The following is a 116,388-nucleotide window of genomic DNA, read 5'->3' as shown; positions in this document are numbered from 1 at the left end:
CATTTGTATTCACCCTGCAGCGGGGAGCTGCCAGGAAACCCAGAGGGAAGAGACGTTGTACAGATGTCCCTGCCTAGGGAGAGCCAGGCAGCTCACAGCCAGGGTGGTATTTGGGAGTTGCATCCTACCTGCAACATGGCCCATGGTGCTGTTGGGTTGGGATACAGTCCCACTTGCAGGCTTTGGGAAAGCACTGGGGGAAGGCATGTTGGTAAGCTGGGCCTGGCAGTTCCCACGTCCCACGGTAGGGAGCAAGAGCTGGTCCTGGTATGTGCTCCTGAGCACCCTGTCCCATCTTGGCTCCTAACTGAGGCCTTGAAGCATGAAGAGGAAGGGGCTGAAGGTGCCGCAACAAGAGCGAACCCGTGGTCTTCATGGCTTTCCTGAAGATCTCCATGTCTCAGCGAGATGCTGGCATCTCTAGCAGCTCTTTTCTTGGGCCTCCTGCAGTTCCTCTGTACATACCACTGACTGCATTCGTCTTCCTCTTTCACTGCTGCTCACCCGTCTGCTAACCAAATCCCACTCCAGCAGGAGGATGTCACGGCAAGGACATGACACTCTTGGTCTATGTTGTATTTGTTTTGTTGGGTCCTCTTCTGCAAACATCTCTGGTCTATTGCTTGGTGTGCTCCAAAGCCATGCGTGTCTGTTCTTTTGCAGTGTCTTAGGGATTGCTTCTCTTGAAAACGATATTTTCTTTATGAGAGATGAATGCAGTCAGATGCTGTTGCACACTGATAAGCCAAGGAGTCTTTAAAAATGCAAGTAAGGGGAAAAGTTGATGCAGTACTGAGTTTTATTTCCTTAGCATTTGAGACTGAAATATTTTCCTCCTTACATTGCTGAGATTTCATTGAAACCCTTTCAGCAACAAATCTTTGAAGAGTGACCTTTCATTTCTCCTAGCACAAAGGGATTCTAATCAAGTGCACCCCAGTGGCATGCTTTAGAGCAGGCCTTATTTTTTAAACAAAGCTTGCTTTTTCTTGCAGAGTAAATGTGCTATCTGAAAGCAAATAGCATTCCTTTCTTTAAAAAAATACTAGAAAATCCCAATTCCGTGCAGTTGCTTTGCACTCAGGCTATTAAAAAGTTTGTCAGTTTTGACATACTCCAAAGTCTGCTTCAGTTTTCCTTGTTATCTTCTGAAATATTTTGCATGAAGTTCTTTGACCTGTAAAGGAAAAGCCCTATGGGCTTACTGGGTATCCTCACTGCCTTTAAACCTGGTCATGTGTTATGAAAGAGATCGGGGTGACTCAGTGGAGCTTGAGGACTCACTAATGGGAAAGAACAGACTGGACACAATTTGTCAATAGCTGCAGTTGGAGAGACGAAAAAGAAAAATGCCTAGAGAACTGAACGGGTGGAGAGGCCAATAGTGTTGATATCCAGTGTTTTTGTAGAAGTTAGCATGCATCTCTGAACGCTCAAAGTTCTGCCAGAGCTGAAGAGCCCTTAAAAGTCAGTCATTGCTTGTAGGTGCCCCACAGCAGCACTTCTCTTAACCAAGAACCTCCTGCACATTCCTTTCCCTTAGGTTGAGCCTGGAATAGAAGGCAAAGGGGCAGCCAAGGGATGAACCAAGAAGTGAAAGCAGATGGGGTGCCCTGCAGAAGGAAGGGATGAGCAAGTGAAGGCCACAGCTGATGGCACACATGCAGACAAGCCCCGAGAAGCTGTGTCATGACTTTAGCCAATGCTGGGAACACTGCTTGTGAGTATGGCTCTGCCTGAGGATGAGTGCATCTCAGCTCGAAGTGTTTGGGTAAGCCTAATGCCTAACTCTGCAAGAATGTGATGTGTGGCCACTGTGCCCCTCAGGGATCAGCAGCTAAAATCCTTCAGAGCTTGTTTCCAAATAGAACTGCTGTGACCTGTGGGTGCCTTGGGATGAAGCATAGCTGTGGGGAATCATTAACATTGATGAACAACATGCTGTGCGACCTGACCTGATTCTTTGTGTTGAGGAAAGCTCACAGCACAAGCAATGCATTGCTTTTAATGCTGTTTGTTTTCTTCTTCACCTCCATTTTCTGTTGTTACAGTTACTGGAAGCATTTCATGCATAAGAAATATGTTTCTGAACACACAAGCTGAGCATCCAGGGGTGGCTGCCCCCATTTCTCCATTGGCCCAGCCCCGAATCTCCATGACTCTTCAGTTAAGAGTTTATTCATATCAGTGAGACTGATGCTTATCATAGAGTCATAGAATTGTTTGAATTGGAAGAGATACTTAAAGCTCACCTGGTCCAACTCCCCTGCAATGAACAGGGACACCTACAGCTACTGAGCAAATTTGCTCAGTGCCCTGTCCAGCCTGACCTTGAATGTCTCCACAGACAGGGCATCCACAACCTCTCTGGGCAACCTGTGCCAGTGCCTCACCACTGTTAGCATAAAAAACTTCCTCCTTATACCAGTCTAAATTTTCCTTCTTTTCAATTGAAACCATTTCCCTTTGTCCTATCACAATAGACTCTGCTAAAGTTTGTCCCCTTCCTTCTTAGAGCCCCACTTTAGATACAGAAAGGCCACTCTCATCTCTCCCCAGAGTCTTCTCTTCTCGAGGCTGAACAGCCCCAGCTCTCTCAGCCTGTTCTCATAGGAGAGGTGTTCCATTCCTCAGATCATTTCTGCGGCCGTCCTCTGAATACTCTCTTACAGTTCCATGTCTCTCCTGTACTGAGGACTCCCCATCTGGACGCAGTACTCCAGCTGAGATCTCACCAGCACAGAGCAGAGGGGCAGGATCACATCCCTCACCCTGCTGGCCACGCTTCTTTGGATGCAGCCCAGGACACGGTTGGCATTCTGGGCTGCAATGGCACATTGCTGGTTCATGTCCAGCTTGCCATCCACCAGGACCTCCAAGTCCTTTCTGGCAGGGCTGTGATCTATCCTTACATCCCCCACCTTGAAATGATACTGAGTGTTACCTTGACCAAGGTGCAAGATCTTGCACTTGGATCTGTTGAGCCTCATGGACCCACTGCGAGGACCCACTGTGGGGGACTGTCTAGGTCCCTCTGGATGGCATCCCATCCTTTGGACATGGCTACCACACCACACAGCTTGGTGTCATCCACAAATGTGCTGAGGTCCCACTGTCGATGTCATTGATGAGAATATTAAGTAGCACTGGTTCCAGTACTGAGGGACACCACTTGTCACTGATCTCCATCTGAACATTGAGCCATTGACTACCACTCTCTGGGTACAATCTCATAACCAGTTCTTTGTCCACCAAACAGTCCACCTATCAAATCCATATCTTTCCATTTTGGAGAGAGGGATGTTATGGGAGGACTGTGTCAAAGGCCTTACTGAAGTCCAGATAGATGATATCAATGTCTCTTCTCTTGTCCATTCATGAGATTACGCCATCCTAGAAGACCACAAGTTTTGTCAGGCAGGACCTACCCTTGGTGAAGCCATGCTGATTGTCTCATACTACCTCCCTGTCTTCCATGTGCCTTAACGTAGAGTCCACGAGGATTTGTTTTATGATCTTTCCTGACGCAGAGGTGAGGCTCACCTTACATAATCTTGTAGGCTATGCCTCAATGTTTGTATGTGTATTGCACAAGATACATGTTTATGTAATTTAACAGTCTCAAACACCCTTAGATTTGTTTTTCTTGGCTGTCTTTTTCCGCTAATACTTGGAGTAATGTCCTTCAGTCTATGTTACCCTAAAATTGAGTGTATATTAAGGTACTGCCAACCAGGATTTTCTGGAGATAAGTTATATGGGAAATACATGATGAGAGCTGAGGACTCAACGGTGACCCTGTTGAGTTTTCTTTCCCTATGTGAAAGAAAGTCACTGTTGGTATTGGTCCATTCTGAAGTGGCAAGCAGGGAAAAGCAGTTAGGAAACAAAGTATTCCATGCGAAAAATACCAATTAAAACATACTTTCAGCACTCTGCCTGTGCAGATTTTTAGGAGGAGAGCCTGATGAACGACCTTTACAGCTGTGTTGCAGCCCACTAAGGTTTTGTGATTTTAAATAAGAACTGTGTTACTATATTTTCTCCTCAGCATCCTGTCAAGATGGCAGCATCTTGTATAAATTCTGGTTAGTTTTGTTTAATGTTGAGTGCCTTAGATTTTTCCACTGACTTTATAATTGCAGTATTTCAGACTGGAGTGCTTCCTTTGCTCTCCAATAATCCAAATCACAAGAAAGTAGGATGTGACATGCCAGCTATATAAATTAAAACCAACCATCACTCAATTTTTCCTATTTCCTGGTCTGTCCAAGAATTTTTATTGTTATCTACGTGCCATTTGGCTTTACCTAAAATAATAATGCATCATATCTAGGGTTAGTGGTACTCGGCAAATAGAACAGCCATTAGAAAATGAAGGCTTCTTATCTCCTAGGAAATATTAATTGCGATCGTTAATCAATGTCTGAGATTTGCATAGACTCTGTTTGCAGAATACTTGACCAGGAAATTCTGCATTGTAAGCAAGGCAGGGCTTTCTTGTTTGAGGCCACTTCTAGCAAGAGCAATAAAATAATAAAAAACAACCCAACAACAACCACCACCACAGTAGTTCTCACTTTTCTAAGATTTACATGTCAGCTACCTGCGTGGAAAAGCTGCTGCTGCATCTTTTCTTCCTGTTAATAAATAATGGCTGTGTTTAGGAAAACACTAAAAATGGGTTTGAATAAATCAAGAACCAAGAGCCTTTTTTGCCCTATTTGCTTTTTTATGCTTTCTGGGAAGCCTGGCTGCGTGCTGTATTATCTAGATTGTGTAGAGGAAATCCATGCTCTCCTGCTGACCTGATGTCTTCTCTGCTTGGTTCCCTTTCCCGCACACCACCTGTGCTTTGGCCCGGCACCCGATGCTCCTGCTCCATCTGGGATCTGACATCTGGTGTCACGCTGACACAAGTGGCAGATATCAGGCTGTCCCCACACATGTCCATGGCATGATACAACTCTCTGAACAAGGTATGCAATTGCACCCAGCAGCTCAGAAAAACAGTTCAGGAACAGACAAATGGCCCTGCTGTGAGTGCTCTCCAGGGGGGTACTATGGGCTTCCCCCATCCATCCCTCACCTACTGGTGATATGAAAACCACAAAAGATGCCACCTCTTTCATCTGCAGGCGAGAACTGAGGTGATCTCACTTGCCCAAGGTCAATGAACCTGAACAGAGTTTGTTGGCGTCAGCCTATTTAAAAATTAATATATTAAGGAAAAAGCCCATTTTTAAAAATAGGTTACATCAAAGTTTCAAGAGATGAAGAAAGCATCAGGAAATGGTGCTCCGTTGTGAACAGTGAGCGTCTGAGCTGGTCCACCCAGCTGGCAGCAATCTGCATCTGCACTGCCAGCATGTACAATGTGTGCATCAGGCTCCTGTCTGCCTTGGCTCTAGCTGAATGAGATCCCGTGAATCCCAGCCTTTATGAGGGAGCACGAGGTGCTGACCTCTTGCTGTAATGAGCCCTCATTCACCGGGTGGTGGTGAAGTTTGTCGTTGTGACCCTGCAATGACATTTCTGCCCTGGTCCCCAGGCAGTGGGAGGCACTGATTCCCAGCTCACAGGCTCGTGGTTGTTGTCATACACTCTGACTTACAGGAAAAGCCCTTTCTGGGAAGAGTGAAGCTGCTTTTTGCCCTAGGGTGGTTTGTTTCATCCTATTTGGAGCTTAATGGACTCTTTGCACTTAAATGAGTTGAGCACAGTGTTCCCAGCTTACAATAAATCTATATAATCCAAGAGGAAAGCATATCTAAATTATCCGTACTTAAAGTCAACAGATAAGCTGAACATGTAGGATTAACACTAGGCAAGATCTAGAGGAGGAAGATAAAGTCTGGATCCAAGTGTTCAGACAAGCTCCTCATGGAAACTTCTGTACCACCTTAACCCTCATACCTCTGTCCAGGAGTGAGGGAGCTGTCTCAGCCAAGCTGCCAGGGGCTGGGTCAGTGCAGACAGCACATCTGTCCTGGACTGCAGCAGGAGAAACCCTGTAAGCATCACTGCCATAAGCCAAGCAAGAAACTTCAGCTGAAATACACAAATGGGTTTGCACCAGAAACTTTATTCTTAGAAAATGTAATTTTGTAGAATCATTAAGTTTAGAAAAGAGCTCTAAGCCCATCTAATCTAACCACCAGCCCACCCCCACCATGCCCATTAACCACATCCCTCAGTGCTACATCTACATGGTTCTGCAACACCTCTAGGGATGGTGACCCCCCCACTTCCTTGGGCAGTCTATTGAGTTCCTCATCCCTGTGACTTCCTCTGTCTTTCTCCTTCTCCCTCCCTCTCTCTCTCTTTCTCTGAGGAATGAGAACATTCATCATGATCAGAGTACTGCCATCATCCACTCACCCATCCTGGGGTATACATTGCAAAAGCTTTCCTTCTTCTTGCCATCTGAATTAATGTCCCGCTTGTGATATGCCTGTCATTCCCTAGAGGTAGAAGCCATACTTCTCTTAGCATTTGTAAACCGCACAATGATTCAGAGTTGTCACAGTATGAAGTCTTCTTCCATCAGAAAGCAATGTACAGGATTAGGGGTGAAGAGAGAACTAGTGACATCTGATCCAACTTCCCTTGGGAAAGGAGACAGCCATTTCCATTTCATCCTTACAGACATCCCTTTCCTGGTGATGTGGCTGTTCTTCAAGAAGGTGGGATGAATTGCAAGCTGAGAGGCGTCCAAATGAAATGCCCATGTTTTATTTTGTTACCCTGTGGATAACCAATTTAGAAGTGTCCTTAACAGAGCTAGGCAGAAGCAGAGGTGTTTAGATGTAATAGATGAAAACTAGGAGTTGAAGTCAGGGTTACAATTGAGCTGAAACCATCTGGGGTAATAATGTGCACCCAAAACCCTCACTACAAATCAGGGATCACTACAAAATGGCTGATGGCTTCATCTCAGCCTAATCTGAAGGAAATAAATGTGGAAAAAAAATTCATGGTGGTCTCAGAGTTGAGAGGGTGACCTCTGTCTCTAGCTCTTGTGGTTTTAGTGGCTGTGTGTCTTACTCATCCTTCTGGGGAGCTGTGCCTGGGGACACTGAGCCTCTGGGTGGCTGATGCACATTGCTTATGGAAAAGTACTCAAGGCAGAAGGGTTTGAAGTGTCGAGGGCTTTTACAGGTGTGCGTTTGTAGACTTGTAAAGTGGTTTGAGTTGCAAGGGACCTTAAAAATCACCTGGTTCCAACTCCCTGCCTTGGGCAGAGTTGCCACCCACTAGAGCAGGTTGCCCAGGGCAATGTGTTCTGCAAGAAGGGTAATAAAATGGTGTGCTTTGTGTGGCACGCCTCCAAAGATGCAGTGTCCTTTCAAATTATTAGCCCCCTTCACCTGTGGAAAGACAGACATCATTCCTATTCTTCTAGGACATGTTTGAACAGTGAGTGCCTGCATAAAAAGAGATGCCAGGCTGCTGTATGCTTTCTTGATATTATGCTACTTATACATAGATGTGAATACATTTAGATGGGCTAAGAAGAGGGTTCTTATTAGAGTAGATAATGCTGTAGTTCTGAAGAAAGTGAGAAACTGCAGATGCTTAAAGGTCTCAGATTTGGGCAGTCTGGGAAATGAATGGAGTTTGGTGCCAACTAGTGAATCTGCATTTGGGCAGAGAAGGGTATAATGATGTCTGATGTAAGCATTACAGTCATCATATAGCATAAAACTGTAAGCCTGGTAGGCCATACATCTGCCAATCTTGCACTCACTGCTTGCTTAATTGTGATCTTCGTTAATGAGGGCTCTATGTAAAAATGTATTCAAACCTAGCTGCTAAACACGCTTTGTTAAGTGCTGTGTTGTGGCTGCAAAACCATGCCAAAAGGGTGAAGATGCTGACATACAGATTGAATGGGGCGACCTGATCCAGTAGGAGGTGTCCCTGCCCGTGGCAGGGGGTTGGAACCAGGTGATCTTTAAGGTCTCTTTGAATCCAAACCATTCTATCATTCCGGGACTCTATGATTTAACTCTTGTGTCCAGGTGGTTTATTATTTTATGGATTTCTTATTTGCTGTCTTGGTTACTTGGCAGCAGTGCCCAATGCTTTGTTTCTTGACAAGGGCCAGCACAGTCCTCTGTTTTATCCTCGAATGCAAAGCCCATGTTAGAGAGGGCAATATCCTCTTTCGTGCTGCTTTTGCAGTGCCAACTCTTGCCTCCAGCACAGAAGGAGGTGCTGTCCTTGTGTTCAGAGGGTTGATACAGAGAAGCTCTAAACCCAACAGAACTTATACATATATATATATGTATGTACACACACGCATATTTTAAAAAAAAAGTTAAGGTAATTCAGGCAAAAGGTCTTTGATTTTGACCTCAGTGAATGAGGATCAAGTCATCCCGTGCAGTGCAGCCCAGGATTCACCTCTGTTGAAAAAACATTCCTGGGACTGTGACTCTCTTTTACAGTCTGCAAACACCACTGTTACTCTGCAAACGTTGAGTTCCTCCTGTAAGTCACGCTACCACGTCCTCTCTCTGTACAGTATGTCTTTAAAGATGACTGTTGTCTTCTTAGTTAAAATTTAACAGCTGGAATGAGAAAAGACCTTTGTCCTAGATTCAGAGGTGTTATAAGATTATCACATTGGAAATAATGAATTTAATCTCAGTTTTGAAAAAAAAAAAAAAAATAAGGCTCCTGAGCTAGCCTGCAAAGCTGATGTTTGAAAAACAGACGTCTGCCATACTAATCGGTACAGACTTTGTATTAATCAGCTCATAAACTTTTAAAATTTTATGTATTTTCATGCAAAAAGTACACATGGAGTCCTGGTTGTGTCCAATACCTCTATCATTGAATCATTAAGGTTGGAAAGACCACAAAGATCACCTAAGCAATCCCATCCCCACCATGCCCATTAACTATGTCCCTCAGTGCCACATCCACACGTTTCTTGAACATCTCCAGGGATGGTGACTCCACCACCTCCCTGGTCAGCCTGTGCCACTGCCTCACCACTATTTCTGAGAATAGATTTTTCCTAGTATCAACCTGAATGAAGTTCGCAAACAATTCAGTGCAGTTCAAAACTGTTGGTGCCATTATCTGAGCACTCAACATTGTCCCCTTAGTCAAAATAATTAAATAAATGAAATAAAAGCATAATTAAACCAAGATGTCACCACAGGAATACATCTTTTCTGCTTTTTAAATATGCTCTCCTTCTGGTGAAGTTGAGTGCCCTGCCATATCCTTGTCTCTCGTGATCTCTGCATGGGTGTGAATGGTGACATGAAGGGTCAATGCAAAGGTGACCCTGAAGGATGAGTAGATGGAATGGTTGGTAGGATAAGGTGAAGCAGGTGAGATACGTGGACTTTGGGGTGGTGGAGGACCCTGGGTGCAGGCATGGAGGTGAAGTTCATGCTGGCCTCTGCTGTCTCTGGACATCCCCAACCTTCCTCAAGGCGAGCAGCATGTCCTCTGCCAGCCAAGGGTGCAGGATGAGGCCCTGCCACCAGGGCCTGCCCTTGGCAACATACACAGTAGCCAGCGTGACTGGGAGGATCAAAGTCTCAGGGGGAAACAAAAGTACAGTGTGGAAGGTATAAAATTGTCATTTACAACGTGCACATCGCCCTGGTGAACTTTCTGAGGTACATGGTGTTTTAGACTTGTTATCCTATAACCTCTTGAGACTTATTTCCCCAGCTCTTCCCTGAAGAGATAAGTGGCTGCCTCTCTGCAGCCTGGGGTTGGGGTGGGGTGGTATCTGCTCATCAAATGGGAACCTCTCTTATCCCTGTTGCTCTTCTTTCCCAAAGCTGTGAGGAGACCAGCAGAGGATTCTTTCTGCACTCCCAGCCTTCCCAAACTCCTACTGGACTGTTCAAACCTCTTCAGATGAGCTGGCCCCTACCCAACCACATCTGCAATTACACTGCTAAGGGTGATTTCAGCCTCCAGTGCCATCCTCTATGGACCCACACACAAAGGTCTGATGGGATGGCTTTGGTGTGGCCTGAGGGACATGGTTAGTAGGCATGGTGGTGCTGAGCTGATGATTGGCCTGGATGATCTTAGAGGTCTTTCCCAACTGTAATAATTCTTTGATTCTAATGTGGAGCAAAGCACTAGCTGCAGCAGTACCAAAGTGCTGCCACTTCCACATGTGGATGTGGAAAGCAGACTGAGCACTGCAGAGCCAAATGAAAAAGTGCTTGAAAAAAAACCCATCCAGCATACACAAAAAGCTGAAGAATCATAGAATCATAGAATGGCCTGGGTTGAAAGGGACCTCAAAGATCATCTAGTTTCAACCCTCCTGCTATGTGCAGAGTCTCCACCATACCAGGCTGCCCAGAGCCACATCCAGCCTGGCCTTGAGTGCCTGCAGGGATGGGGCATCCACAATCTCTTTGGGTAACTTGTTCCAATGTGTCACCACCCTGAGTGAAAAATTTCATCCTAATATTTAACCTGAATCTCCCCTGTCTCAGTTTAAAACCATTTCCCCTTGTCCTATCACTATCCACTTTCATGAACAATCCCTTCAAACATCGGACGGCTGCAGTGAGGTCTCCCCGGAGCTTTACATTAGATGTCAGGAAGAAATTCCTTGCCCAGAGAGCAGTTGGGTCTTGGCCCAGGCTGCGCAGAGAATCTGTGGTGCCCCATTCCTGGAGGCACTCAAGGCCAGGTTGGATGGGGCCCTGGGCAGCCTGAGCTAGTGGGGAGCAGCCCTGATCATGGCAGGAGTTGGGGCAGCTTGGACTTTGAGATCCCCCCAACCCAAACCATTCTAGGATTCCATGAAAATGAAAAGAGGCTGAGAAATTGTAAGGGTGTGCTATGTCCCCATAGTAAGCTTCCTTTAAGTGGAAATGCTAGAAGGCATGACTTGAAGAAACAGGTTTGATGAGGATTTATACATTTTCATACTGTTTTTTTTTTGTTGTATTTTCTAGCCTGGAGTGTCCCAGCTATCCAGAGTCCAGCACTGCACTAGGGCAGTTCCTGTGGAAAGAAACTGAGCTGTTCCAGGCTCCTGTCGCCACCAAACCCTCAGGGACAGGACTCCGCCATGTCCATGAGCCAGGCAGTAAGTGTGTTTCCACACAAGCTGGAAAACAGAGATTTTTCCTGAGGTATCATAGCCAGCATTGGCTGTGACAAGGCTACTTAAGCTTTCCAAGCCCTCCTGGTTCTACGTTTGTCTTGCAACAGAGCCAAGAGCAGTATTATAAAAATGTCTACAGATAGCAATTCTGAATGTGAGCATGTGCCTGAGCACACCTGCAGCCCTTGATTATGTGCCAGAGAAGTCAGAAGGCTTTTTTTTTGGTGTGTGTGAAGTGTGACTTTGCCAATGGGACAGTTCTTAGCACAACTGGGTGATGAAGAAAGAGGTTCTTGGCTTGTTGGTTACAGCTTCTCTGTTTATGAGAATGTCCAGTAAGTTTTCTGGCCAGGAGTTTCTATGAAGTCATGTTTTCTGGAAACAGCAGCTCCAGGCTGTGTCACTGAGTAGTTTGCAGTGAGCATCATGAGGTGCTGCACAGAAAGCAGAGAAAAGCCCTGGCTTGGTGACCTGCTACAGGTGGATTGGAAGCCAGTGGAAGAGCAAGGCTTACTATGATGTCCAGTGAAATCATAGAATCCTAGAATCATTAAGATTGGAAAAGACCTCTAAATCATCTAGTCCAGCCATCAAACAACCACCACCATGCCCACACATAGAATCATAGAATTGTAGAATCCTTACGTTGACCTCCAAGACCTCCAAGATCATTGCCTCCAACTCATCACCACCTTGTCCACTAAACCATGTCCCTCAAATATCCCCATCACATCCCCATCTCTTCTTTGGGCGTGGTGGAGCCAGACACAGTCTCATGCACTATTGTGGCATCCAGGCACATTTTAGGAGGCCCACAGGAAACTGAGGAAATGGCAGTGTGGGAATGTGGTAAATACAGAGAAATTTGGCCTGAGCAGGGTGGGTGTGATGCCAACTGTATCTGCTGCCTTGCAGAAACCTTCGCAACAGGACAGAGCAATATGAGAGGAGGATAAGAAGCATGCATGCTTTTAATACCACAAACCAAGCACAAAGATAAGACTTGTTCTGTCTTTGGAGTTTCCCAATTGAGGGGGGAGCTTTCAGCAAGGCCTGCTGTCGACGCAGGAGGATTTAATGCCGCTTGACAGGGCTTCCCCAATGGGCTCGCGCTGCGCACCAATCGTCTGTTCGCTCCCATATGGAACAGATGCTGTTGTTATTGCTGCTCAGAGGCAGCACTGAGATTAGCACAGTTTCCATGTACAGATATTTCGTCGGCATTACATAACCCACGTATTTAACACACAGTAAATTTTCATTGCAAATTGGCTGCTGTGGGGGCACTCACATTTATAAAAAGCCATTTCCTTCCCAAGATGTGTAGTTACACTGTAGCCGTGGTTTGATCTGATTACGAAAGCTGTACTTGAAAATATAGTGCATGTGGGACTGTGGGATCTCATCATTTAAAAAAAAATTAGAAGTCCCAGGGCTCATCATTAGTTTTTCAAGTTAAGCAGCACGGAACAGCTACAAACTGTTTCATGTTCACCTCTGAGCGGCAATGTAACTCTGTACGCAGTACGATGCTGAAAAGATGTGTGCAATGGATCACATAAAAGTTCTTCACCGTGCATCTACCATAGAGTAGAGCAAAAAATGAGATATAATAGTCACTCTCAGTCAGTGAATTAGGGAAAGAAAAGATTAAAACACACTTCAGACATCTGTCTGGCTGTCTCAGAAAACCTCATTTTCATGTTAAGTGTAGTTTTAAAATGTCACCCTGAAAATGTGTGACATTTTAATAGGCTGATTGCCAAGATTCACAAATCTGTTCATTTGCGTATAAATCACAGCATCAAATATTTTGGAAAATGTAAAAGAAACTAGAATTATGAGAGAACGCCTTACACTCCCCTTGGTTAAACTTATGTTGGGAAGACTCTATAGTTTTATTGTCTCCAGAAATTAAATTGTCTCTCCAGAGATTAAAGAATGTTGTGGCATTCCTGTATGTATCAGCTGGTCGTGATTGCATAGGTTCTCTTTCACAACTGTCTCTAAACAGCAGCCTGGTTATTCCCTGCTTCCAGTAAGCCACACCACGTATGACAGCATCATGACAGTCATTAGCTTCACCACATTTCTGTAGAACTTCCAATAAGATCAGTGGTATTGCGCCAGCATCTCCCTATCCTTTCTCCACAGTAAATGCTCTTCAGGTTGCTCAGGCAAACAACAGAGCCAAAACAAGCAGCAAGAATCATCCATTACAAAAATTCCATGCACTTCAATTAGGGAAAGCTCTGGAGCTTGCATTGTGCAATTAGCTACTGTATGCCAGGGTCCCCAGTGAGGCACGCGGGAGTTAAGCACATGCATAAATCCCTGTTGGATTAGGGTTTATGATTTAGAGCAAATCCTTCCAACTGAAACAAAACTTCCTATCAGGATCTAGCCCTTAAACAATCTTAATGGGAGGAGGGTGCAGTCGTGTTCCTACAGCAGGTTTTCTCATCTAATATAACTAGCTCAGTGCAGGACTTGGCATGTCCTGAGCAATTGTTTATAGCTCCTGCACAGCACATCTGCTTTGGGAGCTGATTTGTGACGGAAATCCGCTCAAGTAGAGATGGTAAATTTGATTTATTTGTGAAAAAGAAGTGAAGAATTCCACAGCTAAACAATCTGGGTCACAATGTACTTTGGATTACAGGATTTAGTGCAGAAGAAAAGGCCCAGACCACACAACTCAGATCCAGCTCCCAAGCACCACAAGTTTTGAGGTTAATCAAATCTAGGGCTTAGTTCATTCATTTGTGAGGATGTCCGTGTAGCTTGGAGCTGACCCCACACTCGGATCTTCTCATATCCCTGGGGCTCCCCTAGGACTGTGCAAATCCAAGAGTCAGGCCCTGCTTCTGTTTGCTGCAGAAAGCCCAAAGGCACATGCACAAATAGCTGGTAAAGGAGCAAGGCAGGCAGAAGCTTTGGTAGAGAGAGCTGGCTGTGAGTCCCCATGGGCCTGAGGAGGTGTGCAAGGAGGAATAGGCCGTGCCAAGAGGCAGGCATGTGGCTCAGTGCCATGGCAGCTATGCTGTGTGGGGAGAAGGCCTTGTATGTGCAGGGCAGCCTTTCCCCACCGCAAGAAGGCCGGAGTGGATGAGCGGCCTGGTGTGGGCTCAACTGTTATGGTTGGTGGGAAGGGGATTTGCATGCTGAGGCAGTGCACTGGAGTCCACAGTGGCATCTGGGCTCCTGCCTATATGAAGACACTGCTGGAAGTGTGGCCCTTGTGATGTGATTGTAATACCAGAAACGTTACTAAATCCTCTTCTCTTCAGGAGAGCAGACCCTCCCCTCTTCTGTACAGTCCCTCACCTTGTATTCATTACGAAAGCACTTGTCTGGTAGCAGAGTTGGGTCCTACCTGAGTGTATACCACAAAAGAAAACAAGTACGACTACGACACCCCTTTCTGTAGAAGAATATATTATTTAGCAGATCAGTTGAAAAGTAAAAAAAAAAAATAAAAATCTGTACATCTTTGAAGGTTCTTCTTGATGCTGTCACTTTTTGCATTCTATTCATAAGGATAAAACCTATGCAGTGGTGCTGCATGGTGCTCCTCTTTGCTTGTGCCAAAGGACCCCTGACACTGCTGGGCACAAAGCAAACCTGTAAGTCCATGAAGGCTTCTTCTGACTTTTTCTAGTGCAGAAAAGAAAACTGCATCCACTAATGTACTTCTGAATGTACTACGAACACTATAAAATTCATAGGATAATACAGAGAAATGTGTTATTAGGGTCTACCTGGCAAACAAAAATATCTGCCAGGCCCCTGTCATTACATAAGCATCTGTTAAGCTGTGCTGTAATAGCATACTGCAGTACAGGTAGGTGCAGAATCTTGACTAAAACAAATTTTCATTTGTTTTGGACACCAGCGGTTTGTTTAACAGAAACGGCTCCTTAGCTCAGCTCCACTTTGTCCCTGGAGACAGCAGTTCCCAGTGCTGGCCATAGAGGCAAACCCAGTGGGGAAGGAGCTGTGCCATGGCTTGCGTGGCACCACTTGGAAAGGGCATCCATGTTGGTGTCCATCTTGGCCACCTCACCCCAAGTGTCATTCCTGCTGGATTCCACCACATCCATTTGGCAAATGCAGTGTTTCTCAAAAAGAAAATAATTGTAGGGGCAACATTTTGCTCAAAGTCTTTTTCTTCTCACTTTTCAGTAGTGCTGGTGGTCAGGCTGTCACTTTTCTTCTTCTGCAGCTGCAATGAAGAGCAAAACAATATTAGCGCCACAGACTCATACAGTGCAGTTTTCCACTGCCGAGACTCCAGCACCTAGCTCCCTACAATTTGTTGTACAGGAAGCCCTATTTCATCTCAAGAGCCCTGAAGTTAGGTCTGGAGGAAACAGAACTTGGTGTTTCTCATCATCTCTCCTGTTAGACTCTAGGGCTATTCGCTGACTCCTATTGTTTGAGTGATTTCTGAATTCAGGCAGCTCTTATTTTTCTAAGGACTCTTGCAACAACACACCATTAATTATAGCTCCATCAGTTTGTATAAACTTTCTGCTTTGACAGCTTCTATAAACCAGAAGTAAAATTTCAGCTTGGCTTGAAAGATGAAGAGGTCATGGAAAATCTTGCTCTTACATTCTTCTTCACTCCTTTGAGCTCATAAAAGATTTTCTACTCCTTTATCACTCAGTGACCTCAAACATACATTCTCTGATTAACCAGCCTTAGTATTTGTGCTGCTGAGAAGGTTTTCCTCCAAACAACTTGGAAGGAGGTGAGATCTACAGCCAAAAGCCACCATTCCCCTCATCCACCCAGGGACAACCATGTGAATGAACGTTCATTTCCCATATATCAAGGAATATCAGCACAACTAGTACTCTGGGGCACTTGCCAATTTATTTTAATGACACAGTGATAGAGAGAGTCCTGTCTACATGATGAATTTTTTCATGTCAGAGAAAACCCCAGAGTGTGGTGCCATTTTGACAGGTTTTATTTGCTTGTCTCAGTAGGGGAATGAAACACTGGAAGAGACATGCAAGGAAGGTGTATCTTGCCATAGAAGAAGACTGTGCCTCAGTGGTGCAGTTTCTTGAACTGCACAGGCCCTGAATATCTTGCTGTTACCTAGCTTAGGCCAGCTTCTTCCAGGGAAAGGCAGCTTCCTCCTTGGAAGAGAAGCTTGCTGCTGCACTCCCCAGGCCATTATCCCTGGGGCTGGCCTTCAGGTGTCCCTCCTGCTGGCATCACCCTCCCCACGGCTGCGCTGGGGTGGCTGGAGGATGTCCATGTGCATGTCAACAGTTTGTGACACCCACCTGCCTCCAGCTTGGTGTGATGAATATGGTTCTCATGGCTATGAGGATGCCGTAAGCATTCCTACTGCTTCAGAATTAAATGGCTATTAAATTGCAATGTTTAACTTACTAAATCATTTGCTTTATGAAACAGATATTTAGAGCTCACCTCTTTCATAGCATCATCTATCTGCTTTAACTCCTCATAGCGGTCTCTGGACTCCCAAAGTGGCTGAAGCATCATCTCCTCCACTTCAGGGAATAGCTAGGTGAAAACAAGAGAGAGAAGTGCAACATTTCTTTTTGTATTCATAAACTTGCACCTGCTAGAAACAGACTAAAGGTAGACAGTGAATATCCCCACAGCTATTTACACACATGCCAGAGCCAGTGTTGAAGCTCCGCAAGCTCCCAGGTCTGGTTCTGACCTTGGCTGACCCACCTTTGTTACTGTCTCAAACATGGGGATGAGAACAAACTTCAGGAAGCCGATCTGTGCGGTTGGCTTGGTTACTTTATCACGGTCCATGAAAGGTGCCACTGGAAGACCCTCCGATTTTTCCCGATCACTCTGGAACAAATTCAGAGTTAAAAAACTTTAATCTTGGCTAGAAGCTAAGACAGCAATGTACCAAGGACTCCACTAGCTAAAGGGCAACAGTTTTCAGACGCAGATCTCTGCAGTGTCTGAAAATAACATGGAATAGCAATATTCTTCCCTCAGGCCAATACATCCTGCCTCTGAATAAAGAGAACTCTGATTAGCCACATCTGCACAGCACCAGCATGAAATCCTTCACCTCCAGGCATACAGGGCAACGAGGCTACCTGGTCCCTTTGGAAACCCATAGGACTTCTGGGGTAAAATTGTTCTGAGTATTCAGAAAGGTGGTAGTGGCTTTCAGCACAATCAAAGAGAGGAAATGTCTTTGACTTCCTCATTCTACAGACAGTGATTCTTTTCAGGTATTCAACCAGAAATTACATGACCTTCTTTAATAATGATTAAAACAAGTTCTAGCTAGCTTGTTCAATGGAGAATAAATCTACTGATTGAAATGAGTTTATTAAGCTACCTACTTGACTGCATAACTCACTGTTTCTATGTGGATTCACGGGCAATGTCACAGACTGTGCTTGCAAAATAATCCTGTTGTAGACTTTCTCTCACCTACTGGCTCTGTGGGCACACAGTGCATTCACTGGCTGACTAAAACAGTAAGTTACACAAGTATTGTAATTGTGAAGAAAAAGGTGCAGATGCAGTGAGCTAGAAGTGTTCCTGACACATCATTCAAGGCATTTGTCTCTTTAGAGATGCTATGTTCAGCTGGGAATCTGGTGAGGAACAAGGGTTTGGGGAGCTTAAATCTGACCTCGCACACCTCAGCAAGTCTTCTGCTTTCTCATTAGAAAATGTTCACACATAAGAAAAATAATCTGAACTAGTTCTCTTGTAAGACTTGATATCATTCACACGACAGCTTTCTCCTGCCACTGCTCTTGCCCTTTTGGCTCAAAAAACATTTCTATGTCAAACAACCTTGAAAGGCTGCTAGAAGAAGCTGTCTGCTAGCATTAGGATTTCTAGGTTGCTGTTGTCTTTCCTCTATGATCTACAGTCAATTGCATTCACTTGCATTCTGAACAGCTTCTACTGCTGACGTGCTGTCTTTCCATAAATGAACCCTTTCTGTCCTACAGATAGCCTGGCCTATCAGGCAGCAGAGCTCTCATGGCTCAGGTGGGATGCAGCCACAGCAGCTGGCTGTGCAAGTGTGCTGCACCTTCATTCTTACCTGCATAAAATATTCCTCTAGCAAGCAGTCTACCCAGGGCTCAGCGACTTCCATTGGGCGGACTTCATTGGAGATATCACAGCATTTTATCAGTATCATCTTCAACTGAAAGAGGATAATACTTTAATACTGCAGTTTTCATGCCAGCTCTATTTCTTCTAGATAGAACACTTGTCTTCATAACATGGTGAGGGGAAATGCTCTCAAACAGAAAGGACAGCTTTAAGATTAAATGAGGTTTCTTAAATTGATTATATTCCACTCTCCCAGTTATACTGTGTAAATTACTTATCTATCTGCTCTCTCCTCAGTTTTTTTGCCTATAATATTGGGATGAACTCCAGTGGGACATGTGCTTCTTGCTGTATGAAGCGGATCAACCCCAAAAGACCACGTACTCCTTGTGGAACAGCATTCAGAGGCCATGGAGAATGTCTTCCCTGGATGTTAAAGGCTCCAGGATTTTTAAAGCTGGAGTAATCTATTTTCTATAGAAAATTCCGAATTTCAAATATTTTTGGTGGAGTAGAAAATTTGTTTTTAACAGTGTATTTTGAATCTTGACTTTCAAACAAATGAACACTCATCTACAAGTTTCATACTACGAACAGAAAAATGATAATCCATAAAATCTCCTTACGCAGGTCATGTGTTCTTCATTTGAGTAATCAAAATTTTCCATTTTTTCCTTGAAAGAGTCCAGTATTTCCGCATGTCTCGCCATGTCAGTAGCCAGAATTAATGTAATTATCCCCTAGCAGAGAAAACATATTAATACATCAGTTTGACATTCTTTCTAAAGTCTATTATTGCAGAGAAAAATAGAGGCTTATACACAGAAACCCTCAGATGACTACACTGTTAACACTGATCAGATTTGAAATCACCAGGGAAACTGGAAAAGGGTTACAAAGAGTATATGAAAATATCTGTAACTGGTGTGATATTCCAAAGCCATTGAGATTTTTCCTTTCTGATTGACTAATTGTGGAAACAAACTCCACAAAGAGATGTTAAAAGCCACGTTCTATTCACCAAGATCCACTTTTGGCCCCTTGCAAAGCAATATGCACTTTGTTACTGACTCTTAACAGAGTCAACACAGAAGAGAGAAAAAACAGTAGATGTGGATGTCCTCTGTGCTCATCCTCCTTATTTGAAGGGCTTTGAAATATCCAGCTGCAACCAATATGGTAGAGCTTTGTTTGCTCCTGACAGACATGACTTATGATGGGAAAATATGTGGCTAATTTAAAATTGAAGATTTTTATGCAGATTAGACCATATGGGGCTCATGCCTGCTTCTCATGCGTTGACAGAATCAGTGGCTCCCAATGGACCAACACATGAGCCCTTACACTGATCTACTGTTTCAGCTGGTGTGCAAAGAAGTCGTCACGTAGAAACTAAAAATAATTTTTGGTCCTTTCTGCTCTAATGGGAATTCTAGCATTGTTCCTGGTCTCAGGAGTAGCCTTGATGACTCTCAGTCCACCAGAGCCTATTCCAACAGTGGAAGTGTACCTTTGTTGCACATCTTTTCCTATTTAGAAGCCCCACATTTAAAACTAATGCAGCATTCTCTTAAAGCATAAACTTCTGGCATGAGAGCATAATCCCAGTCAGAGCTAATTGGCTCCTTCAAAAAATGTCATAGTCCTTAATAGTCAGAATGTGCTCATTATTTCTTAGCAAGACATTCCAGGGAGTGCTCCTCTGGAAATTTTCCAAGAATCCCTTTTGGATCCTCCCAGTGTGAGGGGCTTTATTCAGTCCTGCCCTCTGTGGACTGATGCAGCACTTTCCCTGCTGTGCATACTGCATCTCCAGGAACAGTCTGTATTGCACAGATGGGACCATTCATACCTGTCTTATCTGTTTGAATTGGTCCTGGTCGACATTGGAGAAAATGTTGTATTCTGGCTGGGAAATGATCTGGAAAGCCACAGCACAGTGATGGTTCTCCAGTGGGGAGATGTCATTGTAACGTACCGCCAGCTCCGTTCGTGCGTTTATCTGATAGCTGATATAAAGAAAAACAATGAGAGCTCCTGCAGACGCACACCAGCTGCTTCCTTTTATTTACATTCTTCTGAATACTTACTCAATTAGCTGCAGTTTGTTTTTTATTGCTAATACTAAATCAGATTTTTAGAGAAGACGGATATTACTTTAATACCATCTCAGGCACTCTTCCCCTCCACTTATTTATTTATTTATCTTATTTCACCAAGTAGCTTAAAATGACATAAAGCAAACACAGAAGGAACCTGGCTTCATCCAACCCCTGCTGATGCTGATGGACAGATTCTCACTGATCTCAGTCAACCGTGTTCTGCCCTTATTTAATGAGTGTCTGCAAATGTATTAGATTATCACATTTTGTTTTTCATACGTGCATGCACACAAAGGTGACCATGTGTCAACAAATCTATTTTCCAATACGATAATAAATAGAATAATGTACATTTCATCATTTATAATTGCAAAATAATGTGCAAGCCAAATATCCCTTGGCACTTTTTGTGCAAATATTCCATCTTGTTTAGCAGAACTATACCCATTTCTAGACTCGTTCTCTCATCTCTGAAATATTTACCTTGTTTTCTCAGGCGCTGGGGGAAGATCTGAGGCAGAAATATGAAAAAGCCTTTTATTTTCAGAGCCAAGGCCAGCTGGCAGTCCCAACCCAACCTGAGCTTTCCTGCCTTGGCCCATGTATGAGCGAGCAGTAGGGCCTTGGGGGAAGGCCATTGCCAGCTCAAGCTGTGAGAAGGAAAACCTGATCCACCAAAAATGCCGGCAGGCCTTACCTTCCCAACAGAGCCCAAGGCAAGCACAAGCAGACTTACGTGTTGTTATAGCCTGGATGGTCCAAGTCATGGCACACTGCTGCGGTCATGAGAATCAAGATGTCAATTTGGGAAAATTTCTCCTGCAGAGTAAATACATTAATGTAGTATTGTGATTTCTACTAAGTCTGTCCCCAGAAATGAACAGAATTGAAAAAACACCCACGTTTACATTTCAGGGAGAGGCAAACTGAGCAAAATGAAGTATTTTTCTGTATGTCAATTTACTTCAGTGAAGAAAGAGAATTCCGCCTCCCCTTCCAACAGAAATGACTCAGATTTGCCTTTGTTATATTAAATATCAGCAGCGCAGAAAAGCCAATTTTCTCAAAATTTATTTCAGAGATGATATAAAAGCACTGAGATAGTACCACTGTCCCTTACAAGTCACTTGAGCATCTTGATAAGTTAAGGCACAGCTGGGGCATAGCTGCCATGACATTCTGTATTAATTAAATGCATGACAAGAGTGAGAAAAACTAATACAGTGTCTTCTGAATAGGATGAACTTCCATTCAGACGAGTTTTTCTCCATACTCTTCCTGGCAAGAAAAGCCAGAAAGCCAGAAACTGAGATGTATAACCATGGAGAAAAAAAGAAAAGAAAAAAGAAAAAAAAAAAAAAAAAAAGTGATTTTTAACTGAATCAGACCTGGTTTGCACAGAAATACGCATACCTGAAGACTGCAGAGAGAGATCATGCTGTACATCATCTGGGTCACACAAAAGCAGTGCCGGAAATTGTGGAAGGGGTTGTTTCTGTAGTTGTCATGAATGCAAAGCTGCAGGGAAAGGGAGCAGAGTGGTCATATAGGAGATCTCTTTCTTTGTGAAAGTATATATATGCGTGCTTTCCATCCCTCCTGGAAACATCCTGTGTCTCCATGAAGCCCTACAGAGTCCAGCATCCTTCTCTGTTAGGACAGGGTGACAGCTCAAGGGTCTGATTTTGGGGAAGGATGAGAGATTGCTGACTTCCAGGTCTGCTGGCAGATAAAGCCTGCAAGAGGTGCAACCCAGACTGGAGACAGGGCTCTGTGCTGTCATCCTAAATTGGCATTTCAAACTGCACAGCGGGTAAACAGCAACACTGTGCAGAGAGCTCAAAGTACACCCCCTGAAACCCTTCTTGCTTAATGCATCCTTCCAAAGGATAAATTTCCTATAAGAGTCCTCAAGTCTCATCAAGATCAAACCCTTCAACAGGGAACCTGCCTTCTAGGAGGCCTCAAGGCTCTGTGTGAAGCCAAGAGACCTTTGGGTTTTCAATGTTCATTAAATATTTGTGGGCTTCACTGCAATAGCTCTTTTGCAATATGGACTTCAGAAACATGTCATTATTTTATATTAATAACTCATAGAATCATAGAATAGTTTGTGTTGGAAAAGGCCACTAAGATCACCTAGTCCAACCATCAGCCCACTCCCACCATGCCCACTGCCCATGTCTCTCAGTGCCACATCCACACGGTTCTTGAACACCTCCAGGGATGGTGACACCACTACTTCCCTGGGCAGTCTGTGTCAGTGCCGCACCACTCCTTCTGATAAGAAATGTTTCCTAGTATCCAGCCAGGCTTGCGAGTGGTGAGTGGCATCTCACAGCCACCGCACGGACGTGTGGCTGTGCCCAGGCACCGTATGGCACAGAGGGAGGTGATGTATACGCTACAGCAGAGCTCTGCACATCCCCGGGGAGTCCTGACTCAGAGCACTGTAGTGACTGGGCAGCATTAGTCATCCTTCCCTCTGCTTCCTGGAACATTTCCATAGCCAGTGGATGTAGTGGTAGGAAAGCAAGCGTATGCAGGAGGTAGCTTTTTCTCACCCCACTTACGTTCAAACTGGTACCCACGCTATGCCTGAGGTGGTGACATAGTGGAAGCAGAGTCCTTCGGGTCTTTTTTTAATCAGCCTTCTGTGAAACTGGTGTTTGAGAGAGGAATCCTCTCCCTGCAGTAGGTTTGTGCAAAATACATATAAAGCTCCTCTCATTGTTCTCAAATGCTAGCGCTAACAAATGACTCGGAGATGCAGACGAACAGGAAGCTGACTGCTGTAGTGCTGGTGGGTAGCATGTTTATGTGTGTTGACATATCACCTTGTTTCCTGTGTTTTCAGGCTGTGAGACAGGAGGAGGAAATTTTCTGTTTTATCTGCTCTGTGTTAGCCTTGATTATATTGGGTTTCATCCTACCCTTTTTGTTCATCTGCTTTTTAAGCTCTGCACTACTAAGCTTTTCATCTGCCTTCTTTGGGGAGAGATTTCCCCACTCTTGATCATTTTTTCTCTCCCAGTTAATGTAGTCATAGCGTTCTATAATGGCTAAACCAGTCTCCTACAATAAGCTCCTACCTTATTCCTTATCTGGAGACCTGGTCACATCAGTCCATTTATCTCCTATTCCAGTCTCTAATCACTCTAACACCTTGTTGGCATCAGCCCATAGCAGCATCCCAAGCAGGGATAACCTCTGCCTTGCGCATGCTGCTGCTCTTGCTGTTCTTGTTGAAATGAGGCTTTGTGTTTCCTAGACACCTTCTGTATGGAATTTGTTAAGCCCTTTCCGGAGGTAATCATTCAAAGGAACCTTTTCCATTCTGTGCATACTCTTCAAATAGTTAGGAGAGACTGTCAAGGCATAATTCTTCTTCACCAGAATCATACGAAACATTCATATAATGAACATGATGTTTTTAATTTTTATTTAGATCAGCTTGCTGACTGGAGGAGTAAGTTTTACTAACTGTAGCTCAGAGTGTCATCAGATCCTTCTTAAATAATTTGGCAGAACATTTACTGTTCCTTGTCCTCTAGGAACACAATGGTTTTTTCTGAGAAAGCCAATGTAATCTTAAGCTTTTTAGTAACTTTTTTTCTTGTGCTCCTCCTTGGATCCTATACCACTGATTTTTTAATGCTCCAGTGCCTCTTCAGACATCTTAGTTTTGGTATGCTCTTGCCCTTTTCATGTCTTTTATCTCTCCCACATTCTCAACAATAAAGACTAAGAAAAAGAAAGTTATTTAGCTTCTCAGCAATTCCTTTTCCATCCTGTCTTGCTCTTTTACTCCTTGTGATTTAACACATCAAATCACAGAAACACAGAACCATAGAGGTTGGAAGAAACCTCTGGATATCAGAAGTCTAACCCCCTGCTAAAGCAGGTGACTCTAAAACCCCTCCAGGCAGCCTGTGCCATTGCTCTGTCACCCTCACAATAAAGAAGTTCTTTCTCATTTTTGTATGGAATATCCTGTGTTTCATTCTGAGTCCGTTTCCCCTTGACCTATCACTGAGTGTCACTGAAAAGAGCCTGGCACATCCACTCGATTCCCACTGTTTAGATATCTATAAATTGAGTTTTTTTGGCGATATCTGAAGACACCCATCTCCGCTTCCATTTGGTACCAAGAGCATCCACTGAAATGAACTGCTCTCTGCAATAAAAAGTTCAGCAAACCAATGCAAGGCAGTTAAAAAACTGTCATTAAGAATTGTGATCAGTGACCACAAGAATGCAAACATTTGCTGAAGGACTTAAATTTTAAGAATTTGTATAGTTTACTGCTTTCAGAGGGATAACTTGTGTGAGCCAAATGAATTCCTCGTATCAGTACTTTGTTTTGTACTAGAAAGATTGCGAACATCAGTAATTTGAAACACTTACCAACCACCTCTTTAATGTGATAGGATTGATGTTGAAGTCTTTGACCAGTCCAAGATCATGGTACATATGCTCCAAGCAACTCAGCATCTGAAGCCAAAGAGAGGTTATTGGCATGGTAAATGTCAGTTAGGTTTATGATATGTTGCAAAGTGAATTTCCTCCTTGTACACATTGAGTAATTGCATGGCCCTCTTGTCAAGATGAAAGAAAGATGTTTGAAGATTGCATGATAAAAGACAGTGCAAGAAGAGAGGCAGAGAGGCTCTGAGAGCTTTCTGAAGTAGACAGATTGCTGTGGACTTCATAGGTTTTGTCCTAAGGTTTGAGTCATAGCCCCTCTATTCAGTAATGGTGATTCATGTGAATAACAGCAATTCCTTCTCATGAAAAAGTACTCATTTTTCTAACTCAGGAGGGATATGGTCTTGTTCTAGTGCTCATTTAAATCAGTGATGGAGATGGCTGAGGTACTAGTTATATAGAAAATGACAGCAGCAAGCAAGGTATCTTTGAAAAAATGTGTCTACATCTTCTCTCCTTGGGAATTTTTGTGTTCTATAATCAAATTTTTAACACAGATTTCCTTTCCAAAAGAAGACCTCTGGTTTCAACAATACAAAACTGGAGGTTTGTGAGCACCCTAAGCTCTAGCTGGGACTCCTAGCAGCTACAATGCACAGCTGGGCTGCTCCTCTGAGAGCATCTGGTCTGCAGCAGGAAGGGGAAGGCAGGCACTGATGCTCCCAGTTCATCTTCAGGGTTGGAAAATATTGCCAATGAAGGGTATCAATAATTAGGTATCTGGGAGCACAGCATATGCCACCCACTAGAAATGAACAGATTCCTGGGAGTTAAGGAGTGCATGTTATTTATATTTCCACCTCTGAAGGCAAAATCTACAGAGGGTAAAACGCATTCACTGCATTGGCCTGTTCTCAGACTATGGTTCTCAGACTGTGGACTGATCCAGGAATTTTAATATGTTGAGTGTAATGTCACCAATGTGGCCTTGGAGACATCTTCAGTTATTGGGTCTCTTTTAAACTCTTCAGAAAAAAAGAAAAAAAAAAGCTTTCATCTATTGAGTTTTTATGCTTACCCAGGGAATACACAGAGTTCATGGAGTACCAAGGGGGCTGGCTTTGAGTTATTCAAACAGAAAGAAAAAGATTTTCTTACAAGACCAGAAGCCACACCACGTTGCCAGGATTCTGCTGTAGATCACCTTGACTTGTTCCTAGCCCATCTGAACCATAGAAATTAGGGTTTGCAGCCTGCCTGCTCCACATGGAGCACATGGGCAGATGCTCACTGCTAAATAAGCATTGACAGAATTGAAATATTTCCTGTAAACATAAACCAGAGCTGAAAGGCTGAGACAAACCCATATGGTGCCCTGCTCTCATGCTTGTGCAGCGTATTATTGTAGAGCAGCAGGCCTCCTCGCAGAGCATGCCTGATCTCCTCACCCTCCTGTTAGCCTCCTTCACGCCACCAGATAGTGTTTGCTAGTACTTTGAATGAGTTACTGTGCTAAAACTCTATGTCTCAGCACACAAGAATCCATAGCTAATGGATTTTGTCTGTGGTTTGTCCCTATTCTTTCTTAACAGCCAAAGCAATGAGCCAAACTGCTGTGGTCCACCTGGCAGGTCATAATTCTGTCTTGATTTAAAGAATTGACAGCCATTCAAAATCTGGAGGCGAGCCATTTTGTACGGCTGTGGTATGTAAAAAAAGGATGGGGAAGTAAGTGATGAACACCAGCCTTGGCTTGGCACAGGCCAAGGGACACTGCCAGACTCTGCCAGGGGGACTGACCCAAAGGTACCAAAGACTCCTTCTGTTCTCCCATCAGTTGATGGGAGACCCATCCTCCCCTCCTGTAGGAGGAGCGTGGGGTGTTTTTCCTTGTCATGTTACTATAGAGTCAGAATGACTTTTGTATGTTTCTTCTTGAGACAGTAATTAAGGTAATTGCAGCTGGAGATGCTTCTAGAATCGCCCAGTAAAAGCAACAAGAAAAATAAGAAGATAAATCAGTAAGTAAAGACTGGTAAGTTCATGCAGCCTCTTCACAATGTACCACAGAAAAACCCTTTCCTAAAGGGATGTGAATCAATGCATGCAGCTCTGCCTGCCTTCATACAGCAGCATAAAGCTCCACTGATTTAAGCAAAGTTAGTGCTGGTGCCCTGAAGCATGTACTTTGTCAGGGATGGAACTGTTCAGACCAAACAGCACAGGAGAGCTCCTGTGGCAGAAATGATTGTGCAGTGGTCACTGTGGAACATTACTAGGTAGAGATTAAAGGAAAAATAAAGAAGAGTTGGAGTATCACAATCAGCACATCAGGTATCTGTTAAGGAAAATTACTGTATGAAAATGAAAAAAAAATACATTGAGCAAGGGGCAGGGGAAAGAAAAAAATGCTCTGGCCTATTTGAACAGATTCCTCTGGCCTTGCTGGCTCTCAGAAAGCCAGAAAAACCAGCTTAGCAGGGCATCAATACCTCATTGGGCTCCCACAACCAGACATCAAATGTTGGTTTCCGAAGTGCTTCTATGGTCTCCTGGGACAGCATGTACTGTGGACAGAAAGGCAGCCAGAGTTAGTGAGGGCCCCTTATCTGGTCCCATCCACATGGGATTTAGCTGGATTTCCCAAGGAAAGAGAAACACATCTTCTTGTGCTTGCCCAGTGGCTCACTGCTGGTTGGCTGAGATAGAATAATAAAATCTTAAGTTGGAAAAGACCTCTAGCATCATTCAGTTCAACCACCAGCCCACCCCCACCATGCCCACTGCCCACATCCCTCAGTGCCATATCCACACAGTTCTTGAGCACCTCCAGGGATGGTGACTCCATCACCTCCCTGGGCAGCCTGTGCCACTGCATCAACACTCCTTCTGAGAAGGAATTTTTCCTAATCCAACCTGAACCTCCCCTGGCACAACTTTAAGGCCATTCCCTCTTGTCCTATTGCTGTTACCTGGGAAACAGGAGGGAGGGGTCTGGAAGAAAGAGAGGAGAGCAGAGGCGTTATGGGTGGGCTTGAGGGTAAATTTGCAAAGGGGACATAAGGGCACAGGGCACAGACTGGCTGCACTAGCACTGAGCATTGCGACACATGGCGTAGCTGATCTCGGAGGGATGCTGCAGAGCTGGTGCTTGTAGTGCTAAATTAGCTGGCGGGTGTGATATATCAGCTTTGGAGTGATTTATGCTCTCACTTTGAGTATTTTTTTCAAGAATGCCTATGTTTTCAAAGTGGTTGTCAGCCTGCGTGGTTAGAGCAATTTTTTATCGTTATGCTCAGAGGCTTTGAACAAAATGGAGCTCATCGGTCAGTTACAGTTTGTTTACGAAATAAAAAGAAGGAACGTGGAGGGCTAAAAGACCAGTCCATAGCTGCTCTTTCCTGAATCACATTTTTGAAGCTCTGCTGATCAGAGTCTCTCTGGGACACAAAAGCCTTGTAGCTTTAATTGGCCCATTTACTGTGGCTGTCTCTAATTAGTTTGGGCTTACTGCACTGAGCAGGTGAATGAAATTTTCTGAGTCTCAGATTGCTGATACTTAAGGAAGGTAACACTGAAGATGAATGTTCCTTCTCAAGAAGTCAGTTATTTTTGCTTCTGAATATATAATATTCATGTAATCTGATGTTCTGCAAAAAATGAATTGGTTGTACTGATTTGTTATTTGGTAACATCTCCTTTCAGCGGATCCATCAATTATTAGCCTCACTTGAAACTGGACAAATCCAGTCTCTGACAAGTGATAATGAATCTACCAAATTCATCTAACAGAAGTCAAGCTCCCTCTGAAACTAAAATCCCTGCAAGTTTTGGTACTTGGGCAATACAGACTATTGGCTTGCCCTGTAGTTACTCAGTAGAACTCTAGTTGTTAATTCAAGGTCCTAATATAATAGCAATAGATCTAAAGAAGTTGATCTGACCTATATATTTATCAAGGGAAGGAAATCAGTTTTACAACTGATATATTTTATTGAAACATGTGTTAGTGTCAGGAACTCAGGCCTAACGGGTAAAAGTTAATGAAAAGAAATATAAGTTGTTTCTTGATGCTGCTCTCTGAAGCTCTAAAGACCAATATGCAAAGATGCACGTCCACATTACATGCCTTGAGAGCAACCGAAGCAGCTTTGTGTTATTTGCACACAAAATGAGCTGGTGTTTTGTCGAGGTGTGTGCTGGGCATGGAGCAGAGCACACCTGGTAGCTCTGAATAAAGTCCTTTGGGCAAAGGCTGCTGGTGCAAGGATTGAAGGTCTGGTATGCTTCATAGTTCCATCCACATTCATCACTGTAGGTTTGTATTTCTACATGCCTGGTAGGTATTTTTCTTCAAGTATTGCAGTTTTCTCTCATAAATACACTAACCACTTTTTGCAGGAACGGCCTAGAGAGAATCCAATGTTGCATTTTCTCTTTGTTTCCTTAGGTGAAGCATCCCCATAAATTACTTTTTAAATTAAGAAATAATCCATTAGGAGAAACCTGGCAGCAGCACTGTTTTCAATTAGAGCACAGCACTGTAGGCTTTTCTGATTATTTGCTACGTGCATGCAGAATAAACAACTATAACTAAACAAAATAGCACTTAATGTTGACAGATGCACAATATTCATTAACACTTCAAACACAAATGAGCTTTCAAGAATTAAAAATTACTGAGGAGCCAACTGTAAGCTTCCCATGGGCAATGACAGCTTTTCTTTTAGCTTCCAGTGATTTTGGATCAAAGCATGGGTTTAGCAGAGCTAGGAGATGGGCAGTGAGAAGGCAGGCATCATAAACCAGCATTTGTCAAGGCTGTGGTGAAAGCAAGCATTGCACCATACCTTTGGGTAGGATGGCACATCTCGCCGGGGTGTTGGCCTCTTGTTTTCATCCAAAAAGCTGTACTTGCAGGGACAGGTAGTCCTGAAATGAAATATTCAGGGAATGAAAAACCACAGTGCCTCAAAAATGGCCAGAAGTATTGAGGTATCATAGTTAGCATTGCCTAGAGAGCCGTGCCTTTTCCTAACTTCTCCTTTCTACTTTGCTGCTGCTCAAAAGCTTTAAAAGTGTGATCCTCTGCAGGATTTTCTCTTATTGTCCATTGCTCTTCTCACCCTTTCTCTGTGAATTTGAATTTGAGCAAGGAGCATACATAGATATTCCACTGCTTCTACTTAAACCAAGCAACTTTCCTTTCAATGAGCATCTTATGTCTGCACATGCCATGATGGAGACTTCTTGAAGACCTTAAGACAGCGTCAGAACTGGTAACCATCTGTTCTGATGGCCAGACCAACCCGACTGCCTTCCTTCAGGTGGGAGAGCAGCACTGAGGCACCAAGCTGAGAAGGCAAGGTCTGCTTGGCTCCCTAATCTTGGAGAATGGGAGTCACTGTTAGCAATTACAGGTAGTTAACATTTTCCTGGTCACTAGCTGGATACTCAGCACTGGAAAAAGTTGCTCAGAGATTGATGCCCCCTCCCTGAAAACATTCAAGGTCAGCTGGATGGGATGCTGAGCAACCTGATGTAGCTGTAGGTATCCTTGTTCGTTGCAGGGGAGTTGGGCCAGGTGGCCATTAAAGGTTCCTTTCAACTGAAATTATTCTATGATTCTGTGATTCCACTAACACAGATGATAGCTGCCTATTCTTCCTCAAAGTTTACAAGGACCAAGCTTGTTCTATCCCATCTGAGCAGAGGGCTGATGGTGGGAGATGCCAACAATCTTTGCAGGACATCTACGCTGCTGCACCTGTAGCCAGCTGCAGAAGTGATTCCATAGCCACAGGGGCACAATGAAACTGATGGCTCCATAGTGTCACCCCCAGCAATCACGTAGAGCTTTCAGCTCAGCATATGTTTCATCAGTGGCTGATCACATGGGCTTTGATAACTCTCATGTGATGTTGATCTTGCATTTTGCATTTCTCCCACCAGTCCTACCATTTGGATCACCCCTTCTCATTTTTCAGCTTCCCTGACAAACAAAGCCAGCCAAAGTCAACCAGTAACACGATTTGGCCCTATTTTTTTTCAGAATTTCAGAGATTTCATGTCTTCTTAGCATCTTTTATGTAGGGAATTTGATCAGGTCTATTTTTCTGCTCTTAATGTTGACCTGATACAATTTTTCATGTTTTTTTTTCTGAATCTGCCAGCAGAGATATGTCACAGAATCACAGAATCACAGAATGGTTTGGGTTGAAAGGGACCTCACAGCCCACCCACACCAACCCCTGCAGTGGGCACGGCTGCCCCACCCCCCCCCAGCTCAGGCTGCCCTGGGCTCCATCCAACCTGGCCTTGAGCGCCTCCAGAGATGGAGCACCACAGCTTCTCTGGGCAGCTCTGCCAGCGCCTCACCGCCCTCTGCCTCTCACTGCCCTGTGCAAGAGAATTATCAGCTGGAGAAAAGCTGTCTTCATCATTTTTAAAGCCTTTTCTTCAAAATTCTGCTGTGAGGGGAGTTAGTGGGGTCAAAGTAATGAGATTGGGGCACTCCTTGCCATAATTGGAGCTGTTACTTCTAGCTGGGGGCCAGACAACTGCCCCTATTTCCCAGCTGCAATAAGACATTAAAGCCTTCATCCAGCCACACTGAGGAACACAGCAGAGTTGGGATACGTTGGACCTTTACAGATACAAATCTGTATCTACAGATGATCATGAGTTTAAGTGCACTGCAATGCTAATAGCATCTGCCAGCATGAACACAAAAACAGACAGGGAAAAAAGAACCATTTGAGTGGATGCAAGTGGGGTTGCTGCTCTGCAGGGTAGAGATGCACATTTCACATGCATGATGATTTTTCTCAACACAGCTGTTCATCCTTAGGGATGTGGTTAGTGGGCACGATGGTGATGGGTTGACGGTTGGACTAGAAGATCTTAGAGGTCTTTTCCAACCTTAATGATTCTGTTATTCTATGATCCTGTTGGGAGGGGGAGCCAGTGGTTGTCCTCAGCAGTTCTCAATGGGGACCTCATAGCAGCCACGCCATGTAGAGCCCCTGCTCATAGCAGGAGACAAGGGGTACCAGGAGCCAGCCTGGCTGGGGTTAGTTGTGCAGGGCAGATGCAGCACTCCCTGCTCCTGCTGTTCTGTTACCAGGTTGCTGTTTGTGTTACAGAACATAGGCTGTAAAAAGGCAACCTGGGAGAGGAATGAGTCATGGCTGCTGGAACAGCCTTGTACTTCCTGAAGCTTGTGGCAGCTGTCCTGCGAATGTGAACTTGCAAGCATTGCTTTTTGGCTTCACTCAACTTTCCTAAAGAGATTTCCTCACACACCTAGAAGGGACATGAGGCAGCCCGCAATCTGTCATACTGGTGTGCATCTGGAGAAGGTCTCCTGAGGTTAATAGCATTACTCTGCAGTGATGCTAGTACGATATCTGAATTTGGCCTTATTCTTAATGGGACTGCATTAACACCTTGCCTCCTGGCGTATCTGGATAGTGACATTTATAAGCATTCCCAGCAATGGGAAATAGTTTTGATTAAAGGCCACCAAATTTGACCCTAAATAAAGAACAAGCAGCCATCAGCACAGAGCTACCCTTGCTGCAAAGCCCCTTCTGTCTGCACTCTGAGGAAGGAGCATCTCTCCAGTGACCCTCCCAGAAGTGTCCATGCCTCTCAGTGATGATGTGCTCATCCTGAGTGGGCTTGCCAGTGACACTGGGGCAGTGCCATTGTCTGAGACCACAACCCCTGCAAAGTGCATTTTTTTTCTGCAGTTCTTTTAATTACAGCAAAACTGATCTTGAAAACAGCAGCAAGCCCTCAAAGTAGAAAATTCGTTCGATTTCTTGTCAGAATTGAAATGGATACTGTATAATAGCATGAGATCATAATTAGAAAAACGGTTACATATATATTTGCCATATTCCCAGAACGTAGTTTAAATCTTACCGGAACTAACTTGAGCTCTATGCAACACCTATGGAAGCACTACACTCTGCAGAAGCCCTCATCCCATTCCTCCTCTCCCCACACATCTGGAAGAAGAATTCCCATTCTGCATGGTGGAACATCACTTTCCATCACAAGACTTGCGTCTCTATTCACACGGCCCCAACTATTTGTACAGATGAATGGCACTAGATCCACAAATATTAAATTCATGCAATGTTTGTTTCCTTACTTCCATCCTTCTAAGCCTGGCAGGCAGCTGGATCCTGCAGATATGCTGCAGGAGGGCCTGAAAGCAGCCACCTATTGCTCTGCTAGGGCTGGCGCAGAACTTACCTGCTGCTTCTTGCTGCCATTTCCTCCCTCATCTTTTTAATATCACTCTTGCATTTCTCAATCTCCACAACTTTCAGGCCTTCCACTGTCAACAAAGGAAAATATCAGGGGTGTTACCATGGCAAAATCCAAAGGCTCTCCTTTCACAGTTGTGCAGAATTTCAAAGGGCTTCAATGAGGGAGCAGCCCAGATAGCTGGTGAGCCCCACACACACGGGTGCTGCCAAAGCAATGTGTCATGGAAGCCCACAGGCATTCTTGGCTGCCAGCTTTAGATAATAGCATGAGCTTTTTAATTCGCAGACTGGCCTCAGCGCCTCAGCTTTCCCGCAATTGTGAGCAGAAGCCAGCTTGTTCTAATGCCTTCACTTCTCTGCTGTAGAGCAGGAATCAAAGGAAATCCTGAGCAAAACCCCTCCTGCGATGGGATGATAAGTGCAGCTTGGCAAACGCGTCCCTGCGGGATTAGAATTCCCATTAAGATAAAAAGTTTTAATTTGAAAGGTCATGCAGAGCATTGAGAGGCTCTGAGAGGCATTGCTGAGCGCAGAGGGTCCAAAGTGAAACTGCAGGAGAGAGAGAAATGTCAAAAAGTTTTGGCTGTAACCATTGATTTCGTTTTTATGTGTATTGAAGATCTGTCGCTTGCCTTTGCCAATCAATGTTGTAATCAAAGGTTATTTCTGCATGCGACACAGAAAATCCTATATGCCCTCTCTGTGCAATTAGAAAAGCCACGAGGCGAGAAGTTTGATTGCTTGATTGTGCTGCAGCACTTCAGGCCATGCAGCTGGGACAGCCCCATGCAAAGCGAGGGTGAGATTATCCTCCCTTCCCTCTTGTGAGCTACCAGCGTGCTCAAGGACAGAACATGGCACCATCTGTGAGGGCCATGTAATTCATATGCCATCATTTCACAGCTCCTTTGTTCAGAATCATAGACTCATAGAATTGCACTGGTCTGGAGGGGAGCGTCCAAGTGATCAAAAGCTGTCTTGGAAGGGCACAGCTCTGCTTACAAGAAGAGACTGTCTTTCTTTGTGCTGGTAACTGCAAAGGCCGATTTTAGATGAAAAAGTAGGGAAGGGGGAAAAAAGAAGAGTTTGAACCAGGTCAAAAATTTTGTCCATTAAGAGAGGGAAGGGAAAGGGGTCTGGTTTGGATGCTCCATCCCTGGAGGTGCTTAAGGCAAGGTTGGATGGGGCCCTGGGCAGCCTGAGCTGGTGGGGGGCAGGCCTGCATATGGCAGGGGTTGGAGGGGCATTGGTTCTAAGATCCCTTCCAGCCCAAATCATTCTGTAGTTCTCTAATTCTGTGATTTATGCTTGACTATGGAGATACTAGCCACTTCCAAATCCCATTTTCAGATGAATGCATATTTTTGCCTAGAGCTGTTGGAAGCAATTTCTTTGGGCAACCTCAGTGTGAGGACAGAAACCAGATGCTGTCTGGTGCCCATGGGAAGCAGTGGGAACAGAGCAGGGTTACAGCCCCACAGGGCAGGGGGCAGGCGGCTGCAGGGGGAAAGGGTATGTGGTGCAAAATGGCAGCCTTGAGCATTTTTCCTATTGAGTCCCCTTAACTTGCTTCCAAATCCTCTCCAGGGGGAGCAGGGAATTTACAGTTATTTTCTTAAGGTAGATGGTGTGTAAAGAGTTTTGCCTGCTCCAAAGAAAGTGGAACTACGGCACGAATTATTGCCAGTGCCTTCCTTGCACAGAGAACTTTTCCAAGGAGAACTCACAGGCTCTAGACTGGGTCAAAAAAATCCCTTAAAAGATCCCTGAAACACACTGCTGCATATGGGCTGTGTGAGATGATGGTGCTGTCATGAGCACTTGCTCCTGCACACACATCCCACTGGGGAAGTCTCAGAGATCATACGTGAGCATAGTGGGAAAGCGATCTCCAAAGGAGGTAAAACAAAAGCACAATTCTTTTCCCAGTTTGTTTGCAAATAATAAATGGCCTCGTCATATGTGCTGATGAAGGGCCCATTATATTATCCTGCATTAAGAAATACCCTCTGAAAAGACCCTGTGCTGTCTAAAGAAATCCTTGGACTGTGTCCAGCCCTGCAGCAGGGCTCTTGGAGCAGTCTCTGGGATCCCTGCTTGGATCGGGGGCTCTCCTTTCTGCTCTGCCTTTCAGTCCTGGAGCTGAAAGCTGTAGGTTTGGCTCCATGGCAGTTTGGAGGCCCCACACTGAGCAGCAGGGTGCCTGCACTGCCTGGGGCTGACAGAGGTGACCCTGGGAGGGCTCCCCTGTGGCTGTCCCTGGAGAAGGACATTTTTCTCCCCGCCTTGCTGACAAAGGCATCTCTTTCACTGAGCAGCTGTGGGGTCAAGGCAGCTTCTGGTTGGGAGAAATTTCAAGAAAAAAACTCTTTCATGAACCAGAAACTTTGTTGTTGGTTTGTTGGTTTATTTTTTAGCTTTGATTTTTTTCTTTTTTTTCCAGCCAGCCCAGTGAGAAAGTGTTTTCTGTAGCTGTAGACGCAGGGAAGTTTAAATGCTGCATCTCAATGAGGATGTGGCCTTTGGCAGAGGAAACTGCACCACGTGACAGTGCCTTATTCACCCCCCTACCCTGCCTTTCTTGGGCCCATTCTACGCTAACAGACTGAAGAATGGAAGTGGGATGCTGCTTGGGAAGAAAAGGAGCTCTTTGGCCAGACAAACTTTACTTTGTTGTTGCACAGCAACTAAAAACAACTGTGTCACTGTCAGCTCACTCAACAAGCTGGGTGAGCTGGAAGTGATAGGTGTGCCTGCTGTTCGTGGCCCAGGGGATGGACAGGACCCCATGGGCATGCAGTGACAAGAAGTAGCCCATGGGGATAAGGGTCTGCTCTGCTGCGCACGGAAAATAGCCCAGCCCCATTCCCAGCAGGAAAAAAGCAGAAGAAGGAGGGTGACATAGAATTATCAGAAATAATGGAGTGTCAGGGGGGCCGAAACTGGGGATGGGGAGGGCAGGGTTGCAGGAGGGGTGCCCTGGGATGAGACGGCACGATGGCAGCAAAGGGACACTCACGTTCCACCTTTTTCTCCAGCATTGCCAAGTGATTAGCTACTTCCGTTTTCAGTTCATTGATTTTAAAAACCCTGGAAAGAAAACCCCCATGCGTTAATGTCATACAGTCAGAGCTGCGTCCACCCTAGCTGCCAACTGCCAGAACCCTCCATGCTTCTCAGAGGGTCGATCAGACCGCTTGGGACTGCCATAAGGGACAGGAGATCTTTCATGGCAATGGCTCTGGGATTGCACTGTGGTTCTGCACCCTTCTGTGGGCAGCAACTCACTGTCGTGTCCCCCTGGAGGCAAGGTAAACCCATAGCACTTCCTAACGGCAATGTCTTGGGGCTGAGCTCTCCTCTGAGTGAGGCTGGAGGTTTGTTGAGATGTGATGAGGTCATTCTGCCCTATGGAAAGCAGCTGGGATGAAATTATCACCTATATAGATGCTTGCAAGTCTCCATTGAGGAGAGAGCTTCGTGTGTTAATGGGGCGAAATGGAACACATCTGATGATTTCTGTGTTCTGCATAGAAATATTTATTTTGTTTCCTAAGAGGGCAGAAGCACAATAAGAGCATTTCTATTTAATATGTGATCTCCTTTTTAGATCAAAGAGAAGCCAGGGTGCTACTGGTTGAAGATAATGCACTGCTCTCAGCAGGAGGGCTGCGTGCATGGGGCCTGAATGTAGCGTGGGAGTGGGACTGGAGAGAGACCTTAAACACCCCTCTGCCTCCTGGCAGAGTTTCACTTCTGGCTGATGAAAGAAACAGGATTTTAAATAAATGATGACATTCAGCGTCCTACCTTGAGAACTGCTCGGCAATCTGTCCCAGTAAATTCTGGAACAATTCTTCTTTCTCTAAAGAAAGAAAGAAACAAACAAAAAACAGAAGGGAGATGTGAGAAAAAAAAAAATTATACTGGAAAGACACTCAGCATCTTTGAGACAGGGCTCTGTGATGAATCAAAAGGGCACTCTGGTCCTCTGAGAAGTGTCAGCATTGGGGCAGGAAGGTTTGGCTCTGCTCCACCTTTCCCCTACTGCCTGCAGCTTGCAGGAAAACTGCCAGGAGTGCGCTGGGCTGTTGGGAGGTACCTGGTGGGAAGGCAGTGAGAGATCCCTTGGGTGTCTCCAGCCAGGACACCGGGCTCCAGTGCTCCGGGAGCAGAGAGGTGTGCATGCTTTGTACACACACTGCAAGTTGGTGAGCACCCCCCCGCACTGAAACACCTCAGTAGCATTTCCTAAGCTACTTCTGAACCAGCACAAAATGAATGAGGCAGAAATGCAGCCCAGTGCTTGCAACATTCCCCTAAATAACAGCTCCTGTACTTGTTGAAAAGGTTTGCAACCTTTCAGATCTGATGCCAGAATACTCCCTGGGATTATTTCTGCACAAAGCACTCTTCCTGCTTCCTCAGGTCCCAAAGTGGAACAAGCACTCAGCGACTGGGGGGCACTCAGCAAACCCCCTCATTCCTCCTGCAGCCCAACTCCCTACAGAGCAGCTGGCTGCAAGATGATATCCATTCCCATCACAAAAACCCGTTTCCCAGTTTCCTCAGCCCTAAAATAACCCAAGTCCAGCACTGAAGATCTGACGGAGCAAGCTCTGTGCCCTATCTAAGAGGTAAGGAAAGCTTACCGTGCACCGAAACGATGTGAGAGTCCGGTGGTGAGATTTAGCAGAGCCACCCGCGTCCTCCCCAGCACAGCTCTGAGCGCTGACAGCGTGCGGGAAGCTGGCGAGTCCCCGATATCACGGCTCCAGTAAGAGAGCAGCCAGGCTGCCTCTCGTTCCCTCCCCTTGTCAAAACTCACTGGGAGTACTGGGACGCTCTCATCCCGGGAACAGTCAGCTGCAATCTGATGTTTATGGATGTAATAAAAGACTTTCAAAACGAAGATGTATGTTTTTATAACCCTAGGGTGCAGTACAGATATATGACTAAGAGTGGCAGCTCGTCTCATCTTAAAGGGACAATGAGCCATTTCTCTGCCCCCTTCCTGTCGGAGGGGTGGACCTCCAGTAAATCCCGGTTCAGAAGAAAATGAGGCATTAAGTCGTGCTTGTCCCCTCTACTGTGGAATAGAAGGGTCAAGCGCCCTTTTGCTCATAGAATCATAGAATCACCAAGGTTGCAAAAGACCACTAAGATCACCTAAGTCCAATCACTCCATTAGCGTCTGCCTACTTTTACTCACTCCTCCAGGCAGAGCTGACACCCTAGGTGCCCATACCACCTATATGCCTCAGTTGCTTTATTTTTTCACCCCAATTTTCCCTTGAGAAAGGGGCAATCCCACCTTCGGATTGCAACTCCTATAGGCAGCAAGGCAGCAAGGCTTAAACTGAGATGCCCTGCAAATCTGGGCTTTTTTTCTCCAGCCCTCAGGGCTGACATGCTGGGGTGCACCCATCCTGCCTGGTGGGGCACAGGGTGGTCCACCTCTTTTCTGCCATAGCCAAGCAGTGCTACGAGAACATGGGTGTCTGCCCTGCTCCTCATCCTCACGTGTGCGGTGCCCTTGGTGAGGCACCCACCTGTGCTTCCCTCTCTGGGGTTTGTTTGGATCCAGGCAGTCAGAGGAATTTAGGAAACACACAGGCAGGTGGACAGGAGCCTTGGGAAGCAGTGTGCATAAAGCCTGCATCCATGTTTTGCACCATAATGAGTGCCAAACTCACTTGGCAGCTTGGGATAGTTTGGGTTGCATGTGTAAGCCCTGGCAGGTGAGTCATCCCAAGGCAGCTGCTCCGCAGCAGGGAGCAATGGGGGCAGCAGCAGGGACAACAGGGATTTTTCTCATGTGCTCTGTGCCTCTTCTCTCTCACCTGAGTCATGGGTGTGCGTGTGCCTCCAAAAGAAAGCAAGCATACAAAGACTTAGACATGAGGAGAAGCTTTGTTGCTTTACCAGAAGCAAATAGGTACCTGCACAGGTACCCAGTGCATTGAATTGTCCAGGAAAGCCATGTGCTGCAGTGGCCTCTAGTCCCATCAGGACAGCAGTGAGAGCACTGCTCTCTCTGTGTCTCGTGGGAAATGGGATGTTCATATTAGAGACCCCACAAGAATAAGCCATAAATTGTGGTATGGGGAGAGTGGGGACCACGCTCAGCACATTTCATGTGCTTTTGGATGATGTCCCCAGTGACATCACTGGGCTTGCTTAGATAACCTAGGCATGGTTCGAAATCTCCAGCCCATGGTTCCTCCCATGCAGGACCACCGTGGGTCAGAACCTCTGAGTACAATAGCTCCTTCCTCCATGCTGTCAGAAGCCTTGTAGTCTTCAGTTTTCCTTCTCAAAAGTGTGCTGCCAGCAGGATTTGTTAATTGCTATCTTCACAATATTGCATGAATGTACCTGAACTACAATAACAACCTAAGTGGGGCCATCAGTTTGCGACCCCATTCCACTTTGAGCACACAAACCAGAGTCCCACTGCTGCTGGGAAGGATGAGATGCTGGAAGAAGGTTCTCCACTGACCAGGTGAACAGTGTCTGCCTGGGAACCCAACACCTCAAAGAGGGGGATAAGAGCAGGGGACAGCAGGTGATGGATGCAGTAACTTCACAAACAACTGGTTGTGAGACCACAGCTGCATCCAGCAGATGCTGGAGTAATAACCTCTTTAATTCCAACCCTCTCCCGTGGCTATGGCCAGGAAATGAAGAACAGTTTCTTAGTAGGACTCTGGTGGATATCTCCTCCGCTGGATGGAAGCCACTGCATGTGTTTTCCTCCCAAAGGATCATCTTTTTCAGTCCCACCTTTTACAGCCTTTGTTCTGCTGAAGAATGGGCCGCTCTCATCCAGCTGCTTGGGAGACTGCTGGAAAGATGTGCAGGAGCTCCCACACAGTGGAAATGGGGTTACCCTCCTTGCCTTTGGAAGAGTCACTCTGAGAGGCAGAATCACATAGGCAGAGCTGTTTCAGAAGTGATGGCCAGAATAGAACTGTTTTTTCTCTTTTAATGAAGAACAATTTCCCACTCTGTTCATTCTTCCTACTCTCAGCAAAATGTCAGGAATGCTTAAGATTAATGACAACCCATGTGAAAGAGAAACAGACACCAAGGAACACTCGTTCCATCACACACAGTTCAGCTTTCTGCCTCTTTCCATCGCAGACTCTGTTTTATGCTTTGGCAAGATACCACCAGAATTTTTCTTCCCTTTTCAGCTCAAAATTTTAGTAAATTTTTGTTTTACAAAACATGGGGAGAGAGAGGAGACCTTGTCGACACAGTGAGCTGCATTCAGAACAAAGCAGAGCCATGGGCTGTCTGCTAGGCTGAAGAATGAGGGCCTTGGGAAAGCGTGAAAACTCTTGTATTGTCTTATAAAAATATACAGCTAGCGTCATGTGGGGGAAAAAAAAAGAAAGAAAAAAGGATGTTTTCTAGAAAGCCCCTCATCCGACTTCCCTGCTAGTACATCACAGTGGCATTCCTTGGTGCAGCCCCACCAGCAGTTGCCTTTCTCTATCTTAGGCAGATAAATGTACTCCAGTCGAGATCCCTCCTCTGACATGATCATGCATGTGTGCAGTGTGTTGCTGCTCCTGCTGAGTTTGTTAGGATCAGGAAATAGTTCAGCAGACAGCTTCCTTCCCCTTAGTGGTCACGTGTGTCCCCTGGCTTTCACTGTTGACCTGGGACCTGTTTATGACTTACAACAAACCTCTCTGTGATAAAGTTCTTCCTTGTTTTCCAGCTCCTCTCCTTTGCTCTCTGAATGCACAAGGGCCTTGCTGTTGCCTGTCAGAGTCTCCCTGGGCATTCTCCTATGTTGCCTTGCTGTGCTCTCTCTTGCAGATGTTTTTGTCACAAGGAACATGGGTACAATCATAGAATGGGTTTGTTTCCCTATCTTCCCCCTCTCTGAAAAATAGTACTCACAGACATTAGGTTTTCTCACAAAAGCCTAAGCAAGAATCAGAGAATCATTTGAGTTGGAAGGGACCCTTAAATCCACCTGGTTCAACTGCCATGCAATGAACAGAGCTACAGCTACATCAGGCTGCTCAGAGGCCCTCCAGCCTGACCTTGAGTGTCTTCAGGGATGGGGCATCCACCACCTCTTGGTGCAACTGTGCCAGTGCATCAACTGCCCTGTCATAAAAAGTTTCTTCTTATACAGAAGCTAAATCTCCCCTCTTTTAGTTTGAAACAATTGCCGCTCATCCTACCACAACAAACTCTGCTAAAGAGTCTGTCCCCTTCTCTAGATAAAGAAAGGCCACTCTCTGGTCTCCCCAGAGTCTTCTCTTCTCGAGGCTGAACAGCCCCAGCTTTCTCAGCCTGTCCACATAGGAGAGGTGTTCCATTCCTTGGATCATTTTTGTGGCCCTCCTCTGAACACTCTCCAACAGTTCCATGTCTCTCCTGTACTGAGGACTTCCCATCTGGATGCAGTACTCCAGGTGAGGCCTCACCAGTGCAGAGCAGAGGGGCAGGATCACGTCATTCGCCCTGCCTGCCACATTTATTTGGATGCAGCCCAGGATACAGTTGGCTTTCTGTTCTGCAAGGGCACATTGCTGGCTTATGTCCATCCAACTTGCCATCCACCAGTACCCTTAGGTCACTTTTGCCAGGGCTGTGCTCTGTCCTTTTGTCCCCAGCTTGTACTGCTAGTGGGTTCTGCCATGACTCAGGTGCAAGACCTTGCATTTGGATTTGTTGAACCTCATGAGGTTCACCTGGGCCCACTGCTGGATCCTGTCAGGTCTCTTTCTGGATGGCATCCTGTCCCTCAGGCATGCTGACTGCATAGCACAGCTTGGTGTCATCCGCAAATGTGCTAAGGGTGCACTCAGTTTCCCTGCTGGTGTAACTGATGAATATGTTGAAGAGCATCAGTTCCAGTACTGATCTCTGAGGGACACTACTCATTACTGATCTCCGTCTGGACATTGAGAAGAGGTGGGACCTGACACTAGCAAGGAAACAGCCAGACTGGTTTGCTCCTGCCTCAAGAACTTAATTCATCTCTGAAAATCACTATTTTTTTCCAGTCCTAGGCTTTCTGGCTTCCTCCTGCTCTTCCCGTTTTCTCTCCATTCCCAAGATGATTTTGAACTCTTGGCCCCAACTCTTCTACCTTTTCATTTGACTCCTCCAGACTGTCTCCTGCTGATGTACCCTTCCCTCCCCAATGTACAGCCTAAGGTCCTGCTCATGGCTGCCTGTGAGTCAGTGATAGGACATATTGCAGTTACACAGATGTGGGCTGTCATAAGCTGAATGCTGTGCAAGAATTGCCCCAAGGAAACAGTGCGCTCCAGTGCCCGATCCTGACAATGGCCTGATCCTGACAGTGATGTGCAAAGAAAAATGGTAGAAGTGCCACTTGAGTCCTGCCCATGAGGGAAAACACCATTGTACACCAGGAAATGCAATCCAAATGTCATCTTTCATCCAGGCCTCTTTTAATCATGTCAGGTGTTTTAAAACATTTATTACACTCCAAGCTACCATGCCCACAACAGAAATTCTGCTCCCTTCTCAGCCATTTGGAAATAACATGGAGTTCAAACACGATGTTCAGCTTTCAGCAGAGGTTTGCTGAGAGATGAACAAAGCACTGAAAAAAGGGATTGCAAATGTGGTTGGCAATGCCCTAGCCGAACTGCTGCTTCAGGAGGGGATTTTCCTGAGATATCAGCAGTGCTGAGTTGGGCCCAAGTGAAGTGCTTCAGAAGTCCCCTGAACCCCAGCCGTTCTACATTATCTTCAAAGATTTTGAATTGTGGGAACAATTTTTTTACTTTTCCTCCTGAATACTTTCTTTCCACCATAGCTATAACCATCTTTCTTGTGTCACAGCCATGTAATTTCCACATGGAAGTGACTGCAACCTCAGTTTCAGCAAATGCAATGCAGAAGGATTATTTACCTGAGATCTGCCCAGTGGCAACAGGTATCACTTTGTATGGAGACCTGGAAGAGTCGGAGAGGGTTGATGTTAGCATGCTGAGATTGCAGCTTGCATTTCACATAGGCATTCTCTGAGAAATATCACTGAGCTATAAAATATCCTGAGCTGGAAGGGACCCACTAGGATCACTGAGTCCTACTCCAGGCTCCACACAGCACCAACAAAAATCAGACAATATTTCTGAGAGCACTGTCCAGATGCTCCTTGAACTCCAGCACTGGTGGCCGTGCCCACAGCCCTGTGCAGCCCGTTCCGTGCCCACCGCCCTGTGGTGCAGCCCCTTTCCCTCACTCCCAGCTGCGCCTCCCCTGACACAGCTCCATGCCGTTCCCTCGGGCCCTGTCGCTGTCACACAGAGCAGAGCTCAGCGCTGCCCCTCCGCTCCCTGTGAGGAGCTGCAGCCGCCATCAGGCCTTCCCTCAGCTCCTCTGCTCTGGACTGAGCACAGCGAGGGGCCTCAGCCACTCCTCACACACCTTGCCCTCAGACCCTTCACTATCTTTGTAGCCCTCTTTTGGACAGTCTCTAATAGTTTAATGTCCTTATGTTGAGATGCCCAGAACATGGCATCATTGTTTGTGATGGCAGTGACAAGTAATGATGGAATACACAATGAAATAAGTAAAAGCAAATGTGGTAACTGCAAGCAGACAGGGTGAAAATAAAAGTGCACAGTTGAACAAGCAACGGGAAGCCAAGGAGAAAAAGAGAAAGGGATCTGAAGAAAGGAAGGGCTGACGCCAGAATGTAAGAGGCCCAACCTCATCAAAGACTTGTGCCTTCACTTGCTGCTGAAGTCATTGTTGGTCCTAACAAAGCAACAAAGGCGCTGGGAGCCTTGACAGCATGCGGAGTGGAATGGGAAATGATGTTCAACATCAAATAATTAAAAGCACAATTTTTTTCTAACTATAATTTCTACTTTAACAATAAGCAAAAATTTTCAAAACTAGCTGGCGTCAGCATTTTGAGTTAGCATTCAGTTCTCCCTGTCAACTTCCCCTGGAGAGCTGCTCGCCTCGTGTTCCATACAAGAGGCATCTGCAACCCAACACTCATTTTCCCTTGGGCATCACCAAGGGTAACCTGAAGAGCGGGTTACCATGAGACTTACCTCTCTGAGTTTGCAGGCATCGTCGGATCAATGGACACCATGCAATTATCTGCCGTCAAGAGAGAGATGGTTGTGTTCCTGAAAAGTATGTTCCAGAGATCTTTATTTGAGCAAGAAACACTGGCTGAGATCTTGTGCTGCTGTGTAGTACGTGTAGCCAGCTTCCCCTATGCTATGTTCCTGACACTGCCCCATCCACACTCTAACTTGGCACACGAAGGGTCAGAGTAGGTTTGATGTTTCACCCATTTCATTTACCAGAGATGTTTTTGGGAAAACGTTGTATGATCATCTTTGATCTCAGAGAAAACTTTGCTCCCTGCCAACTTGTGTATGCTGTTGACTCATCGACTAATAATTTCTGCTGGAAAGCTATGTTTTGTGATACATCGACTCGGCAGCTATATATTGACTCACACTACATAAATGACTACCAGTTTTTAAATTATCTAGTTACTCCCTTACCAAAACAAACAAAACAAATGTCTTGCTGAATATGGAGCCTTTATTTTCATCCTGTGCTACGTGTGATCTCATAGGCTCACATGTAAGCCTTGGATGTTTTCTTCATCTCCAGGAGCCTGATTACAACGAACAATTAAAAGTTTTTACAATCAGGGTGGTGAGGCACTGGCGCAGGTTGCTCAGAGAGGTGGTGGATGCCCTATTCTTGGAGACATTCAAGGTCAGGCTGGGCAGGGCTCTGAGCAACCTGATGTAGCTGTAGGTGTCCCTGTTCATCACAGGGGGCTTGGACCAGATGGTCTTTAAGGGTCTCTTCCAACTCAAATGATTCTTTGATTCTTTGAAAAATTGTGGAAGATTGTGGAAGTCCTGTGATGAAAATAAAAGGCCAGATATGCTGGGAACACTGAACTCATTAACAATTCTGACCACCAAACAGTGTTTCCTGGTTGATGGTGTGGAAGTACTTGATATCAGAGGCAAACAAGAGTTATTAAGGTCTCTGATTCAAATTGGAAGAAAAAGAAAGGATAAAGAGAAAAAAAGTACTGACGCAGTCTACGCAAATTCCAAGTCACTGCAGACTCAGAATAGACTACAGACAATGTTATCTTTCAGTCCCAAGCTGGAGTCATGCAAAAACAAAACAAAACAAAACAAAACAAACACGATTAAAGGATTATTTTATTTTCCCTGTTTTTCGGTTTGTTTTTTTTTCTTTTCTTTTCTTTTGGTATGATAAACCTGTACGTACAGAGGTAAACAACATGGCTCATTGAGCACATGTTATCAGCACTGCTCGAGGTCACCAGTGGACAGCAGATACTCTCTGGTAAGGGTGGGGTTGTGACATGGCTGGGGGGACCACCATCCCTTATTCTGTAAAATGGTTCTGAGGGGATGTTTTTTTACTATCTCGTATCTGGGATTAGAATCACAGAATCACAGAGTCATTTGAGTTGGGAGGGACCCTTAAAGGCCAGCTGGTCCAGCTCCCCTGCTATGAACAGGGACACCTACGGCTACATCATATTGCTCAGAGCCCTGTCCAGCCTGGCTGTGAATGTCTCCAGGGATGGGGCATTCACCACCTCTCTGGGCAACCTGTGCCAGTACCTCACCACCCTTTTTCCTTATATCCAACCCAAATTTCCTTTCTTCTAGTTTGAAACCATTTCCCCTTGTCTTATCACAACAGATTCTGCTAAAGAGTCTGTCCCTTCTTTCTTATAGCCCCCCTTTAGATACTGAAAGTCCGCTCTCAGATCACCTCGGAGCCATCTCTTCTCCAGGCTGAACAGACCCAGCTCTCTCAGCCTGTCACTAGTCTGTAGTGTATTTACATAGCACCTCCCCTATGAGGACAGATTGAAGGAGCTGCGGCTGTTCAGCCTGGAGAAGAGAAGGGTCCCGGGGGACCTTATAACAGCCTTCCAGCATCTACAGGGCCTGAAAGGGGCCTACAGGAAAACTGGGGAGGGACTTTTTATAAGGGCAGGTAGCAACAAGACAAGGGGAAATGGCTTTAAACTGGCAAGGGTAGATTTAGACTAGATATCAGGAAAAAATTCTTTACTGTGATGGTGGTGAGACACTGGAACAGGTTGTCCAGTGAGGCTGTGAATGCCCCCTCCTTAGAAGCACTCAAGGCAAGGCTGGATGGGGCTTTGAGCAACCTGATCTAGAGGGAGCTGTGCCTGCCTGTAGCAGGGGGTAGGAACCAGATGATCTTAAAAGTCCCTTCCAACCCAAACCATTCTATGGTTCTATGATTTAGTGGCAGTGTTTCTCACTGGTCTCAGGTTCTTTACTTAAAAATCATGTTTTATAAGTATGATGGTGTTTCAGTCTCCAGGGACAAAAATGTAGTGTTGGGGTATGGGTATAATTGGTAGGTGCACAGAGCCTGCATATGCTCTTGGCTAGGCTTCTGTGCTGCCTGTAATTTCTGTAGAATAGGCAACTAAACACTCACCAGGGCTTTGTGCACTTCTCCAGCTGGGTTCTCTGCACAGCCCCAAATTATTCCAGCAGTCTGGAATAAAAGAGAAGCCTGGAAAGCAGGTAACCAGACCATTTGGGGCCCAGCTTTAAACTGTCCCTAGGAGTATCAGAGCAATAGTGAAATGCATGTGATAAATGAGAGTCTTACCTTGGTAACCCTGTTGCAATGCAGAAGAGGTCCATGATATCCCTGGAGTTGCAGTATTTACTGAAGATCACCTTCCAAACCAAACAACAGAAGGAGAAAAAAAAAATGGCAGAGGAGAGAAAAGACAATTAGTTCCCAGTGAGAGATGAACCCTATTTAGGCTTGAACTGGGACAATTTTAAGGCTAATCCTATCATTTTAATTATCTGATCTGACTCGTGAGCTGGAATAATTCTCCACTCTAGCTTTAATACCTGTGCTCCATTTTGATAAAGGAAGAAAGCTCAGGAGACCTAATTGTGCTGCTCTGAAGCAGAGCAGTAATGTATGACGACTGATGGCAGAAGGTATCTCACAATGCAGATGAACTGCAGGATGTCAGCAACCATAGATTTAATTAAGCAACGCCCTGGATTTTGAAAGTGACTTTGTTTGATTTAAACATATATCTTCCAGATATAAAGAGCATAAAAGTGCACTATTATTTGGACCAAAAAATTACTCCACCAAAAGCTTGCTGTAAGCAGAAGAGAGCATTTCCCCCCACTCATGCCCAGTTTCCCATGGTCTTTCAGCGTTCCTGATGCAATGTCAGAACTCACACCTTAAAAGGCCAGCAGTGAGACTGAGAACACAGCATTCACTTGACACTCAATGATATGATCCTACGCTCCTGGTAGCACAGAGATGTCGTGATGCCCAACCCAGACCTCTGCTGCTCACAGAGATGAAGCTGCAGAGGGAGAAGGTAGGATGCTCTGCCAGCAAGAAGGGTGGGTGTCTATTAATTGCTTGGGAAAATGTGAACTCCAGGAGTTTTGGAGGCAGCACCAAGCCCATGAGAGGCTGTGCTACAGGGAGCATGCTTTCTGATGCTTTCCTCTGCCCGTGCACACCTCCATGCTGTTGTTCCAACATGAGCTTTTCTGGCTTCTTGTCTCACTTACCACTCAGTTCACCTTACCCTGACTCTCATACACCCACACAACCAGCCTGACCTAAAGCTCTAGCTCTGTGCCCACCTATAACCCTGTAAGAGTATAGGCTGAGATTAATATGAGCTTGCCTTTTGGAGCTAGAGGTTTATGGAAACCTATCTCACCATCTTTCCTACTGAAACACTGGAAGAATCAAGGCAAAAATGCAATGTCTGGCCGCCCTGACTCAGTTCTGCTGTGCATGAGATGTGATTCAACAAACCCCTGTTCTGATGCTGGCGCAATACTTCAGATCTCACTTTGCACTGGCAGTTAAAAGTCCTATTATTTTTCAGCTGGGCATCATTAGCTGGGTGACACTGATCTCCTCAAGAGACAGCTATGACCGATACAGAAGCACACACTCACCTTCCCTGTTTCCTGACCCAAATGAAATTATAGTAGGTAATTTATTTACACTGTAAACTCCAAGGCAATTGATTGCTAGTAGTTAGCGTTTGTTAGTGAGGAAATGGGTGGGATTAATGTCTGGGTGTGTTCTAAAAGGTTGTCCTAACTATTTCTGTAATTGACCTTTGTTTTTTAAAATATAGTAACTATCAAAGCAATAAAGCAGAGCTAATCAGGTTCAGATAGTATGGAATCCTGCTCAGAGCAAAACACAGCATCCCATTGGAGTGTTAGCTGCTAAAATTGGCTGATGGAGTGCTGGGAAACTGCCCCTTTACCAACAACTGGTATCTGCAGAAGTGGAGCAGATGACGTTAATTGTATCTGAACACAGGGTAAAGGCGATATGGTGGGAGTGCTATTTGAGGTATTTGGTATTGAGGTTTCTTTTTCTGGAAATCAATTATTGACTGGGGCAAAGAAAAAGGTTAAAAAATATATATTTTAAAAAACATTAAAGGTAAAAAAGGCAACCTGACTCACAGAAAGCAGCAGGAGCTTTCAATGTACTGAGGAGGAACATCAATGCCCCCTTTACTCCATGCAATAGTGAAAGAGTGGGAAGCAAAACAAAGACTAGATATTATTTTCTAGATTATGAGCTATCCTTTTACGTGCTATATATCTTTCCATATTTGACATTTCTCTTTAAGTTTACTAAAAGTGGATTTGTGAATAACCCACTGTACTTTGATACTCATCTTGGGGTGTAAATGGTTGTTTCCAGCTGTTCCTTTTTTCCCCTCCTAATCACAGATCATATGCTACTAAAGTTCTCTGCTTTTGCAACCTGCTGAGCTTTCCTGACCAACTTCCTTCTCTTTTAAAACAAAGCAGACAGCCTTAAACATTTCCCAGAACTGTGCAATTGTTCCTGTTATTGCCTGCATGATTATGTTCCCAATAAAGCCAATGTCAGTTGTGTGTGTCTGTGGAATACAACTGGAATGTATTTTGGACAGTGCTGTGTACTATTGATGGCTCCAGCATGGTATAGGAATCCAATTTGCCTCAAGTCCATTACCATAGCAGGGACATTAGCACCATGAAGCCAATACAGTGACATATGGCTTGTGGCTGTACTTGAGCCAGCTAGGACATACATTTTTTTCCTATAATTAGAGAAGGTGGTTGTCCTGCAGCTTTGAGGATAGTCAGCCCTCTTGGCCCCGGGTGGAGAAGTGAGCATCTTCTTCAGACCCACAAAGATAGCAGATGTCCTGGAGCCATTGCTATTTGGCCCATGTCTCCATGGTGATATTCGACTGGCACTGGTTATGGTTCTGACTCAGGTTCACAGTCAGTGTTGAGGGACTTCACCACTCTTCAAGCCTGTCGCAGCTCTCTCTGACCCACAGTCCTTGTCTTTATTAGGTCCTTGTTCCTATCCTGGGTGGCAAGCCACTGTGATCAGAGGATCACAGAACATTCCAGTTAAGAATGGACCCAACAGGGATCATAGAGTCTAACTCGGGCTCCACACAGCACCAACAAAAATCAGACAATATTTCTGAGAGCACTGTCCAGATGCTCCTTGAACTCCAGCACAGGTTGCCATGCCCACAGCCCTGGGCAGCCCATTCCATGCCCACCTCCCTGTGGTGCAGCCCCTTTCCCTCACCCCCAGCTGCCCCTCCCCTGACACAGGCCGTTCCCATGCCATTCCCTCGGGCCCTGTCGCTGTCACACAGAGCAGAGCTCAGCGCTGCCCCTCCGCTCCCTGTGAGGAGCTGCAGCCACCATCAGGCCTCCCCTCAGCTCCTCTGCTCTGGGCTGAGCAAATCGAGGGGCCTCAGCCGCCCCTCACACACCTTGCCCTCAGAGCCTTCACCATCCTCATAGCTCTTTGACATCCCAGAATCTCAGTCCCTGCAATAACACCCAGCACTGGAAGATACCACTGCTTTGGGCAGGACTGAGACCTTGCTGTGGAGCTCAATGGAGACCAAAGGCAGGAGACGGCATCAGTTTATAGAGCTCTAGGGTTATAGGGTTTTTACATGTTTCCCCAGAACATGCATCAGAAAAGTGCAATTTGACACAGGTCAGCACAATGCAAAGAAGCCAGGGCTGCAATTGCTGATATACTTCTGCAAGGAAGAGTAGAGATGGGAACCCCAATATTGTCATTTCAATAACTCTACACCAAGACCAAGAAGTCGCCACATGATCTGAGCGGGTATTACACTCTGTCTGCTTTTGATGGTGGTGTGAAGCAAAGGGGGAAAAAAGAATAATGAATAATAACTGAGGCTTTTTGGAGTGGAAATAAGATGTTGATGAAGCATGTAGTAACTGTGAAGTAGAACAGTGTGGCTCAAGAGTGATGCATGCTTCCCAGCCCAGGGATCCTTTCTGTGGGCTGAAACTGGAGACTGCTCTCTGTGCTGGAGAAAGTTCTGTGCTTTTTGGAAACTCTTCCTCTGATAGGTCATTCTCTCTTGACCCATAGTATCCACTTCTGGCACAGGATAAGGATTTTAAAACAAGTAGAGATTAAGACTGCTGGTATCTGTCTGGCTTTCTCACTCAAAGAACTTGTTTAATATTAAGGGTCATGATGGAGATATCAGTATGGGACCACAGTGCTCACTCTATGACATACGAGTTTACAACTAATCACATTATATTTTGCTATGAGATAGGATGAGTAAAAACATGGCCTACAAATCCAATTTCTGCTCTATATTTGATCCTGAGAACAGTTAATCCTCTCTCTACACTGCAAACCCTGTCTAGAGTGTTATCCTGTCCTGATCTATTGTTGGTAATTGACTTTTCCAAGTATTTAACCAGTATTTGATTTTTTTTTACTATACTAAAACTCCTCAGTGAATAATACAGGAACATTTTCAAAGCCAGTCTATCCCCAGTGTGTGATCTCAATTGCTTTTGCTTGCTATATTCAAGACTTTTAGCACTTGCTGGTGCTTTTTCATTTCACAAGGAGAGCACCCTTTCAGGGCTGAAAAAGTGGAGTTAAAGCAATCTGAAATGATAATCTTTGACTAATGAGACTGAAAGATACGTGTCAGAGAAGAGTCTGGTAAAACTCAGTTATGTATCGCACATGGACTATGGAAATCGGTGTTGTTTCTGTTACAGCAGCTTTCATGGAGGATTTCTAAACAAGACAGAGGGCTGATGTGAATCTCTCCAGCATTATTTGTTGTCCATATCAAAATGAAACAGAATCCAGAGCTATTAGATAACACTCTGAAGAAATCATTGATGAAAACTGATTTTTCAGACTTGTAAGCAAATAGATCTTCCTCAGAAAATAGTGATAATAGAGCATCTACTTTATCAGGCACTGTTCCTGATATTCAGCAGAAGCCTTACCTAACATCTCTCAGGCTTTCTATTTAAATTCAGATACAAATATTATGAGTCCAGCTACCTCAAAGATATGTGTATTCTTTTTTTCTTTGCAATAATTAACAGCAGATATTTGTGAAATCTCTCCATTTTTCTGAGCTTCAAATGTTAGACAGTATTAAAAATAGTTTGCCAGCTTTGCCATCTGTTAGATGCTCTAAGAAGCTTTACTAAGAGGGGAACAAAAAATAAGTGTGTGCGTGCATAGGCCTGTATGAGAAAGAAAGAAAGAAAGAAAGGAAGAAAGAGCAAGGGCCCTTGGCCAAGAATCCAAACAAAAATAAAAACTCGCCCTGAACTCTCCAGATTCTGTCTGTGTTAGGCAGTGAGGAATGTGGCAGACTTTCACTGCTCAGAGCTCATCATAGAATCATAGAACTCTTATGTGTAGGAAAGGACTTTTAAAGACCATTTAGTCCAACTCCCCTGCAATGAACAACTATATATGACACCTATAACTAGACCAGGTTGCTCAGAGCCCTGTACAATGTCTCAAAGTAAGACTGCTCCACAGCCCCACTGGTTTGCACCTAACTTTCAGCTGTGCAATGTCTGGACATCATTCATTTCACCATGGTATCTAAGTGAAATGTACAATGGGATTCATCTAACATAACTAAGTGTCTACAGGCGAGGTGTCTCATCTATGTTGCATGGCTAGACACTGAGTCTAAAGAATATTGTCAGTAGAAGAAGAGGGAGGACCACGTAATTCCAACGGGAAAATCAGCCCATGTGTCTCTAAAATCCAGTTTAAGACTGGATGAATCATCCTCTGGAGATACCACCCTCCTCCCCAGTGTCTGTGGGGGAACTCACATGACTAACTTGGAGTAGTCACCACCGACTTTTAGATGACTACAGTTTAGGTTTAGGTAGGGTGATTCCTATTGGTTTTCTGCTTATGTACATTGTCCTGAAATGAGAAATAGAACTCAGGCAGAACTGAGGCATGTGGCTATGTGGTAAGTCACGGTTCCCATCTTTTATAACATTTCTGAACAGAACGCTATGGGAAAGGAGGTCTTTCTTTTTAGGAAAGAGATTTTTTTTCTTTTTAGGAAAGAGAAAATGTTCATGACGCCATGGTATGATGCAGTCTTGGAAGTTCATTGAGAGGGATAGCATGGCAAAGGTGGGCTCTGTCACTACAAGGAAGGATCTCATTAATTTTTTGAGAGTACGTAGAGAAAGGAAGTTACATTAAGGAGAACTTTTTGCAATCTACTCACTATACTAAGAGACATATTGTCAATATTCAGTCTTTCAGCACTAATGACAGAATGCAACCAGGAACAAGCAAGGCTGATTTTGAGAAGCTGAGCTGAAGTTTCTTGATATTTATAGCAGACATAGAAATATTTCAACCTTTGACAAGTAACTGAAATGTTCATGCTCTAGCTTCTATTAACACGGAAAGGGCACACAATAGCTTCTAATGGAGTACTAAAGCACAATTAACCCTGTAGCACTCTAATGCATTAGGCTCAAAATATTTTGTAAACTAGGTAATAAGGCTGCTTTGGCACCAGATGTCCTCAGAAAATGTGAATGAAGCTAGGCTGCTTGTTTCAAATTTATTCACAAAAATAATGATGTCTGACATTCCGGCATGGTTAATAATAAGGCTTTTAGATGTGTGATATAAGTCATTACAGCAAGGAAAAGCAGTGAGAGGTGAAAGGCCAGTTGGTAGCTGTTGAGTTTAATGGCAAAGGTGCTAGAAACAAAATGGTTTCTTCTTGTTTGTACTACCCTGAGCATGTGAGGAACATATGTTGGTATGGTTTGCTTGTCCAAAACCTTGGCTGTCACTAGCAGTTAAACTTTTGCAGGAGGATGGACTGCACTACCATTAGCTGGGGAGGACAGAAAGGAGAGGAAAGAGAAAATGGCCTCCAATATAACATTTTATGCCATTTTTCAAAAGCCTGTTCGAAGCCATTTTTATTTTTTCAAATGTTTACGTACTCCTCACACTCCGTAACATGCTGGAGTGAGAGACACTGCTGTTCATTTTTGCTGCTTTACAAGAACATCCAGCAGCTGCCTTGGACTCACCAGGGCCGGCTTCAGTTGCAGAGCCAGCATTGGTCAAGAGTGCTGGCCAGGCTCTGGATGCACTACATCACACCCTCCACTGCCCACAGAGACCTGTCAGTCATAGAAAAATGGCTTCGGTCCCACAAGTACATACTGAAGTCTCACTGAAGAGGCTACAAAGGGTTTTGGCATTGGAGGAACCTGTGAATGACTTGCCAAGAGAATCACGGGGAATGTCTTGCAGCAATTAGGGATACAAAGATATTTAATGGCCTTGAATTGATCATCAAGCCAGTATTTTTCTGCTGCATTTTGTTTTTAATCTGAATTCAGTTTGGCGCGTTAAAAATAGTGCAGCAAGCTTTGGAAAAATCTGTTGGGTTTGCTGGAGTCTAGGCATTTATACCATAGTGGCTGTTGCTCTAATTAAAAAGAAAAGCTCACATGACAGAAACCATTCCCATGCACTGACATTTCAGTGCAACAACCACAACACCAAAACACAATCTTCGCTTTGTTCTCCTCTTCATGTGTCTCAGGCCAAGAGGAGCGAGAGCTGTGGATATCTGTGTGTGCTGCTCTACGGGTTTGCATGGTAGACACAAGGAAAAGTACATTTTTCTGAGGAGGAGAGAGCTAATTACTCTGCTCGGCATCCAGAATGACTCAGTAAGCCAGTAAAATGGCTCCAAAATTCTTTACTTGCTTTGTGAAGGGGAAGAAATACCACTGAGTGATTTCCTTGACTCTTTGACAAAGTCAGCGGTCCTCATTTTTCCAGTTCATTCAGGCTCTGTACCCATTTGACTTTCCATCCTCGTTTCAAATATGATGTTGATTAAGACATTGGAAACAGAAATCCTCTCAAGCATTTTCTCAGAGCAACTCCTCACAACCAAGCGAGTAAAGCCACCACCCTTTGACATTTGGAAATGAGAGCCATGAAGCCACCCACCTGGGAATGTGGCCATTGGCTGGCTCTGCTCTCATCCCTTTAATCTCAATGCTCAAAACCAAGTACTCCCCAGTAGTTTCCATGTGGAAAAGAAGAAATATATATATATGTGTGTGTATATGGGTGTGATTTTCATGCTAATAGACTTTTAATACAAAACAGTCAATAGGAGTTTTTCTTTTAAAAGCAGCCAAAGGGTTAATGACGTGAAGGAAAATAAGACTGCAGAGCCACAGCTGGTGGCTTGCTGGAGTTTTTCAGACTTCTCAGCGGGTAGACTGGGGGTTGGCTGCTCAACCCCATCTAGTGGCACTCTGGGACTGAGGAGAAATCTCTGTCTGCCACGGTGCGGTGAAGTCTCCTTATCTTCCATGAAACACGGGTACCATTCCTCACTCTGATGTCTTCTTGGAGTTCTTGGAGATTGTCCTGGTTGGAGCAGGCCTGGCTGTGCATGAGGGGGACATGGATGTGTTTCTTTGGTGCATGAAACCTTGGATGTGCATGCACAGCACAGAGGAATGTGAGTGACCAGGGAAGTGGCATAGGAACTTTTGTATATCTCTGGGAAAGAGTATCCTTTAGAAACAGATAAATCTTGTAGCACTGATTCCCCCAGGTGTGCGTAGGCACTGGTGAGACACTGATGAATTACACTGAAACCCCATTTTTCATTCAGCCCTGAGAACAAATGGCCTCTTTGAAGCAGTCCTGTGCAGGGCACCGGCTCTGTAGCACTGCAAAGCCTTTGATCTCCCTCCTCAAGCAGCCTGGCAGGTCTCTTCCCTACGCATTCACTGCTCTGCCTCCACCATGGGGCCTGTCCCGCGTCCCTCGGCCAGGACACAGCCACCATCATCCTGAATCATAGAATCATAGAATGGCCTGGGTTGAAAAGAATCACGATGATCATCTAGTTTCAACCCCCTTGCTATGTGCAGGATTGCCAACCACTAGGCTGCCCAGAGCCACATCCAGCCCTCTCCTGGTGGATGCAGAAGTCACCCCTTGCGTCATAGGCTCTGACATTGATAATCCTGCCCTGTTTGTCCCATGGATTGCATTATTCAATGCCACCAAACTCTCCTCCAGCTCTGACCATTGCAGCAAAGCACTAAACCACATCCCTTTGCCCTCCCCACTGTGCCTCTCTGGACCTGATGACACACAAACCTACTTAGCTCAGCTCAGCGCTTGCTGCAGAGCATTTCCCAGTGCTCATCTGCAAAGTGTAGGCTCCCAGTGGTGGCGGCCACCCTCTGAGCCTGGGGCGTCCCTTCCTTTCCTCCAATGCAGAGGGCAAACAACGACCTCTAAAGTCAGCAGCGTGACCTGAGGTCACACGATGTGGTGGAAACATGTAAATTCACTCGTAGTAATGGCTGCCCCACTCCTGTAGCATGGGCAGCCCTTTTACAGGGCTCTGCCAGACCCAGCAAGCCAGCTGCAAGTTGGAGCTGAGCCCTTTCAAACTCAGCAAGCCCTGCTCTAATGAAGCTCATACCTCATTACCGGCTCAGCATTGATTTAATGAGTTCCCTTTAGAAGTCTCCAATACCGCATTCCTCAGAAGATTAAGGGCTGCTTTTTGTCCTAGCTGATGTTGTTACCGAGGAGGCATGAGGATCAGCGCTATGCCCTGCTTACCCCTGGGTGAACCCCATTTAAGCAGTATGTTTACAGCAGGAATCCTTCCAAACACTGCACAGATGGAATTTCACATCTGACAAAAGAAACAGATAATGTTTATCAGGCCAGAAAAAAAAATAATACTTAACACTGGCTGGGTTTGGATTTGCTTGCTCATGTGCTTTGGTCTCTCCTGTGTTTTCAGTGACAAAAGTACCCTCCAGAGAAAGGCTCTGAGAAATGCTCTTGTTTATAAATTCATCCCAGTGGAAATGACAGCCAGTGTGATTGACTGACACCTCTGGAAGACACTCTCACAGCACCAACCTCCCCAGAGCCCTCTTTCTGATGGTGGTTCCATGCAATGAGGCTGCAGGGGTCCCCCAGGCAGTGACAGGGGACTGCAGGGGCTGCTAGCTCTGCCTTTGCCTGGATACACTGATACAAGAGAGAGAAGGGATGAGGAAGGGCATCTTTGCTGTTTCTTTTTAAAGGAGCAACAAACAGCACAGATGTGTGAAAGGAACTCCGAGCAGGAGCACCAGGGATCAGGGCTGGAATTCTGCAAGTCAGAGCTGAGTTGCTCGTGAGCCTCTTGGTAGCTTTTGCTTTGTTGCATGAAAGGCATTTGCTTTGTGGCCAAGGAGCTGTCGGCAGAAAGAAGGAAAAGAAGACGGACTTACAGGAATGCCAAAGCATTTTTCTGTCGAAAAGCTGTGGTCTCTCTCCTGAATGGCGTGAGCTCTCTCCTTCAGCCAGAACACACTTCCCCCACAACTTCCCCTGTGCCGTGACCCTTGGCTAAGCCAGGTGGGGAACGGGAGCTCAAGATCCTATTAACATCTACCGATAGTGACAAACGGTTTCACAAGTGCAGCAGGGGCTCCCGCACCGCTACCGCACGGCAGCACCCGGCACCTGCCTGCCCTGTAACTTCTCCCTAGGAAAACTCAACCCCCGGGTAGGCAGTCCCACACATCTCCGTGCCCTCCAGCATTTCTCTGCAGGCAAAACTTTGCAAACTATCGGGAGGCTGCTCTCGGAGAGGGATCCCGCACCTCTGCCAAGATCCTGCCAGCCGCAGCGGGTGCTCACGGGCTGCCGGCTGCCCCTTCCCCTTTTAAATAAAAATCAGAAGCCTCTCTAGACCCCCCCCCCCTTCCCCCCCTTTCAACAGAGGCTGAATGCATCACGCGTCCGACTCTCCGTGCAGGAATAGGGCGAGCGGCACACGCACCGCCTGCACCACCGCTGCGTCCGGAGACGCCGCTCTGCGAAAAACAGCGAAAGTACCTTTTGAATTCTTCCATCAATATCCAAATAAATACACTTGGGCCGGTAAGTTGAGGAGGCAGATCCCATCTTGCTACAGTTGGGCTTTTACTGGGCTTCCCACCAGAGCAGAAAACAAGGCTTATCCCACGAGGCTGAGCCACCGCTGCCTGGCAGCTCGGTGTCCCCGCTCCGCTGTGTCCCACGGCACTCTCATTCTGGGAAGGTCCCTCCTCTAACGTGCACGCGTTGTTTGTGCCCGTCTCCCCGCCACCTCCTTCCCGTGGTGCTCCCCTCCGCATCCAGCTGCCGTGGGCAGGAGGGGCCGCGGCTCCAGAATGCGTCCATTTCCATGGCAACAGCCCTTTTTGGCATTCCCGTGGCACACGCCAAGCCGAATGGCACTTATTGATGGGGGGGAGACCTCCTCCATCAGGGTGCTGAGAGGCGTCATTCATTTGTGTGTTGAGACAGGGTCATAATTGCTAATTAGTGCTGACACTTGCAGTGAGCTCCTTGCAGGCTGGAAGCAGGCTGGAGGTACCCTTAACCACCCGCTGGGACTGCCTCCACCAAAGCCATGCAGTTTGATTTCCACATCCCTCCTCCTGTCATTGTTAGATGGGAAGAGAAAGATGGAAAGGGAAAGCTGTGGCCATACAGTTGTGAGTTCCAAAAACACAAAGGAGACACAAAGCCCGTACTCTCTCATGAAGGAATGGGGGAGTGCGAAGCAACCTGGGAAGCACATCCAAGGCATAGCCAAAAAGCCAGAGGGGAGCAAAGCACATGATGGCCAACCCTCTGAGAGGACACCTAGTGTCATCTGCTGTGTGTCCACACCATTCTGCTGTGTCCATGCTCGCTGGCAGCTGGAAAATCAGCAGTGATAATGTTGGGTCACAGAGGGGAGAGGACTTGGAGACAACCACTCCTCTGCCCTTGCATGACACAGGCTGTGAGCACAGTGTGGCTGAGTTGCTTTTTCTGGAGCCATCACCATTTTTTTTCTGAAGCTTTCAGGAAAGAGCCCTGTAGGGCTATTGAGAATCCCACCAGCTATCCCAATGGCTATCCCATCAGTTATCTCACTTGCTATCCCATTGGCTATCCTATTGGTCATTCTATCAGATATCCCATTAACTATCCTACAAACTATGTCACTGATTATCCCATTGGCTATTCCATTGGGTATTTTATCAGCCGCTCTCTCCTTTTTTTTTTTTTTTTTTTTTTCTGTTTTGCTTCTCTTGGGATATTTTTTTGCCACCATGAGTCAGGGCTGCTAATGACTGAACTGCTGGTTACAGCAGTACGAGCTCCTCCATCACGTCTATGGCAGAAGCTGACTTCTTCAGTTCAGCTTTAACTCTTTTCCGTACGCCTATGGAAAGTGTAGGACTTTCTGGGAATGGAAATTTTTACTCGCTTCTTTGCACATTTCTTTTATATGCTGTCAGATTTCCACAGGTCCAGGTCTGGAAATGATCATATTTGATGCTAATTACAGATTGCTAACACTGAGACTTTTATATAATCTGTCTATCTGGACCTCGAAATCCTGTATTTGAGCCCTCACCATGTAGCAGTTCAGTTCCTCACCTTGCTCTCAGCTCCAGCTCCATTTCTTGGTCATCTCAGCAGCTGCAATCGTGCCCATGGCCCACTTTCCACAGCAAAGCCCCAGAGACATGGGCTGACAGGCAACTGCAGCATTTTTTGACATGGCTCGTCTGGAGTCCAGGATGTGAAATACACAGTCTCATGGGCTGGACGTGCAGCTTTTTTCACTGTGGGTACAACCTTGTTCTTTAATACAACAATGCTGGCCACCACAGCGATAATGAGCTCTTTACTATGCTTACAATCATTGTTAAATTCTGGTACCAATGGTTCTTGCTTTTACAATTATAGAATAAATGGATTGGAATGGACCCTTAAGGGTCATCTGGTCCAAATTGTTTGCAATGACAGGGACACCTACAGCTACATCAGGTTGCTCAGAGCCCCATCCAGCCTGACCCTGAGTGTCTCCAGGGATGGGGCATCCACTGCCTCCCTGAGCAACCTATGCCAGCACCTCATTGGCTTGAAACTTTCAGATGCCACTTCAAATCATGGGAAAGATACACACTTGTCCACATGTGAAGTACTGGTTTGGGAAAGACAAGAGGCCATGGGCACAAACTAGAACGTAGGAGGCTCTATCTAAACATTTAGAAATAAATTCTTACTGTGCAGGTGATGGGCACAGGCTGCCCAGAGGCTGTGGGGTCTCCTCTTCAGAGACCTTCAAAACCCAACTGGATATGGGCAAGGGCAACCTGCTCTGGGTGTCTCTGCTGGAGATGGGATTGGCCCAGATAGACCCAGAGGCTCTTCCAACCCCGTGTTATCTGTGCTTGTATTAAGAGCAGTCCCAGGCCATGGGTGATTCTTTCACTTCATAAAAGCTCTCTGCTTTCCACTTCCCCCTCTTCATTTCCCAGTCTCATCTTCGTAATCCAGTCCTCTGTTCCAAGACCTTCATTTGAAGTATTTTCATAGATTCAAGAGTCCCCATGTGCCTTGCAATCTCACCTTTGGCCCAACTGTATACTGTGTGAAGGATGAGATGCATGCACGCAGGCACAAACTGTAGCCAACCACTAATGCAGATTCAGCCAGCATGCTGGAGCCCTGTTGCAGAGCTTCTGGGAAAGCCCAGCTATAAAATCTGTGTTTTCATAAGGTTGTGGAAGAAATCAGCAGATCCGACTGGAACCTTCAATAGCTGATGGGGAAAATGTAAATGAAATTAACTGTGTCTGGAGTCACTTGTTACATCATTTAGGGGGCTGAGAGCCAAGAAGTGGAAAAGTAAATTCCCTCTACTGGACAAGGTTGGCTCATGTTCTTGGCAAGAAAGTCTGAATGGGGGATCACAACTCGTGCTCCCAAACAGGAGGTAAGCAACCCAGGGCTATACTGGATGAAAACTGCCTGGGGTTTTACACAGCATGGGGAAGTAAAGTATCCTCAGATGCATGTTCTGGGTTGCTGCCATCTGAAAGCTCAGTGCTGCTCAGCACTCAGCACATATCAACGCTTTCCATTTCTCTGACAAGCAGACCTCAGATATCCTGAAGTTTTGTGACAACCCCAGGATTAACAAAAGGCTACTGACATTGGCACCAGTCTCATACATGCATGGGATGGGGACCTGGGGAAAGAAGGTCTGCACGCTTCTAGGTGAAAGAAGTGACATGGGCAGAGAGAGAAGGACAAGCATCCACTTGTACAGGAGGGGATATAATGGCTGGGAAACATTGCACTGCATGGGTGGGGCTGCTCAGCAGACTGGATGTGTTGACAAACTGAGGGCACTGGGTGGGAGATGGTTCCTCAGCTGTGGCACACCAGCATCCTATGAAAAATGCCTGGATGCCTACCTGTGCTACCTATTGTAGGCTACCTGCTTTAGCAGAGGGTTTGGACTCAATGATCTCTTGAAGCCTCTTCCAACCCTTGCGATTCCGTGATTCCGTGAGAGGCACAGCCATGTAAAGCCCTTTGGTGGGCTGGTTTTAAGGGACTTTGAACAACTCTTTGCAGAAAACACTCTATTTTAATGCAATTTTAAAATATATATCTTCACAGGTAGCAAGATAATATCTCAGATACACACATAACACTTTCCCACTTATTTTTTGTATTTTTTCTGTTTGCATAGAGCTTTCAATGCAGTTTCCCCTAATGGGCAGAAGTCCATTGTATTTTCTCCACACAAGAGATTAAATGTCTTATCTTTTAGTGTGGGAGGCCAGAAAAGAGCCACAGATTCAATGTGAAAAAGATGACAAAGACTTCATGGACCCAGGCAGCACTGAAAATTTTCTGACCTGCTATAGCAGAAAGCTGAAAGCTGTATGAAATAAGGACATTTAAAACACTTTTGCAGTTTCTGAAACTAGATTGAATTCAGTGACACCGTTCCCTGGGAGCGTTACCTAGACAATCACCCATTATACATCCCTCCATTAGCATCATCAACATTTCTGAAAGCCACAGGTCATGACCAAAGCAAGTCAGAAGATTAGACGAGAAATCATTAGTATCTACTTTCAAATAACACATTTCTGAGCTTTCTTTTTACTTGTCTCTGTTTTTTTGAATTTGCTTGTTCATCCAGGTCATGTAGGTGAGCTTTCCTCTACAAGTTTGAAAGCCAGAGATGTTCACCAAGGAACAAAATTGAGCTGGGATTTTCACACCATAATAAGGCTCCAGTTCCTGAGGAAAACAGTAAATAGCATACAATTGATGATATGGTCAGGAGAAAGGGCAGCACTGACGTATTATAGAAAATGAAATGGAAGCATCTTATGGAATGGATGGCAGGCCTCACACAAAAACAGTTGTGTTTTGGTCAGTGTATTTCACCATCCTTTCACCCTGTTCCATTTGGTTCTGTCCCATGCACCTTCCTTCTTGGTTTGCACCACAGTGCTGTGTCTCATCCCACACTCCCTCCTCTTCCTGAGCCCCTGCTCGTACAGATGGTCCTAAGAAAGCCCCGAGACCAGCAACATTTGTGTTGAGATATGAACGCTGAAGTTCAAGATACTGCAAGAGGTAAGGGAAAACAGCTCAAGGCAGTGTTTCCCTTCCTACATCATGCACAGACAAGGACTTAGTATGCGTGGTCTCCAAAGACCCCATCCAGCCTCCAGGCACAAGGGCAGGGTGTCCAAGGCCATCTGTGCAGCTGCCAGGAACCATGGAGACTATATCCAGGTTTTAGGTCCAGCTGCCAGGAACCATGGAGACTATATCCAGGTTTTAGGTTCAGGAAGAGTTGCAGTGACACAGGGGACAAGGGACACCACCTTCCAAGCCCTCCTCCTGTCTCCTGGGTTAATCCTAGGTTAGTGACGACATGCAGGGTTTGGGTATGCCTTCTGCACATCCCCGGGGCAGGCAGTGGTCAGCCTCTCCACCCCTTGTCCTGCCTCTGGGAGTCATCAGAGCTCATTGCTGCTTTTCACCTCCAGGCCAGTGTGCTACCCACGCTCTTGTGTAACAGTAAATAGATGTCCTGAGGTCCTGACATGTGTGCCATGAACACGGCTTCCTCAACCGTGTCAGAATGATAAGGCTCCCTTAGCAGCACCATTCTTGTTGGAGGAGCAGCCCTGCTCAGGCTGGGGCTCAGAGGCCAAGGCAACAGTCACTCTGTCTTTTCACAACTGTGTGGCCAGTGTCCCTAGAAACAGACCATGGGCACTACAAATTGCACAACCCTGGACTGATCAGCAGCCAGTGAGGGAAATCAGGTTTTGCCAAGAGTTACCACTGAACAACAAGATCAACTTTCTCTTTTCTGCGCAGGGACACTGGTTATTTGTACGCTGCCAGAAGAGCAGCTCAGGGATCATCAGCAGTCTACTGCCATCCCTAACAGCTCGGAGCTGCTGGCTTTTATTAGGAAACTTCTCCCAGAGAGGCTTCATTAGTGGCTGGATATTCTGTAACACAGATACAGTTCTGTCCTACTTTTTCACTCTCTCCCCTTTCCCTCCTCTCTTTATCCTTCTCCTTTGAGTGTTTTTCACTGGATTCACTTTGGATTTTTTTAATCTTTGTTTTTAAATTCTTATCCTCTCATCTTCAGCCACTTCCACACAATCTGGACATCGAATGGGAAGGTTTCTTCCTCTCTGATTCTCTCCCTCTGCCCAAGTGTTTGATGAAAATGCACTGTTGGCTGTCAGTCACTGTCTCAAAAGAGAAGCACAAACCTCTCACAGGCAGCAAATAAGTTTTCTGACAAGAAATTGAGAAGAAACTTTCTAGGCATACAGAAAAATAACAAAAACCCAGCAGCCCTCCATTAAAAAGTGAACAAAATTGTAGCTGGCTCTGCTTTTCAGCTCCACTCCTTTTACCTGCACTTCTGTTTTTTGCACTTTCTCTTGCTGCTCATTCCCTCACCATATCCCCTGAGCAGTGCTCCCTGCTACCTGCCCTGTACCTTCACCTTGGCCATGAGTGCTCCATGCTCTTTCCTTTGTCCCATTTCATCTCAGGGGCTCAGTTTCCACACAGTTTCCCATTTGCCTCTCCTGCCACCAGTACAACCCTGCTCTCCTTCATCCCACTGCTCAAGGAATGCTGTTAGTGAGCAGAAGAAAAGCTACAGAGACAGAATTACTTATATGATTTCTGCAGAGAAGCCAAGTCTTGCTTGCTTTGGAGCCTATGAGAACTTATCTTTTGCATTTGCTAGGGGGAAAGCCAAAGGCAACACATCACTTAATAAAGTGGTGCATTTGGTCTGCTTTTATTTATCTTCTGCACATCCCCTCTCCTCCTCCAACCCAACACCATCATGTTCATGGAGCAAGCAACCAAGATTGGAGCTGTATTTGGCAAAGCATGCCTGTGTCTAAAGAGCTGCTTCTCAGAAGCCAGCTTGGTTTGCTTGAACACTGCTGTGTACAAATGTGTCTGGGTGTCTCACATGTCCAGGTGAGATGTGTGCCGGTTACCATAAATTAACTATTGCTTCAGTCAACCGGCACAAGTTGTCCCATTTTTCAAGAAGTGTAAGAAAGAAAACCCTGACTATTATAGGCCTGTCAGTCCCCCTTCAGTGCCTGGTAAAATTATGGAGAAGATTATTCCTGGAGTTATTGAAAAACACTTGAAAGACAATGCAGTCATTAGTCATAGCCAACACAGGTTCACAAGGGGAAAGTCCTGTTTAATGAACTTAATTTCCTTTTACGACAGGGTTACTCACCTACCTGAACAATGGAAGTCAGTTGATGTAATCTTTTGGTATTTAAGCAGAGCTCTTGATATTGTTTCTCAAAGTACTCTTCTGGACAGAAGCACAAAGTGATAGGTGAGCTGATGGGTCGGGCTCAAAGGGTTACATTCAATGGGGCTACACCAAGCTGGCAGTCAGACACTAGTGGGGTTCCACAGGACTCCATTTTAGGACCAGTTCTCTTCAACACATTCATCAATGATCTGGATAAAGAATTTGAAGGTATGCTAAGTAAATCTGCAGACAGCACTACATTGGGAGGAGGTGTTGACTCCACTGAGGGTGGAGAGGCCTTGCAGAGAGACCTGAACAAACTGGAGGGCTGGGTAATCATCAGTCACACACAGCTCAACAAGAGTAAGTGCTGCACCTAGGACCAGGGGCAACCTTACACATATGTACTGACTGGGGGCCAGAGGCTGTAGAGAAGCCCCATGGAAAGGAACCTGGGGGTTCTGGCTGATGGCAAGTTGTACCTTCGCCAGCAGCGTGCCCTGGAGCCAAAGGAACAACCGCACCTGGGGTCACCAGGCCCAGCACTGCTGCCCTCTGGTGCTAGCAACAGGGCCCGAAGGCCCGGCATGGAGCTGTGTCAGGGGAGGGGCTGCTGGGGGTTAGCGAAAGGGGCTGTACCAGGGGGTGGTGGGTGTGGAATGGCCTGCCCAGGGCTGTGGGCACGGCCCCCAGTGCTGGAGTTCAAGAAACATCTGAACAGTGCTTTCAGTGATAGGGTTTGATTTTGGGTGTTCTTGTGTGGAGCCAGGAGTTGGACTCAAAGATCCTTATGGATCCCTTCCAACACAGGATATTCTGTGATTCGATAGCCTGCTGTAGTATCATATTGCAACATGCAAAACATAGCCATCTATTTCTAGCTGTGCTTGCATTTTTGAGCATTATTCAGAGCAGTTTTCATTGAGATGTCCGTGAGGACATCTGAACCTCTTACAAGGTTAGGAAATTCCACTACACCTCAACAGAACTGCCCACTCTTCTCACAGCTCTCTGTGTGCATCTGTGCTGTGCTTCATTTGGCATAGTTACTCGAGAGTTGGCCAGCTTCAGCAACTGGCTCACTTCATGCTGTAAATGTTGTTGAATGTAAGCTCAGCTGAGCCCTCCAGAGACACAAAACCCATCACCACGGATCATTGTGTGAAAACTTTCTGCCTCTGGCATCCATGCCCAGCCACAGCTATCCAGCACCTCCCCACGGAAGGCATCACCTGTTGGAGGAAGCTGAGATACCTGAAGGGCAGAGGCAGAAAAGGTTGCATACTCCAAACAGACCCAGAATTTGATTCTCAGAGAACTGAACATTCATGAGAGAATTTTGGGGCCAAACTTGCTGGAAAACAGCCTCATGTCACAGAATAAGAAAATTGCTAGAAAATCATGCAGAGCTGGAGTGCTTATTGAATCCTTTTTTTGGCATAAAAAATAAGAGTAGTGATACAGTTGATCATAGGGTTGTTTACTGTTGTTGTTCTCAGCAGAACACATTTACATGGGCAATTTCAACTATGCCTGGAAAACAGAGACAGCAGAGAAACAACACAGAAGGGATGCGTAGGTGAACGTACTGGGTTGCTAGTCATTCATTTTATCTGCTTTCATGGGTCTGGCTATTCTGAAAAAACAGTGTATAGGAATCAGCCTGTGCTGAGGAATAACATTTCCTTTCTGGTGACACACAGGAATGAGATTTAGATATTGATTCGACAGATGCATTATTCTATTAGTGGATTTCAAGCAGGCAGATGCAGGAGATCTCTTTTCCCTGCTACTGAACAGCTTACATCAACCATCCTACTGAGAGGTCTTACTTCAAATGACAGTGCTGGGAAAATCATCCTGAGAATGAGACGTTAGCTTTGTTCCAAGTGGTCAAGGAATTTAATGGATTCATCACTGTTAGGTGCTTCGCTAGAGAGGGATTTAATTCCCCTCAAGTAAGTATTTACTGAAATTTAGAGCCTGGGTCAGAGTCCCCATAATTTGCTTGACAATGGAGCATCTGAGAAGTCAGATTGCCAAACAGCTCTAGCACAGATATCAGTCAGTAAAACACACATTCTTAGGCATCACATTGATCACTCAGCCCCATCTCACATTTCTGTGCTGGTGACCCCACTTTTGAGACCTGCCAATGTAAATATCAGAGCAAGGAAAACAGAAGGCTTCTCGCTTTATTTCGTTACTTTATGCAACTACATCTTGCATGCAGACATGCTGGCCAGCTGTGCTAATATGCTCTCCTCAGTGCAAAGCAAACAGGCAAACTTCCTTAACATCCAAGAGAGAAAAGAGGATGCTGGCACCAAGCTGTATGTGCCCATGCTTCGATGGAGCAATTGCCGCCCAGCACAGAGGACCCTGCATCTCACTTTCTTCTATTAGGGATAGAGAACATGCACATAATAAGATTTTGAGAGCTCTTCTATTCTCCTGCTAGATGTTTTGTTCCTTTCATATAACTAGAAAGCTGCAGCCAGAGGAGAAGGGGAAGAAGCTTTACCAAGACTCCCAACAGCGACAGCTAAGCGGCACCCCTCCATTACATGGTTATTAGCCCCATGTACCAGTGGAAAACCAAACATGCAGATTCTGTCACGGAATGACACAATGTTCAGATGTTTCCTACCAGATGATAGGAGTGATTTAATAATAGCTTCAGAACCTGCTGTACTTATTAAGCTAAAGTCTCACGTGGCCTGCGGCAAATTGAATGACTCAGACTCAAATATAATATGCTGTCCTCTGCAGCAGAAATAACAGCATTGTGTTTGGTAGAGGAGGCAGAAGAAACCCACTTTAAGTTTAGCCTGGATGTTATTGGCTGCTCTGTGCAGTACGTACCAACTACACTTCGTATCACAGAAACAAAATAGCGAAAATTCGGTAGTTATTGAACACTTTTTTTTTTTTTTTTTTTTTTTTTTTTTGAGCCAGAATCTCCATATCCCCTGGGAAGTGAAGTCCAGCTCTCTTTCAGCTTGATCCCTATTTGTGCTGCAACTCATGTATATATATACACAAATGTAGCTGTAACCCTCTTGATTTAGCATATGAACTCAGGCTGCTGCTTTGAGTTCTGACCTCAGTGAGCTGCTGCTGCTTTCTGAATAACCTGAGAAATTCAGGCCACCTGTTAAGGATTTGGGTACCAGATAAACTTAAAAACTACAGTGTCTGAGATGGCAAGGACATAAATAAGATTACTGGATTCTTCAAATGTTTTCTTCTGAGTTGTACAAGTGAAAGGAGAATAACATCCTAGAAACAATGTCTGAAGGTACTAGATATTCACTGCAGCCTGTGAGTATAATTGCTAAAGCAATAAGTTAGAAAAGGTGGACAACTTACTGTACCTCAACTCTGCCATACTTCATCTGTCCAACATAATCCTTCTAAGGTTCTGCCTTCTGTGAATCTTTCTTAGAAACAAACAAAGAAAAATTAATGCGGTCACAGATCTCAGACCACAAAAAAAAAAAAAAAACCAACACAATTTCCAAACAAATATGAAATCTGCACCCCACAACCTTGGGAGAAACCCTACCAACTCTGAGCCAGGCTTACGCAAGGAATTGATCTCGGGGGGTAAGGAAAAACGAGATGTACGTTTTAGTTCATTTTCTTTTAAAGACACACTAGGTATATGATTAGAACTGGAGAAATCAGCTAGTGTGATGATAAGTAAACACAAATAACAGAGTAAGAAGGATTCTTTGACATTTGCTTTTGAAGCAAGGCTCGCATAACCACAGCAACCTAAAGATGATGGAAGAAATTCAGATTGGGCTCCATGGGGACATGCCCACACTTATTCAAAATGGACTTCCAAGATTCTGTGTTTGCATTTTCTTTTTTCAATCTGTAGGTAGCATTTCATAGGCAAAGTACATTGCTCTCTTTCAAATGACATCTGGACAAGCTCTTGGCTGCAGTCTTCTGTGGAGGCAGTGGAACACAATCTCAATGTCTCACTTGTTCTCATCTCTCCTTGGCTTCTTCCTATCCGTGCACACAATCTGTTATTGCAGTGGGGACATGGTGATTCCTAGAGATGCAGAATGACCAACCACTATATGGTTCCCTGCTCCCACAGCAACATTTCACCCACAATACACTTTCTCTGTGTAATTTGGAGTTTTCTTACTATTAACAGAAGCACAGGAAACAACTATTTTTAGGCAATAGGTATTCAGTGTTTGATGCCAGCCTTTTGCTTTTATCACTGATTTCTAGCAACCGTCATTTTTTCCTTGTCCTTTGTCTCTATTTACACTAATGCATACTTGATTACTCCTTTTTTTTTCCCCTTAAATTCTGTGACATGCAGAAATATCTATTTCTTTACTGTGAGAGTGGTAAGGTGCTGGCACAGGCTGCCCAGAGAGGTTGTGGATGTCCCATCCCTGGCCAGGTTGGACTGGGGCAATGGACAGCCTGGTCTAGTATTAAATGTGGAGGCTGTAGCCCTGCATGTGATGGCGGGGTTGGAGATTCATGATCCTTGAGGTCCCTCCCAATCAGGCAATTCTATGATTCTGTGATACCTCTCCAGGAAAATAAATAAATAAATAAGGCTTATTTACATCTGGATAGTTATCTAACAGCCACAAACAGAGATATTCTGCAGATGTTCGTGTATGTACCCTTATACATGGCACAGGATAGATCCACTTACACTCAAACAGTCCTTTATAACATGAAGTTGCAGTGTGAGTTCCACTTATGGAAGGAGAGCTTAAACATTTTCCATTTCTCACTGGATTAAAAAATTCACAGTGAATGCTGCACTCAAGCACAGAACCTTCTAGTTCAGTGCAGCATCGAGGGAGACCTTCAACACTTATCTGCCCGGTACACTCCTGGGTAAGGATGGCAGTCACATTTTTAAGATTGCATGAGAGAGAATGTAGTTCAAGGTTTCCAGTGCCCCACAGCACTGAGATGCAAAGCTCCCAGGAAAAGAAACAGAGCCCTGTGCCTGCAGTCACCTTGCAGGCACAGAAGTCTGTGAGTGGAAGAACAGTCCATAACTACGGCACTGTTAGTTTAGCAGAGAATATAAAAAAAATCAAAATGGATTTGCTGGGAGCAGAAAACTCAGCAACAAGAACAGCCTATCAGATAAACTTCAAACCTAGAAGAAATCATTGCATGATCTAATCTAACCCCCCATATAATATGCAGGCCATAAAATTTCAGTCCAACCAGAGACTACCGCCATCACTGAATCAAGGCCTAATAATTTCATCAGACTGTGAACAATCTTTCTCAACTGAATTCTGTGTGAAGAACAGTCAGCCTCCAACTGCTCTAAACGTACTCTGATTTCTTTTATACCCCATTACGCCTACATAACCTAGAGCAGCACTTTTCATGCAAACAACTCCACACATCCATCACTGGAGAAACCCATCAGCAGCAACTGAATGGATTCCCAAGTGTAAATGCTGTCTAAGTCGGAGGTAGTGTGACAGTGGCATGAACACAAATGAAGGATTCTCATTACCATTCCAAGGATATTATCAAAGAAAACATGCAGTAACTTCCAGAACTGGATGGCAAAATCCTTTTTGGAATTTTGTATCTGGCAGAATATATGGGAAGAAATGTATCATCTTAGCACATGGCGTAGGCTAGCAGTTTAACTTAAAGGCAAGAGAAATCTCAAAGTGCTCTGTGAATATACCACACCTTCCTCCCTAGCTATTTATAAAGTCTCAAATTGATCTGTGAATATCACTTTGTCACTAGCTATTTTATCATTTTCCCACCCTATAAACCCTTCCTATGCACAAGGAGACAAACCTCCAATGCCACATCCCCACCAACAGCTGGCTCATGAGAGTGCAGCTACACTGGTGGAGGCTCCTGCTCCAGATGAGGCAGAAGAGAAACTTCCCGAGTCTTCCTTCTTATACCAAGAAGCTCAAGCTACTATTTGCCTATTCCTAGAAGCACTTTGGACACATTCTGATGATAAATTTTGTCCAAAACCTCCCAGACACTTTTTTCCAACTAGAATTGTTTTCCTTTCTAAGCAGTTTTATCCCAGTACACCTGTGAGTATGGATATTATATCACTGCACTAAATGGATTAAAGACCATAGGTGTTCAAGATTATTAGAGATAAAAAGCCAAAGCTTTTCCATTTAAATTCCTTATAAATTGAGGACAACAAAAAAGGCACCTTCAAGCTATGCTGTAGGAGCGGGGTTCGGTCTCTGAGTCAGCTGAGTGTCCTCCTTCCCTATGAGACAAAAAGGAGGAGGCAGAATATCTAATGCAGCTGATCACAACTATGATGTTGTACAACCCACAATCCCATCATGAAAAAAAAAGTAATTACCTGTTTGAGTTGAGCAGGGTATTGTTTTCAAAGCAAAATGTTCTGGTTTGTTCTCTCAACAAACCCTTTCCATTACCCACACGAGACAGAAGTGCTGTCTCAGCAGAGATGCCTATCCTCCAAAACAATAAATGAAGTATTCCTTCATGGAGATGTAAAAGATGAAATAATGACCATATCAAATTTTAAAGCAGAACACGTTTTTATTCAACACAGAAGTTATATAGATAAAAATCGAGAATAACCAGCATTAAAAAAAAAAACACAAAACCCAAACCCTGTAGTCTTATTCAAATTCAGTTCTACCTATCAGTCACTCATGTTTCTATATACAACATTTTGTCAGTTTTGTTCATTTCCAGAGTAATGAATATTAACACCCAATAATAACAAAACAGTTTGCTCACTTTTTAGGGACCCCTGGGGTGGTTACAAAAGAGCAGTCATCTTCATCTTATCATCCAACACATTCACTGCTTGGGGGGGAACTGAAACACTGCTCGTTAAGCAAGGAAAGAGCCACCACGGCAGCGAGAGTCCCAATTACCTCCTGTGATCAATGGAAGGAAGGACTCAGCCAGCACCTCCTATATTGTCATAATCCCACGTCCAAGTCACTTCGGTACAAAAGCTATTCAAATAAATAAATAAATAACAGCAGCCCCATCAAGTAAAACACAGAATCCACGCTTCCACATCTTTACAACGTATAACTGTTCAATACAACTGAAAGCATTTTAACTTCAGACTTCAGCCCATGGGGAACAACCCCTCAAAATCTGAGTGCAGCAGAGTTTAAGAGTATAAATCATTTTGACAAACTAGCAACACAGCTCTGCAGCCCTTCTGGGGGGAAAGGATGGGCATCTTCAGCTAAGGAAGTCCTCCATCCCTCCCTTCTCACACAGGTCTTGAAAATCATGCCAGCGCAGCTCTTTTGGAATTGCAATGTTATTTTTCCTCACAAATGATTCCTCAGATCTGCAGCAGAATTCTGCTACATTTAACTACAGCCTAAGGCCCAACTGCAGCATGTGTTTGCGAGGGCAGGCTGAGCATCCCCGCTGGCCTCAACAGCTTTACACAAAAGGCGTGCAGCTAACCATTCAGCTAGGGAACTACAGCTTCTGAGACTGTACAGCATTCACCTGCAAGGATTCTGGCACCTGCTATGAGCCTCTGTGGGGCCAAAATCTTCTCTGTGCCTCTGTTCAGCAAAACAGTTTAATATGAGCACAACATTCAAGTTAAGCAGAAAACACACGCTGAACTAAACCAGGGAAGTAACTCATCGGAGATTAAAAAATTACAAAACTGCCCTGGAAATCAAGTATTGTGCCAACACATGGAACAGAATATCAGCAGCTGATGAGACATTTCTTTACATTTTGCAGGGTTATTTTAGAGTGCTGTTTTGTTAATCAAGTATAAAGATCACTGCATTGTTTCACAAAACTTAGAGCACAGTTCAGAACAGGACATGTCCCTACAGCTTTAATAAATACAGTTATGAACAATACACAGCTTAAATTACCTAATCTTCACAATCAAAGTAGAAACACTTCATACAAAAAAAATTCCTTTATACTTTGTACATCTTTAAAAAAAAGATCACAGAAACATCTATTTTGCTAGGGAGATACCTGTATGAAGAAATGATATGTTTAGAAGACATTGAATTGTCTGTTTGCTGGGTAACACTTGTTACCGAAATGTTCTTTTACAACCTACCACTTTTTCTTATAGACAAGTATTCTGGCTCTGAATCTGAAATTCAAAGCCACTTTAAATTAGCCATGTGAAAGAGATTTCTGGTTATTAAGGCTTTGATATGTCAAAGACTTCCAAATATAAATGACACTGCTGAAATAAGCAAGTACCCAACAGAGATCACTGTGGCACTGAGCACTACAGCAGCTCATTTTTTCAATCCAGTAATTCAAAGGTATGGCAGCATTCTTTTCTCTGCCCCCTCAAAAGGAACAATCTCTCATTTCAACCCAGCCTAGAGGAGCAGCACAATAATGATGTGACATTTCCACAATCATTTTACTAGAATGCCCTGAAAATGATTTGAGTCCCGCACTGGAAATTCTGACTCATAATCTACTTTTTGATGCTTAGGACTAATTTTTACACAATCCTAACTGCAGAATAGCACCCACCTAAATAGTTTGTGAAAACTTCTAACCACGGTACACTGCAACTATAAATTCTATTTCATCACTTACCACAAGGTTGGGTGTTGTCCTTGGGATTAGAATTTGTGCTGTAGTTAAAAACTAATAATATGCTGAGGTTATCATTGTCTGAGCAGCTTCAAAATACTAACAGCAGTGCATATTAAAAACCAGATGGTATTATTCTCTACAAAGTGATGCCCTCAGTCACAGTGATGCACAAGATGACGTACGGGATACTTTGCTCACCAGCAAGGGGACATTTCACTGCCAGGCTGTCTGTTATGATTTCAACCTCCTTCTGCTCCACTTTTGACTTGTTTTTAGAAGATACACAGTATAGCATTTTCATTAAAAACATCCTATCAAAAGAAATAAAAAAGGCACTTGGTATTTCTCTTTGGCTCAGTTGAGGCAATCTGCTCAAAGCTTCCCAAAGTTCCTGTCTCTTCATCTGATGAATAGTTGCCATCCTGAGGTACTTATTCATGTGCAAAAATAAGAGCTTCAGGGATTTACCAGTTGCATTTCTCAAATTACTTCCAGTAAACGTGCAAAATTCTTCACCGAACAGAACCTCTTACGAATAGAGTAACACATTCCATTAAGGTTTCTTTCAGGGAAGAGGCTCTGGTCACTAACGCAGTCCTTGTTCCAAATCCGGTCTCTCAACTCAGTGTTCCTTAAACCTGGGAAAGAACAGCAACCAGGCAGGAAAAGTTTAGGTGTGAGATATAAACAGCCAAAATGCAGGATCCACAATCCTTGCTATGTATTTATTTTCCTCTTCTATTTCACTGTTGCAAAACAGCCAATGGCCAAATTAAGATTTTGCTTAGACAAGTGTAACCCTATTAATTCACTGGATTTTCTTTCTCAATTCACAACACTCTAATTCCAGTCACTTTTTCCTTCAAGGAGACAGACTTTTTAGAAAAAGCTACATTTGAAACTACTGAACAACACAGAGCAAGAAGCTACCTGACTTCTCATTCCCCACCTGCATGCTCCATGATGATGGAAACCAGAGAGATTACATATTTGGGGGAAAAAAACCCAACAAACCATAACTGAGAAACTTTGCAAAAAAAAGAAAAATCGGTTTTCAGGCACTTTTCAAAACAAGATGTCCTAAAGAAGAAAGTTAATGATTAAAAACATTAAGACAAGATTATTCTTTTGAAGCAAAACAGAAAACGACAAATGGACATACAGAAAACCTTAATATGTTTTGTCTACACTTAGGTATTAAGGGGCAATATCTTTGTAATCTGTTTTTAAATTGTTATTTAAGAGCAACAAATGTATGTAACACTTACAGGGTATGATCTGCATTACACCTTAGTTCCTTCTGAATAAGATGGAGTAAGAACTGTAAAAAGAGACAATGTCTTTGTTACTACCCATACAGATATATCAACAAAATTTCACAACAAGCTGCACACTGTTATTCAGAGTTCTCTAGCTGAAACATTACTCTGTAATGCTGAAACCATTAAAAAAAAAAATACAGATCCTTAATTAATGTTTGGAAAATGAGTTTTCACACTGAACATAAAACAAAAAGTATTTCTTTTTCACAGTTGAGAGATCAATTTCTGTGTAAAAAACAGAACAGCTTTCCAGTTACTTTATCAGCAGACATAAAAGAATCCAGCAGAGGGAACCCAAGACTTCAAAAAGAAAATGGAAATGGAAATGTTGGAGATTAAAATTATTTTAGCTGCTAATCTGAAAACAAGCTTGTGTGAAAAACTTTAATCACACAATGACGAGCAACATCAGCCACATTTACTTGCATACATAGTATCAGGGCTTTCAAATGCATTTTAAAAGGTGTACTAATTGAGGCAGCCTCTAGGAACGTGATTCTACAAACAAAATTTGAGGATTCCCACATATATTAAAGATAGGATGAGAACCTCTAGGGTTCCTCACTCTTATAGATTTCTGTATCCTCAGTCTCACTGTTACAAAAAGAATTTTCTTCAATAATATAAGTAGTGGTGTTTTAAGATGCTAGACCTAATATTTCAGAGGTATGAGTAGCCCATCATGGTGGAACTGAATATCATGCATGAGACCAACTCCTCTCCAGGTATCTTTGAAGAAACAGAAGTTGAATGCAGGCATCTATATGCTGTACAGAAAATGACAGTGGATGCAGGAGTTACCAAAAAAAGGGAACATACTTAAACTATTAGTATATCTAATTTAATTAATTTCCAAACATCTGACGTAGAAAAAAAATAGTTCAATGTTTTGGGCTTAACTTCAGTTTAGAAAGAAAGCTTCCATCCCAACTCACAACAGTGCTACCTGCTTTTCTTGTCTCAGGAAAGAGTGTTTGATGCACTCAACTGGTCTTTCTGCAGAAGTATAGAGCTCAGTGAGATACCATGCAGACAAGGGGTTTTGTCTGGGCACAGCCAGTACAGAGGAAGGTGCAGTTCTGAAGTGCTTCACAGTCATTCCACCCGTTCATGAGATTTCCATTCAGGACTTCAAAAGGACAGCATAAGCAAGCAATGCTTCAGGATATCTCAGTGGCAGAGTCATGAGGACATGACTGGCAGCATTCTATGAGAACAGGCCAAGTTGGTACAAATGCCTGCTAGGGAAGTCCGTGGCAAACACAGAAACATAACCTATAGGTTAACCTAGATGTGGCTACAGCAAGGCTGACTTCAAAGACTCTTCTCGCCTCATCTTGTCTCTTCTTTGGTCTTTAAAGCAAAGTAGTGCAAGTTAAGGAAAAAAGACACCTTATCAGATCTTCCTATCCAGCCCACAGAATCTCAAACAAGAGAGGAGGAGAAAAATAAAAAATAGAAAAGGATATACTTTGTTTCAAGTAACCATGCATGTCACACTCCTTTGGCCTAACATCTACTCCTGGTTACTGTCAAAACCAAGGAAGTCATTTTTTGTTTAACCCAGCACAGCAATTTTAGGGCCCACCTGGAGAATGTAATGTATTAACTTTCAACAGTTTCATGATCTTGGTGATTCTGGTGACACAGCAACACAGCCAAACAGTTTTTACTGCTCCAGTAAACCAGTTTTAAAGAAAATAGAAGTAATTCTTCTGTGAGTGGAATCTAAGGCATCTTCTAGCTTTAAATGTGAAGGTTCACTTACAATTTTGCCTGCTGTAATCTGCTCAGCCAGCAATTAACAGATGTGTAATTGTTCACAAATTGAAGTGCATCAAAACTAATTCGCACTTCTGATTACAATTAAATGAAAGTTTCAAAACAAGCTACTTTGCTCTTTTATTGAAAATCTCCTATACAATTGGATGTTCCTTAGACAACAAAGCACTGCATTTGCAAAAGGAAAACATGCATTTTAAGATAAACAGTTTAGCATAAAGAAAATACACAGCAGGCAAGAAGTACTTTTAGACTTACCAGCAAGGCACACCCATCTGCTACCATGAGCATGTAAAACACATTGTTCCAACCAGATGGTGAAATGAGACCAGCCAAGAGAGGCCCCAAAGCTGCACCTAACATATAGTATTGATAGTGTCAGAATGATGCAATTCAAGTTTTATTATGCTGAAAGATAGCTGTTCTGAGACAGATTATCAATTTCTCAACTTAGCTAACTCAGTATTACCTGATGTTCTAAAACATCCCAGAAAGCTCAAAATGTAACTGATATAGCTGCAAGCCAATAGGGAACCTAACACAGGGGAAGCTGGAAGACTAGAAGTTAGAGAAATGTCATTCTTTGGCTAAAAATATGCCTATTCCACATCAAGACAAATCCCACTCCATTCTCCCTTCTACACACCAGTGCAGAAGTCACAAGTAATCACTGATCTCAGAAACAGCCCCATGGCATCTACTTTTTAACTTCACCCTCCCTCAAACATGGGAACATTTGTGATGCTGAACACTAGGTTTGCTCTTCCTCTCAATTCCAAAACTATACCTAGTCTGGACAAAATCTGGACAGAGCATAGCTTCTCAAAAATCTTCTGTTTTAACCTACCACAGCCAAGCTCTTGCTTACCTACAGATCCTGTTCCATCGATGATTGCTGTTACTGTGGACAAGGCTCTTGCATTCCCTTTCAGGCTTTTATGGGTACCCTAAAGTGACAAATACTGCTTAAAATCATCCTGAGTCGAACTCAGAAAAAGATTCTGCAATAGTATCTAGTCTATATCTCTCCATGTTAGATGTACATTGTGAAGCTGGACTCTCACTTGGTACCTTAAGAAACCAGTGCCTTTGAAAGCAATCTTCAAACTCTTAGCTAATGAATACTAGGGTACCTTTGGTCTCAGGTGGCATTCATGAGCAACAGGCCTTAACCAACTGCAAGTTCAAATAGTAGCATGGACAAATAAGTACCAGGCATAGCTTTCTATACTGATGAGAATTAAATCTCCAGCTTCTCTCTCACACAAATATAGCCCTTTCCTTCATTCAAAGATGCAAAGTATAAAAAAGGGTAGAGAGAAGCCTGTACAGAGACTTGGCCTTGCATGCAACTTTTACGTCCACTTTGGACCGTCACCTACAATTCTTGGTTAATCTTGTTACTATGGAAGAATAATTTAGAAGCGTCTCACAGGCAGGAGACTATTCCATACTAATGTATGAACTCTAAAACAATCTCAGTGTCTGAGTCCAACACAGCTTAAGCATCTCTTTATCACCTTGCTTTAGGACAGTGCAGCCCCTTCTGATAATCCTGCAGAAGTCAAATGGCGCTCTCTGAAGGTCAAAGCTACAAAGGTGGAAACAGAGGGGAAGCCAAACTCACCAAGTCAGCAGAGACAGCAGTAGTAATCAATGCATAAGGGCCATTCACCAGGGCACCACTGATAAGCAGCATCACTGTTGCAAGTTAGACAAAAACAGAAAACATGAGTTGCCCGAAAGACTTAACTGTAACAACAAACAGAAAGACATGAACATAATCAGCCTGTATGAGTGAAATTGCTTTCAAAAGCACTACAAGTAGTCTTTAAACATTTCTGATATTTGTTACAGGCAAATAATGCAGATAATACAATGCACAGGCATTATTATAGAAATAAAACCTCATAATAAAGGCTAATGATCTTACCTAAGTCACTGTTAGCTCAACTAACAGTTAGTTACAATTAACTGACACGAACTAATGATTTGTTAACCGAATCCCCATTACGTAACTCATACCACCAGTTATTTAGTTTGTATTCCTTCTCTTTATTGCACAAAAAGCCTTCAAGGCATAGTCTAAGGAGTTTCATTCCATACTTCCTCCTCTCAAGGAAAAAAATAAAAAGGAAAATAAAGAGCTAAGCAGAACAAAGGATCATAAATGAAAACTTCATATGAAGTGAGGCATACAACAATTTAGAAATACTCACCTACAGTAGCCTCAAGGCCCATTTTACTGACTGTACTGAACATGTACAACTGCAAAAATGAAAAAACACACGTGCTATAATATCAACATCTGCAGTGATGCCCACTTCCCCCACGTTAACTACAAATATCTTAGGCATCAGGTGAAGGATAGTTCTGGCATCTGAGGTTTAAAATAACCCTTTTAGATCACAGCAGGATGGTTGCTTGGTGGAACGGATGAGGGAGATGATAAGGGCTATGCTCCTATTTCCTCATGTGTCTTGTCAGACGAAAGGGCTATGTGACGAGACCACTCAACTTTAAACTCTCAAAGTGTCAGCTTCAGTGCAGCACAGAAGAATTCACGAAAGAATCAAAACATACATCAAAAAAATTCACTTCACATGTCCAGCTGCCAGTTTTCAGTTAGAGCACAGTAATTTCAGTCTTTGAGCAACTAAAATTCTGGCTAAGAATTGCACATCAATTTTAAAAGAGTGATAAACTATGCAAGGTTTTCAATGTCCAACTTAGCTCTCTGCTTAGTACTTCTACTGCTGCTTTTCTTCATGAGATATAAGACACAAGAAATAACAAGCAATGGATTACACTGGTATGACTGCTTAGTAAAGGTGGTCCAAATCTATACTTTCTCACATGCTCAACTTCTTTCACTTATTGCCTGGTCTGAATTCTATGTCTAACTTAGAAGACGTTGTTGCAGAACTTCCTAAGGAGTGCTGTCAAAGACCCAGCCACAGCTGTAAAAGAAGGGCTAATTCTTACTGTGGGTGCTGCAAGCAATAACATCATTCCACAGGTCGATGCTCTCTTCTCTAGCCTGTCTGAAATCAGGCCTGCCAAAATTCCACCTGAAAGAAGAGACAGGCATGTAACACTGTACGTTTTACACAACAGGCATCAGTTACACTTAATGAAGCTCAACTAAGATTAAAACAATATATAGACTTTTTCTGCAGTTAAACACAGCAACACAGATTACAGAACTGATAACTGGCACTTGGTGATATCCTTACTACTCATCCAGGTTTGACTCAGAAGATAACTGACTCATTGGTTATTCCAACTGAATTTCCAAGACGGCAGGGATGAAGGTGGAACAGAGACTGAAGAAAAACTTAGAAGTTATAGTTCTGCTGCTTTTGAACACAAAATGCCTTTGCAACAGGTGTCCACATGCTCTCACTCTGCCTGCACCCCAGCTAGGCGCTGGTCCCTGAACTCCTCACATGCAACAGTACTCAGCTGTAGTGTGCCCTGTCCATGTCACGTTAGCAGTGGAAATGAGCTGTTTTAGATCCCGGGGCAAATGAAATACTTGTTTTTCACTCCACGCAGTCGCTCCATGCTCTTTAGTTTTCCCTTCATCTTGTATTTCCCAATGATCACACACAGAAGTACTAATTGGAGTATGTGGCAGATGCGAGTTTGAAGGCCCAAGGGAAAGAGTTGTCAAAATGATGTAAAGACAACTTGGTGCAGGGAGAAAAAAAGAAGTTTTTTGGATTCTCCACATTCCTGCCTCTCCCTTCCCAGCTGCCTATCTTCCGAGTGTCTACATCACACTCAAATCTAAATGTAAATGCCAGTTTGAAATAGCACAGGGCACCCTGTTAACCTTGCATTCTGGGTGGAATGAGACAAAGCTGAAAGAAGTCATTCGTATCCCCAAGGTACCACTAACTCTTGCTTCGGCTGCCTAGGATGTAATAAGCAGAGGTAACATTTAGCACAAGCGTGACAGAAACTGCAACATACCTCACATGATCATATGCTAATTTTCCTAAGGGTACTACAGGGTGTGTGGGAGAGGGTACACATAAACCAGAGGGAAATTGAGATGGTGCTTACTTATTTGGGAACTATATGGTCTGACTGCAGTAAATATTGACTGCAGTAAATATTTAATCATTCAATGGTGTCCTCACAAGTTATGAAGGAATAATCTCATCCCTATGATAAGTATAATTTCCCAACTTCATTTTATATGAGACATCATGAACAAAAACATGTGGCCATTCACTGTTGCGTCCACAAAAAATACACAACTGTACAGCAGGGATAGTTCAGCTATGCTAGAGAGAAGAAATGAACACACTTTGACAAGGAAGTGACAAAGATTCACAGTCAAGAGCATCTGGTATTTTTTTTTTTTAAAGCTTCTGAAATACATGAAAGAACAGTGGTGTCAGTGGTACTACTATGATCTCACCAAGAAGGAACGCTATTTAGGAGAAGACACCAAGGAACCATGTGGGCACTTAAAATCTGAGAAGCTACCATGCAGTATCCTAAACACTTGTACTGAGCTGGTAGATAGGATGCAGGATTTATAGGAGACCCTGCTCCTGCATGAAGCAGAATGGAAAAAATATCACGGGAAATCTAGCTTGGCACTGTAAAACTACCTTATGGCACATTAGTTATTCCAGCAGCAGCACCATTTATCTTCTGAATTACTGGAACAATTTCAGAACTTGAACTATTTTAACAGTAGCAATGCAAACTACCAGCTATTAATATTAAAAATAATAATAATTTAAAAAAAATCAATGGAAGATGTATCTTTAGTGTCTTACAAGATGTCTCTTGCACAAATCCCACAGCAAACCTAACCAGGGCTGTCTGAGGTAGAACACTGCTCATTTCTAACAGGTTGCTCTGAACTTTTTTTTTTACAGTAAGAGTGGTGAAACACTGGCCCAGGTTGCCCAGACAGATGGTGGATGCCTCATCCTTGGGAACATTCAAGATCATGCTCAAGGGTGCTCTGAGCCACCTGATGAAGCTGTTGGTGTCCCTGTCCATAGCACAGAGTTGAAATAGACAATTTCTAAAGGTTCCTTCCAACAATTCAATGATTCTATCATTCTACGAAGCTTATTTAAAATAGAGTGATAAATGTGGCAGTGAAAGTGACTGAAATCAGTAACTCAGTGATACTAACTCAGGATAATCACTCAGACTTGGAACTTTTACCAACAAAATGGAATGTCTGCATTGCACACAGCTGAATAATTAATGAAAATATCAATTTGTGCTTAGCAGGGATACCATAGTTCAGCCTTGTCAATTTGTCAGAGTGTGATTACATACTCTTGATCTCTGGGGAAGGACTGATGCATCATTCCTTCATTTTGTACTATATTTAAGAAATCAATCTGACATAAGTAGTAACAAACACATGGAGATATCCAGCTCACATGGCCTATACCACATCACTGCACATCCTAAGAATTTGCTTTTTACAGTAGTTGAAGAGGTTATTAAAAAAAAAGAAGAAAAAAAAAAAAAATCAGTCCAGGTTGCCAGTACTCCAGTGTGTTTGAAGCAGATCAGCTCATAGGTGCATAGAACATCTATTATGCACAATGTAGCTAAAAAATTTCATAGTATTTGGCCCAGTCTGTGATGGACAACACTACTGTCTCCCTGATTTGTTCAAGTGAAGATACTTAACAAGGATTTTAATGTCTGATCTATCTCTCTATTTAGTACCTTACTGCCACTCTACTTCAGGGGATATAAGGTAGAAGACCACTAATATACATTAGCTGTGTACACCACTGTTTCTGCTAAGCTGGTCTGAATGAAGACGAAATACTGATGTTCAAACTTACCAAAGATTCCACCCACATCAAACAGTGTAGAAAGATCCCCAGCTCTTTTGGCATCAAGGTGCTCTGGTGACAATTACAAAACAAAAACAAAAATAATCAAAACCATTTTCTTCATTTCCAGACAATGAAAAGCAGATATCTCAGTACAGTCACGTGATGGGTATCATAATCAGTCACTCAGCAACACAGTCCTTTGGATATTATTACACCCAAGGGAAGACATTTTAATGCTTCAGTTATAAAGTCTGATCAATAGAGCTGTTGACTGTTAAAGTTTGGCTTAACAATATTCTAATTTGTGAACAGCCATAGTCTTATGATCTAATGAGTGTTCCTAAGTGAGGCTCTTGGCTCTAAAATAACAATTAGCATACACTTGGATCACTTACAGAGCCTCATCCTGGGGGGCTTCCATCACATGTCAAGTAATATTCATCATTAGATGGCTGGCCACGTGCTCAGCACAGCACTTGCTGTGCAGTTTCTGTAGACTATGAAGAGACAAATGATTTCCTCAAGTCCACTCTCTGTTATTGACAGCGAAGACCAGTGTTGGCATATATTTACATTTAGTCTAGTTATTCATGTACTACTAAGTCAGATTTCCAGAAGCTTATCAGGAAGTCTGGCAACTTAAGTTCCATTGTGTTAAATGCAGCATTTCAAAAGCAGCTAAATTTCTAAACTCCTTTGATATATTTTTTAAAAGCTTCTGCAATACACTTGAAAGAGCAGCATGTGCTACAGCAGTGGTGTCAATGGCACTACCATAACCTCACCAACAATAAATCTGCTACAGCACAGATTGGAGGACTGTTGATAAATATCTTCTATTACCAGGCAGCTGCTTTCAAGGTAGCACTGGTTACTTGGGAGTCCACACAACAGCCGTTAGCTATAGTATTTCCAGCTGAGTGTGTTTTCATGGGTTGTTAAACTTGTCTCGCTCCACTGTCTGCTACTGCTAGACTCAGCCAACAATGCTTTTTTGTTAGCTGGGGATTTAAAGGTCACATCATCACTCACAAGAACTCTCTGTCTAGAGAGAACTCCTTCCTCTGCACTCTGCAGTGAAAAACAGCACTAGTGAACAGATAAAGAAGTTTGTTTGCATTTTAGTAGTTTTGCACTTTGGTAATTCAAAGCACATTTAAAGAATGGGTTTGCAAGAGCCACAGCATTAAAGGTTGGAATTGTTGAAGACAATCCACTTTCTTTCTTTTTTTTTTTTTTTTAATGTCTTCTCATAATACTGAATTCAATGAGAAATATGTCAGTTGGTGCCTTACAACCCTCCTGCTACTCTAGCAGACAGCCTACTTCAGAAGCAGTAATGTTTACTCTCTTATTTATTAAGCCCATATTTCTAGACGCTTCATAGTCATAATTCTGTTTCCCCTTACTGTGATACTTACCTACATTTGTGATATAGAGGGGAAGCCAGAAGAGAAAAGTATAGCTCACAAGCTTTGCAAACAAAAGGCATAGGGAAAACTCTATGACTCCCTAAGAAAACAAAGGAAATAGGAAGTCAGTATCTTGATAATGGTTATTATCTACTTTCAAAGACCATTACAGAAATATTTCAAAGAAGCATTTTACACATTTTTTCTCAAGAATTCCCAAAAGACATTTTTCCCTTGACAAAAGAAAGCTTACAATCAGAGCAGACTACAGTATTCTGCTTATACACATTCTCTTAATTACACTGAACTGAATAGAGAGAACACTAAAATAAACAGGAAGGATCAGATACCATTTGGACAGCTGCACTTATTTTCCTAATTTAGAGACTTTCTATGCAAGGTGCAATCATATTCCAGAGAATTGAATATACTTTTATGTTACTTGCATCTATCTTTCAGATGGCTCTAAGACCTCTCCCTTATTGTCACACTCTTTAAAAAACAGGCAGTTAACTGGTATGACACAGCTCAAATTACTAAGTAGCAAGAACAAATCATAGACATGACAGATGCCTATTTCAAGTACTAATTTATTCAATCTCCTTTCTTGCTGGATATATAGAAGGTATAGTTACTTGTTCTCTGTAACTACCTGAAGGGAGGTTGTAGTGAGCTGGGGGTCGGCCTCTTCTCTCGTGTAACCGGTGATAGGACCAGAGGGAATGGCTTCAAGCTGCACCAGGGGAGATTTAGGAAATACTACTTTTATGAAAGAGTGGTTGAGCACTGGAATGGGCTGCCCAGGGAGGTGGTGGAGTCACCGACCCTGGAGGTGTTCAAGGAAGGTGTTTTGGATTTTATGTTGAGGGATATGGTTTAGTGAGTACTACTGGTGATAGGTAGATGGTTGGACCGGATGATCTTGTAGGTCTTTTCCAACCCCGGCGTTTCTGTGATTCTGCACAGACCTGTAACTAAAGTGTCAAACTGACCTATCTTCCTTCCCCTCAAACTGATGTCTTCTAGCTAAAGACAGGCATTTCTAAATTCCTAGCATGGTGTATTGCAAGGACAACGTATATGTAGCTGGCTCTACTTCACAAAGAGTTGTATGGCAGGAAAAATACTGAGGAGGTGCAGAGAACTCCAGAAGCAATTTTTCTACCTATTTTTTTCCACTTTGCCACGGGAAAAACAATTGAGACAGAGGATCAGATTGATAGAGTGAGAGGATGCAGGAATACAGTGGTTGGGTCCTGGGGACTTCCCCCTCTACCTTTAAACCTGGTCTAAATCAGTTGAGGTATAATTCTTATTACTTCTGCATTGCATTGAAGCTGACAGACTTCAGGCTGACAGTACAATCAAGACCAACTGTTCCTGAACTACAAGAAATTTCTTTTCCTTTCTTTTACCAGCTGTCTTGATGCTTTGATTGTCTCAAACTTGTCAATACAAACCATGTAAGAGATTTTAAAATAAAAACTTTAAAAAACAATGTTGAGAAGTGTAAAACATAATCCATGGAAGAAAGTTTTGACTCTAAAAAATGCTTACACTCTTCCATTCCTAATACACATATCTCTAATTGACACCAGTGAACTTTCATGTTACAAGCTGAAAAAGAGCAACACTGGAGCCTAAATGTGTGTCTTGTGCATCAAAATCTGCTTCAGCCTACGTACACCAGAATCACCAATCAAAAGCTTGTGATGCAAAGTTAGCGATGTCTACCACTTCATCTAGAACTTCATGGAAACATGGAGGCAAAACCTGATTCCTACAGGAACAGGCAACAACAGCACACATACTCACAGGTATTCGCAAAGCACCAAGGAAGCTGATAGCTGATGTCCCATGTCTGCCTTCCCCAGTGCCCATAGTGTTGGAATTCTGTGATGTCATAGAATTTTCACTGTCAATAAGCAAATGCTGCATTTCTGAATCCTGCAGTTCCCCCCAGCGGCACCATACACAAAAGCAGAGAACAATGTATCAAAACACATATCAAACTAGCAAATCATTCCAAAATAACTTCTTAAATAAATGTATCTATTTTATTACAGATAGTTATAACTTTTTAAATATCTTGATTTGGATATAGAGGATATAGATAAATAGTGTATATGAAAAACAGAGTGAAATAAGTCTGATTGTTTATGCTTGCTTGTTTACTTATGGAATCAAGTTTTCATTCTGCAGTGGCTTATTTCAAGTTGCAAAAAACTTACATATCATAATATGGCCTAAAGGAAAAAAACAGTTTCCAGCTTTTTATTGTCCCGCTACTTAAATGTTGGTCTAATTACAACTGAAAATCTACATTTCTGTACAAAACCAATTATTATCTTTTCTATGTATTAATATCAAGCTTGTTTTCCAGATTCTGTAAAATCTTGTTCACTGATTAAATTACAGGCCAGGCCATTTTTCCAAGTGAGGTATGGACAGTGAGTTCTTAATGTTAAGCAATGATTTTTCACCTCTGTCTCATTTGAGCAATCCACAAATTTTGAAAAGCCTAACGTTAACTAATGTTGCCTAGGAACTAAATTCTGAGTTCTTTTTTACCACTAAGAAGGATTTTATTCTAATAATAGTTCCACTGGCTGCTAAAAATACGAGTGAGCGAGTTATCACCCAACACGAATAAGCTGTCCCAGTCTAGCCACGAGCACAGCTTATTTTTATCCATCAACCACAGTGAACTCACAATAGAATTGGAAATTTACATCTTACAGCTGAAAAAAAATCAGTTATTAATAGTACTTCTTTGCCAAGTAAGAAAAAGAACTGGTTTTAGCTACCCTCACTTTCACTGCTCTTGGAGAAGCTTACCAAGCTGCATGCATCTACAAGTTATAAACGTATTCTACGTACTGTCTTCCTCCTTTCCAGTCTTGTGCTTTTGAATAAAGCCTTACTGAAGAATTAAGCCTCACATATATTTGGCTGTATTTTAGTAAAGATAAAATGAAATGTCATTACGTATGCAGTACTTTTGACCTTTAAAGGCTCCTTCCAAGTCAAACAATTCTATCGTTCTAGGAAACTTACACAAATACAGAGGGTTAAATGTGAATGGCAGTGAAAATGACTGAAATCCAAATAACTTATTTAGTAACTCAGACTTGAAACTTTTACCAACAAAATGGAATATCTGCATTGCACGTAGCTGAATAATTAATAAAAACATCAATTTGTGCTTAGCAGAGATACTATGGTTCAGCCTTGTCAGTTTGTCACAGAGTGTGATTACACACTCTTCATCTCTGGAGAAAGATTCATTATCCATTCATTTTGTACTACTTTTAAGAGATCAATCTGTCATCAGCAGTAACAAACACATGGAGATATCCAGGTCACATGGCCAATACCACGATCATTACATTTACTAAATATTTGCTTTTTACAGTAGTTGACAAGTTATTAAAAAAAAAGAAAAAAAAAAAAAAAATCAGTCAAGGTTGCCGTTCCAGTGTGCTTGGAGGAGGATCTCATAGGAGCAGAACAACTGCTGCCTGCGCAGGCAGAAAAGCTGACAGTGATCACCATCTCAGTACCACCGTAACGCAACTGCTGTGAAAAGGAGAGGTGTTCACTCCACTTAAACAAGAGCAAGATTATCTTTTGTAATTAGCAATGGTAAAAAGGAGATTTCTTCCCCACCCCCAGTTTTTCTTCTTCTAAAAAACAAACAAAAAAAACCCAAAACCACATAAACAAACAACAACAAAAAACCCAGTTGCCCTGCTAGTACTCTATAATACAGACATAACTCAGCTGATAGGGGAAAAAAAAAAAAAAAAAAAAAAAAGGGAATATTGAAAAGATTGCCATTAAGTGCCTTCCTGCTTTGTTGTCAGCGCAAGAGGGAGTGTCTCTTCTCTGCCCACTTGCTATGCAGACTCTCTGCACAGCCTGACAGTGGTTCCAGTGAGAAGTACTACCAGAGTTAGAGAAGAAATCTTTGTGTACTGATTTGCTGACTGTATTTTAGCTCTGTCTTCATGATTTGTCTACAGACACCTACTTAGATTCTTAAATCTTCTCCCCTTATCTTCCAGATGGTTGTCAAGTTATACTGCCAAGTGGTTTCTGGGCTGGAGACTGCTCTTAGGTGACTCAAAATGAACATGAGTAAACTTGGTACACTAAGTAAGCTCAGTGGTACTCTGAACTGAGTTTACTCACATTCATTCTGAACCACTGAGGGAGGATTACACTGCACTGACTGCAGGAGCTACAGAGAGTCAACCAAAATACTGGTAGAGCTTTTTCTTAAAGAGTACCAAACCTTTCCATCAATGCCAATTATTGTCCTGTGAATAATGACTGCTGAAGAGACCAGGAAGTTTCTGTTTTCCTGTAAAAGGCCTAAAGAAGTGTTAACAAAAAATAAACAAAAACAAAAGGCTATCCTCTCAGGATATCATATGTGAAGTGTACTGAATACAAATACAGTATTTCAAACGGAATTTCTTCAGTTAATTTTCACCACAAGATAAAATTCCTTTTTGCCTATAAATTGGCACATCCAGAGTTCAGTTTCCAGTGATAATTACCAGCAATTACAGTTACATGCTTTAAGCATTATTCCTGTGAATAACTGCTCATATTTAGAACTCTGTATCCGTGCACACACCTGTAAGTACGCACAGTTATTACATTACAAAAAGAGACAAGTGAGACTGCAGGGAAGGGACAGACACATCCACTGAAATATTTAAAGGATTTCAAATGGGTTATCTTGAAAATATCTGGCAGTGCATTACATTTGCTGAACTGCACAAAGATCACAAGTTAAGACCAAATAAGTAACCATGCTATCTTATTAATCTCTCCTGCAGTACCTACGAGAGATAATGCCTAGATCCCTTATCTGATGTCACATTTGTGTATGAAAAGGAAAGTAGATTTCAGCATTACAAAGAAAGACCAACCTTTGCCAACAGTAAGTCTACTGTAAATTTCCTGTGTGATGTTTAGAAAGTCTACTATACTACTTTACAATAACACATTACATTTTACCTGAGACTTGCTAGTTTCCTTGGCATTTAAGGTTGGCATCTGGACTCTGAACCGAGATGCACCATTCAGGAATGCTTTAGAACTCTGAAAGAAAAACAACAACCCCTCATACTTCTGTTACCTGTTTTGTAAAGGATTACACAGTGCTAATAATTTCTTCACAAATGAAGTCTATGCGCATCGTGACATCAACATATAGCATAATCCCAAATGAAGAATCCTTAATTAAATGCTTGTGTGTGTTTTGTGTTTAAACTCTTACAGAGACCTATGGCAATATACATAAAATGCAATTAAAAATGTCTTTGGAGGCTTAAGTCATACTGTTTTTATAAAGCAGCCTTATACTGAATTTAGAGTACAGCCACGATTTTTCTACCATCTTACCAGCTTTTTTCTCTACTGAGCTTCCTTCGGCATGGCTGACATTTTTTTTTCCTCATATGGAAATTATCCCAGTGACAACTACAGATTTTTATTTAATTCTATTTTCCCAGGAAAACTTTGTTTCTTTATTTCTCCACCCATTTAAGCTAAAAGTGTCTTCCACTTGTTTAAGTTCACTCCATTCCAACTCAGAAGTGAACGAGAGACCATGCTCCTGGGGCATCTGGAGAATTACTAAAGTCAGAGAGCCTCTGGGGTACACAGCAAACAAGGCAACATGTTGTGTTTTAGGCCCTAGATGGAACTGAACTAATGGCTGCTTTTTACATTTATTTTTTGCCCTGTGCATTACTGTATCAGTTCACACCAAAATTACATTCCTTATAAAACACTATCCTGAGATCCTTGGCCTACAATGATTTGCCAAGGACACTACGGTTTGCATAGTGAAATAAATATACAGCTTCAAAGTAGGCTTGTGATCAGGGAAGGAGAACCCATTGCTAACACCGTAAGAGGCACTGCACATTCCTCGGGGATGAGATATCTGCTTCCCAAGTGTCAAATCACATTCTGAATGCCGCATCAAAACAAACAAATGAGAGACCACCACAAATCAAAAAAAGAATGCCTGTCCTCACCGAACATTTTAATTCAAGATGAATCACTTGGTAACTCCTGCCCAACAAAAATACAAGGACATATAATGCAGTTTTCTTTATACTGCATTTCATCAATCAAATTCTCCTAAGAGGGCAAAAAAACTTCTGAGAGGTGAAGATGAATACCAAAATTTGTGCTGCACAATGCAGAGCTGAGGCACGAGCAATTTTGGCCATACAGTCTGCAAAAAAATTGAATAACACCCATGGGCGGAAGAACAGGTTTTTGTCTCACAGAAAATTAAACTCTTGTCAGAAAGTGATTTATAACAATCTGTGGGGAAAAAAAATCCATTATCTGTAGAGAAAAAAAAACAAAAACCCAAGACTTTCATTTGACTTGAAAAAATAAGATTTACTGTGGCAAGAAGGAAATGTCTTGGGATAAGGACTAGACATAGAGGCTGCACATTTAATGCTTAGAACATCTTCCTTCTTTTCATTAAGATAAAAACTGTAGATTTCTTCTGAAAGCATAAGCACGTTGCCACATGAGTTTAAGAGAGCTAGGTTTCCTGGAAATGCAAAGCCAGGTTAAAGAAAGTTCTTAGAAAATAAAGGCAAGTCTGTATGAATATGCTGCAATGAATACGTGTACTTATGAGAAGGAAAACAAATAAAAAGAAAGCACAGGGAGAGAAGACTAGAAGCAATAAATACAGTTTTAAATAATCATATTTTACAAATGCCATTAAACCTTCAATTTTGATGATGAATAGTACATCAGCGTAAAGCCCACGGACTTCTTGCTTGCATTTGTCATGGATACATCCTCCTGGAATGCTGCAGATTAAATTTCCAATTGCAGTACTCAAAAGCCCTTTATCATAATCAAATGTCTTGAAGCAAATTTCAGATTCATAAATCAGAGTCAATGTGAATATGAGCAAACAAAGCACAACTGAAGGAACTGCTGAATAAGGAACGAGAACTGCACATCCGAGGCTCTGTGCTTGGCTCTCCATATGTTCTTCTGGACAACTCAGTGAAATCAGATTACTCACCACTACAAACTCTGTAGAAATACTGGGCTCTTGATCACGCTGCAAATAAACAGTAGACCAAATTCATCTAAGATAGTGATATTACAGAGAGACTAACCTAATCTTTAAACCTTAATATGAACATATCTTAAATTCTTCCCCATTTATTTCAGTTGCCTTTGAACTTAACCAGCCTCATTCTTCCATTTAGAGGTTCAGCTTTTGGCACCAGCTGGCACATCTGTCTGCACCTAACCTAAATATTTGTCCTAAGTGACAAGCTACAGCCTTATGAGCAAAACAAATAGGCATGTTTCCTTGATTTCTTAAATAATAATTTCTACCTATTTGCAAAAGCACAAGTTGTTCTGGTTGTCACCTGAGATGACTGAGCACAGAATGATAGTTACCATTTTATGTATGCCAGCAAATTTTAACCCTTGATTAACAAGTTTGGAAGCTTGTTCTCAGTGATAACAGAGTCTGTCTTATTACATGTATCTTCCTTCCTTTTTTTCCTTTTTTTTTTTTTCTTCCAATTCAGCAATCAGATACGATCACTACCACATCTGCAGTTTTAGGAGATCTTCTCAAACTTCTATTCTTGTCAATTTCCTTAATTTTTAAAATCGCCCTCCCCATAGTGAGCAGAAACTGTGACCCAATGTATTTCGTAGACCACACAGGTCTGAAGTGAGATATCTAAGCAATTAAAGTGGTATACAGCTTCCCAAGAGAGAATCTGAGAAACATTAGAGGCAGGCAGGGAAATACTTCACAAAACCCTAGAATATTTGCAGATGTGGGTACGCAGAATAAGGAAGGAAGAAGTGATGCCTTTTGCTATGCAGAGTAAGGTTTCCAGGGAAACCGTATGCCAAATGCAATGCTATACAATGAGACTGCACATGGTGCAGTCAGCTCACTGATGCCCTGGAGATTAGGAGAAAAGACAGTCCCAGAAAGGGGAAACTGTGGTGAACAGAAGGGGAAGAAAAACCTCAAAAAATACTGGCTTCTAGTTAAAAACATCAGTACGATGTAGATATTGAATGCCTTTTTTTTTTTTTTTTTTAATACTAGCTCCTTGAGATATACAAACATGCTATTGCATACAATTTCTTAGTCATGCTTCCCAATAAAAGTGCATTAGAGACAAATAGTAAACATTTACTTTCACAAAGCTTAAGAGCCAATTCTGTCAATATTATGCTCAAGGTATTACAGAAGCAGCTGACATTTTCACAGGAACACCTGTGAACTACATAAAGCCCACGGAAAAAATGCCTCCTGTTAGGAGTCTCTACAAATCATATAAGCGATTCTCATATTTGACAGAAGCTACCTTTAGTAAATGAAAAAGAATTAAATGAAAAATACAGAGCCAGAGCTCATTGTAAGTACAAATTATCTCATAGCAACAAACTAAGAATAGGAGTTCCACAGACCATTAAATGTAATCAGAAGCTTTATCAGGAAACTTCCATATGAGGAGAAAATCCATCAACTGGTAAAGAAAAAGAAATAACAGACAGCAGAAAAGTCACCATCAGTTACTACTCAAGAAAAAGAGAATTTACAACACAAAAAGCCATCTATCTAAAATTATTTTTTTTCGGGGGGAGGGGGAGTGGGGAGAGAAGGGGGGCACAGTAAAAAGCATAAACCATCCCTGAACTATCTGTCTGTGATACCTGAAACAAGTAGATGCAGTTCACGTATACGTGCAGACAGCCTTCACATATAGTAATTCTCTACTTTATGAAAAGACATATGGGATTCCTTAGGACCATGCCTCTAACACGCTCCTCAGCAGCCTTAATTTACTGTCATACACAGGAAACCCCAAGACCTATATTTGCTCTCTTGTTCTTTCAAAGACCTAGTTGAAAACGTAGCAGACTTGACTGCCCACGGGTCCATGGGAGTCAAAGGAGAAACAGCCTGGAGCAAAATACTGCTCTGCGTTTTAGTTACAGTAGAAACAAACACATACCAAAGTCTTACTGAACATGAAAACAGAGATAAACTTGCAAACATATTCTGGAACAACAACAGGAGGATAGTGATGACATTCTGTAACATAATTGGTCTTCCAAGTACTCTCCTTTTTGTTTTTTTCCCTTGTCTGTTATTTTTCTTTCTGCCTGAATTGCCTCCCTCCTCTTGGGTTACAGATACACAAATCAAGAAAGGAATCTACTTCTCATGACACTGAATGTGTACAAGTCCATGGAGCAGGATGACACGCACCTCAGTGACCCAGGGTCCTAAGGGAGTTGGCTAAGGTGGTTGCTGAGCCACTTTCCACCATATTTGAAAAGTTGTGGCTGTCAGGTGAAGTCCTTGAGGACTGAAAAAAAAGGAAACATCACTTCATCTATAAGAAAGGGAGGAATGAGGACCTCGGGAACTTTAGGATGGTGAACCTCACCTCTGTACCTGGGAAGATCATGGAACAAATCCTCCTGGCAGACATGTTAAGGCACATGAGGGTCAAGCAGGTGATCTGAGACAGTCAGCACAGCTTAACAAAGGGAAAGTCATGCCTGATCAATCTGGTCACCTTCTATGATGGAGTGACGGTATCAATGGACAAAGGGAAGGCAGCTCATGTCATCTACCTGGACTTCTGCAAAGTTTTTTACATGGTGCCATACAGCATCCTTATCTCTAAATTGGAGAGACATTGACTGGAAGGCTGGACTATTCACTGGATAAGGAATTGGTTGGAGGGTTGTAGCCAATGGCTTTATGTCCAGGTGGAGGCTGGTAATGGGTGGTGTCCCACAGGGGTCTGTCTTGGGACTAGTACTCTTTAACATATTTGTCAATGACACTGATGATGGAATTAAGTGCATCCTCTACAAGTTTGCTGATGACATCAATCTGAGTGGCTTGATACAGCAGAAGGAAAAGATGCCACACAAAGGGACCTTGAACTCAAAAAGTGGTCTCTTGTGAACCTAATGATGTTCAAAAAAGTAAAATGAACAGTTTTGCACTTGGGTCAAGCTAATCTCACATATGTATACAAATTGGAAGAAAAACTCCTTGAGAGTGACCCTCTTGAGAAGGACTTAGGGATCCTGGTACGAAAAACTGAACATGAGCCAGCAGTGTGCTTGCAGCCTGGAAGGCCAATGTTATCCTGGGTTCCATCAGAAGAGGGGTGGCCAGCAGGGTGAGGGAGGTGATCATCCCCCTCTGCTCTGCTATCATGAGGCCTTAGCTGGAGTACTGTATTCAAGTCTGGGGTCTCAAACACAGGAAAGATTTGGAGCTTTTGGAGAGGGTCCAGAGGAGGGTCTGGAAGATGATCTAAGGGCTGGAGCAGCTCTCCTGTGAAGAGGGGCGGAACGAACTGGGCTTGAGAGAAGACTTGAGAGAAGGCTGTAGGGGAACCTTACTGCAGCCTTCCAATATTTAAAGAGTTTATAAACATGAGGGAAACGAACTTATTACACAGCTAGACAGTTATAGAATAAGGTGGAATGGCTTTAAACTAAAGGAAGGATGATTTAGATTAGATGTCGGGGAATTTTTTTTACTGATACAGTGGTGAGGTGCTGGCACAGGCTGCCCAAAGAGGTTGTGGATGCCCCATCCCTGGAGGCCAGGCTGGATGGGGCACTGGGCAATCTGATCTAGTATATTTGTTCTAGTGGAAGGGATGTTGGAACTTGATTCTTGAAGTCCTCTCCAACCCAAGCCATTCTATGATTCTCACACAGCAGCTGAAATTTTCAAAGGCTTATCTCTTTATCACTGACATAGATTTTTACATTACTTAATTCTGAGCACACAAAAATTGAACTTCTGTGTTAAGTGTACAGGGCAAACAACTCAGTACCAGAGCTCACCTACTTACCAACTTACTTTAAACAGTGTTTGTACAACCCTGTACTCAATATTTGAACAAAAGGATTTTCTTTTAGAAGCAATTGAAAGCTAGAGTTTTGCTGCCACAACAGCACAAGGAAGAACGCATGCAATGTTCAGCAAGACAAAGAAAGCTTATGTATTCACATGTAGACTGTTTTGACAGCAGTAAATTGCATAACTGACACATTTTAAAACTCACCTAACATTTAAAAAGAAATAACCTATTTTTGTTCTTGGAGATTTCAAAATTTCACTAGACAGGCCTTAAGCAATCTAATCCAATGTAAAAGTCAGTCCCACTACAAGCAGAGGGCAGGATCAGATGACTTACTGAGGTCCTTTCCAAATTAAATCATTCTATAATTCCACAAAAAAAAAAGCAACACACACACAACATAGCACTGTCATGTGACCAATATAACTAAGTACAAGTTATTTTTCCTCTCCATTTCACAGTTCTTCATTAATGTCAATACAGTCTGTAGTAATTCCAATTAGCTTGCGTTAAATAAAGGCCGTATTGTATCACAACAAAATTCTCTGCCACAGACTGACTGCTTGCCCCAGTCTCTTAACCTTTTAGTTAAGAGGTGAGAGGTCATCATCCCTGCAGGTGTTCAAGAACATCGTAGACATGGCACTGAGTGATACAACTTAGTAGGCACAGTGGTGATGGCTGACAGTTGGACTAGATGATCTCAGTGGTTTTTTCTAACCTTAATGATTCTATGAACTGCAGCTTCACATACATTTTTTGTTCCTCTTTTCCCCAGTCGTGAGTTCCTGCTGCCCTTCCCTCTATCCAAGGGATATCCCACCTTTCATTCAAGCTCAGAGATACAAGATTCACAGATCACATACTAGGTAGAGGACTGCTTGCATTTTACTTTCTGCAGCGCCCAGTACAAGGTTTTTAACAGGGAGATCCTTGATAGGCCATGGTTGGCAGCTATCTCATATCCAAGCAAGTAGGGAAACTGAAGGACACAGGTCAAATACTTTGAATACACTCAGGAAGATTGGAGGAAAATAACATGAAGAAAAATGAAGAGCTTTTACTCAGTTTGCTGTGCTAAGTTCATCCATTGCAAAACCTTAGCTCAAACCAAGTCATTCACCTCCTCATTTACTGCTTTGGTAGACAGTAAGCTTCTGGTTTACCACTGAAGCACAGAGAATCAATCATTCTTTCAAATCTGGGTATGTTATAACAACACTGCACAAAAGGACCATGAAGATTATTTGATTACCAGAGCTACCATAAATATGTATATTAAAAGGTAAAAAATCACAGCAGAAAAAACATTCACTTACACTGGATGGCGTGCAGGAGCAACTTATATCTTTAGGATCTGAAATACAGTAACACACATAGTTAATAATGAAAGAAAGCATAAATAATCTCTCTTAAAACACTTATCAGTAGTGTAATTTACTACCAATAAGCCAACAGTACAGAGGGCACAAAAGTATAAACATTTGAACATTTGGTTGTAAACTTAGAGAAACAGAAAAGAATGCTTCACGGTACCCTTTGCATTCTAAGACAACAGTTCTATCTGGCAGCCCAGTTCACTGCATCATTCTAGTTGTGTCAACAGAGCTTTTTTATGTCCTCAGACAGGACAGATGCAGAAAAATAAGCATCCATAATACTATCTCTAAGTCTACAAAGAGACAAATGGAAGCACTTCTTCATTTCTAACTGAAGGTCACAGATCTTGCTCTTATCAGGCAATCTCTTTATTTTGTAGAACCTTATGGATGTCCTACGTTGAATGGTAGCACAGATTACACATTACAGCCAGGTGGGATATTCTACTATTTAGATGTGTCTGATACCTGAACAGTTTTTTAAAGACAGGGGAGTAAAGATAGGACAGTGCACTGAATTCTGAAGTGTTACTCTCAGATATGATAATCTGGGTATATGAATTTGTCAGACACACAGATTTTTCTTAATCTAGTTCTAGGACGAAGTTGTTTCAGTATTAGTGTATCTTCAAGAATAATTGCTAGCTATTACTATGCCCCAGGTCATTTAGCTTAAACAGCGGTGTTCTTTGCCAATAATGAGCCCTTTCACGGTTCTATCACACAAAAGCACTTACGTTCAATAAGAAAGAGGAAACAAACAATCCCCATCACAGCAATGATAACACCAGGCATCACAAAGGAGAGACCCCAGCATGTAGATACCCAGTAAGCAGCAATTAAGGATCCCAAGATGTTTCCCACTGATGTGTGTGAATTCCAGATTCCCATGATCAAACCTCTCCTGCATTAAAAAGAAACAAATAAGCCCCACAGACATTGAAAAAAGTAAATAAAAAAAGACTGCTTACCTGTAGTGACCATGAAGTATCTGCAAACTTATTGCTCTGTAACTGACCACTTCTTTATGCTAGCCTTCCATCTGTCAGTTTCAAAGCATCTAAATATTTAGAGAAGTGTTCCAAGAACTCCTCTGTGTATGACAGAACTCATCCTGCATTTAACAGCACCACAGGGATTTGAGTGCTTCCAGCAACAATGTACATAGATGTTGCATAGCATATACACCCTATGCCCAGTGCTTCTGTGAATGGAAGTCCTGCAAATACACTGCATAGACTTAACTCACCGAATTCACTGAACTTGTCAGCCAGGAAATCCTAGATTAGAGCTGCTGTAGAATAGCTCCAGCAGAACCAGTGTAAATCACAACAATTCTGCTGAAGTCTTGGCAGTTAGCAGGCTTTTTTCCTTGTAAGTCTTGGGAAAACTGCCTTGCCTTCAGCAGGAGGTTACCTGGAGCAACCTAATTTTAAATAAAATAAATCTTTTTCTTTGGCTGAAGACAAGATCCAAGAAGTCTGCTCATGTTTCAAGGAATTTGTAGCAAAACGAAACTCAGTGACATTGAACCAGAGCTCTATCTAACAGCCCATTATGTAGCCTCCTAAAACCAAAGACTGTCGCTTTTGCTCAAAAAAGAAAATCTGAATGAATGCATCTGCTATGCAGAGACCTGTTAATTCTTTTCAGTAGTTTGATACTGTATTTTTTCAACTGTCTCACAATTTTACATAGAAAACATATACTGAATTTTCGTATGTACTCCCCTGGAACTGATTGACAGTAATGTTCCTTTCAGATGTCTACAATGGACAGCACTAAATAGCATTTATTATATGCTACAATATACTACTACTATAGCCATCAACCATCACCAAAGCCAATAAATTTAATATGCAGCTCTCACAAAATTCATGGAAGATTTCTGGATGGTATGATAAAACAAGCATTAAGAGTGAAAGGAAGAAAAAGGACGATTTAAAGAAAGTGACAAAAAGAAAGGTTAAGTCAGCTATGATATTTCTTTTCTTTTTAAATTAAATTTCAGGTTTTTCTAAGTGTGTTAGAAAGAATACATCAGACAAAAAGATATCTTTAGAGCTGTATTCTGACAACTGCTTTGAAACACAGATGAAAACACATTAAAAAGGCATGATAGCAGCCTTTATCAAAAGTGATTTTAGACTGGTAATATTTGCAAGAATTCCAAAACAATTCATCTGAAAAATTAAACATCAAACAAAGGAGTTACCAGATAACACTAATTTGACATGAAAGAGAATATTTCAAAGTGAAATGTAAGCTAACCAGAAAACTTCTGTCAAGGATCCACCTACCTTTTCTTTTATCCCAAAGCATCACTGAAGCAATAGGTAGATACTTACACTGACTACAACCTTACAGCCCTGAATGCACTGATTTGTACTTCCAAAACTCTGCATTATGTATTACTTACCTTCCTTTTCCAAACCAGTTGCCAATACATGTAACGACACTTGGCCAGCCAGTAGTCTGCACCAACCCATTAGCTATCTGAAAGCATACAGAAACAATAATAAATAAGCATAGACTATGACAAGTTAAGTTTCTATTCCTACATAATCCCTGTTGAGTGCTGTGTTAGGAAAAGGAAGACTAAACAAGTGCTTTGATTTCAGAAATTTACTAGGAGTTTCAAAAGCATTATTTTTCAAGAATAAACAAGCTGAAACGTTTCACAGGGGTTCTTCCCTGTCCCTAAATATTTCCAGTAATACAAACCACAAAAAAGTAAAATTCAATCACGTGCTTACCAAAAATCTCATTTCACTGACAACACAGAACAGGCAAACCAATTCCCCAAACTCTAAGAGCTACACAATACTTCACTCAGTTTGAACATACACTGCAAATATACTTTGCCATAAGTGAAAAAATAAAAAAGCTTTCATGAAGACTGGACAACTTTGAACACTAGATTTAAAATGATTAAAAGACATGCAAATAAGCTTAGAGGAGAAATGTAATATACTGTATTCAGACTGAGGTAAGAGATATTTCGGCATGCAAGTTGCACAGATGTGAGGGAATCCTAACTCAATTCAATTCCTAAAACCTGTCAGGCAATTGTTCTTCAACCCAAAGATTACAGCATATAAGCAACTGAACATGAAATGAAGCAATCTCACACCTTTGTGTTACAGGACTCACTGTCCACATCACTGGTAGGCACACAGCCTATATCTAAGGCAGCTGGCTCCAGTCTTGGAAACCACACAAGCTAACAGCCTTGGGGCACTGACACAGTTTAACAGGTGACTTGGTAAAATAAAAGCTTTCTGTGCTCAAATCTGTATTGCTGCAAGTCATGTCACACGTGCCACGCAAACATGCCGGCTGTGAAAATGCAACCAAGATAATACAAAGAAAGCAACAGCACAAGGTGCAGACCTGTCCAAAATGACTCAGAAGTGCCAATCATACACTGGTCATGATCAAAATTCCATTTTGGGTCAATAATGCCTGATTAGATCTACAAGCACTCTGAAAAATCCCACACAACAAATTTTATTAAAAAGGCTGCCAGTTTCTCAGCCACACCAACGTGGGAGACTCCAACATTAGGCGCATAAAATGTAATTTTCCTGAAGAGAAAGCCAAGATGAATCATTCAAGTCTTGGCAGAATGACAAAAGTAAATATATTTGTTTTAAAACTCATCCACATCTAAGCTTGCAAAGATTTGATCATCAATGAATTTGCCACAGACTGAAACATTAATTTGTTTTCAAAGATTATTATTATTTTTTTTCTTAAACCTGGGGCTACCTACTCTATCATTTCTGTACGTTATTGTTGATGACAGATGTCAGCCTTCATATCCTCCCATCTAACCACTAATCATAGCTAGCAACTCAAAAGAAACAATAACAACACGACATTAAAAAGCACCATGGAAACTCAGACTATCTAAAGAAAATCATGCCTACCTGGGCCATTATGTAAAACCACAGATTATGTATATTACAGAAATAACCCAATCCAAACATTGCAGTGAAGAGCCCGCTAGCAAGCATTCCAACTGTCAGATAGTACCGGATGGGCAGCCGTTCTCCTATTATTCCACTTGAAACGTGGAAGGAAAGAAAAAGAAAAGGTGTAATTAAAAATCGGATCATAAAGCTTTCAGGAATAAAGAATATTTTGTGTTGCTTAATTCTTGTTGAAGGGAAACTTTAGTAGTAAAGTACTTGACAGAAAAAAAACAATAAATGTTTCATGATCAGTAAGTGCCAAGGGCTAACATCTGCACAACAATCTTTCAGGGACATGCTCACCTGAAGCCCACTGGAAGTGACTTACAGAATCATTTTCCAAATGGCCCACAGCATGGGAACATCTCCAGTTATTTAAAATGAGATTTATCACTCTCACTACTGACTCTAGTTATGAGGGTTCCAATTTTGGTAAAGAGGCAACTCCAAATGGCAGTCAATAACCAACGGATGATTTTGATAGTGTCTGCTACTGCTCTTTCACTACAGGACACATCACCTCAGTCTACAGAAGTGTATTGGACACAGATAAAATTTGGGGATGTGCATCCCAAACCCAGTGCACCCCAAAGAAACACAGGTTAGAATGCAAGCTGAAAAGCACTCATGCACAAGCAGTTGTGAGAGTAAAAAAATCTTTTTGCACACCAAGAGGTATAATACCACTGGGAACTAAGGAAGATGCATTGTTTTTTATAGCTATTAGCACAGAGATGGGAGAAGGATATCCAAGTTCTCATTCCCTTCATGAGAAACTTTACAGTAGGATAGGACAATATACTGAGAATAGTAGTGATGAAGGTTTCCAAGAGAATCAGATTTACCTTAAATACATTCCAATTGCATATGCACACAGAAATGAGTAATCCAGTGCTCCCAGTAACTGCTTGTAGTTATTCTTATCTAAGAATACATTTTCAAAATAAATCACCAGTTTATATGTGCCGATAATTTTTATATATGATAAGAAAAATGACATGCATAGGACACAGTGGATGTACATTAGATCTTTAATTTTAAATGAGTACTTTTAAATGGGACTTAAGCACATATCATGCAAAACACATTTAACAACAGCAACAAAAAAAACCCTCTACAATTTATGCTTTCACTTGTAGCACATTAGGAAAAAATATTTCTAGGCCCACTTTTAATTCTGCTTTACTCAAATCATCACTTAGGAATTTATTTGCAAGGTATCCACTTCTTATAGCTACTTAAACTAACTAACAAACAAAAAAAAGAGCCCAACCTTGGAAAAAACAACTAAACCATAAAAGGTATTCTCAAAAGTGCAGTGGAAAGATGAGTTTCCTATATGTGGTGCTAAAAGCAAAAATAGCTTAAAAAAATCCATCATTGTATAGGCTTTTTAAGGAATCATCTTAATAATTATCTTCAATAATTTTTGAATGGTTAAATTCTATGGCACTTCATTCTCTAACCTCTCATAAGGTGCAGTGACAGAAGTCGAGTTTAAAAAAAGAAAAATAAGGTTCAGCTCTCTACAAGAAACAACCATAATCACAACAAAATGGAACTTGCAGGATGGAAGGGGGCAGCAGGAGGAACTCCATCCAGATGGAAAAAACATGTTTAGCCTCAAGAGACCTGAACTCACACCAAGAAAGACAACTATGTTTGCACGGAGCCACAATTCAAAGGATCATAGAATCATTTGAGTTGGAATGAACCTTTAACACTCATCTAGTCCAACTACCCTGCAATGAACAGGGACATCTACAGCTCGATCAGGTTGTCCAGAGTCCTGTTCAGCCTGACTTTGCTTGTCTTCAGGGATGAGGCATCCAGCAACTCTCTGGGCAACCTGTTCCAATGCTTCATTATCCTTAGCATAAAACCTTTTTCCTTGTAACAGCCTAGATCTCCCCTCTTTCAGCTCGATACCATTTCCCCTTGTTCTGTCACAATAGATCCTGTTAAAAAGTCTGTCCTTTTCCTTCTCTCAGCCCTGCTTTAGATACTGACAGGCCACCTGGAGCCACCTCTTCTCCAAGCTGAAAAGACCCAGCTTTCTCAGCCTGACCTTGTAGGGAAGGCGTTCCATTCCTTGGTTCATTTTTGAGGCCCACCTCCAGACATGCTCCAGCAGGTTCATGTCTCTCCCACTGACTCTGACAATACAGTCACTGTTATTAAAATGCCCTTTTTTTTCAGTGACATTCCAGCTTGCCAGCTCTGACATCTCAAAACCAGAGCTGAAAGAACAACTTTAGAGTGCTATCTCAAAGAGACAGCTTTGCAACAACATGTGTGTTCATGGAAAAAAGTAGGACATTAGAGCTCGAAGTTTTCAATATTAATAAAGCCAACTAGTATTTCAGACAAGTAAGCTCAGTCTCCCCTTGGTCAAGGGACAAAAAAAACCAACAATCGTGTTTTACTGCACACCACAACATTTGAAAACATGAGACTACATTATTTCAGTTGACTGACTACCCTGCAGCAGGCAGTTAGTACACAGAATTCTGTCAGAAAGCGTAGAGCTAAAATCTCTAATTCTCCTTGATGAGTGGATTTTTTTTAATTGCTAATTAAGGAGTAATTAGAATGGCTTACTGATGGCTAGAGAGACTGAGTTGACTATACTACTCCACTGATGTTCTTGGCAGTGATTAAAGTGACAGGGAATGATTTAAAATCTCCATTAAATACCAGTACAATTACATTTGAAGTGTCTTTCTAAGTAGGCAAATATTCTTCTTTTTAAGTAAAGAGACAGGTTGATAAGCTAGCCAGTACGTTGTCAATTCCATTCTTCAATTAATTCCCAAGATTTTCTCCAACAGAATGATGAAAAAAATATATTTTCTCCCAATAAAGATTCTGAAAAGTTCCAGTTTGGATAATCACCAAGTAATTTAATTTCAGTGTCTTCTAGACCTTGAACTTGAGTAGTAGAAAATCATAACCATTTATTCTATTCTGCCCCTTAGACATTTTAAAGACGTATCTAAATTTCAGGCCCATTGTCTGACTGAACATAGTTCTACTGAAACCACCTTATAGCTCTAACAGGTAAAATAACATCAGTTGTTTAAGTGATTTTAAGGAGGCAAGACATCACAAGCTAAGTCTTTACTTTCTTTGAAAAAAAACAATGAGAACACTGAAAAAAACATCCCTCCCATATACAACCCCTGAATCTCCCTATGTATGGAAGAATAGCAAGAGGCAGAAAAAGTAATTACTAATATAAGCACTTTATTATTGGGAAAAAAAAAAAGGGAGAAAAATATGCCTTACCAAATGGCTCCCATCCACACTGAGATGCATTAGATGGCTTTTTGACAGACTGAGTCTGGGCAGCATATTCTCTGTAGGAGCTAAGTTCAACTTCATGTGAAGCAGCACAATGCTTATGTAGTTCTCCCTGATACAGAAAGGAAATTTGAAAATGGAAAATTCATTTCCAACAGAACTCTTGTTAAGCTTCATACAGCAAGAAATTTAATTCTGTGTGAAGCTGCGTCAAACACAATGAAATAGGTAAAATTTTAAGCCATTATTAACTGCTATTGTTCAGCAAAGCCATCATTACACCAAAGAGCAACCATGTGGCTAGTAATGATGTGCTACAGAGAAGTTCTGTTTGTAAGTGCAGAATTTCAAAATTCTTTATTAATATTGAATTACCATATCCACTGTTACTCACCAGTTATATACCAGAGCCCTGGAAGATTTGATTTGTGCTTGGCAAGTTACAGGTACATGAGATTAGAATGAGAAAAACATAGGGATAGAGGATATCTTGTCACTGGGTTCACTGGGAACAGAAGTGAAAAGCATGGAGTCCCAAGCATACAGACAACTATGATGTTCAGCAGCACTTGGAACAGTCATGTAAATGTCAGTTGAATTTTAGCACATTTGAGTCATCAGTTGCAAGAAGATTTTCTCAAATATAAGAATGCAAACGTGTTCCCTGTTACATATCTACATACTGCATTAATTCACATGAACAGCCTCAAGTACAGGCATAACTGTTCCGAGTCTTAAGCCCGAAGAATAGAAGTATACATAACATTCTAGGAGTGGTCTCATTAAAACTTATTACATAAATGTCCCTGTGTGCCAGTTTCATCAGGTTTCCATCTCTAAAACCATTCCAAGTTAAACACTGCCGTTTACAAAAGAAAACACTGAAAAAGATGACTACTTCCTTGTTTGATAACAGAAGGATGTTTAAATAACAACTCAGCCTTGCTTACCTTGACTATACTGATAGGTTTCCTTGATAAATGGAAGCTGGCATATAAGAAGAAGGTGAGAGTAAAAATGAAGGCTCTATACCTGTAATACAAAAAAAAAAAAAAAAAAAAAAATGGATGTGACTTACTTTTAGTGCTGTTACAGAAAACATTACAAAATGGTAATCTGGGAATAGGTGAAGACAACTTTTTTTTCACATTCTCTAACAGCCAGAAGAATCGCCCCTAGCAGTAGCACCTGCTATCATCTAGCTTTGGAAGGGAGCATTGTGATACACTGGCGATATACAGGACAACACATGAGTCTGCAGAGCTGATTTGCACGTTTACAAACTTTCCTTCAGGGACTATTAAAAGACAATTAAACATTAAACATAAGATAGTCATATCTCACACTTTATGGTTTCAGCCAGCTTTCTGTTATAATTAAGATGTAAAAGATGGCTGAGCTGTCATTTTAACTATTGTGAATTATTACCTTTTTCTTTTCTTATACTGCTTTTAGGATTTTTGCTTTATTTTTGCCTTCCACTGCAACAGCCATTGGCCATTTATAGGGACTGTAGCATGGATAGACATTGCTTGCATGCGCTGTCAGTTGGAGCATATGAACATAATTCTCCAGCTTTGGGCTTGGGAAGACTTTTCCCTTATACTTCACTGGCATCTTGGGGCTTTCTCTGCAGTTCCTATGAACTATAAGGTCACTCTGCCACTGCAAGCATAAGACAAACGCAGCAATCTAATCTATTCTATTCCATACCTACAGAACGTATGTTTCAGCTGCTTAAGAAGCTGAATGTTTTGTGGATTTCTACTTCTAACAACAGAGAGAAATCAGAGTATACCTACTGGCTTTTTCTAGCCTTGATCTTAATGTAAAAATCTGCAAATAAAACTGCATGTGCACATTAAAAGATCTGATAGCAGACAGCTTAATGCAGTCCCTAATTTTTAATCAATCTTCAATCAACTCCTGTCTTATAAAATTCTGTATAGCAAGGGCATTGTTTATAGTTCTGACATACAAAGATGTTAACAAAAAAAAGAAAAAAAAAAAGGGGTGAGTTTGACTGTGAGTTGAGTTATTCACCCCTATTACTGAAGGCATTGCCATGAGTTATAAAACTATAATGACACTGTCCTTGCTTCTATACTGTGATAAATTGTTTAAACAGATGTGCTTGGTCTTCCATTTGTTATTTTTGTTATTCACACACAATTAATTCAGTATTCTCTCTCAGAAAGCACATAAAACAATGCCATCCACTTACCAGGATTGTTTGTTTTTTAAAAATATTACAGTACTAAGAATTAAAACCATAATTCTAAGGTCCGTACCAAACATCAGTTCATGGGGAAGAATACACACTTCTGGTTAAAACACATAATCTAAGTCGAGAAGGGTGCTCAAGAGTTTGGATATAAAAATGTGAAAGTTATCCTTTCAAGTGCATACCTTGCATAGGAAAGGTCAAAACAATTTACCCTCTAGCATACTTGACTAATACTTTTAAAATGTGAGCAATATTTGTTATACAACTTACAACATTTTTTGCTGCATATACCAAGCGATAAAAAAGCAAAAATAGAGCAAGAGAACAAAATGATCTATCCCAGACTCAAATTCACATTGTCAGCACCATACTTCAAGACTTACCACTGATCTCGTGAAAATGAAGTGATGAAGCGAATCCCGGGAGGCAGCTGAGCCATCTACAGCTGGTATCAAATTTTAGGCGACAGTTACGTGCTTGTGAAAACCTTAGCTGCTGTTCAGAATGTATATTAAAGATCTTCCACAAGCCATGCAATTGTAGGCTGCAAACTTGGAAGGCTTCCCTTTAGATCTTGCTCTTGTAACTTCAGCCACTACGTGGCAAGTACTTCTCTCTGTTTTTGTTAATTGCTGATCTATGAAAAAGAAAATCTGGTACGTAAACATCTTCATCAAGGTACTTAATATTTTCTAACCATAACATTTCAGCTGCAATGATCTATTCAAGACAGAAGTCATTACCATAACTAGCCTTCTTCTAGACATCAAAAATGTAACAGATAACTTCAAGCCAATATAAATTGCAACCTTTCCTACATTTTGTCATTTATAATCTATTTTGAGAAGTCAGCTTAGGATAGAGCAGTGGTAGCAGAAGGAAAAGATGCACTTTAAACATGATCCAAAGCCTGCTGGCATCAAAACACTGCTTTTGTCTCAGGAAGAGTACAAATAGGCAATTACCCACCTTGGAAAGATCTATTTTAACATATCATAAGCATTCATGAGGTTAAAATTTGCTCAAAAATAACTGCAGCGTTTTCAGCCTGGAAAAGAGAATTCTTCAACTTGCAATCAGGTGCAGCTGAACAATGCTGCCAGCAACACTTGACCAGAACTCCCTGTTCTAGCCTGATTCCCCTGTCCAAGTATCAGTGACACACAAGGCACCAAATTGTCAGTGAAGCAGGAAAAACAAACAAAGAAAATGTCCCCACCTGAGCTCCTTACAGCAGCTCACCCAGCAGTCAGGCTCATGCACATATGTGAATCACATCCCCTGGCACGCAGGGAAATAGTGAGATTACGGCAGCATTGATTCAGTTCGATTTAAAATGTAGGAGAATTCCAGCTGAAGCACCTCAACAGAAGCAACTGATCCTTTATTACAGGTACTGCAACAGGAACTAGCTGCAATTATTTTGCAGCAAGTCTGAGCCAGCTGTTGAGTAAGATGACAAAAGGCTCTGTGGGCATAAGGTGTGACTGCAAATCAAGTAGGCAAGCTGAGCCTCCCTGTATGCTAACAGCAGGGCCATCCCAACAGGATGACAAATGATGTGCCAGGACTATGACCAGGATCTGCAACGTAACCCCAGCCGTGTCACCAGCCAAGCTTGTAAAGTCAGCACCAGGCACATTTTCCTGAGCCTGGAAGTTGGTAGGATACAGGAACTGCTCTCCTGGAAAAGAATGGGAAGTGAGATAAAGCAAAATCTCTTCTGAAGAAAGCACACCTGGCAAAACCAAAGGGCTGGCTTAATCTGAAAATTTTAGAAACTGCCACCTAGCAGGCTGAGGTATGAGCCTCTCTCCTCTCATCTTTATCCTTTACCTTATTACAGAAATCAAAGTTGATGGTCCTCAGCCAGCTGAACGACAACAATGAACTCAGTCCCCTTGTGCCAAAGCTGACCAGATCAAGGGTCTGGTTCATTATTCTAATGCATATTTTTGCCATGCTTTTTGGTTTTCACAGTGTCCTATAATCATAGAATTGTCTCAGTTGAAAAAATCTTTAAAGGTCAGCTAGTCCAACTCCTCTGCAATGAACAGAGACACCTACAGCTACATCAGGTTGCTCAGAGCCCTGTCCAGTCTGACCTTGAGCGTTTCCAGGGATGGGTTTACACCACCTCTCTTGGCAATGGTTGGCTTACTGGGGTGCGAGGCACATTGTGTCCTTGCTATCTCCCTTCTCCAAAAGTGAATGGACTTGCTAATCTTGTTTGGTGTGCTCCACCTCCTTCCCTGCGCTCTCCATCAGACTGTGCAATCAATCAGCAAACCCTATAATCATTCCCAGCTTTCCTGCCAGGAGTCTCCTACCCTGCTCCCACTCCCAACTGTGGGTTCCTGCCTCCTTGTGTACTGGTCTTTGTTGCCACACATCGATGGTTCTGACGGCTGATCTATCAGAAAATCTGCCCTGAAAACCAGATGATCCAGCAGAAAATACTAACTTCCTCTCTGGCCATCAAACTGCTAAGCAGGATAAATCTGAAGCAGCAGGAGCATAAGGACAGGGACTGAAGATGGCACTGCCCCCTTATAGCAACAACTAGTTGTTATGGCAGCTGAATTCCAGACCAACACATGATCATCAGTAATCTCATACTTGGTTAGAAATGAGCTACAGATAGCTCCTGTGAAAGAGAGGCAAGAGGAAAAAGAGGTGGGCAAAGGAGCAGAATGAACTTTTTCTTCCAGCAGTAGCTGATCTGTTTCAACATCCCGACTCCATCTCCCCTTTCTCTCAGTTAAATAACAGTTTTGGTATTTGAGTTAAGTGATCTCACTGTAAGTGAGGTGGCAGAAATATCTACTGAGGAAAAAAGTGGGAGGCTTGCAAAGAACAAAGATCCGAAGTCTTTAAGCCTATTCATGTGGTTTCTTTAAAATATCGAGGGATAAGGCAGTGGCCACCACAGAAAAGGAATTGTTCAGCAGGTTACTTTGAACAGTCTCAGTGTAAGCAGTTGCAAAAAGACTTCACACATCTTACAAAAGGTTTCAGTGCTATGTGTTCACAGAAGGCTGCAAATCCCTGCACCTGCTGCACGGATCACGCTCACACCTCCAAAGTGCTCATTGGGAAGACAATAACTAACAATCCAACAAAGACAACCAAAGCTAAAACCACAAGCTCCTAACTCCCTATTGTAAATGCAGAGCCCTGGAGCTCCACAAGGAGGACTGGACATTGGAACCACACTCCGAGTCTATTTGGCAGGGGCTGATTTCATCTTATCTAGTGCAGCAGGGGGCTCAGACCACGGCCTTGCAAAGTCTGCAGCATGTTTCATGCCTCAAGTTCTCAATGCCTTGTCAACACCTTGTCTCTCTATATCCAGAAGTTCCTCTGACTTCCAGGTCATGCCTCTATTAGCAAATAAAACTTCTCACACAAAAGCCAAGAAACTTCTGACAATAAAAGTCGTGAACAGGTTATTAAAATCGTATCCTCCTGTAGGTAAGATCAGTTTCTTAAAACAAGCTATTATTCAGAAAGGGCACTAACAGACCACAACAAATAACTGGTAATTTACCAACACATTTGTTACATTTCCATTTCACTAACAAAGCACAAAGACAAACTTCAATCACTTGAACTGGTCTTTTGTACTTTCATTTTCAACAACATTTTTACCTAAGGGAGAGCAAATACTTGCACTTCCTCTTGGCTGTACTGCAACGCGTGAAGCAACACTGTAGTACTTAGCACCTGTATTTAACCTTAGAAATTTTACGTTGTTTCTTCAGTCTTCCACTGCACCATCTGAAACACAGCTCTCTTCCTATTTCAGGAAAACATGGTCATTCGTAACTGGCCTTTCTCACCAGAAATACTGCAAACCAAAGGTTAGCTGTGCTGGAAGAACAGTGTGGAGTTTCTGCCTGGCGCCTGCCTCTCTGCGCACTGCTGCGTTTGAGGACAGGCACACACTGTCTGCTGCTTCTCCATACACCAAATCCAAGTCCTCAGGGTGTGGGCTCAAGAGGCCTTCAGACATATGCATAGCGGAGGCATATTGTAATACTCAGCAGCAAAGCCTCGCCCAGAAATAGTCAGATCCATTGGCTTTAGAGATTGTAGGGCAACCTTAATGGCCATATCTGTTTAGAACCATAGAATATAGAGCTGGAAGGGACCCACAAAGATCAAGTCCAGCTCCTAGCTCCATACAGGAACACCCAAAATCAAACCCTATGTCTGAAAGCATCGTCCAGATGCTCCTTGAACTCCGGCACTGGGGGCTGTGCCCACAGCCCTGGGCAGCCCATTCCATGCCCACCTCCCTCTGGTGCAGATCCTTTCCCTAACCCCCAGCTGCCCCTCTGCTGACACAGCTCCATGCCAGTTAACATTAGTGCAGCAAGCAGGAAACAGATAATTGATTAAAAAACACAGGCCAAAGGTTCCTGGAAGCACACAGCCAGTCCATTCCTGGAGCTCGTAACACCGCGTTACAAACCGCCCCGGAGCCGAGGAAGCACAGGCCGGCCCAGCCCCCGAACGCCGAGCGCGGGCCGAGGTCAAAGCGCCCCAGGGCTGAGCGCTGTACTCTCACCGGACTCCCGGGGACACCGCGCCTCCCTCCCGGCCGTCCCCGAGCCCGCGGCAGGTGCACGGCCACCCCTCGCCCACCGCGCCTACCCGCTGCCGCCGCTCTCCCAGCCTGTGCCAGCGGCTTCCTGCTTCCTGCCTGGCCTGAGCCGCGCCGAGCGGAGCCGGGCGCGGCCGCGTATCGCCACCCCGGCCGCGGGAGCTGCGCGGCGGGACCGGTCCGCCCGAGCCCCTCCCCGCCGCGCCGTTAGGAGTTGCGCCATGGACCGGGCTGCCGCGGCGGCGCGGAGGCCCTGGCCCGCCTCTAACGGCCGGCTGAGGGAAGCTGCCGCCCCCAGCATGCTCCTAACGGGAAAACTGTGTAATATTAATAATAACCATTTAAGCGTTTGCCCCATCCCGGGAGGCGCTCAAGACCGGGTTGGATGGGGCCCTGGGCAGCCTGAGCTGGTGGGGGGCAGCCCTGCCCACGGCAGGGGTTGAGGGCGGCGTGGGCTGCGAGGTCCGTCCAACCCAAACCATTCTGCGGTTCTGAGCTTTTATTTGCCTTCTGGTTTCTTGATTCTGACGCCGGCAACCTCATGGCACACACCAAAATGCTGCGGTTTCTTTCATTCCTCCCCTCTCCCTTTGCACTGCCTGTGCCAGCAGTGCCAATAGAAAACGCTCCGATCCCTGCTGTGACTTTACCCCGCGTTTTGAACACTTAGGTCCTGAGCTTTGCTATGCAGTCACAACGATCCCTTCTCCCTTAAAATAGAGTCAGGGTCTCAGCGTGACGGTTGTGCTGCACAGCTTACTGCTTCCCATCTTGTCACCAGCAGATGGGGGCTGCCGCTCGGGCTCACCTTTTCCTAGTTGCCTTCCACCTTCACAATCCCCACTATGACGATACATGAACTGAACAAGGAAACGCTTCGATCCTCTTTGTTCTGTGCAGGCTTGTCATGCAAATGCCATTGCCTGCGGTGGAAAAGCACACACCAGCATTGGGTGTAGATGGGGTAATTACAGTGGGACACTACATCTGCGCATGCTGATGTTTGTCAGTTCTGCTGTAACAGCCATTTAGCAGGGACAAAAATAGAAAGGGAATACTCCCCAGGAAGTGAATTGCATGAGTTGGGTGGCTGCAGCCTTAGCACCACCACGGGAAAGCACCCGGGCAATGGTTATTCCAATCAGCATACATGCAAAATGAAGATGTGCAACCCCATCATGGTGCATTTGTATCCATGGTGAGCCGCTCCGAATTAGCACAGCTGCCATCATCATCATGCAGGATGCTCATATATTTTAAATATATTCTAGCTTGCCCTTTTTAGTTCCTTAAAGAATTTAGTCTTCCTTTAAGATCTTTCTATCTTCTTCTACAAACCACATGCTAAAAGCACAAGCCAAGCAGCCACAAAAGAGAATCTTTTTTTTTTTTTTTTTTTTCCTCTTTTTTTTGTTAAAATGTAGGCACCTTCCTGTTCCATTCCTCTAGCATCACTGACACCTGCTGGCTGTTACACTTCCCAGGACTGATAAACGCGTGGCTTTTTAGTTTCCTTTGTTAGTTCTGCGTGCTTTGTTTTCCCAGCAGAGCAGCTGGGTTATTGTATAAGCAATTCACATCAATACTGGGAGCTGTCCAAATATAACATGCCATCAGGCTTTGGCAAGTAAATATATATACATACCATACACTCAAAAGAGCCAAAAAAAAAAAAAAAAAAAAAAAAAAAAAAAAGAGGCTCTGGAGGATGTATCTGTGCACATGGGAGTCGAGAGGTAGAGCTCTGCTGCAGCCATCCTCAGGGATGGTTGGAGGTGAGCCAGCTCTGATCTGGAAGCTGTGTTATCACAGCATGCCCTGCCTGCTGGTGAGAATTTTTAGCTCTGGCACAGGGCCACGATAGTATGATTACACAGTTTCCAGACTGGTAATTTTTACCACATCTATCTTGGAACAAAGGTAGTGAAAAACACCAGAAAAAGGGATCAGCAGATGACACCAGTGTCAGCAAGGCCTTTTTCTTAACTGGATCAGGTCAGTGCCGAAGTGCTAAAGGCTACTTACAAAGAAAATCTATAAGTGGAACATGGTTGAGTCCCCTATATAAAGACAGGAGTTGCTGCGATTGCAGGAGACATTTAAGAATGTGGCATTTGTTTGAACCCTGAGAGTTGCCTATCGATTCAGAATTAGATCAAGTCATTCTTGTTGGTAGGACACTACTCTGACACTTGTGAGGGCTTTCCAGAGGGATGAGGAGTGAAACTCCGACATCACTTCATGTTTTTGAGGAAAGATCTGGGAAAAAAAGCAAGCATAGCAACAGGGGTGTCTATTGCAGTAAAACTTACTGGATGAAGTCTCAGGCAAAGCTACTACTTATAGGGATCACTGACCCTCTAATTAGGATGGAGAATCCCTGGTGAGGGATCCAGACAAGTTATATCATACTTTAGCCATTTACTCACGGAAGAATGATCAAGAATGCAGACAATACAGAATTTAAAAATATATATCAAGTAGTGTTATTAAAAATGGAATCTATAAGGCAAGATATAGACAACCTAACAAGACAAAGGAGAACATTTATTACGAGGATCTTATCTTGAAGAATTTATTCTACTTCCACAAGGAAAAAGCGTAGTTTCTTTTATTACTTTAATTTTATTTGTACTCTTCTTTAATTGACCAGGGGGTTGGGTAGAAGTGCAAGACATGGCTACAGAAACAATTTCAGAGGAGCAGACAGATTAAACCAGGCAGATAGGCTATTGAGGGGCTTCATTTCTCTGTGCTTGCAGTCTTGGTTGCTGAAAATCAATCATATGAGGAGGGAGTGCTATGGCATTTTTAAATAGAAAAGAAATATCAGAACAGTTACAAATAGAAAGCACACCAGAATAGGGAGCCTACACTAAAGCAATTGCCTTGCTAGTCATGAGTAAGAAGGTGAGGTATGAACTTATGTGAGCTGATGGGAATGAGAAGGCAGCAAAGTACCTCAATAATTTCATTCTTCTCTGTTGAATTCATTCTGAGTTGCCAGATTAGAACTTCAGATGTTATGGAAAAAAAAAAAGAAAAAAAGAAAAAAAGAAAAAAAAAAAAGAAAAGAAAAGGATTGTGCTGCTTTATCTTTAGATCATTATAAGCTGCACATGAAGAGAGAAGCTAGGATTTGGAAGTATTATTTGTTTGTTTGCTTAGTTGGTTTGATTTGTCTGTTTATGTCCTTAAATAAACAAAATCCACTTGCAGGAAAACAAAACAAAACAAAAATAATAATATTGACGTTGCTTTGTTAACAGTGACCCTAAGATATGTTTTACTTTATGAATGCTAACTGCTTTCTTTGTAGCAATAGTAATGCTGACGGTGATAAAAGCCTTGGGGAAAGACATTAGCAGTGATTCCTACGTGGAATAGCAGTGACATATATATGTTCCAATTGCACTTTAGTAGAAAGAAAAACCTGAAAGAAAAGCTTTGAAATTTTCCCATTGTGCTTTGTGCTTCAAAATTAGAAGTAAGGTCAGAGGAAGGCAAAGTATAAATACAATACAGCATTCTTCCTTGGCCGCTTTGCAGGAGAAAACTGAAGGGTTAATTTTAGCCAAGACTAAAAGAAGTCCAGCCAGTATTTCCAGAACAGCTTTCCTGTGACCATTTCTTTCCTAATCATCTGTCTTTCAGAGCATCCTGATATTAATTGCAATTGAAGGTGGCAGTTGTGGCCTACCAGGGTGGCTAGGAAGGTCATTCATTTGTTTTTCTGGCTTCCTTATGAGCTCAAAAAGAGGTTATCTTTATTTGGCGTGCAAACAGACTAAGCAGCTTTTATTTTGCCTGTAAAGGGCTTAAAACAGATGTGCAGAGAGGAGTTGCCATTCTGCGAAAGATTTTGACATTTCAAAATCTGGCTTCATTCTGAATTGGAGGGGAAATAAACTCCACAGTAAATTCCACTTCATCCACCCTTTGCTTCCAGAACCTAAGAAAACATTCTGCTCGGAGTATTTTGAATTCTTTAAGTGTCTGATAGCACTTATAGCAGAATAATAAAAAGACCTGAAAGGTATATTCTAAAACAAGAGTTTCCTTTTAGATATTATTTTAATTCTTTAATCCCACAATTTTACTCTGAAGACAACCTACTTTATATTTCAATTTCAGGAGGAATATAACTGATCTTTCTGACAACTCCAGGTTAAATTTTGTTAGTATGTGGTACTGACCATATCAGTCTGTGTCTTTAGCTTGCATAAAGAAAAAGATGTTAATGTTTTTTTTTTTTTTTTTTTTTAATGAAATAATGAAGTATTTCCCCACAGTTTAATTTCTGTTCTTTAGATACCTCTCAAAAGACATAATCTCATCCTCACAGGACAGCTTCTAGCTATAGAAAATTTGAAAGCATGCATCACACATTTAACTGAGGTCAAACTTAGTGATTCCAACTTACAGATACTCACGATACCTGCCATTTTGAAGCTCAAAGTAAATTTAGATATTATAAAGAAAGTTCTTGGCTGTTCTCCAAGCAAAGTGAACTGTTCCTCCCTCAGACCCTTTCCTCCTTCAGGACTTTGAAACAAGCTACCCAGCAAGAAGTTAGCAATAATGAAGGGGATATATGTGATAGCTTGTCATTTCTTTCTGTGTCTGTCCCAGCTGTCCCCTTGGCCACGTGAACTTTGAAGCTAAAACATCCGGTTATTTTTGTCATTGAGCTGAACTGGAATCACCTCTGTATACATGCCAAAAATACTCTCCCTTACTGCTCTGCGCCATGGTGTCTGCTTACAATTAATGTGTCATTCATAGTCTTTAGTAAGTGTTTTTATAGTTAGAGACATCGCCTTATTGTAGATAAAGGCATCTAGCCTACCTTAGTTGAAAGAAGGGAGGTAAGCATCATCAAGACTGATAAAAGAGGAAATGCTGATGCTTTGAAGAAGTGTACTCAGATCAAATTCTGCAGGAGGCAAGCAGTTGTAGCAGTAGTTTGCATACTCTGCAGCTACTTATTAACAGGGCAGCCATTATGCAAATCAGACTTCTCTTGTCAAATGCTGGTGTTCTGCTCATGAAAGAAAACTAACCACATAGTTTTGAGTTAAATGTATAGCTGTGTAAATCTCTGCCAGCTAACAAAATGTAATTTCAGCATTCTTAAATATTTCAGACAGAGAGCACTCTCAAAGTAATGACTGAGTGCTAACTGAGGAGCTCGAGGGGTTCCTATTAGCTAAGAACAGGATGTATTTAACAATAGCTCTCTTCCTTTTTCATCTTTACAAAAATGACAAGGAGACACATGCTAAAAAGTGACACAACTCAATACTGGCTCTTTTGATTTCTACTTACGAGAACAACAAAATGACCAGTAAACGTGGCTTATCTTTGTACAGAGATCCTGTTTTTCTCCTGGTCTGGGTGGAAGAACTTTGACCTAGATGACAAGGTGACCTCCACCACACTTTCCAACCAGTTATCCCTCCTTTTGCTGCCTGCCCCAGGCACCTCACCACCCCTGCCCAGCACTCAGTTTGCTGCTTTTCACCCCACCTAACCTCGCATGACATCTCTTGTGAAACCTCAGCCATTAAGTTACAACACAATGTGACAGCAAGGTAGTATGCTGCCCCACACCATCACATGGTGACTGTGGTTAAAAGGGAGCTCTGGAGACCCTTTGGTCCACTCCCTGCTCAAGCAGCATTCTGTGTCACTGGCAGGCCCCTAATCCTTGCCTGTAAGCACTATGAAGCAGGCATAAGTGCTGCCACAGAGAAGCAAAGTATCCTTGCTTTTAGCAAGGCAACCTGCCCACAACATCTGCAAGCAGGCATGAGCTATGACGAAGTGACCAGTAACTCCCTTAGTGACCAGTAACTCCTTTAATGACTAGTAACTTCCTTAGCCAGGAAAGGTTTCTAGAATATTTACCTACAGAATAACAAAGGATTGCTTTGCACTGAGGTAAATAAAATAATTTTATGAGAATGATTGATCTAGCATACTGCAGCTCACATAGTGAAATGTCCAAGTGGAGTTGATAATGAGTAGTGTCACCCAGGTTTGCATCCTGGGACCAGTATTCTTTGATATGTTTATCTGTGACGTAGACAGTGGGACTGAGTGTACCCTCAGTGAGTATGTGGACAGCACCAAGCTGAGTAGTGCATTTGATACAAAGCAGGAAGGTGTGCCATCCAGAGGGACCTTGATACACTCAAAAGGTGGGCCCATGTGAACCTAATGAGGTCCAGCAAGGCCAGGTGCAAGATGTTGCAGCTGGGTCAGCGCAATGCAAGATGTGTGTACACACTGGGACAGTAATTCCTTGAGATCAGCCCTGCTGAAAGAGGCTTAGGGGTCCTGGTGGATGAAAAACATAACATGAGACAGAAGCATGTTCTTGCAGCATGGACATCCAATGGTTGGATCACAAGAGGGCTGCATCACAAGAGGGGTGGCCAGCAGGGTGAAGGAGGGGATTGTCTTTATCTGCTCTGCCCTCATCAGGCCCCATCTGGAGTACTGTGTCCAGGCCTGGGACCCCAGCACAAGAAGAATGTGGAGTTGTTGGAGGGGGTCCAAAGGTGGGCACAAAGATGCTCAGAGGGCTGGAGCACCTGTCCTCTGGAGACAGGCTGAGGGAACTGGGCTTGAGCAGCCTGGAGAAGAAAAAGCTCCAGGGAGACTTCATTGTAGTCTTCCAGTACTTGGAGGGAACATTTAAGCAAAAAGAGGGAGTGACTTTTTACTTTGGTACACTGGTAGACAGTGATGGGACAAGGGAGAGTGTCTTTAAACTTAGACGAGGAAGATTTAGATTAGATGCTGGGGGAAATCTTTC

The 116,388-nt window shown here is 43.0% G+C and overlaps 2 protein-coding genes and 1 long non-coding RNA gene across 9 annotated transcripts; 1 reads left to right on the top strand and 2 right to left on the bottom strand.

Moving 5' to 3' along the window:
* The first annotated feature begins 9,707 nt into the window (after positions 1-9,707).
* On the top strand, positions 9,708-18,831 carry LOC146545557 (uncharacterized). The gene is made up of 2 exons (XR_014879673.1): positions 9,708-11,089; positions 18,500-18,831. It is a non-coding gene; the product is annotated as an uncharacterized LOC146545557 (long non-coding RNA).
* PDE9A (phosphodiesterase 9A) lies at positions 14,525-57,607 on the bottom strand. The gene is made up of 18 exons (XM_085209072.1): positions 57,390-57,607; positions 46,704-46,774; positions 44,087-44,164; positions 42,931-42,974; positions 36,825-36,879; positions 36,034-36,104; positions 32,998-33,082; positions 29,583-29,664; positions 27,225-27,299; positions 24,712-24,798; positions 21,718-21,822; positions 21,041-21,123; positions 20,055-20,211; positions 18,829-18,942; positions 18,189-18,293; positions 16,832-16,960; positions 16,559-16,654; positions 14,525-15,332 (listed from the first exon to the last, which is right to left on the bottom strand). Exons 1-18 carry the CDS (start codon positions 57,456-57,458, stop codon positions 15,282-15,284), a joined length of 1,557 nt encoding a protein of 518 aa, XP_085065198.1. The 5' UTR covers positions 57,459-57,607; the 3' UTR covers positions 14,525-15,281.
* A 13,122-nt stretch (positions 57,608-70,729) lies between these two features.
* SLC37A1 (solute carrier family 37 member 1) lies at positions 70,730-109,909 on the bottom strand. Of its 7 annotated transcripts, none has more exons than XM_085209059.1 (21): positions 109,616-109,909; positions 105,340-105,593; positions 103,680-103,761; positions 102,715-102,841; positions 100,272-100,350; positions 99,382-99,517; positions 97,869-97,945; positions 96,187-96,353; positions 95,390-95,427; positions 90,212-90,250; positions 88,159-88,242; positions 84,943-85,020; positions 83,137-83,227; positions 81,722-81,784; positions 78,867-78,952; positions 78,101-78,149; positions 77,509-77,582; positions 76,750-76,828; positions 76,140-76,237; positions 74,046-74,098; positions 70,730-73,415 (listed from the first exon to the last, which is right to left on the bottom strand). In XM_085209059.1, exons 2-21 carry the CDS (start codon positions 105,393-105,395, stop codon positions 73,400-73,402), a joined length of 1,572 nt encoding a protein of 523 aa, XP_085065185.1. In that variant the 5' UTR covers positions 105,396-105,593; positions 109,616-109,909; the 3' UTR covers positions 70,730-73,399. The 7 variants fall into 7 exon arrangements, with proteins under 7 accessions (XP_085065185.1, XP_085065170.1, XP_085065160.1 ...); XM_085209044.1 differs by having other exon boundaries at positions 84,943-85,074; positions 109,530-109,903; XM_085209034.1 differs by having other exon boundaries at positions 84,943-85,074; positions 109,616-109,903.
* Between the last annotated feature and the right edge of the window lie 6,479 nt (positions 109,910-116,388).

Source organism: Meleagris gallopavo, chromosome 1 (assembly GCF_905368555.1).
Source record: "Meleagris gallopavo chromosome 1, MGAL_WU_HG_1.1, whole genome shotgun sequence".
In the NCBI taxonomy this organism is placed as follows: Eukaryota; Metazoa; Chordata; class Aves; order Galliformes; family Phasianidae; genus Meleagris; species Meleagris gallopavo.
The sequence above is the reverse complement of the archived record's forward strand: the minus strand, read 5'-3'. Positions and strand labels throughout refer to the sequence as shown.

Coding starts and splice junctions, on each gene's coding strand:
- PDE9A (XM_085209072.1), bottom strand. CDS start 57,458: ATGGGATCTGCCTCCTCAACTTACCGGCCCAAGTGTATTTATTTGGAT. Junction 24,799..27,224: donor GGTTGTGGGAGCCCAATGAG/GTATTGATGCCC, acceptor CTTTGGCTTCAG/ATGCTGAGTTGCTTGGAGCA. Junction 21,823..24,711: donor TCACATTAAAGAGGTGGTTG/GTAAGTGTTTCA, acceptor CTTTCCCTGCAG/CTTTGCATTCATGACAACTA.
- SLC37A1 (XM_085209044.1), bottom strand. CDS start 105,395: ATGGCTCAGCTGCCTCCCGGGATTCGCTTCATCACTTCATTTTCACGA. Junction 97,946..99,381: donor GGTTTTACATAATGGCCCAG/GTAGGCATGATT, acceptor GTATGCTTTCAG/ATAGCTAATGGGTTGGTGCA. Junction 90,251..95,389: donor GCTCCTGCACGCCATCCAGT/GTAAGTGAATGT, acceptor GTTTATTTGCAG/CGTGATCAAGAGCCCAGTAT.